The sequence below is a fragment of the Podarcis filfolensis genome (assembly GCF_964270895.1).
Source record: "Podarcis filfolensis genome assembly, chromosome: 5".
Taxonomy (NCBI): domain Eukaryota; kingdom Metazoa; phylum Chordata; class Lepidosauria; order Squamata; family Lacertidae; genus Podarcis; species Podarcis filfolensis.
The window spans coordinates 20,980,107-21,104,505 of record NC_139608.1 but is presented as its reverse complement, the minus strand read 5'-3'; the positions used below and the strand labels follow the sequence as shown (position 1 = coordinate 21,104,505).

At 43.5% G+C, this 124,399-nt stretch overlaps 1 protein-coding gene and 1 long non-coding RNA gene across 2 annotated transcripts; one reads left to right on the top strand and one right to left on the bottom strand.

Annotated features, from left to right (window-relative positions):
- The first annotated feature begins 4,901 nt into the window (after positions 1-4,901).
- Positions 4,902-72,641, top strand: LEKR1 (leucine, glutamate and lysine rich 1). Its single transcript, XM_083613273.1, has 14 exons — positions 4,902-5,025; positions 6,717-6,767; positions 15,424-15,638; positions 26,392-26,511; positions 28,694-28,869; positions 30,669-30,854; positions 43,901-43,982; positions 53,473-53,550; positions 54,025-54,228; positions 59,082-59,175; positions 62,558-62,713; positions 65,247-65,546; positions 71,277-71,857; positions 72,109-72,641. Exons 3-13 carry the CDS (start codon positions 15,424-15,426, stop codon positions 71,673-71,675), a joined length of 2,010 nt encoding a protein of 669 aa, XP_083469399.1. The 5' UTR covers positions 4,902-5,025; positions 6,717-6,767; the 3' UTR covers positions 71,676-71,857; positions 72,109-72,641.
- Positions 72,642-85,526: 12,885 nt separating this feature from the next.
- LOC310762493 lies at positions 85,527-87,672 on the bottom strand. The gene is made up of 2 exons (XR_014548024.1): positions 86,979-87,672; positions 85,527-86,453 (listed from the first exon to the last, which is right to left on the bottom strand). It is a non-coding gene; the product is annotated as an uncharacterized lncRNA (long non-coding RNA).
- Between the last annotated feature and the right edge of the window lie 36,727 nt (positions 87,673-124,399).

Sequence of the window (124,399 nt, the reverse complement as noted above, 5' to 3'; positions counted from 1 at the left end):
GAAAGTAAGCAGGGACCGGAGAGACCTGGTATGCAGAATTAAGCCCCTGGGGCTGAGGTTCTGCATTCAATCGACCACTCTACCAGCTATAGCTCTTCCCCAAAACCTCCTTGTCTGCTTGTGGGCTAGCAGCAATCAATAAAGGGATCGTCACAGTCTCCAGGCATATTTTGGGGAAGAAGAAGAAGAGTTTGGATTTGATATCCTGCTTTATCACTACCTGAAGGACTCTCAGTCTCTTTTTCCTTCCTCCCCCACGGCAAACACTCTGTGAGGTGAGTGGGGCTGAGAGACTTCAGAGAAGTGTGACTGGCCCAAGGTCACCCAGCAGCTGCATGTGGAGGAATGGAGACACGAACCTGGTTCACCCAATTACGGGTCTACCACTCTTAACCACTACACCACACTGGCTGCATATCTGCCACTCAAAAAACCTTCCTGCCCTTTTGGAGTACCCTACGTGATCATTAGAGCATTCCACTAAGGCTTCAGTTTGTCTCCTTATTCTTCCCTAAGGTTGAGGGTCATAGTTTGGTGGGGTCTGCAGAAGCAGAGTACGTTAACAGGCCCCACAAAGACAGGATGTCATTCTGTGACGTAGACCAGGCCTAGATAGCAGGCAACCCCCTTCCAGATACTTAAGAAACTAGCTGCAAAACACAGAGGTTTATTAAGAATCCGACTGACTGCAGTACATTGCTATGCAGGTAGGTTCATTTGCCAAGACTTGTTGGGAGATTTTTAAACCCTCATCTGAAACAGCTGAAAAGAAGCAGTTCTTTCGAAAGCTGGTTCAAATGGCTTTTCCAGTGAATCATTGCACAAAACTGCTCACAGGACTTGAGCTATGAATTGTTGGTTGTGGCTTCTAATGAAAGCCCTCACAGTAGCTTCTGTTAGTATGGACAAGCTGTGAGTGGGTGTGCAAATCTCAGTGTGTGGCAGTGGTGGCCATACTTGGCCTTCCAGCTGTTTTGGGAGTACAATTCCCACTGGTCCTGTTAGCTAGGGATGATGGGAGTTGTAGTCCCAAAACAGCTGGAGGGCCAAGTTTGGCCATGCCTGGTGTATGGGAAACGACTATGAGGGTCTTTTATCATTGGTTCACCCACACGTTTTATCATGATTGCAATCTCAAACGTGCAAACGAGCCACCAAATGAGTTCACACATTCCGCTTCCAGTCCTCAAGGTCTCAGTAACCAAGTGATGTACAAGTCATGTCCGAAACGAGTAGACACACCATGCAACCAATTCGTTCTGCAAACAAGCTGGTGGAATGAGAACCTCGGAGCCAATCTTAAGATCAATCTCAACATCTCAGACAGATCGCAGTGGTCTGGAAACAAAACAACTCAGCTAGGATGTGGGCATCAAGCCCTGCTAAGGCGTCTCAGAAGGCTTGACCTTGGTAGGTTAGAAGGACTAATCACTGAGAATGAAGGGAAAGGTCTAAAGATATGAGTGGAATTAACTCCACTGCGATGGAGCCCTAATAGAAATGCTGCCGACTCCTGAAGATCATCTCCCTTATTAGTTTGTTTCCCTTTGCTTGCACGCTGCTCTGAAAGAGCTTTCCTCCAGGGCTGGCAGAGCAAAGGCAGTTCAAGTACAGGGTAAACAGATGTCCCAGTTTAGGGGGAATGACCTGGGTTGAAGGGACAGCTCAGGGTTCACAGAGAGTTCTAGTGAAATCAGGTTCCGTTAACATTAAAATGGTCAGGAGGTCCCTGTTTTCCTGGCTTCCTTCCTTCCAATTGTGCCTGGATGTGCTGTGCCCGTCCAAAGCGCTGGCCGCTAATTTTAGCTGGGGGCACCGGCCGGGCTGCGGCATCACAAGAGTGCATGCAAGGACATTGCAGTCTGTCGTGCAGCAGCGGTAGTAAGCCGGTAAGAGATGACAGCGTGCCCAGGCCAAGAGTTCATGGGAGCAGAGGCAAAACGCTACAATTAGGCTTAAGTCCCGTTCCGTTGCTCTCGGGTTCACTGGAGTTCAGCAGTTGCACAGCGGCTGAGTGGCAGCAGCTTTGGCATTACGTTACTAGAAAAAGGCTAAGAGGAAAATGAGTGTTGCTCCGCCAGCAGAACAGACCTGGAACAGCTGCTGCAGAGCGGAGGCTTACAAGATCGCAGACAGGGAAACGTACTTGGGAGCCCCATCGAATTCCCTGGGGCTCGCTTCTGAGCGGATATACAGTGGTACCTCGGGTTAAGTACTTAATTCGTTCTGGAGGTCCGTTCTTAACCTGAAACTGTTCTTAACCTGAGATACCACTTTAGCTAATGGGGCCTCCCGCTGCCACCGCGCGATTTCTGTTCTCATCCTGAAGCAAAGTTCTTAACCCGAGGTACTATTTCTGGGTTAGCGGAGTCTGTAACCTGAAGCATATGTAACCTGAAGTGTATGTAACCCGAGGTACCACTGTACGCAGGATTGCACCAAATGCACGGCAATGCCTAGTACTGGAGACCCCACCCCCACCCCCAACAGAGCTCCATTTCCAGGTTTTCTCTCAGAAAGCTGAGTACTTCGCTTATTTATTTTAATGATTCCTATAAGCAGCAAAGCTTCCAGGACAGTTTTGCAGAACAAGATAAGAGGAGGGAGAGGAATCAAAAGAAAGCAACATAAACAGCAGCATCTCCTGGCACAATTTTTTAAAAAATGTATTTGCCAGATGCCGATAAGAGGGTGATGTGATCTGCTTTTGCCTTTTTGGTGTGATGTGTGTCCATCTGCATGGATACACACACGTCTCTTCTGGCCGTAAAGTCACATAGTTGTCATAGCTACCAGGTCAGCTGTTGGCACCACCAGGTGGATGAAAGGAACTAGGGGAAAATGGTGGAAATTGGACCATCAAGTATACTTCTCCAATCACAGAGGGTTCTTGATAGGATATACATCTATTCCAAAATATTCAAATCAGCTCCTCTGAATGGCTCTGCAAAGATAGAATGGTGGTGGTATTACGATACAGTAACTTACATGGGGGGTTATGTTCTGGGGCTTGCGCCTAAAACCAAAATCACGTACGGTTAAATGCATTGAGCTCAGTGGTGTGTGGGATTGTCAAAAGTATTTTCTCCAGGTGCCAGACCCCTTTCTATTATTTATTACAGATAGGTAGCCGTGTTGGTCTGCCATAGTCAAAACAAAAAAATTTTTTTTCCTTCCAGTAGCACCTTAAAGACCAACTAAGTTAGTTCTTGGTATGAGCTTTCGTGTGCATGCACACGAAAGCTCATACCAAGAACTAACTTAGTTGGTCTTTAAGGTGCTACTGGAAGGAAAAATATTATTTATTACTTTTTCTGGCCAAGCACATAAAACTGAACACACACAAATTAAAAGTGTGTAAGTGGTGGGTTTGCTGTATATATTTTTGGCCACAATTAGCACTACAGAGGAGGTTCTACCATACAATCTGGCTTGTGCTCAGCCCTGTGCCTCATTTCCCCTCATCCTAGATGAAATATACTCGGAGTGGAGAGTGGATTTCATGCTCTTTATTCAGCTCATAGTGGTGAGGAGGAATGGAAGTTCCCTCAGAATGTCTGCTTTATATACATTATTTACACAATGAGCCCCATGTGATTGGCTAATTCCAGGATTCTCCTGTAGGCCAATCAGGTTTTGGATTCACTTCCACCTGGATCTGGATTGGGTGGCTCCTGGGGACCAATCAGACTGCTGCATTCTGGATCCTATTGTTCTAGGACCAATCAGACTGCTGCATTTTGGATCCTATTCAACTCAGTACATAACACCAGAGTTCAACAACAAGGGCATTGTGGCGACCAGTGGTGTCTCTAGGGGCTTGAAGGATCTGGCGCACAGGCCTATGACATAAACTTGCATGGGTTTGTGGACAGTAGGTCACCCTTGAGTCATTCTCAGGCAAGGCCACAGCCTGCCAGGTGTCCTTTCACTTGCCTGCCCTGCCCCCTAGCTGTGCCTGCTGTCTGGAGCAATGCCAGCAGCTGCATACTTCTTGCATGCTGAGCAAAGGTCAGGTGGCGAGGAGGGAAGGGGAAGAGCTGGTAGAGGACCTGCTCTGCAAGCCTGCAGAGCTGCTGTCAGAGTAGGCAGCACCAAGGTAAATGGACCAATGCAGTGTCCTATGTCTCCTTCCGAGGAGGAGGTGTTGAAGGAAATAATAGAGAAATGAATATTTCTAAGCTTATTAATAAACAAAACAGAGGGTAGAAAGGAAAGGCATAAGAGGAAAGCTGTTGTAGGAGGAAGAAGGTAATGTAAAAGAATCAAGGGAGAGGGACGGAAGAAACTGTCAGGTATTTTGGGCAAGGGGAATTAAGGTAACAGGTTCAGTTTGAAAGGAAAATGGGAGAAGTTGCTCTCATTGGAACTGCTACTGTGTGGACATTACCACGGAGCAGACGTGTAAAGAGCTGCGCTCCAAAACTCCATGCGGACTTGAGAGGCCAGTCTCATTGCGGCCAACATAATTTGCTCCCACGAGTAACTGTGATTTACGAGGGAATAATGTTCATGCCGTTGTTATTATAATTTTTTTGTTTTTTAAAAAATAAGTTTTATTGATTTTCAGTGCATCAACGCAATTACAAAGAGTTTCTCCCCAGTTCTGTTTTATTATTATTTATTTTCCTTCTCATTCTTGTATTCCTAGAACTGTTCTGGTCTTATCTTGTACGTAAACAGCCCTGTGAACTTTCAATAAAGGGCGGTATATACATTTAAAGCCATGAAACTGCGCTCAAACGGTGCTCGCTTCCCATCAAACGCGCGCAGGACCGGAGCTATAAGCGGCACGCGTTGACTGAACGCCGTGGAACGCTCGGCAGCAACCGCGCACGCCCGGTGGGAGGACTCGAAGCCAGAGGAGAGATTTCCGCCCTTAGCGCCTGCCCTACTTCTGGTTTCCTTGCCTGGCGGGCAAGCTGGTTGCCGGGGCAACGAGGAAGCGGCGCGGCCTACTCCGGTGTGTCCGCAGGGCTTTCCGCTCCCTCCGTCTCCGCGCTGCCCTGCTCACCTCCTGCTTGGGTGAGTGAGCGCCTCAGTTACCGGGGAATAAGCCTTACTCGGCGAGGGTTTACTTCTTACACCTGAAACCCTGGGGCAGAGCAGCTGCCTGTCAGTGTCGGCAATATTGACCTAGACAGCGCAGTGGGTCTTGCCATGAGGTAGTTCCACGGGTCCCTGCGTTTCGCTCTCTGGGGCAAGCAAGGCGCTTGGCTCAGCGATGGCCTGCTTTTTGCCACAAAAGTGAAGCCCCGTTGCTTTAGCTTAGCAGATTCCAGCCGGGCTGCTGAAGTTTATTTTCATTTATTTCGCCTCCCTAGGCGAACCAGAGGCAAAGGAGATGAACATGGGGCCTTGTATTTTAATGGTTATGTGAAGACGGGAGTGGATTGGGGCAGGTGCAGTGCTTTTTCTCACCCGTAACTTGCAAAATATTCAAATTTTTTTGTGCATTTATGATTACACTTTTGCCACACTCTTCCTTCAGGAAGCTCTGTGTGCATAGTTATCCCTCCCCTTTTTTCGGCCTTGTATACAGTGATACCTCGGGTTACAGACGCTTCAGGTTACATACGCTTCAGGTTACAGACTCGGCTAACCCAGAAATAGTGCTTCAGGTTAAGAACTTTGCTTCAGGATGAGAACAGAAATTGTGCTCGGGCAGCGCAGCAACAGCAAGAGGCCGCATTAGCTAAAGTGGTGCATCAGGTTAAGAACAGTTTCAGGTTAAGAACGGACCTCTGGAATGAATTAAGTACTTAACCCGAGGTACCACTGTACTTGAAGCAGCATCTCCACCCCCCTCGTCCAGCCCGGACACTGAGGTCCAGCTCTGAGGGCCTTCTGGCGGTTTCCTCACTGTGAGAAGTAAAGTTACAGGGAACTAGACAGAGGGCCTTCTTGGTAGTGGCGCCTGCCCTGTGGAACGCCCTCCCATCAGATGTCAAGGAAATAAACTATCTGACTTTTAGAAGACATCTGAAGGCAGCCCTGTTCAGGGGGGGGGGGTTAATGTTTGATGTTGTATTGTGTTTTAATCTGTTGGAAGGCGCCTTGAGTATTATTATTAATCCTCACATAAACCCTGAGATAGTCTAGGCTGAGAGAGAGAGAGAGAGAGACTGGGCCATGAGTTTCATGGCTGAGAGGGGATTTGAACCTGGATCTCCTTGCTTAACGCACTAAACTCTACACCATGTTTATAAGATGGGAGGTGAGATAGGTGCGGCAGCTACCAACTGCTACTACTGGATACCTTCCTCCCCTGCTTACAGTACATAGGAACTTGCCTTACACCAGGGATGAGGAAACGGTGGCCCTCCAGATATTGGGCTACAACTCCCATCATCCCTGACCATCCTGGCAGGGGCTCATGGGAATTGGAGTCCAACAAAATCTGGCGGGCCGCAGGACCCTTGCAGAGTCACACCATGCTTCCATCTGGCATAGTTCTTTCTATTGTGACCGATGACTAATATGCACAGGTGAGGTAATCTGTTTTTAGTCCAATGAGCTTTATGAAAATGAGGATTGGTTCCCTTTTTACTGTAGTATCCCGCGCCCATGTTTTACAGCATGAGGGGAGCTGGTGGGAGTGGCTACAATATACTGTAGATGGAGTCTTCCTTCCCTCTTCTATTATCCCCAAAGCTTGGTGTTTCTGAAAAATTCAGAGTAAATCTTCTTAAGCACCTCTTTTTCTTGATATGTAGTACAGGAGAGGTAGTATCTGTTGGTGCCTTGGACTCAGCCCAATCAATGTAGTAGGTAACCATTATTGTGAGTGTATATGCTTCAAAACTCCTGCAGCAGCCACCTTCTATCTTCTGCCCACATCAGTGCACTAGCAGCACCCTTGCGGGTCAGGTGTCAGACTCTGTCCCACAAACAGCTGATTTTTGTGTGTCCATGTTATAGCTGATTGCTTTTGAGTGTCTTTCCATGTGCAAATGCTGTTGTCAGATTGTGCTGTTGGGTTGGAATATTGTACACCTGCCATTTGAGCTGCCAAAGCAAAACACAAGCAAGGCAGGTCATATTGGGGAATTTTCAACTCCAAACTTATAATCAGTTTTGTCTGTTTATAATCTTTTAACAGTTTTGTGTGCCAGTCTTGCAAATCTGTATTTAAACCATAGAAGGATATGGACCGACATATTCCTGTGCATCCACTACCTGAGGAAATACGAAAGGTATGCTACAGTGAGCAAACTTGGCAGCTTTTGCTTTCTGGTATATTTTATTTATTTTATTTGTCTGCAGTTTGTTGTCATGTCCATAACAGAACTCTTGCCATAGTTCCGTTCTGTCTGTTGCTGCTCAATATATATTAATATTTGCACATGTGTGCTGCCTCTTGGAATTGTGCGCCTGGGATTTTTGAAGAAATTATATTGTGCAAATAAACCCATGCACACAAACCCAAAATTTGACAGATTGTGGAATCAGTTGGAGAAAAAAGGAACCTTGAGATGGGAGGGTTTGTAAAGCAGCCAGATTTAGCTTCTGCCAACTAAAAGCTATTTGGAAACGAAAGGGTTTGATAACAAAGGAGGAAGACTAGAAAGTTGGCCAGGCAGAAGGATGATATGGGTCTTATGTCCTCTGAATTACAGAAAGGTTTTTTTCTCTTTAATGAGTCACAGGTTTCAACAGGGGCTCAGCTCCATTGGGAAAGAAAAAATGCTTTATATGTGTTGTTTATGCATTCTAACACTGTGACACCAGATGGCGCTGTGGAGTTCTGTTTTTTCTAACCTGATTTCTCATGCAAACTTTGCAACTTCTTTGATGTGTCTAGGATACAGCCCATGAGAATTTTAAAAGAATAACATAAATAGTACCAGATCATTGAATGCAGTGCAGACTGTGCTCTTTTAGGATTGCTGGTATCCCGATTGTGCAGAATACGACTAATACACAATTAGAATCTTGCTTTAGACAGATATAAATATTTTCTTCCTCATGTTTAAAATACTCAAAAGTGACTGACATGTAATAGCAGCATAGGGAATGATTTTCTCTTTCTCTCTCAACCCATTCCCTCAATAGCAAACCTCTGTGCACTTATAGAGATTCCATTTGACAGCCTTTTTCCACATGCCCAGTAATGTGTGATGCACATGCATTGCTGAACATGGAGGAGGGACTGGTGCAAAAGATCCAGAGATCAAAAGTATAAATTCTCTAGAGCAATAGAATAAAAATAATTATAAATTAGTGAAAGAACAACAGTAGACGCACAAAAACCACTTACTAATTAAAATATATAGAATGCATTTCTGTGAAGCCCTGCACGTGATACGTATATGGCTTTTCTTACTTGTATACATTCATAAGCCATGCTGTTTGGAGAAGATGTTAAGAAATAAAGTCATATTTGTAATGGCATGCTGTTTGGGCCATGTCAAATTAAGAAGCACTATTTATGTTGGTTTTGAAGCCCTTAGTAGCTGTATAACAAGAACTGCAGATAGAAGTTGTTAATGAGGAAGCATTTTGCAATTATTCCAGGGCAGTCACAAAAATGACAAAAAAAAAAGGAAATTGAGTGAAACCTGAATATGCTAGTTATAGAAGAATTCCTTTGTTTCAGTTCAGTTTTTAAATGTAAATCATGCAATGAGATAAATAGTCTGTACAAGCGAGTGTTTTTGGAAAGATAATTGACTGTATTTCAACAGAAATTGTAGTTGTTTTTGAACAAATACCAAATAATTAAAAATGACACTTCGTTTCCCCTTTTAGGCCCTGGCAGAGAGAAGCCAAATTACCATTTTATCATGCCTACTAGAGACTGATGCTTAGGAGGGATTGAACAAGAGTAGGTCAGGACTTTGAAGTACAGTAATTGTGCAAAATAGATGAAAGGGGGCCGAGGAGTAAGAAATAAAGAAATATAACAGTAGCCTGGAAAGTGAGGACCCTTTGATTTATATTGATTTTATATCAAGTTTTTTGTGCTTCCCATTGCTGGATTTTCTTCAGCCATTTCAAGAAAACATTATATATCTAAGGGCTTCATTCAATGGTTTAGCATTAATGAGCAAACATGCAGGTTCCTATGGAGAAGATCACAGCCGCTTTGCTCCACCTCTGGTCTTGTTACTGTGGTGCTTCTGTGAACTGTTTTAGCATTATGCCCAACCCAGGCCTGTGATTCATCTTATTCCAGTCAAAATACAAGCCATGATCTGTCTGGGAGCCTGCTTGCTTGCACGAAGCTCTGTTAGTATGTACCCACAAACTGGGTAACTGTATCTGCTTGCACTGTGTAATAACAGTATTCAGTGATAATGTTCTTGATGTGTAACTTATCTATTTTATTGTATTGGTAATACAGTCATGTCTAAGCCTGTGATCCTATACCTTTTGGATAAATCCCAGTGGGATTCACTTCTGACATGGGTATCATATATGATCGCACTGCACATTTTTCAGCAGCCTTATAAAACAGGAATTATAATTCTGAAAGTTAAAATGAAAAGGCTTTACATGTAACTATTTTGCAACTATCTTTCAGTATGAGCTGTCTTTAAATATGACTATGGATACCAGAGTACACATTTTAAAAACAGATGTGGGGATGGGAACAGGATACAGTGGCACATGAGAGATTTGTGTAATGCATAATGTGTCACAAGCCTGTTGGTATTTCATTTTTTTAAATGCAAGATTGAAGAAGTAATACTTTCATTATTAAAGAGGGATTAGTATTCCAGTTTTCTGCCATATATAATAATTCTTAATAGAACAAGGGAGATTTGTGCAAGCTTCCACTCATAGATTCCCTTGCTGGAAGAGGATCTGCATGTGCATTCAGAAAATATTTACTACCTGTTGTTAGATCAGGGACTGCACTTGCAGAGTTCTGAGCAGGTAATTGGTCCTATTAAACCTGACAGCACAAATTACCTGGAGGGGTAGGAGGGTCTTTCATAATGCATTGCGGGGAGTGGAATAAGAGCTATAATAAAATTGTGAGTCATAGAATTGTAGCATTGGAAGGGATCCAAAGGGTCATCTAGGCCAACCTCCTGCAATGCAGGAATCTCAGCTAGATCATAAGTGACAGATAGCTTTTCAGCCTCTGCTTGAAAACCTCCAAGGTCTCATGGGAGTCTGTTCTACTGTCAAACAGCTCTTGCTGTCAGAAAGTTCTTCCTGATGTTTAGTTGGAATCTCCTTTCTTGTAACTTGAAGCCACTGTTCACGTTCTTGCCTCCAGAGCAGGAGAAAACCCTTGATCATCTTGGTCACCCTCCTCTGCACATAATCCAGTTTGTCAATATCCTCCTTAAATTGTAGCACCCAGAACTGGACATAGTGTAGTCTGGCCAAGGCAGAATAAGACAGGACTTTGACTTCCCTTCAGCTGAACACTATATTTCTGCTGATACAACCTAGAATAGCATTAGCGACGTTTTTGTGCGTGTGCTGCTGCTGCTGCATCACACTGTTGGCTCATGTTAAGCTTATGTTCTACTTACTAAGACCCCATGATCCTTTTCATATGTAGTACAGGCAGTGCAGTACTTTGCTACAAGTACTGATTCCTTTAACCTTTTAAACAATATTTACTCCTGTGTTTCTGTGTGAAGTAGTGCCAGTTCCAGGGGGCCCTTGGGCAAGATAGCTGATCCTCCACTCACGCTGTACCCATCTCCTTCTCCTCACCACTGTTGCTATATCCATTTGCTTCTATCTCCCCACCTCGGGCCAAATCCTCACCAACCTCCAGAGAAAGAGAAAGGGAGATGTTAAGTTGTGCTGTGGTCACTGCTGCTTCTCATTCTTTTCTCTGCTTGCTTGGCGAAGACAGGTGAACAGGCAGCAGCAGGAAGATGAGGAACATCATCAGAGCCAGGAGTCTCCAGGGATTGGAATCAGGCCCCCTACTGGGGCTTGATGAGCCTTGGGAGGTCTCCACGATGCTGACCTCTGACTCAATCCCTCGTTTGAAGCAATGTCTATAAGGAAGTAAACTTCTGTTTATAACACAGTTACAGTTATCTCCATTTAACCAAAGGAATGGATTCTTGGCTGGAATGCAATATTGAGCTTGTTTCTCTGAGTGCTTTCAATTAGTACTGGGGTAGGGAACCTACAGCCCACAGACATGGCGTGGCGTAGAAAGGAAGAGAGAGATGGGATGGCAGAGAAGTTTAGAAAGAGCGATGAAATCCTGAAAGGCAGCAAACTTCCTGCCTCTCTTGATTTATCATCAGCCCTTCGTGGGCCAAAGGTTCCACAGCCTTGATTTTGTACATCATTACTTGGTGCCAATAAAAGAAGAACTTAAGAAGAGGAGTCCAGCATCCTTTTCTCACAATGGCCAATCAGTCTAAGGGAACCCTGCAAGTAAATTCCTTTGCTTTCTCAAAACTCTCCTGGTTTTTAATGGACAACCCTTAGCATTTTCTGTTCCACGTCCTTCTGTCCCCAGGTCCCTCCCCACCTTAACTCAGCATTCTAGCCTAATGGATCCTCCATGGGCAGGGCAACATATTCCTGAATGGTGGGGATATGCAAATAAAAGGCTTAAACACACACACACACACACACACACACACACACACACACACACACCTGGTTTCATATTATCCCAGCCTCCTCTATATTCCCATTATGTGTAACATAGCAAATTGGAATTGTTGCTGTATAATGTGCAATCTGGACAAGAGTAGGGTCCTTTGTCACTTCAGAAATCATAGGCACAGACCTGGCAGATGTGGCTCAAATGCATGTTAACTTGTGATCAAATTGATCCATTATGTTGCTTATGCTTAAAATGTATTATTGGCACTTTTAATCATACTTTAATCAAAGAGCAGTTAAGTTACTTGTGCTTCAAGCATGTATATGGAGAACTAAAATCTTGACAAGTGTCAGAGTGAGTCCCAAGATGCCCACCCCCTGCCCACCCACCCCCATGAGAGATTAGGGATATACAGTGAAAGGTACAATCAAGCTCTTGAAGAGCAAGGAAGATGAGCCTGTGATGATTCTCAACTAAACTCAACCCAGTTTCGTTAGCAATGCTAAAAGCATCTTGTTCATTTTAGGAACTATAATGTAAATAACACTTCTGTGACATTTCCAGATAGACCGCAAGCAGGATCCCCCCCCTCCCTCTCCACTCCCCTCTCATACTGGAGACATGAAGTGGAATGTCTAAAACTGTTTATTTTGAAAGACAGAAGCAGTGATGCTGCAAGAAATCACAATGTTCTTTTTGGGATAACAGTCCCTCCCTTCCCTTCACATTACAGCTCAGTTTGTCCCCTTTCAATAAGTAATTTAAGTACTTTGGAACCTTATGGTATTTATTCTGAATAACAGTTTCATATTTCCAAGCACAGGTTGTAACTGCCAGGAAAAACAAAATTAATTTTTCATTTCCTTCAGAGCCACTGTAGCTATGATCAGGCTTCACGAGGCAAAAAGAAGAATTAGGATAAATAAAGGCTGGCATAGTAGTCCTGGAGCCAACATCTCAGACACATAGTTTTATCAAATAATAGTTAAAATGCATAGCACTGAGGTATGGCATTGGAATGCTTAATTTGGTTATGGCTTGTCTCATAATTACATCTTATTAGTGTTCATTGTTTTGACTGCTGCAAAGCTTGACTGTCTTTTCTTCCCTTTTGCTTACATTTGAATCTCTTTTTCCCTCCCCCTTCTTCACAGGAAGCTTTCTTATCAGATAACAGTCATCCCTCTTCTCTCAAAGGCTTTGAGTGGAATATAAAATTAAAATAATTGTAGTACAGTCAAAGTGTTTCTTCATTCATGGAAATATGAGGAGTTATATATGCTGTGGGGTGGTTTGTTTGTTTTTTGGGGTTGTTTTTTTTGACAATCTATTTGATAATTTGATGACAGGTCCTCTCCCGACATGGTTTTGGGTAAATAATCATGCAATTACTTCAGCATTATAAATGCTTTACCGGTTTGTGTGGTGATTTAGGCTGCATACATATTGCCAATTCCCTTTGGTGATCTCAGAAGAGAATGTCATTCAACTTGCATTGCTTGATAGGAGGCCTCTTTAGCTTGCTCCTTGCTTCTGCCTGCCCCATTCATTATGTTTCCCTTCCATGTGCCTTTGCTCATCTGATGACTAGCCTCCCCTATTTGTCTCAAATTGCCATTTCTTCCACTACTACATATTGCTCTATCCTACCCTTCAGAACCCTAAACTGCCTTCGCTGACTGGGTTTGCAGAGTTGCTGGAGGTTATTGTAATGGCTGCATGACATTACGTATGATCACTCAATGTTTAGAGGCCATATGCTTCTAAGAACAAGATACTGGGGGCAAGCAAATGAGAAAGCTATCACTGCCATGCTTTTCTTGTGAGTTGCCTACCTGTGTTGGTCTAATCTTGCAATACAGTTGTTATGTTCCCTTCAAGAACATTGTTTAAGCTAAAGTCTGGTGCTGGTGTTTGTATGATTGTCTCCACAATAGCAAGGTTTCTTAGGTGTTTAAAAAGTAACATGGTCCGGTGGCCTGTGCACATGCAGGAGGGATTCATGCTGTATCATATTTTTATTTTTGGGTGGTCCTCCAGGTGGGGAATTGGTTTGGGGGGGGTGTAGGGAGGACATCACCAGACCTGTTACCAGGACTGGCTTCTGAGTGCTAAAGCATAGTTTGCTGAGAACTTTTGTTACATCTGCACCAGATTCTAATGCCAAATTATAATTTGGCAGATTCTGGTAGCTTTAAAATTCAAATGTTTTCAATAAGGGAACCCCAGGAGCACAGATAGAAATGTGTGTGCTCACATGGAAGTTCTGTGGTTCTTGTCCTCTTTTCTCAAGGTAAAATTTTGCATGTCATTAAGTAATCCTACATGCTTGAGTAATGTTGTTTCAGTACTTCTGTTTGTGCACATACACACAAGCAGGAGTAATTAAATTGGGTTGTGATTTGCAGGGGAGAATTATTGAACTGAAAGTGTAGGGGGAACAAAGTTATGCTGCAGGGCTTATAATTTTTTTTTTGTAAGAAACTCAGCTTCACCCAAATAAGTAATTGTGTGCTGAAATACATCCTGTGTTGATGATTAATAATCCCACACCTGCCAGATTTCATAGTTTCTGTGTGACTCATAAGTGACACGTGCAGTGCATCACATGATGCTCTCTATGAACACTACCCTAATCATGGTTTTGGTGGACCGCAGATGTGGTTTTGTCAGGCAAGAGATGATAATTCATTTCTCTGAAGTGCTCCAAAGGAGTCAATAACTCAGTATCTTGATTTTATTTTTTTAAAAAAATTAAAGAACAAAAGAGAGCACAAGTAGAAAGAATGCTGTTGCTTGCAGTCTTCCTGTAGGCATCTGGTTGGCCACTATGAGAACAGGATGCTGGACTAGATGAACCTCCCCTTGTTAGGTTATGTGGAGACCTGATGGAGACCTTTCGCAACTTTCAGTATCTTTTAACCAGGGGTTGGAGATATGGCCCTGCCCCAGTTGCCTGAGTGCCACCATGTTCTATTTTTCTGTTGTCATCTCCCGCTGGTTGCAGCAACTAACAGATGGCAAAGGCAGAGTTGGAAGACTGGAACACAGCAACCCCCGACAGAAGACACTGTTCCCACTGTAGAAATGGCTTCTCTGTCTCTACAGTAATTCTGTTCAGAAGCAACACCCACCTACATGTTGCTACAGCCAGCAGGAAAAGGGAACAGGAGAGCCTCCCCAGATAGAAATTCCCACTCGCAGGGGCTATTTACAAGTAGCAAGACTCTTCTTCTTTTTGGTCAGATCTTAATCTCTGTTTTGTTCCTTCATTGGCTAATATAGCAAACGGTTTAATTGATGGGGGAAACAGCTGTGATTTCTTGTTCTGCTGCCCCCTAGACTTTTTTTAATACTACTATATCCAGTTGGGAAAGGGATGTAGCTCACTGCTAGAGCACATCCTTTGTATGCAGAAGATCCCAGGACAGCTCAGTTGGTTAGAGCATGGTGCTGATAATGCCAAGGCTGCAGGTTCAATCCCTGTATGGGACAGCTGCATATTCCTGCATTGCAGGGGGTTGAACCAGATGATCCTCAGGGTCCCTTCCAACTCTACAATTCTATGATTCTATGGACTCAGCTATACAGCTGCAAATATAACGTTTTAAGTGCAGTATACAAATGTGACACTAGATGGCGATGATGAGCTTATGGCAAATCAAGACATTTTTCAAAACGTTAATAAAAAAAAGCATTTTCACAGTGTTTTTTATAGGTGTCTAGATTCCACCTATGACTCCAGTCAGAGATCCCGGAGATTCATTGCCCGTCAATTGAGGCTTGATGTTCCAGTGGCCTAACTCAGCTTTGTATGTGATTTGCTACTTCACTTCATTTAATCCATTCTCTAAATATATTGCTTACCATTTCCCTTCTAGATGTCCCGGGAAGAGACAGTGTGTAAATATTGCGGAGTCAGCTATTTGATCCTCCATGAGTTTAAGCTGCTGGAAGAGAAAGTAAAAGCAATGGAAGTGAAGGTGAAGTTTTATGAAGGCAGCATAGAACGGGAGAAAACACTTCAAGAAAAACTACAGCAGCTAAATCAAGATTTTGAACAGTGTGCAGCAGCTAGCAAATCAAAAAGAGAAAGGTTGGAATGTGCTATTCGTCCTTGTTTTTTAAAAAGTAACATACTCATTAATGTCATTCAAGGAAAAGCAAACTTTGGCTGTCTTGCCAGATTCAGCTTGCATCCCGATGAATTCATGTTCATTAAACCATAGTTTGACTGATTCTTTAGAGGTCAGTGTCTGTTCCTTGAATTGTTTAGTACCAGTCAGTAACGTCATGGTAGGAAAGTTATTTTAAAGTCTGCTGTCATCAGAGGTGAAACTCCAGTTTAATAATTTTCTCAGCAACCTAAAGGTTTGCCCTATTGTGAAAAAGACAGGTGAGAATATGATTTTGCCCTTCCAGCTGTAACATGGGAAATTCGAACTCAGTCATGGGTTGGTTTGCGAATCAGGAGCCAACATAGACAAGAGTTTCCCCACTTCCTTTCTGATATAAACGCCCCCTTTCCCTCCCTTGTCGGTTTTAACCATGGTTTAGTGTTACATCTGCACTAACACCAACGATGGTAACCGCTTACCAGGGTTGCAATCTTCACCAGAACTTGAAGCTAGGGTTGAAACAGATTTGCAAACTCAGAGAAGTTGGTTAATGTTAAGCATTTGATGTAATTCCAAACTTTGAGACCTTCAGAAGGGGAGAGGGGAATTGTATGAGAGAGATGAAGGGGGGGGAAGCACTGCATGTCATATGGACTAGCTTCTGAGTTCTAAACCATGTTACACAGAAACATAGAAAGCTGGTTTGCAGGCAGCCATTGTCACATCTACACTGAACACTAATGTCATTTGGCCTGTACTGGTAGCTTTAGGTTACAAATCCTAATACAGATAACACACCTGGCTGAAACAGAAATACCCCTGTACTTGATTAATTGTATTGAAATGTGAAAGTTTTATCACTCACAACACTGGCCTCTAAAAATCTTTTTGTGGCACCAGATAGACTAGGTATGGCACGAGCAATCTCAGCAAATAATAATAATACCTAGCATTTGAATTGGAATGTTGGAAGCACTTCATACATTATCTTAGTAAAACAGTTCTGTAAGGTAGGATAATAATGATTATGAATGATTCCTTGGAATGGCTTTCTATTCTAGATTTGCAGTGGCTTGTGTTTCCCGTTACAGGTGGTTGTTTCTTTGTTTTTCTGCCACTCACCTCTACTTCCACATCTATTAAGATGGTTCTTGGCATCATAATCTTGAAAAATGACAGCATCAGAAAGCCTTATTAGAGGAAACAAGGGTGGGATTGGGTAAATGTGCAGGGCCAGGATCCATTGTATGATAACTAAGGCAGGAACAACAGGACATCAAAACTCAGAGGGGAAAAGGTTAAAAAGAATAGGTTTGAGGCCTGGGTGGACATTTGAGGAAGTGCCTTGTGTACAAAAGATAAGGGGCTATTGATCTTTTCTCTTGAATGCACTGCATTCGGAGCCCAGGTGTTGCCAGACAATTGAGCTGTGGACTTTTCTCCAATTTACAAAGGAAGAGTGCAAAGGTCCTTGAGGCAAGAAACACCTGAAGCAGGGGCGGAGGGGATCTCATTGGGTAATAAGGCTTGCTAATCACCAGGGAACTCCTGTTTGAACGCCTCAGCATTAACTGATTTGGCCTTGTTGGTCTATGAAGTTTGGTAAGCTGGTTTCATGTTGATTGAATGGAATATGTGTTTACATTATTTTAAAGTTGCTAGCTGTAGAGCTATGATCTAGCAGGGCCCAGCCGGATATAGGAGTGCTATCTTTGTGAAGTGTGGATCTGGATTTGTACCCCTTCTTCATATATTTGAATGACATTTGATGAATGTGTGACCTCTGACTTGGATACCCTCAGTGTGACTCATTCTCAAAAAAGGCTTACAAATAGCGCAGCTGGAGGTTTTTATCAAGCACGCAGGATCCTGTAGGCTGTGTTATCTGTTTCAGCAGGTCATACCATGTGGGAAATAGAAATAGTTCTGGTTGTTTTGAAAGTACATTTTTGGAAACACAGCTATTCTCCTAAAACTAGTGTTTCACAAAGCATGGATGTCTCTTTACTCTTTCAAGCTAATACACAAACTTGCTGGTCAGCAGACAGCTCAGGTTTCTTGCATGGGAACATGCTTCTCAAGTAGTTATTTAGTCAGGGGTAGATGTTATTCTATAATTGGATTTATCACATTTGAACTGTTATCCATGTAAACCTCCATTATCTTCTGACAATGTGGACTTTAGTTTAGGAAAATTGATGCTACATTAAATCTGTTGTTCTTTAAGGTGTCAAAGGTTTGTTGCTTTTGCTGCAGCAGACTAATATAGCTATCCCTCTTGAGTGCTCTTTATTTGTAATTTACAAATTACTGATATTTCTGTCCTACAAACTCCTGTGTATAATTTTAATATGTAATCTGAAAGCTGTCACTTGTGTTCCATACCAAGATATAACCTAGTGCCAGAAGCATGAGAAACATCATTGTTTTCCTTTACAATGTATTGTTTTAAATTTAGCTGACTGAGCTTTATCTGACCCATATCTTTGTCAATGTGCTTATCGGCATGTATGTCCTCCCTGAAGGAGGAAATGTTGTGTCTGACAACCCTAGACTGTGAGACTGTGCTATTCTTTTCCAGTGGTTTGCACTATGGTGAGAGAAAACTTGCTGCTACAGTGGTACCTCTGGTTACATCCTTAATTCGTTCTGGAGGCTTGTTCTTAACCTGAAACTGTTCTTAACCTGAGGTACCACTTTAGCTAATGGGGCCTCACACTGCAGCTGCACCACCGTCATGCGATTTCTGTTCTCATCCTGAGGTAAAGTTCTTAACCCGAGGTACTACTTCTGGGTTAGTGGAGTCTGTAACCCGAAGTGTTTGTAATCTGAGATACCACTGTAGTCCAAAGCCAATTCCAGACACAAGAAACTTAATATGTTCCTTGTTTTGAACAACTGCTAAGCAAAACTCAAAGTCACTTAAACTCTAGAAAGAAACGGGCAAACCTAGCACAAGATGGCTTGCACACAGACAGGAAAATTACAAAGCTCAGAGCCAAACACAGAAGGATTTCTTTTACACAATATCACCTTATGTCACTGAAAAACCTGATAAGATACAACAGTAACCCTGATTAAACAGTATTCTTCTAGGCACTGTTTTTTAGTGTTTGCATATATTAATTAATCATTGCCTCCAAAAATATTATTGAAGGAATTGCTTTGTGTTGAATAAGATTATATCAATACAAATCACAGTTTCAGATGACTGACAAATCATGATTCAGAATTCTACTTATTTTGCACATCAAATATCTGTATACTTGCTAATCTAAGACTAATTTTATTTATTTTAAAAATGTAGCCACTTTCCAGCTTTCAATTTCTCCACTGATTGTGTGTGCATGTGAAGTAGTCAAGTTTGCCATTGCCTGTGATATACAATACATAGGTAAAGGGGTAAAGGGACCCCTGACCATTAGGTCCAGTCATGACCGACTCTGGGGTTACGGCACTCATCTCGCTTTATTGGCTGAGGGAGCCGGGGTACAGCTTCCGGGTCATGTGGCCAGCATGACTAAGCCGCTTCTGGCAAACCAGAGCAGCGCACGGAAATGCCATTTACCTTCCCGCTGGAGCGGTACCTATTTATCTACTTGCACTTTGATGTGCTTTCAAACTGCTAGGTTGGCAGGAGCAGGGACCGAGCAATGGGACCTCACCCCGTCGCGGGAATTCGAACCACCAACCTTCCGATCAGCAAGTCCTAGGCTCTGTGGTTTAACCCACAGCGCCACCCACGTCCATACAATACATAGGCCTGGCCAATTAGCTCTGTGCACCCAGGGCAGCTTTGGGTTGTGTTTCTGGAAGATCAGCCCATGCTGCAGGGAAATCAACTTTTGAAACTGTCATTGCATAGGAATGCTGTTCAAAAGCAGGAGGTGTTGGGGAGAGAAATCCTGCCAGCCTAGGCTTCTCTACAGATGGTTCCCAACTACACTTCTCATCTACCTTTGGAAGCAGGCCTTCAGTTTCTTTATGTGTGCAAATACAAGTCTGTGTATGAAATTGAAAATGAATGTGGTCGCTAAGGTCCCCTAGCAAGATTGTATGGTGTTTGCTAACCATTTACACAGCCTTGAGGAAGGACCCGTCATTTTTTCCTGGATTAGATGCCTGCTGACCTCTTTTCTCCTGCCTTCTATTTTCCTTATCAGCACTGGTTCTCAAGATATCTCGCTTTGTGCCAATTTATCTTGTGTTTAGTAGATGACCATATGCTGGCTGTGATAGCAAGATGTTCAGTTTCACAGTTTATGTGAACTGTGCAAGTGCAGAGGAGATCAGCATGTTCTTAGTTGTTATCCCCCCCTGCCTTTAGTGCCCAGAGTTAATTATCCATGGAGCATAGTATCCTTTTCATGGTTTCATGTGCTAAAAATTAGGAAAGTGACAAAGAGTTTTCTTTCTCCAGTTTGACTTTTTGATGTGGGAAACAGAGCCAGGAGGACATGGTTTTGTTGCACATTTGAACCAAAAAAATTATAACCAACCTTTGTTCATTAAAGCACTGTGCTTGACACCAAGATGCACTGTTCAAGTTGTCATGACTTACCAGTATTTTCATACTCTCATAGAGTCAAATAAATATATTGCTGAGAAAAGCAGGCAGGTCTTCAAGAAAATGAAGTAATCTCACCTGTTATGAACAGGCCTGTGAGGGGCAGTTTGAGGGGAGCATATCATGACTCAGCAGTTGACCATATGTTTACATGCAGGAGGTCCCATGTTTAATCCTTGGTTTCTCTCCAGTTAAAAACATCTCAGACTAATGGACCAGAGGTGGTTTGTCTCAATATTCAGCAGCTGCAGCTTCATAGAAGTTTGAGGAGTCTGACTTTCTTCCTCAGAAGCCTAAGAAACAAAAAACTCTTCTGGAAGGTACTTGATTTAGGTCTTCACAGCAAAACAACCAGAAGTCCTGCAGCTCCTTAAAGGCTTGTTTTATTTAAAGCAGTGGTTCTCAAACTTTATTCTCTGGGCCACACTTTCAGGGGGGAAATTTGCTTGCACCACACCAAATTTCTTATTTTTAAGAAATACATTGGAGAACAAAAAGATCTCAACTAGGATTGTCCTCAGTATCACGTGATGCTCCTGCTCTCATTTTGAAAAGATCTATCCATATTGTGCAAAAAAATAACAATCATACTATACTATACTGTACTATACTGAAATGTTTAAATGCTTCTTTGATTGTCTTTGAATCTTCCTGCCACACTTGCCATCCTCCCCTGCCACACCTTTTGAGAACCACTGGTTTAAAGCATTTTTACCCTGTTCTTCATCTGCAAAGGCTCCCAGTTTGACTTACAACGATTAAAAATAGGACAGTTCTCAGGCTTACAATACTTTGAACAATAACAGCATAAGAAGAACAGGGATTGGGAGGAAGGAGAGGGGAAAGCAAACACAGGCACTAGTTTTCAGTTACAAAGTTCTTATGATGAGCAGCTGGAAAGGAAACAGTTCAAGGAAAGGAGAAAGAGGCCAAAGTTGGTGGCTTATCAACTGAGTTTATAGAGTGGGCCTTCTCCCTCCCTCCCTCCCTTTGCCTGCAGCCTGACTTAATGGCTGCTGCCAGGTGATAACTGAGGGAGTGGAAAAGCCAGCTGAAGCTGGCTTCTCAGCAGAGCTTATGGAGTGGCCCTGCTTCCCTTAACTGTAACCCAATGGACTATTTAATGGCACAAGCTTTTGTGGAATAGAGTCACCTTGTAAGCTGCATGATTAGTCTAAGACAGGGGTCAGCAAACTTTTTCAGCAGGGGGCCGGTCCACTGTCCCTCAGACCTTGTGGGGGGCCGGACTATATTTTTTTGGGGGGGGGGGAGAAAAGAAAAAATGAACGAATTCCTATGTCCCACAAATAACCCAGAGATGCATTTTAAATAAAAATACATATTCTACTCATGTAAAAACACACTGATTCTCGGACCGTGCGCAGGCCGGATTTATAAGGCGATTGGGCTGGATCCACTCCCCGGGCCTTAGTTTGCCTACTCATGACTTGGGTAGGCAACCTAAGGCCCGGGGGCCAGATCCAGCCCAAGCACTTTCTAAATCCGGCCCGCAGACGGTCTGGGAATCAACGTGTTTTTACATGAGTAGAATGTGTCCTTTTATTTACACCTCTGGGTTATTTGTGGGGCCTGCCGGGTGTTTTTACATGAGTAGAATGTGTGCTTTTATTTAAAATGCACCTCTGGGTTATTTGTGGGGCATAGGAATTCATTCATCCCCCCCCCAAAAAAAAATATAGTCTGGCCCCCCACAAGGTCTGAGGAACAGTGGACCGGCCCCCTGCTGAAAAAGTTTGCTGACCCCTGGTCTAAGATGTTACAGAATATTAAACCAGTATCACCCAATCTTAAGCCATGTTTGTCTCTCTTTCACTGAAGGAAGGCAACTTGCAAACGGAAAGTGAAGGAAACTTCCTTCACTTCCCTGGACACTAAGCTTGGGAGAGTGTCCACTACTTTGCCCTTACTCTTACCCCATTGCAAATGGTTTCCCCCAAACAGAGGTTACAAGGCCACCTGTCATGTACAATCTAGTTGAGATTCCTGCATTGCAGAGGGTTTGACTAGATGACCCTTGGAATCCCTTCCAACTCTGCAATTCTGTATGTTTCCCTGAAAATTCAGGGGGGGGGGTTCCCCAGTTCTAGTCTACACCACACTGCCTCTTGGAAATTCAACTATGCCTTGAGAACAGCCACTGTCATGTAAACCTCATGTTTGTTTTCTTTTTTTCTCAATCACACTGGGAGATCCTCAAAGAGGTGTGTTCCTACTTGGGAGAAGGAATGGACCAGCCAACTTCAGAAGTGCTGATCTAAAAATAATTGATTATACTCACTTCTTTATTGCACACCCAGTAAGAATTATGTCATGTACAATTTTCAGCTAAACTGGGAGAGCTGGCTGTTCTTTTCAAGGCATTCCCGGGAGATATTTATCACCCAATCCTGGGAATCAGACAAAAAAATGCTCTTTTTTTGGCAAAAGAAAATGTGACATAATTGTTGGTGGTTCATTTTCCTGTTTATTTTTCAAAAGGGACACAGTATGTAATTTATGGGTATCAAATGTTAGCCTGAATCGTTGCAGTAAAATGCTGATGAATATAATTACTTTATAAGGAACAATAAGCTCAGTTCAAGAAGTGTCACTGCAAGTTTTATTAGCTTAAGTAATTCAGTTTTCAAAAGCTACCAGTCTCTGGTGTTGCTAAAGGCCTCTGTTGGCAAGGAATTGCTGGTGTGCATATTAATGGTGTAACCCTATACTTCCTTATTATATTTTATACTGCCTTGAATAAAGATTAGATACATGTGTTTCATTTCAAAAACTTTCAGTATGTTTGATTAAAATGTCCAAGGAGAAGGACATTCAGTTCTGCCTTTAATAACGTTTAACACCTTATTCAGAGGATCCTGCTAACATCGGTCATTTTAATCAAAAGCCTGTTCACACACATTAAATTTTAGGGAGAACTCTCCAGCTGGTGCAAGTCTTCAGTGTATAGATTGCATGTGTTTTATTAAACTAATGTCTTAATCCCATCCTTCTTCCAAAGGCAGCATACATTATACACACCCCCGTCAACAACCCTGTGTGTCAGGTTAGGTAGACAGAATGACTGGTCCAAGATCACTGCGAGCTTCATCATGGAATCCAGGTTTCTTCAGTTGTGGTCTGACTCTCCTAACCACTACCATGCTGGCTCCATACTGTTCTCATTGGCCATTCTGTTTTTTTGAAGTGAAATCTTTTTGGGGTCCAGTCAAGTGGTCAAGGTCAGGCTACTGAAAAATAACATAGGGGCTTCTCCATATTTTGGAGATGCATGAGTACACAGAAATGCATACATTTGTGAATTAAATAAAGTGCTTTTTAGGCGACTAAATCCTACTTGGAGTAGACCCACTGAAATTAATGGACATGATGACATTGTTGTTGTTTAGTCGTTTAGTCGTGTCCCACACTTCGTGACCCCATGGACCAGAGCACGCCAGGCACTTCTGTCTTCCACTGCCTCCCGCAGTTTGGTCAAACTCATGCTGGTAGCTTCGAGAACACTGTCCAACCATCTCGCCCTCTGTCGTCCCCTTCTCCTTGTGCCCTCAATCTTTCCCAACATCAGGGTCTTTTCCAGGGAGTCTTCTCTTCTCATGAGGTGGCCAAAGTATTGGAGCCTCAGCTTCATGATCTGTCCTTCCAGTGAGCACTCAGGGCTGATTTCCTTAAGAATGGATAGGTTTGATCTTCTTACAGTCCATGGGACTCTCAAGAGTCTCCTCCAGTACCATAATTCAAAAGCATTAATTAGTTCTGTTTATTTCATTGAGGCTGCTCTGAGTAGAGCTTCATGGGATGCAACCCCCTGACTTCTAGCCTGGATAGCTCAGTTAGTTAGAGTGTGGTGCTGATAACGCCAGTGTTGCAGGTTCGATCCCTGTGTGGGACAGCTGCATATTCCAGCATTGCAGGGGATTGAAGTAGATGATCCTCAGGGTTCCTCCCAGCTCTATAACTCTATGATTCTCTTAAAAAGTGAAAACTGCTTGATAGCTATCTAAGGGCATCCGATTGGCAGAAGCTGGACGCCAGAGAAAAGGGCACAGCATAAGACTGTGCTATTCACACACTATAGTTCTTACATCCTTTGGATCTGCCAATCGCGTCTGGTATTTCAGCGTGTTTGCAGCTTCAGTGGGATGTGTTTTATAGGGTAAAGAAATGTACTCCATTGTGAGAGGTTTAACAAGGAACACCAAGGCTAGGGACAGATAACTTTTTAAAAGTTTGCATGTGATTTAAGAGGTTTCACTTTTCATGTTGTATTATTCACATAGGAAATTGGTTTTTTATCAGGAAAAGGGCCCTCATTGTCTATCTAGTTCAGTATTGCCTACTCTGACAGCTAGGGACTCTCCAGGGTCTCAGGCAGAGGTTTTTCACATCACTTGCTACCTGATCTTTTTAACTGGAGAAGGTGCTGGTGATCAGACCTGAAACTTTCTGCAAGCAAAGCATATGCTCTACCACTGATATGGACCCTCCCCATATTTTCCTTTTGTCCTACCGTTGCCTCAGGTCAAACCAGTTTTGCAGGTTTCTGGAGTACAGAAAACTTGCAAATTGGTTTACCTGAGCTGAAAGTGGGGTAAATTAACACACCAGCTTTTTTCAGCCATTCAGAGCTGGAGATGATGAACATGGTGATGATGGTGGAACATCTTGATAGCAGGCTGCGCTCCCAAACTGCACACTGGGTTGCATCCAGACTAAGGGTTGTATCTAGTATGTATCATACTCAGCAGACTCATTGAAATTAATGGACATAACCAACTTGTCCGTTTATTTCGGCACATCTTCTCTGAGTAGAACCTAGGTGGACCACAACCCCAAAGGAGTTGAACTTGGGTCCCGTTGACATCAGTGTAAAAAATCATGACTAAGTCACCATTAAAATCAACTTAGCCTGGATTCAAGCTGTTCACAAAACACCCCTGTGCATAGTGGACATAGGTTGATTGGGGGCAGTGGCTGCCCCCTCCCATGCACATTGCCCCCCTTTGGAATGCATGAAGATGGCTAGCATGAATCATTTTCAAACTACCTTCAGCTGCCTTTAAAAAGCCAGTTCTGGTTGTCACGAAGGTACCACAAAAAGATGGCTTTACAAAGTGTTTAGCAGACCTTTATTTACCAACAGAAATGAATGAATGAATGAATGAATGAGTGAGTGAATGAGCCAGTAATCTAAGGCAGGTTGTCTTTGCATGACTGAGTGGTCAGTTCCTCAGTATTCCATGTGTTATATTCTACTAAAGGAATATCCACAGTAGACCCGCTGAAATGAGTGAACTTAAATTAGTTACATCTCCAAGTATGACTTAGCTGCCCTGTCCCACCGCAGCAGGGATGAGCAGCGGGACTACAGATGTGACGGTGGCTACGCCACTTCATCACATCCCCCCACTGCCTACCAGGGCTTTGAATTGTAGTCTAAGAATGCTAATCATCTCAAGCCTTTTAGTTTAATCGCCAGGCTTTTAATTAATTGATAAACAGTCTTAAATTTAAATAAACTGTATGTAATCCAAATCATGAATGCCTTTTGTGATTATTGAAAGAAGTGTAAAATATCTTACAATTAATTAGTTTTTAAATTTGCTGTTAATTTCTGCACCGCCGCCACCACCACCCTCCCCTTGTTCTTCCCGCCAAAGCAAAATCATACCAGCTTCCGGCTGTAAGAATATGGGGAAAAGAAGACGAAAATCCTTCTGCTTTAAAACTGTGCAGTGATCAAAAGATAATGGAAAGATCTGCTGTGCCAGCAAAAGAAAAGAAAAGAAAAAAGAGCGCTTATGCTGGAGCATTCTATCTGCTGAGTAGAAGATGCTGAGCAAAACATGACTTTACAACTGGTGTTAAAGGCAGATATGTCAGTATAATATTTACAAGCAGGATGCCGGGGTGTTCCCCCATCCCTCACTGTATCATCAGGTCTTTTACAATAGCCTTTCAGGGCTTTAGTTCACATGTCTAGTGCAACGTTCTTCCACTACATCAGCAGCTGCCCTTCCATGAACAGAAGATGCTTTTTTTCTCAAGGAAGGGTACTTTTGGATCCAAGGCATTGATTTCTTATTAGGCAGATGGTGGTGTTACCTTTTTTAACCCCCCTCCCCCTTTTTTTACACTTCTTATAGGATAAAAACTTTATCTCTGGAGCTTGAAAATAAGCAAGCAGCAATACAAAATCTAAATGAACAGATGAGGAGCCTCCAGAAAGAGAATGAAGTTTCATGCAGACAAACACAGCTGTTGCGGTAAGAGATTTCAGAAGGCAGTACGTAGGAGAACTAACTTTTTTTGTGATGCACGCAGTAGGATATATCTGGTAAAATCATAGCATTAGCTGCCACATGTTTTTATTGAAATGCTTCATTCCTATGATTTTCCGTAAACTATGATTAGTAGATCAGGTGTGTTACATTTGTATTCGGGAACTATAGCTTGTTCCAACCAAAGTTAGTTTAAACAAATCACAATTAAATGGTGGTTTCAGATTCTGGTTTGTTAACAAACTTTAATTAGGAAAACCACAATTCTCTGAGTTTGTAGTTGTTCTAAAGTGAATGTGGAACCTTTCACTCACCTTTTGTCACATAGGGAGAAGTAAAGGTAAAAAGTACACACCCAAAGGCTCACTTTGGCTTGTTCCCAGTCAACCACAACGTAGGTAATCATGTGACCCATGTCATAGGTTGCATTCATATGTTATGCTGTCAAACAAGCAGGTAGCATTCTGGTTTGCAAGCAATCACAAATAACAGATTGTATGTTCAAGTGAAAGTATATTTTGCTGTAACCTGGGTTCAGAACTTCCTCATAGGGGAAGAAGGGGGGGACTGCCATTTGAGGAAGAAAGCAAAAAGACACATAGATAACTCCACATGCATTTCTGGGTTGAAGTTATGTTGTTGTTGTTTAGTCGTTTAGTCGTGTCCGACTTTTCGTGACCCCATGGACCAGAGCACGCCAGGCACTCCTGTCTTCCACTGCCTCCCGCAGTTTGGTCAGACTCATGTTTGTGGCTTCGAGAACACTGTCCAACCATCTTGTCCTCTGTCGTCCCCTTCTCCTTGTACCCTCCATCTTTCCCATCATCAGGGTCTTTTCCAGGGAGTCTTCTCTTCTCATGAGGTGGCCAAAGTATTGGAGCCTCAGCTTCAGGATCTGTCCTTCCAGTGAGCACTCAGGGCTGATTTCCTTAAGAATGGATGCGTTTGATCTTCTTGCAGTCCTTGGGACTCTCAAGAGTCTCCTCCAGCACCATAATTCAAAAGCATCAATTCTTCGGCGATCAGCCTTCTTTATGGTCCAGCTCTCACTTCCATACATCACTACTGGGAAAACCATGGCTTTAACTATATGGACCTTTGTTGGCAAGGTTGGAGTTATAGTGGGTCTGAATTCTTTACTTCACCCCGTCCATGACCCCAAAGTGTATTTTTTTAATTGTGTCCAGTATTTTCCAGTGTTCATGATTTCTAGCTCTATAACCTTCTAAATAGACTAAGTATTGGCAATGTCCAAAGTTTCTGTGCCCAAGAGTTATCTAATAGTGATGCAGCTGAGAAGTGAAGCATACATGGTCTTCTGTTGTCAACTGCTATCCTAAATCGAGCTTTGTGGTTCTGTCATCACTGTCCAACTTCCTGAAAGCCTCTTTGTCTACCTATGTGTGCCTCTGCTTTTGCTGCTCTTCTCTACCCAACTTCCCCTTAACCAGCCTGCTTACTTCTTCTCTCAGTTCCCTAGTCTAGCACATAATCCCTGGAAACCTCCTGCACTGGACCACAACAAATCACCATGGTATTTCCCCATCTTCTCCCTTGATCCCAGTTTGTGCTGGGAGTAAAAAGGAGAATGGCTTCAGCAAACTGAAAACCCTCACACAGGAATTCCCTACAAGCGTCTTCATTAATACACATTCATTTGTTTAACTGTGTGGAGCTATACTTCATGAGCCAAAGTTTGGCCATCTCTACCACAAATCAAGATTTTTGACAGACTGATGTCTTTCTGAATCAGAAAATTATCCAAAAATGCAAGATGCCTACAAATTGTTTGGCATTAAAAAAATTAATCCATGAAAATTATGTCTGAATATTAGCTGTAATCTTTTGTAGAGCACCCATTTTGTCCAAACAATGATATAATTCTAAAAAATCATGCAAGTTGAATTCAAAAGTGCATGTGCTAGGTGTGCCAGCTGCACGAGATAGAAAGGTATTTGGTAAAGATAGTCATAATTGCCATATAAAGCTTAGCTGAAAATGTTGAAACATATTCCAAGTATTGATGAATCTAACTGCAAGGCAGAAAACTCAATTAGCTTCTTTTATTGATATAAATCAATAATTTTTTTAAATGCTTCTTTTTCAAAGTGCTATTTTGTTTTTAAAAAACCATTTACCAATTAGTTCTTCTTTTCCTTTTTGGCAGAAAAACATTGGAACGACATAAATTCATCCTAAAGAAAGCCTTTGTTCTCCTTCCCTTTATCAAAGGAGAGGTACACAGTGTTAAAGGAGGAATATTTGACTTTCTCAGCCAATGGAGTGCACTCAAAGGAGAGATTTTTTTACACATAAAAAAGATTAATTTAACAGCATTGACAGGTAAATTACCAGATTACAACTTTCCCCAGCATCTGATTCTTGGTCATTTCTACAGACTTTTAATAGTGATTTACACTTCTGATTTATTTTGTCTTCGCAGCACCCTTGTAAAGTATATCAGACTAAAAACTAGTTATTGCTGAGGCAGTAAACCTGTGCACTGCCCCGTACTACTTTAGATGGTCGGCTGCGATATGATGGGATCTTTAATTATAATAATGCTACAGAGAAAGCGAGATGTCAGAGAGAAGCCTTGTGCCCCAGCCTCACTGAAATCTGTTTTCCTATGCAAAGGTGCTTTTTAAAGAAAGTTTTTTAGCTATCACTGGGCATTTAGTCTTGTGAGTTGAAATGGGTACAGCCTTAGCAAGGGCTTCGCACTTCAATGAGGTCTCGGCGTCGGAGAGAATGGCTTCCCCGAGCTTCGTAGCTGAGCTCTGATTTGAGTCCAGGTCTCTAAAATCGAAACTCAGTCCTCTCCCTTCCCTGCCAGCTTTTGCCCACAAAAATTAGCTGCATGCAGTAGCTTATGACTGTTGACCGTTTTTTATGGGTCACGTTGAAATGACTTGAACAAAATCCAACACAGGGAATTTTCTGCCTCACAGGAAAAACAACTGTCAACCTTCCCCTTAAGTCATAGAGATGAAGGGTCATGGAATCTGAAGTCTCCAAAGGCGCCTCAAGGGGTAGGCAATGGGAGAACTCGCTGTGCTCTTGTTCGCAAAGGGCAAAAGAGGCACATTGGCAGGATGCTGCCTCTGCCACTGCTGTTCTCTCTGTTTCCAGGTGATCTCAGGTTCTTGTGCAAGTGTTAAATTCACTGCAGCTTTTCAGAACAGAATAGCAGGATATAGGGATATGAGCGAATTATTTTGACATTGGGCCCCGGTCAGATATCTGACTAGATAATATATGTTATAAGAAAATCCATTTTAATGTTGTTTTGCCCTAGATATATGTGACCCTGATTTTTTTTAATGCACATTTTTTATTTTTGTAATCTGCATGAAATCCCAGCTCCTCCTATTCAGATGTGTTGTTATTTTGGTCAGTTAACTACGGAGGGTTTTGTAAATGTTGAGAGCAGCTGACTTGATACATGTGCTTTTCTTGCTGAATACGACACTGTCTCTGGTTTTTCTGAGTAGCTAGTGCAGAAATGTTCTGACTATCTTAAATGAGGCAAATGTAAAAATATGTGCATGCTTTCCCCATTCTTTCTGTAATACGTCATTCTAAAAGTGCTTCTTTTGTTAATGTTGAGTTTGGATGGCAGGAAATTAAGGTTCAGGAACCTGAGAACATTGTGCCCCTCTGCATGCAGTGCCATTTTGAAATTCTGTGACTGTTTATGCACTTGGCAATACAGACCACACTTACAATTACCTCTGATTTTTGGTCCTTCAGCCCTGACTTGTCACAATTAATGTATATTCCAGCAGTGACTGGCAATAACTATGCATACTTAGCCAAAGGAAGTCTGGATAAGGAGCAGCAAATATGCTTGGTACTTGTCAAATACAGAAATACTATATAAATTGACAATTAAATTGAAGCTGGGACAAAGGTATCAAAATCATATTTATTTATTTATAAATTTTTTTTAACAGTGATGGCATCTTCGTAGGTGTAGATACTGAATCTGTAGTACTTAAATAGCCAGCAAAAATTAATTGAAATTCATTCTTCTTTCCTGAAGAGTTGTTTCTGTACAACAGAGGACAGTCATTTTTATTGTGATGGTATCTGGAATTTTATTTTTTTATTTTTTGATGAGAAATCCAATTACCTTTCAGAAATATCCAGTCTGAACCGAAGCTTGGGTGAATGCCAGAGGGAAAATCTGCTCCTCCAGGAGGAGGTGCAGCGTTTAAGGTTGATATCAGACGCAGCTGAGCAGCAAGCTGAGCAACTCCAGGCGACTCTCTTACGAGAGAGTGAATTACAAAACAGATGTCACGAACTACAGAAGAAAACACAAGGTAGGTGTTAATTTTAGAACAAGCAGCTGGCTTCACTGACAAGCAGCATGTTTAAAACTTCTATCTTGCCGTAGTCGGCCATTCTTAGAGGTACATGTGCAAATCTCCATGCGCCATCATTTCACATGTGCTTCCTCCTCTGTTTCTATGGTTTTCACTTCTGCTTTCAAAGTAACCACAGTTCCCCATTATTTTTGAGCTTAAGAGAACTGTGGTTTATTTAAACGGTGGTATGTTAAGGAGAAAGCCAGGATCAAAATGTACTTTCAGAACCCGGCTAATTTGAAACCACTGTTTAAATCAGCCACAGTTCTCCAACTACAGACATAACGAGGAACTGTGGCTACTTTGAAAGAAGAGCAGTGTTCCCAATCTCCTTACAGCCACATGGGGAGAGGGTTGCTCATGAACCAACTGTTCATTAATGTACTGAGAAACCATCATTCTTCATTACATCCAAACTAGCCCATGGAGTGAATTCATATCACCACAGCAATTTCATTCCACTTTCGTTTTTGGGGGGAGAGTACTTTTGCACTCAGATCCTACTTCTGGGCTTCCCATGTGCACTCTGAGAACAGGATCCTGGACCAGATTTGCCAGACTCCTCTAATAGCCTTACTAATCTCCAGAAACTTACGGTATTTCTGAGGAAACACAGAAGGCTGGGGAAAGGTGGATTTCTCCCATCTACCACTTCTCCCCTTCAAATCTCTCCACAACATTTTTCTCCGACGTACAGGAAGCCAGAGCAAAACCTGGAGTACGGTGGTACCTCTGGATGTGAGCGGGATCTGTTCCGGAGCCCCATTTGCATCCAGAGCAGAACACAACCCGCATCTGCATGTGCACGGGTCACGATTTGCTGCTTCTGTGCATGTTCATGACGTCATTTTGAGCGTCTGCACATGTGCTAGTGGCGAAACCCGGAAGTAATGTGTTCCGTTACTTCCAGGTCGCCGTGGAGTGCAACCTGAAAACGCTCAACCTGAAGCAACTTCAACCCGATGTATGACTGTACCTGATACTACGTGTTTCTGGTGGCTCACACTTTGCACCAACTGAGAAGAGTCTTCTCAGGTTGCCTTACATAATCTTGTGCCATTTATTTTTGCATCTGTGTTTACTTCCAAACATCTTGCCCTGTGAGATTTTTGAGATACGTTCAGAGATATATTAAAGCATCTCACAATGCTTTGTACGTACCAGCTTACTCCAGATAACTGTGGGAACTGTCGTTGACCCCTCACAGGACTGCAATTCCCAGCACCCTTAAGAAATTATAGTTTCTAGGATTCCTTGGGGGAAGCCATGTGCTTTAAACATATGGCATGGATGTGACCAAAATTCGAGGAGTCTCTTTTAAGTACCGTGCTACACACCAGCTTTGTGTCTGCATTATGTGTCATAAAACTCCTAGCAGCTGATTGCCAAAGACAGGAGGAGGTTGTACTGCTTCCATCTTCCGGTTAGCGCCGGCGCTTAATGGCGGATCTCAACCGGAGCTCCGGGAGAGATCTGCTTCGCGGGTTCGGGTCCTGTCAGCTACGGCGAAGCGGGGACCCTTAAAAATCACAGGCGCGTTGCCTGTGAACCGGAGACTCGGCGGGCACCTTTGCGCCCCCCCGACGCTGCGAAATAGCCTTTTTAAAGGCTCCGGAGCAGCGGAGGGGTCTTGGAGCGGTGCTGAGAGTCGTCTTCACCCAGCCTGCGAAGCGAAGCCGCGTCGCCATTAGCGGAGAGCGCTGACTTCTTCCCGTGAAATTGGATTAAAAGAACAACTATCCGTGAGTAGGATTGACTGCTAAAGTATAAATTGGACTCTAAAATAAAGAAATTGGGCACCGAGACGGATAAGCACTAAAAAGGAAGTCTGCTTTCCGTTCTGTAGCAAGATCAAAGCGAAAGGCACTCTAGCTGTAACTGCTTGAGAGGAAACTTGCGGGATTTAAGAAATCCACCACCAAAGCAAAGAACTCCCCCCCCCGAAGGCAGGAAGGGGGGGGAAGAAGATTTTAAAAGTGTTTCCCTGCCAATTTAAAAGAATTGGATTAAGTACCGCTGCTCTTTAACCTGGGATCGGACTGCCGGAGAAAAGGATAAAAAGTATCTTAAATTGACTTTGGTTACTTCCAAATTGAAATACTGTTTCTGTGGTATTACAAAGTTACTTACAGGACACTATTGATTGGGATCCCCTTGAAAGAGAAAAGAAAAATTGAAAGGGACTAGGAAACTTTTATTCCTTCTTTTTTGAAGAGTGTGGGATTATTTTGAGAAGCATAGAACTGACTCTACGCCCTCTAGAGGACCTACAAATAGTTTCAGCAACAAGTGGAGTTTAAAATTTGAGAACTTTTGTTTGTGAGCTCCAAAGTCTGGGAATGACCTTGACTAAAAGACTTTGTTATGGCAGATGGTAAAGAGAAAGGGGATTTACAAGAAACAACCTTGAGATCTGGCAGACAATACAAAATTGACCCTTTCATGCAAAGAAGGGCTTCTGTAACAGGAGCCTCTGGAACTATAGTGGCTGCAAAGCCAAAAGTGAAAGCAATGTCTACAGAAGAATCATTTGCTAAGGTATTGGAGAAGATAAATGACTCTTTGGAGGAACTAAAAAAGCAAGGTGCGGAGACTAAATTGCAAGTTGCTGAAACTAAAGTACAAGTTGCTGAAACAAATAAAAAAATTGAAGAAATCTCTGGGAAAATTGACCTAAATACCAAAAGTATAACTGACCTAGGGAATAAAGTGAACTCAAATGCAGAAGCAATTGGGAAATTATTGGAAGATTCATCTATAACACGAAAGATAGCTGAGGAAGCTAAGGAAATTGCAACTGCTGCGGAGGAAAAATTTCCACCAGTTTACAAGAAATTGGACGAATATGAACTGGCACTCTCTATGCAGGATATGCAACGCAAGGAGAGGAACCTAAGGATCAGACTTGTGCCGGAAAAGGAAGGAGACAACTTGGTGGATTATTTGACAAAAGAATTTTCTGATTTTTGGAAGCAGGAGTTGAAGAAAGAGGACTTTAAGATAGAAAGTGCATTTAGATTGGGAATAAGACAGAAGAGGAATCGACCCAGAGATTGTCTTATTACTTTAAGATCAAAGGAGGAGCGAGATAAAATACTGAACCTGCACTACCAAACAGCCCTTCGAATTGAAGACTTCTTTATTGAGATTTTTAAAGACATCCCTAAGAGTATCTTGGACGCAAGAGGACATTATAAGGACCTGGTGACACTGCTGAAGAAGAACTACATACCATTCAGGTGGGAATTTCCCCAAGGCTTGTCTTTTAAATATAAGGGAAAGAAGAGAAGAATAAAGACTGTAAGCGATAAAGACAAGTTCTTGGGAGAGCACGAAGAAGACCTACAGAAAGAGACATTTCCAGGACAGGGGCATCCATCATTGGACACGAACACGGCACCACCGACGGACGAGGAACAAAAACAGGGAGCTGTAGGAGGAAGGAGTTAATCCCATCATGGCTCTGCAACTTCTAACCTGGAATTGTAACGGCTTAAACATTCCCAGGAAGAGAAAAAGTATATTTCATGCCTTAAAGAAAGACCAATTGGACTTGATTTGCCTACAAGAGACCCACGTGACAAGAGCACACAGAAAATTACTAATAAATAAAAGACTGGGACAGGAATTTATATCTTCAGACAGAGTAAAAAAGAGAGGAGTGGTGATCTATGCAAAAGAAAAATTGCAACCGAAACAAATCTTTAAAGATGATCAAGGAAGATATTTGGCAATTGAAATTCAATCTCAAGGAGAGAAGTATTTGATAGTGGGAATCTATGCACCAAACGAAGGGAAAGCTGAATTTTTTAAGAAGTTGCATGAAATCTTGATGGACCATATGGATTACAACTTAATTTTGATGGGAGATATGAATGGAGTAGTTTCAGCAAATATGGACAAGGCACAAAGACAGGTAATAACAAAAGATGGAAGACTACCAAAGACTTTTTTTGAAATGACTGACAATATGGACTTGATTGATATTTGGAGAACAAAACACCCATTAGAAAGAGAGGGAACCTTCTTTTCTGAAGCCAAAATGACATGGACAAGGATTGACCAAATCTGGGTGACTAGCAGTATGGCTCCGAACATAAAAAAAGTAGAAATCTGCCCAAAAACTTTCTCCGACCATAATGCTGTAAAGATGGTGATGAGGCAAACAACAACTGGTTCCTTCAGATGGAGAATGAATGACACCTTATTCAGAGATGAGGAGATCTGCAAGAAGGCCCAAAAAACCTTGAAAGACTATTTTGAAATCAACTTAAGGTCTGAAGTAGAAAAAAGAATAGTATGGGACGCAAGCAAAGCCGTGATGAGAGGGTTTTTGATTCAGCAAAATACTTTAAAGAAGAGAAAGCAAAATGAGAAAAAGGAGAGAATTTTGGAAAAGATAAAAAAGGGGAAAAACAATTAAGATCGAAGCCAAAATCCCAAGAGATTTTAAGAGAAATCAAATTTCATCAAACACAATATATGGAACTGATGAATCAAGAACTAGAGTGGAAAATTAAACAAATGAGACAAAAGACCTTTGAATCTGCTGATAAATGTGGCAAGTTACTGGCTTGGCAAATAAAGAAGAGACAAAAACTCAACACGGTAACAAATATAGAAGTGGAAGGAAAAAACATAAGCAACCCAGCGGAAATTAGGAATTGTTTTCAGAACTACTTTAGACAACTTTACACACAAGGGCCGCAGAAAGAAATGGACATACAACAGTTCCTCGAGGAAAATGGGCTGAAAAAGGTTTCGCAAGAAAGTAAGACAATATTGAACCAGGAGATATCAGCACAAGAAATAGAAGATGCCATTCAAGGCATGACGCTGGGCAAATCCCCCGGACCGGATGGACTGACTTCCAAATATTACAAAGTTTTGAAGGAAGGGTTGATACAACCTCTGAAGGAAGTCTGCAATGAGATTATGGAGGGGAAAAGGGCACCCGATACGTGGAGAGAGGCCTACATTACACTTATACCAAAGACAGAGACTGAAAAGACCCAACTTAAAAACTACCGACCCATCTCGTTATTGAATGTGGATTACAAAATCTTTGCTGACATTTTAGCAAAGAGACTGAAAAGAGTTTTGATGGAGGAGATTCACGGGGACCAAGCGGGCTTTCTCCCAAAAAGGCATTTGTCGAACAATGTAAGGAATATAATTGACATTTTGGAAAAGCTGGAAGTGAACATAAACACTAAAGCTGTTTTGATATTTGTGGATGCCGAGAAAAAAAAAAAACAAAAAACAAAATTCGAGGAGTCTCTTTTAAGTACCGTGCTACACACCAGCTTTGTGTCTGCATTATGTGTCATAAAACTCCTAGCAGCTGATTGCCAAAGACAGGAGGAGGTTGTACTGCTTCCATCTTAGGCACTCAGCCGTAGGGCTCTTTGTTTGTCAAAGAGGGGAGATGAGCAGCCTGCCAGTGGAGAAAAGCACATTCCACTGATGGATTAGATAATGCGCTGTATGCATGTGTTATGGCTATCGGGTGGTTGCTCGAGAGCAATCAGGCAAGATGCCTCACTGGTCTGTTCTAGAGCTTTATTATTGGTGCTAAAAAACCTTTACAATGCAGAGCGCCTCTATTCCATGTCTTGCTCATTCACTAGCAGAATCTGAGAGTGGGCGGTCCTTAAATCTTCTCCAGCAGAGTAGTCTCTTGACCCCCAGCCTACACCTCCCCTCTCTGCGCGAAAGCCTACTGCGCAATGAAGGCTTGGGTAAAGGGGGACCTCCCTCCTCCCCGCTTTGCTCAAGCAAGGTGCCCTGGCACCGCCTTGCATCCTCCGAGCCCTGCATCTCCTCCCCACTAGAGGTGTGGCTTCCTTCCTCCGCTGAGGAAGTGCTGCTTCCCACGATCTTTGGGGGCTCTCTGTAATCCATCCGCCTTTCCCTTCCTCGCCCCTGAGCCGATGGCAGTTCCCTGACAGCATGGATACATTGCAACAGCATGTGGACAGGATACAACTTTTAATAATAAATAAATGCATTAAAACGAGAGCTCAAAAGAGCATTCAGTATTGTGAGTCTCTTTTTAATATTCATTTAGAGGCACCCTTTGTTCTAGCCGATCATTTTAGTGCCTTTGGCATCCCTGGTGAAGCTTGAATGGAGCCAGGCACAGAGTTCTTAGGCTCATCCAACGCCTGTCTGTTTTGGCACAACCTGAGACCTCTCCTAATTGTGTCTTGTGGTCTCTTCTCTGAAACTGAAGACGCATCGTGTTAGTTTCTTGTTCATTTTACAAGTCCAATGCAGGCATTAACAGGTGTTGTTTTTTAAAAAGTGTGCTGCCTTCCTGTTTTGATTCAAAAACTTCATTTCAAAGCCAACGCCATCATTCAGTCTGTGATCCTGACCGGCAACTAAAATATTCTAAAAGTGTACAGGTTGTGCTATTCAAAAAGTAGCTTTGCTTCATCAAAATGACAGTGTAATTGCAGAGCGCTGCTGCTCTCACAGTATGTGATTTCAAGTCCTGAACAGCGGTAGTTATGGTACGGAATGGCTTTCATTACAGGGCCAATGGTAACGGTGATACAGCAATGAACAGAGGAATTTGCCATTTTAGCATGTGCTGTTGTTACAGAAAGAGCCCTTGACATGTAACGCCAAGGAATCCACTGGATCTGGGCACAATGAAGGAGATGTAAAACACCTGCCTGAGCCTCACAAGCTCATGTGGCAAACACACACACACACACACACACACACACACACACACTATTTATTTTTTGACATTTGTTTGCTTCCCCACAGCATAACGTTCTCTGAGTGGTTTCCAATCCAGAAGTATACATTTAAATAAAAAAATAAGGCATAAACCATAAAATATGCATAAGTAACAGCAAGAAACCCAAAACTTTCTGCAAATCCTAGATAAATTACTTAGAAAGCCTGGGTGAACTTAAAAGACCAGAAGGATTGCATCAGGCAAACCTACTTTGGTAGGGTGGTTCCATAATGGAGGTACTCCTTCCAAAACAGGCTTCTGGCTACCCACCTCATATCATTCAACAGGGAAATTGAAGCTGGGCCTCCAAAGAAGACCTTGAAGTTATTGGGATACTTAAAAGAGAAGTTAGCCTTTCAGATAACCTGGTCCCAAGCTGCCTGGGGCTTCAGAGGTCAAAGCTGCACAATAATTGTACTTGAATATGGATGGGGTCCTCGTGCAGCTTGCAAAACACAGGCACCAAACTGCTCCATTCCAGTGGAGAATCTTGCAGTCCTGTTCTGGGCCAATTGCTGTTCCTGAGTTATTTTTAAAGACAGCCCCACGTATAACACATTGCAGTAGTTTAAATTTCTAGACCCATTGCTCTTCTTGCCGCATAAGATCAAGATCCTCTTTACTATGTGCTGCAACATCACCACTGTAAGGGACAGATAGGAAAGCAGGCACAGACTGAGATGCCCCTCCCTCCCCCTTTTGTAATATTCCATTGACACAGCGAACACACTTGGATAAAGTTTAAGCAGTGGGCTGGGGGAAAAACCGCAAACATCTAATTACTTTGTTTTAATGAAGCTGCAGTTATCTAGAACTAGTTGTTTTATTAAGAGTGATAAATGCACTGAGTAACAGGCAGTGATGGAGCAGTTATAGCTGACAAGTAAAAATAAAAACCACATATTAATAATTGCACATTTTGTTCTCACTGAAGTAGTTTTAAATATACATATTTCTTTCTCTAATCTGCCTTTCTGTTCTTAGAGGTCAGTATGACCAGAAAATCAGTAAACTAAATTCCTATTTACCCCCAGAAGAGGGTGAATGTTCTCTTATTTTCAATAAACATTTTACATTGTAAACCTCCCTATGTTCCTCGGATAAAGGGTGGTATAGGTATTTAGCAAACAGACAGACAACAACATCATGACTGTCATGAAGGAAAATAAAAATAAAAACTTAATAGGCCGAATTACTATTTTCCCAGGAAATAACTAATCAAACCAAAATATATTTTAATCAGTTATGTTTCTGCTTTGCTGTAAATGGAAGCATTTTAAAAGAAATGTCTAACAAAACAATCTATTCCCACTAGGGGAGCCAGAAAGACTAAAAAAAAGTGTGCAGAAAGCCATTATTTGTAATTTAATTTCCCATGTGCTTAATGTTTCATTGTACTAACCGGAATAGAACTTTTTGCAGAGAACATAACCTAAAAGAGACAGGCATGCAAAATAATTGTCAATTTTCTCTTGCTACTTGTAAAATAAGATCCTCAACACCATGACGTCAACAAGCACAGTAAACATATTTATTGCATTTTTATCCCTCCCTCCCTCCCTCCCTCCCTTCAAGGAGCTCAGAACAGCAACAGTCCTATCAATAACCTGAGGCTGATCCTCATGTTATGCCCCCTACACCCTGACAGGAAACTGCAGTACAGTGGTACCTCGGGTTAAGTACTTAATTCGTTCCGGAGGTCCGTTCTTAACCTGAAACTGTTCTTAACCTGAAGCACCACTTTAACTAATGGGGCCTCCTGCTGCTGCCACTGCACCGCCAGAGCACGATTTCTGTTCTCATCCTGAAGCAAAGTTCTTAACCCGAGGTAATATTTCTGGGTTAGCGGAGTCTGTAACCTGAAGCGTATGTAACCCGAGGTACCACTGTTAATGCTCTTTGTGGCAAGGGGCTGTATGCACAAGCTGTAATGTGCAAAGGCTGCTCACCCCACGAATCAGCCTTATTACCTGGAGATTTTACATACTTGGTGTAGTATGTGTTTTTAGTAATGGCTGGCATGAATGTGGAGGCCGATCCTTGACAGGAATGGCCGCCACACATTGCAGCATGCTGTCGTCAAATGTAAGCATTTCCAGTGGAAAAAGTGTAAGGTCCATGACAGATTTTAGTTGTCAGCCATGCAGCCCTGGTATTCTGTTGCCTTTCTGTGGTATCTTTAAAGACCTAACAAATTTTATTATGGAATAACCCTTTATAGACTAGACTGACTCATCAGGTGCTTAACTTTTAGGTTATTTGTAACATTAATCCTACAATATTCCAATTTTCTTAAGGAACTTCTTGTTTTTTCATGTATTTTGATGAGGCCTGATAATTTGTGTGTGAGAGAATGAGTAAATGATATGTAAAGCATACTTATTTCTCCCATATTTCATAGAATCATAGAGTTGGAAGGGACCACAGGGGTTATCTAACCCAACTTGGGGCTTGAACTCACGGCCCTGAGATTAAAAGTCTCATGCTCTGCCTACTGAGCTATCCCAGGACAAACTCCTGTTGGGGAAAGGCTGTGGCTTAGCCTTGTGGAGCACATTCTTTGCGTACAAAGCCCCCAGGTTCAATTGCCAGCATCTCCAGAAAGGGCAGGAAAAGTCTGCTATCTAAAACCATGGATATCTGCAGCCAGTCAATGTAAACCAGGTGTGGGGAACTTTGGCGCTCCATGTGTTCTTGAACAACAGCTTCCATCCTCCCTGGGTGCTGGCTATGTTTGCAGGAGCTGATGTGCATTGCAGTTCAGCAACATCTGGAGAGTCAAAGGTTTCCTGGTGCAGACAGTACTGAGCTGGATGGACCAATGGTCTGCATAAGGCAGCTTACTCAAGCACATTGATCTCTCCAATCTGTCATGTTGTTGTTTAGTCGTTTAGTCGTGTCCGACTCTTCGTGACCCCATGGACCAGAGCACACCAGGCACTCCTGTCTTCCACTGCCTCCTACAGTTTGGTCAAACTCATGCTGGTAGCTTCGAGAACACTGTCCAGCCATCTCGTCCTCTGTCGTCCCCTTCTCCTTGTGCCCTCAATCTTTCCCAGCATTAGGGTCTTTCCAGGGAGTCTTCTCTTCTCATGAGGTGGCCAAAGTATTGGAGCCTCAGCTTAAGGATCTGTCCTTCCAGTGAGGACTCAGGGCTGATTTCCTTCAGAATGGATAGGTTTGATCTTCTTGCAGTCCATGGGACTCTCAAGAGTCTCCTCCAGCACCATAATTCAAAAGCATCAATTCTTCGGCGACCAGCCTTCTTTATGGTCCAGCTTTCACTTCCGTACATCACTACTGCGAAAACCATAGCTTTAACTATATGGACCTTTGTTGGCAAGGTGATGTCTCTGCTTTTTAAGATGCTGTCTAGGTTTGCCATTGCTATATTGAAATAATTATTGAAACATATTTACGTAACAGCTCTTCCAGTTGCGTGTACTTTTGTTTTCCTCTCGGTAAATGAGGTTTTACTAAGAAGATGGGTTGGGGGTGGGTTATGTAAAAGGTTCACCTATTGTTATCTCAACATTTGGCATCATTGTGTGCCATCTTTAATATCTCTCTGGAATGTTCGAGCTGGAACGAAAGGGTCGCCATGACCGCTTCTGTTATAGCTGTTGACAATACCTTTTTGATATAATCTACAGTTATGTGGGTTGGGTTTTTTTGTCCTTGTCAGATTTTTCACATGCTTATATCTGAAGGGCAGCATAAAAAACATTGTTCTATGAAAAACATAAGCTAAATATTCTGAATACAAATGAAGCTTTCCAATTTTTTTTGCGACAAGTAAGTAAATCAATTAGCTAAGAAATGCAGACCCTCTGTTTTTGAAAGGCCAAGCAATGGACCCCCTACTTTTGTTTTTTTGATATATCTATGATAGTTTTTGTTACATGAGTGGTGCTGCAGACCCCTTGGATGGGTTATGCACACTTCTTGGGGTCCATGGACCACCAATTGGGAACCACTGAACTAAAGAAATAGAATTTAATCTGTCATGTGTCACTAAGTCCAAGGTACCTGTTGTCTTCCTACTGCTCTTATTAATTAAAACATTTATGAGTCACCTTTCCACTCAGAAACTAAGCACCCAAGGCTATATGCAACCAGGTATTTACAGGCTGACATGGCTGCTTTTCTGGAATGTTAAGCTCTCGGGTATTTTCCCATTATTGTGGCTGTGTGTGTTTGTATGTGTGTTTGTGTGTCTTTCTCTGGGGTTGCATTTAGTCCAGGCATTTTGAAGCTTTGTTATTGTTGTTCCCTGCTACTGCCAGTCAGTTGGCTTAAATGATTTCACTGAGGGGAAAACAGCAGGCTTGGGAGATGTACAATCTGAGGTGCTTCAGTATACCCACAGCAGGGTGCAGGAAGCAAGGCAAGTTGGCAGCCACTGTGTGCTAACAAAAGCTGACAGATTAACTCCTGGGGGTGGGGGAAGTGACTGTGAAACTTCTTTATTTTCTCCATCATTTGCAGTGATCATTTGTCCGTATGGCCCACTGTAATTGTTCAAAGCAAATTAATGTTTGGGCAAAGCCATTTGTCCTCTTCTTTTTAACATCATCTTAAGAAGGTTCTATCTAAGTTGTCATTCATTTTCCATTCCCTTTTATTTAGATTACACACCTTATGTACATGCAGTACCCAGGTACTCTGGATATGCTAGACAACATTGACGATAGAGTTATCTGTGATGTACATATGAAGTACTTCAGGGTAGAAATAGTTTCAAATTCAAGGGGTGCCAAGATTAATGCAGCAATTATCATCAAATGCTGTTTGGTTGTGAGGTTATTTATGGGGCACTTAGAGCCTAGGGCTTGTCGATCAGAAGGTTGGCGGTTCAAATCCCCACGATGGGGTGAGCTCCTGTTGTTCGGTCCCAGCTCTTGTCCACCTAGCAGTTCGAAAGCACACCAGGGTTCAAGTAGATAAATAGGTACCGCTCCAGCGGGAAGGTAAACGGTGTTTCCGTGCGCTGCTCTAGTTCGCCAGAAGCGGCTTAGTCATGCTGGCCACATGACCCGGAAGCTGTCTGTAGACAAACACCGGCTCCCTCTGCCTATAGAGCAAGATGAGCGCCGCAACCCCAGAGTCATCTGCGACTGGACCAGGGGTACCTTTACCTTTTTACCTTTAGTAAATGACTATCCCTTCTTGCTGCCCATTTCTAGCTTCATTGTACGTAGGTAGCCTAGCAGTCCCTGGCAAGATGTTTCCACAGCTGAGGTCTGTGATCTGCCACTTTGCGCATTACACTGGCCCCATGGATGCTGATGAAGGAGTGACTCCTACATCTGCAAAAATCTCACCAACTGTAAAGTGTGAATTTGCCCTCTCTGAGTTAATAGTATCATCACTTGTCTATACCAGCTGCCTAAAATATCAATTGTTTGAATTTTTAGAAATGTTCCCTAGGCTAATGATAGTGTATAAGAATTTATAGCACCTTAAGGATAGGACAGCACAAAAATATTTTTTTAAGAATATCCTTCCTGAAATTGGATTTATTGGACTGTTGTATAAACCGGTGGGTTTTATTTCCAGAATGATTTGTTAGAGTACTGGTTATTACAATATTATGTGCAAGTTTAAAATCAGTCCAGAATAGACAGTAAGAAAACAAAATAAACGTACTAATTACTTCCTATCAGTAATGCAAAATCTGTTGAAAGACCAATTCCTATCAGTGCCTATCAGTTTCAGAAGTTGACGCTGCTTGACTTCTTTTTACAAAAAGCTTATATACAGGATGTTTATTATACACTTCTGGTTTTGTAGAAAGGTGCCTTGTTCTTGTATCACTTTAAGTCACAGATGAATTAAAGTGAATGCACAGCATGCTGGTGTATGATGCTGAAATCATGGGCGCTTGGTTCTTCCTTCATTCCTGTTGCTCCTGAACTGCTGGGAGCTAAGCTCTGATATGGCTGAAGCTGAACATTTGAAGATTCTAGACATTTAAGAGAAAGTTATTCATACAGCACACAAACTATTGCACTAGCTCCCACAGGAGAGAGTGATGGCCACCAACTTGGATGGCTTTATGGCTACTAGCTTCAATGGCCATGTTCCACTTCCTTTAACTGCGGTTTAAAGTGACATGCAAATGAGAGCATTAAAAAAGACTATCTGCTGTAATGTGCGCAGGCTACTATGGGCTTTCGAGGAATAACGCAGGATAGAATAATAATGTTAAATGATGATAATATATATTAACAATTTCTTATTTCAGATTTAACAAGTCAAGTAGAGACAATTGAGCACAAGTTCCAGAAAGCAGCTGCCGAAATCAGCCATTATAAAGAACTATTCGTGTAAGACACTTAATTTTATTCATATCAGGTATAAATTTTATTCATAACAGGTATCGTTTTTTTCTGCCTGATTCCCCTGTAATTATGTGCTAAAATGTAAGAGATAATGAATACTTGGTTAGTTTACTGAAGTCTGCTAAGGACTGAGAGTAGTGTTGATTTTTATTTTCAAGATATATAAGACATGGAACATATTATTGCATGCAGCCTCAATCTCCTTTAACACCATCCCAGTCTCTGAGCACTTACCTAGGGTTCATGTTTCCTTTCAGAATGAGGCTGCGGTGTCTTTAAGATACAGGGTTTATTTACACATCTATACAACCTGAGCCTACAATGGAGGGGTTCGCAGCATTAGCACCTCATTGAGGGTCTTGTTTCTCCCATAGTCACAGCCTTGGATTCAGACAGACACCATTGCTCTCTCTCTCCCTGCCCCCAGCTTGCTGCTTTCCTTCTCAGTGACATCACTCCTAACACTAACTTCTCTAACCTAAGCTATGGCTTTATCTCTTAATAGCCCATCACCTCACGGCAAACTAGCTTAGTTTAATTAACTTTTAACACTTACTGATTCCAGGGGATTAGAAGTGTCAAGCACACAGCTTAGCACCCCAAGCCTTAATCAAATCTTAACATCTACTGGACCCAGGAATTTAGGGGAGTCTGGGACCCACAAACTCATAACACTATTTTATTATCCTTGTGGTGCCTTATTACGTTGTAAGTTGTTGTCCTCTTCTGATCCCATGAAGCAACCTATAGACGTCTTAGTGAGCAACTTGTTCCAAGGAGAGCTGGAAATGAAATGAACCCTTTTGATCTCCTATGTTTCCTCTTATTTTGGAGAGCAATAGTCTTTTAAAGAGACAGACACTTCTCTTATTGTGCTCCTGGATTTTCCACTTGGTGTACTCCCTACGCCATGGTACTGTAGGAGTGGGGGACACTCAGTTCCTCAGGCCTGGAAAAAAGTCAATCATTTATCATTTTACTGTTGTTAGCTGCTCTGAGCCCGGCTTTGGCTGGGGAGGGCGGGATATAAATAAAATTATTATTATTATTATTATTATTATTATTATTATTATTATTATTATTTTCCCGGCTGTGGTCCTATGGGTCTTGGTGCTGCCTGCCAGTCTTGGTTTCAGTGGGCTCCTGAACACCAGCATCATGCTTAGAGCCAGAAACCCAGCCCTCTTCCTCTGCTGGTGACCCTGTAACTTCCAACTCAGTATCCTTGCCACTGCTAGATTTGGGGATCAAGAGAGTTAATGAGGTTACATGCATAGTGTATTTTTGAATGAATAGAGAAGTTAGAAAAACAATTCAGGAGATACTGGGAATCTTTTACACTGCAAGGAAATTGAACGTAGCAGCCCTGCTGGATCAAACCAAAGGTCCACTGCCTCCAAACATGGAACTCCATAGTAGTTATCATGATCAATAGCCATTGGTTGGTCACTTTAAGGCTCCTGACTGCAGTGGCAGCTACGTCTTTACCTGCCCCACACCTGAAAGCACATATTATGTCACGTGTGGGTCAGGCTGACGTGATTTGTGGGAAGTAACCAGTATGGACAAAAGCCCATTTTTGTTTCAGATTTTGAGTACATGGCATCTAGCACTGCAGTGATAAGGAACAGTGGCACACAACCCTCTCACTCCTCCAACGTACAATTTCCAGCAGCAAGGTGGTGGTGGTGGTGGGACCCATTTGTACAACGTGAATGCAAGAGCCACAAAGAAAACAGGAAATCCTGCCAAGTCAGAGTGTAGAGCTCATAAAAGGAACAAGCGAGGCTGAGATCTAAGTGAAAAACACCTGCACACACCCAAACTCAAGGCAGATGCTTATATAAGAGATGCAGAAAAGCCTGCCGCAAAATATGGGCGGAGAATGCACTGTGAGCAAGTGGCTGCTTGGCTTGTTCAGACCGCAACACAGTCTGTAGGAAGAAGCCCAAACTCTTGCCCTACAGGAGGGAGGCCTGCCACTGAGCATGTGGAAATGATATAGCCGGTATAAACAGACTTTAGTGGAAGAAGCATTATTGGCAAGAATGGTGAAAAGTTCATTACCCATAATAGCCAGTTCCGGTTAAATGATACCTCAACAAGTAGAAAATCCATTGGAACCATCATAAGAATCATCTTAGGGGGTCAGACCAAATGGTCCACCTAGCCTAGTATCCTGTCTACAACCTCCATTGGTTCTAATAAATCCAAGGGAAGAGGTTGGTTGTGGTCTATCACGCTCCCAGGGGAGCTTTTCAGCTCCCTGCAACCCCTGCTTGTGAAGGCCAGAGAATCCTCACAAAAAGGACAAATTGTCAGATCCCTTTTCGCATTGCTGGATGGTCTATGCCCACAAGCACAGGTCTTAAAAGAGCTACCTGTACCGAGTCAGACCATTGGTCTTTGCTTCATCTGTATCAACGCTATTGACACCGACTAGTAGTAGCTCTTTAAGGTTTCAGAAAGGAGACTTTTCCAGCCCATCCAGGAAATGTCTGGGGTTGAAATTTGGACCTTTTGCATGGGAAGCATAGCATGTGCTCTCCCACTATCATACAGTTCCCGGCATTCATTAGATACAGTCATGATTAGTAATATTTGCCCTTAATACTTTTTTCCTTGCTATATAAAAAGTGGACTTTTAACCATAACAAATTCAGGAATGAAATTCCTTTTTATATTTGTGGTGCATTTTACATTCAGAGGTAGTGTACATGCATTGTTATTTCAAAAGACAGCAATCAGCATTCTTTTCAACAGGCTTTCCTTCCTTTAAATATATATATGGTTTCTTTATGACATGTACATTCTTGCATTCACATTTTGCGGGTGGTGGTGGTGGAAAATCAAATCTACAAATACCCTGTTGCTAAGCGTTCCAAATATTTTAACAGTAATTGAAATGAAAAACACAGTGATTGCATATACATAAATATACCATAATGAGTTTCCATAATGAGTCTGGGTCTAATTTAGCGAAGTAGTATATTCTATTTCAGTTTAAGTATAAATATAAAGATTAACTAGAGTTATTAATAGGTGAAGTAATGTTATAATGATGAGAAATTTCTCCAAGTTTCCAGCTTTAGTGGGGTTTGAATTGTTATGCTGCTTGCCTGTTTTCATTCCTGACTTACTGAAAAACCAGCACCACAAATTCAGTGTTTGGTGGTTGCTACAGTAAATGATCACATACTAGGTTTAAATTACATTGAGAACATACACTGCCCACATTTAAAGTGTCAGGCAGCACATCACTCATTTGTAATACATGCCTGCCAACTTTTCCCCCAATCTGAAGGCTTTCCCCCCAGTCTGAAGTCCCAATCTTCCCTGTTGTTTCACCTATAATTACCATAAGAAAAGACAAGAAAATTAAGGATAGATTCATATATTCCTAAATATGTGCCTAATTTATATTTCAGAACTGAGCACTGAAATAACATTCTGGCTGACCTTAACCAGCAGACTAGCAGTTCATCTGTTTCTGTGTGCCTGCCTTCTTCTGTGGTGCTCTCATAGTCTTCTCTACTCCTGCATCAAATATTGGTGGTGTTGAGTCTGGCATCATATGACACATTTAGCCTATTCAGCCAGAGACCAGGAGCAGGCCTTGAGCTTGCTTTCTCCCTTGCTCCCTACTTCCCTCTAGTTTCCTCCAGGTGAGAGGGAAGTGTTGTGCTCCAATAGATGCAGCCTTGCATGGTGCAGTCACCAGCTTTCTCCTGCTCTAAGAAGAGCTGAGTAGGAAGCGTGCAGTGTGAGCTGGTGGCGGCTGGTGATATGTGAGGCAAAGTGGGGAAATGAGCTTCTGAATGGTACCAAAGGGAAGGCAGCCCCGCAGTCTTGTGGTGGTGATTGTGTGACATTTGTAGAAGCAAAGATGATCCAGTCAGAACTAGCCATCAGACAGCTTCAGTGACTGACCAGCGGTGCTCGGTGTGGGCTGCTGACACCATGAACCATCTCCCACAGCAGGAGTGAGCCTGCTGAGCTGGGCTTTAGGACCCACCCAGCGGCTGGTGATGTAGACCAGAAAATGGTACTTGGCTGCTGGTGGTGTAAGTTCAAGGTCCCCTCCCCACCCCTGTCTAACCCTAGGCAGATTCTCAGGAGCCGAGGAATGAAGGAGTAGGCTCGTAGATTTCTTTAAAAAAACAAACAAACCAGTCCATGTTAAACCCACATAGACATTTTAAACAACAATATCTTTTTTTTCTCAATAGGAAAAGGCCTTTCACAGTTCAAACCCAAAACCACAGTAAATATTTAAAGCAGTTTAATTTTCTGATCTGAATAAAGAACAGTTGTTCTGTCAGACCAAGTGATGGTTAACAAAGAGATAACTAAGCAATGTGTCCATGCTCTGTGTGCACAGAATCTGGAACATGTTGGAGGGACTTTCTCTGTCTAGTAGACGTCAGTTATTATCACTCTTCAGCAGACATTTCCAGCAAGAATGATCACCCAGGGGCCTGGCTCCATTTGGGCGGCATACTTGCCGAGTACAATAAGAAATATCCCTTTTCCTCCTACTTCATTTTCCAAAGCTCATCTTCCATTCATGCCTTTTGATTTCCATCTGCAAGATAGAACAGAAAGTTTCATTTTACAGAACTTCCATAGAAGAGAGCAAAAACTGGAAGCGATTGTAATTTGAAATTGCAGCTCAATCATGGGGTGAGAATGCCCAGTTCCCTTTGTTACTTCATCAGCGGCGCTGCAGAAACACTTTTCCTCTGAAGTGTTGTGTAGTTATTCAGTAAATAGTCATTTAAGCAAGCCATTCATGTAAAGACATGGTGGATCGCACTGATAGCGGCTCTGTAACAAGAACAACCTGGCCAGGATTAATCAAAGCAAGGAAGGAAGTGGGTTGGTGCCAGCAGGGGGTCGCTATCTTGACGCATGCCCTGGGGGTGGGGGCTACAAAATGCCCCTGAGGCTACAGGAACAATTGGAGGGTAAGGGAATTGGGTGGTCTGGTGATCTTGTCAGCAGAAGAGCCAAGCAAATTTCTCCTGTCTGCTCAAATAAATCCCACTGAACCTGGATCACTAGGGCAAACAGGAGATCAAGGAAACGTCTGGTGAGAAGATAAATCCTTGGAGTTTCTATGTAGGCAGGGACTCAGGTGCCTGGAGATGGATGCAACTTCTGAGGCTGTGGGGATGGGGCAGGCCTCCTAAATCTTTCACACTAGAACCCTTGGCATATTGATTAAACTTTACCACATAAATGCTTTGTTTCTTTACTTGCTTTTCATATACTTCCAGTTGATGTGCCTAGCAGAAGCCCTTTTCATCTCTGGTAAGGTGCGTGAATAGCGAGGAAGGGCTTTCATTTACCTAATGTGGACGGTTGAGAGCTGTTCAACAGTGGCACGGTCTCCCTTGGGAGGTTGTGGACTCTCCTTCCTTGAAGATTGCTAAGCAGACCTTGGATGGCCATCTGTCATGGGGTGCTTTAGCTGAGATTCCTGCATTGAAAGGGGTTGAGTGCTTAGTGCAGAAAGTCTTTCCTATTCTACTTAATTCAAGAGGGTTCTGGAAGCTTCTCGTGTGAAAGAAACAAGCAGAAGGTTCGTGATGTTTGGGTTATTCCTTCAGAGAAGCTGAGTACGGCTGGCTTAAACTGTTTCTGTTATCTCTGTCAAGGTCATGCTGACAATAATAGTAAGGCCAGAAGGAGCCTGGGTTTCACTCTTTTCTATCTCTCTTTCCAAGTGGTGTGGTGTTTTTTATATAGTATGCTTAATATTAAGGTTTAGTCTTATTATAAGTTATTGTAAGTGTAAGTCTGCTGCAACTGGATTTCTTATGAACAGTGCCAATCCTGAATGTATTGGATTTGTGACCATTATGCTCATTTGCCTTCAGCAGCAGTCAAGCTCTGCTGGATGAAATATTAATTGCCTCTGGTCTATTTTGGAGGAATCCTGCAACGTGTTTAAGTTTTTACTCTGCTAACTATACGTTGAGGTTCTGCTCTGGATCAATATTGAGTAGGATACATTACAGAACTAGATGACCCTTGGGATTCTCTTCCAACTTGAATTCTATGATTCTAGGATCCTGCGTACTTTGTGCCCCTTCTCCTACTTTCCTCACTTTCCGCACAAGGATGATCAGTTGTGCAGCTTCGCAGGTTCATACAGAAAAAGTTCTATTCCCCCCACAAAATCTATATTCTCAGCTGCCCACCTGTACATATATATCACAAATGGCAACTTCAGTGACATCTGAAGCAACCAGGTTGCTTGGAAGAATGGCAGCTTGTCCATGGCTAACAGCAGCAAGGTTCCTGAAATATTTATTCTACAAAAACAAGTCTCTCTCTCTCTCCCCCTGTTTGTGTGTTGTAGCAGCAGCAGTAGCAGCAGCACTGAGTTCACTGTTTTGACCTTATTCCAAAGTTTATCATGCATTATACTTCCTCCTTTTAGTTTTGGTACTCAGAATTAGGTGCTTTTAGTATATAATTAGCAGCATTCAGACTAAATTAGCATCTGTGGTGTCTATGTCATGGATTTACAGCTATAATCTTTGAATATTTGAATCATGTTGCCAAAGAATATCTATACATTTCAAAGGAATGCCTACTGGCAACATTAACACGTAATGATATTAAGTCAAGACATCATTTTTCCATGCCACATGTAATGGCTGTAGAACTTTCTTTTGAACTGAATGCTTGAATTCAGCAATTACATAAATCATTGTGACAGCCTGTTCTGGAAATCATTGACTTGACAAATTTCAAAAGAAATTCTTTAGACTTAAAGGTCTTCTGACATTCTTCAGCAAATGTGTTTACTTTCATGTAGCAGTTATTTGACAATAATTAGGTATATGAATCATTGGACAGTTGGCTAATTATTTTTTTACTTCTGAAAGTAGAATAAAAGGAATGAATGAAAAGGCGTTCAAAATTCTGTCTTCATTTTTTAAAAAAGAAACACAAAGTTACAGAATATATGTAATTATGTTCACTACATCAGCACCAAAGTAATTAATTTGACAACCAGTATCTTACATACAGCAATAAATTGCAACTACAATAAGCTGATACCTTCATTAGAGTCCAGTAGGTGAGAGTGACTGCTTAACTCTTTTTTCTCATACTGTTAACTATTCAAAATTGAGAAGAAAGCAACAGACACCTGCAGATAGTCAGAGAGTGCTGTTGCATGTATCATCTCAAACAAGAGTCAGGTGCTACAAATGTGATAGTAAGGTTCTACCTGATTCTTGTCTGAGTTGCTCTCAATGCTGAGCCAAGTTTTTGAAAAGTATTGCTATACCATTCAGACATCAGTTCCTGCCTTTATCTGTCCCGACCCAGTTCATGTTGCTGCCTGAAGCAGGTCGTTTTTACCCTGTTGCCAAGTAGCAGGGTTGGCCCTGACCATTCATAGACTACCCATCCCCATTTGCTTCTTGGCTGAGCTTCCAGTTTGCCTCCAGATCCTGAGTTCTGACAGTACTGTGGGAGAACGGTGGGAGACTGGAAAGGTTTGAAGTGATAGCAAGTGTTTGAGGTTGGAAGAGTACGTCTTTATACTCCGAAGGCCCTACCTTAATCTGTAGAAGCCACACTTCTGGTACTGTTGTGCCTTACTTTCAACCTATATTTTGACAAAGCAGGATGAGGAAACAGTCAGTGAATGTCTTTGCACTATTTATCACAAATAGTAGATAAGGGGAAAAAAGTTGAACTTTGGCATGGATGTGGAAAGGAAAAGGAAAAGTACAAAAACAAAAAACGTGGAAATAGAAATTTTAAACAAAACCTGTCTAATGCAGAGACTTCAATTGACTAAATATTATTATTATTATTATTATTATTATTATTATTATTATTATTATTATACCCCACCCATCTGGCTGGGTTTCCCCCACCACTCTGGGTGGCTCACAGTATATATCAGAACATACTAAAACATCAAGCATTCGAAACTTCCCAATAACGTATCCACAGCATGTTGTTGTTATTGTTGTTGTTGATATTTATATTTATACCCCGCCCATCTGGCTGGGTTATGAGTATGAAAGAAAAACTCAGCACAACACACGAGAGGTTCTAAATATTCTTCCGTGGAGTTCTATGAGTACCTGGAATGCCAGACATGTTTCAGTTTGGTCAGCCTTAGTCAGTGGCGTGTACAGTGGTTCCTTATGCATGAGCTGAGCTGTTTCCAAATATTGGTTATAGGAATACACAGCAGGTATTTGCCTTGTCCAAGTTATGCATTTCCTACTGGGCTTATGCTTGAAAGTGATGTAATGCTCCTGCAATACGCCTGGATTTTTAGTTAATGAGACGTTTGTTAAGTACAAAATCTAAACAATAAATTAGTCAAAGTACAGGCCCCACGTCTTTATACAAATGCAGAGTTTTCTGATGCCACGATGTGACTGCTCTCTCTTTCTGGATGATTGGATTAATCCTTGAGTCCTCATTCTGCCTTACCTGTCAGAAACGATGCCAGGTCTGGTATAGTTTTTTGTGACATCAAGTCACAAAAGTTAAGTATTAGTTATTCTGAGCCATCCTGATTCAAATCATTCCAGGCAAAGAAGAGCTCTATGCAGATCCTTCACCCCACTCCCTAGCCTACCCATATATTTTAAGGAAAGACAACACTTGTGAGCAAAACAATCCAAAGGGACATGTCTTTTAAAACCTGGAAAAACTGCTGGAATTATAGGGAATGGACAATGTGGCATTGTACTACTGCATCATAAAGAATTTGTTATCAAGAATTTAATAATAATAATAATAATAAATAATACATTATCATTTATACCCCACCCATCTTTACCCACTTTCTGCTTGCCCTTTATTTCAGATTCTCATTTCCTCATCCTTTTTTCAGCTCCTACTAAGTGACATAGTACACTTCCTTTGTATGCTCATCTAACCTTTAGCCAAAAGGGTATCTATCAGAAACAGGCCACAGCCATGCCAAAAACATCAACTCCTATGATAAGTACCTCTCCTGACTCTGTCCTAATACTTTTTCTGAATTTTTGGATATGGAGGAGAATTGCTCGTAATTTCATTCAAGGTGCCAATAATTTGGAGCATCAGCAAGGAAATGTAGTCACCGCTTAAATGGAAGGGATGTGTGCATGTGTTAACAATGGCCTTCAAAATCATTCTTGTTGCAGATTTTTTAAAAAACCGTTTTAATCTCCATCTAACGTAAGTATGTACTGAAACAAAATGCAGTTGCGGTTTGTTTTCAGAACACGAGAAGCGCTCGCGTGACTCAGACAGAAAACCTACTTGGTCCAGCATTTTCCCCCCACAAGCAGGGCAAAAGTGCAATAACACTCCTGTTTGTATTTTGCCAAAAGGTAAAATAAAACATCTTCAGAGCATTAACAAATAAAGGCTACTGTATGAGAAGGATTCTGTTGATTTTTTAAAAGCAAGTAGATTTATAATACTAAATTTTATTTTCTAGAAAGAAGTCAAAAGAAGTTGAAGACTATCAAAGTGAACTCCAGAAACTGACGTCTGAAATTGGAGCATCCACATCTCAGTATGAGTCAGAATTTATTACAACTGTATGCAGATGCTGCTCTGAAATGTGGAAAATCAAATTATTCTATTCACATGATGGTTTTACCGACAAGTTTCATTTATCTTAGTTTTTCTCCTCTTTTGCTTTGTGCTGATTTTCTATTTTTTATTCTCATATCTCCTCTTCTTCCCCAACCCTTTTATGATAACTCCCTTTCCCCTCATCAATTTCTGTAAAATGTTTACATTTTTAAGGCACAGAATTATTAATAACAAATGATGACAATAGTAATGTATCATGCTCTCTTTCTTGTGCTGTTTTATATATTTCATCAGTACACAGTCTGTTCACACTGACTTAACTACACTGGTATAATGCAGAAGAGTTATTTGCATAGTGTTCGCATTTACTGTAAGGGCCATGTCAGAATACATTTTATATATGCTTACCGACTGCTTCGGTTATGACATGCGGTCTTTTTTTTGCGTGTAGGTTTGCTAATACCCTGAAAGAGCGAGAACAGTCTTTGCTTGCCTGCCAACAAGCATCTGGACGTTTACAGGAAGAAGTGATTGAGAAAGAGAGGAAAGAAGAAGAGCTAAAAAAACGCACCGACCATTTGGAGAGCGAACTGGAAACGATTAAGAGGCTTCTCAAGCAGCGAGAGGAAGAAGTGGTAATGCTTAGGCAAGAAAGGTAATCAGAAATGACTTGCCATGCATAGCGTTACAGGACAGGATGTTCTGCCTAGATTTTCTTTCTGAGAATATCGTCGAACTGAAAGTCCCCTACAAGTTGACTCTTCACAGTCCTCCACACCCAAAATAAATCATTACAGAGCACAGCATATTAACTCTGCACTGAACTAATAATATTTTAAATAATAAGGGGGGGGGATATTTTTAGGATAAGCCTATTCCCATTGAACACAGTAAGGCTTAATCTCTAGTGGTTGTGTTTAGGATTTCAGCCTTAACTCCATAGGATTAGAACAGAAATACTGACCCCAATCTAAATTTTTTTAATCATGTTTAAATCCCATTTAAGTCATCAGGAGAACTTTGCGACAGCTAACAAACCCCGTTTGCATGATGTGAACTGCCCTGAGATTCACCAGTGAAGGGCGACATACACATTTAATATAATTAAATAAATTTGTTTCCAGTGGTAAATCATTACTGATTTCCTCTGGATTGGGTGCAATACATATAGTACTTAAAAAGTCTCAGATGCTTCACATACTACTACCACCACTTAGCAGCAATCTGTGTGGAGGGAGAATTCACATCTTTACAAGTGTCCTGAGAGATAGCTCAGTTGGTAGCGCATGAGACTTAATCTCTGGACCGTGGGTTCAAGCCCTGCGTTGGTCGAAAGTTTCCTGCATCGCAGGAGATTGGACTAGATGATCCTCGAGGTCCCATCCAACTCTACAATTCTATTAGTCTATTGTTCTATAAGTGGATGTTTCTTGGAAGGCCTGCACTGCCCCCTGCCTTCCACCAGCATATGAAATTAAGGATGTGGGGCCCCAACCGCCTTGTTTGCTAGCTGCTCAGCAGCAGTGGCTATTTCCTGCCCTCCACAACACCCTCCATGATCACTGCTGACATCTCTGGGAGATGATTCAGTAATATTGTCCACATGTTGCTGATGGGGACCTAGTAGCTTCTCTCAAGCAACCTAGTGAGTTCAAGGCTAACTTGATGTTTGAATGATGCAGTAGTTCACATCAGACACAGGCATCACATCAGATCAGTTCTCAGCTACGTCATATCTGTTTCAGTGATGATATTCACATATAACAATTATGTTCATCTCTTTTTATGTATATATATTTTTTAAAAGCTTGTAAAATTGTTCCCTGCTTGTTTCTCTAAGCATGCTATCCTATGAGCGATCTTTCTGGTGCTTCTTCAAATAATGGTATCTTTAAATAATGCTTGCAATGAAATGACATAAGAACACAAGGAGAGCCCTGCTAGATCAAACCAAAGAACCCACCTAGTTTAGCATCCTCTTCTCACACTGGCCAGTGAGATGCCTATGGGAAGTTTGAAGTGAATCACGAGGGCAAGAGCACTTTCTCCACTTGAGATTCCCAGCAAGTGATGAAGAACTTAACCACCAAGAGCTGTAGTCAATGCTAGTCCTACTCAGAGCAGACCCTTTGAAATGAATGAGCATGACTTTAGTTTCATTAATTTCAATGGGTCTTCTCTGAGTAGGGCTAGCATTGGCTACAACCCCAGGGTTAGTAGCTAGGGATAGCCATGTCCTCCATTAATTTGTCTAATCCTGAATCTATTATCCTCAGTAGTGCAGCATCATTTATACAGCAGGTGTTTTCATTTTCATAAGAGTGCAAGCAAATAATTATAATTGCTTAGTGAACACCTCATTTCTGCCAAACTCTCGTGGGATAACCTTTCCCCTCCCTGAGCTGCATGTTTTCAAGTTATTGCTCCCAATCTACAATACTATGGGGTGTGTGCGGATACAGGGGACATGCATGTAGAATTTGAACCACAGAGTTGAAAGCAACCTCAAAGGTCAACTATTTCAACCTCCTGCTGATGCAGGAATTCTGCCGCTATGACATCCATGATCATTGGCCATCCATGCTCTGGTTAAAACAGGGGTGGAGAATCTCCAGCTCACAAGTCAATCCTGGCTCTCCAGTGGGTCCAGTTTGGTTTGCCATGCCATTTCCCCCAAGCAATAGCCACCTGACCATCAGCTGACATCATTGGCAATGTCAGCTGATAGGTCGAAGGACAGGATTTAATCATGCATTGGCTGCACTGCCCTTTTCCCAGCATAGAACAGGATTGTGCAGCCTTGGCAAGAGGATTTAATCACCTCTTGTCAGCTGATGAGTGGAGATTAAAGATCAAAGGTTGGAGGCTTAAAAAAGAAGGATGGAGACTTTTACAAACCACTTCCCACATTTGAGAGGTGAGCAAATGGAATTTAGACAAGTGGGTGAAGCCACCCACTTGTCAAATTTGACCCCAAGTCAGATCCTGATAAAAAATGTAGTCTTTGGAGCTAAAATGGCTTGCCACCCCTGGCTTAAAATCTCTAGCGAAGAAGAGTCCACCATCTTCTAAGGCAGACCCTTCCACTGAAGCTGAGATTGGTTCATTTCCTTCATGAAAAAATACCCATGGAGCATCTGTGTGGATTTTGCAGAGCTTTCGACATAGTTCTCTGCATGCATTCTTCAGAGGGAAACCATTAACAGTGAAATTGGCCCATAGTGGTGGTGTTTAATTTGACTACATTACCTAAGATGTGAATTCTGCAGACTGATTCAACATCTACTGACAATGGGTTTTGGATAGGCTCTTAAAGGTTCTTTAATCCAAGCTCCCCCATAGCCGCCCTATACCGAGTCAGACCATTGGTCCATCTAGCTCAGTACTGCCAACACTGACTGGCAGTGGCTCTCTAGGGTTTCAGACAGTGAGTCTCTCCCAGCTCTACCTGGAGATGCTGGGGATTGAACCTGGGACCTTCTGCATGATTTATAAAATTTTCAAACTGTGTCCCAGTGAAATACTGTAACATTACCAATTTATTCAATACAGTAGCCCCAGTAATACCATGTTTCTGCTCTGTAAAGGGCTCCTAAGTGGAAACACAATGTGACATGGAGTGGGGTTGAAATTTGGCCAAGACAAGATGTCTGGAGATATGTGAGCTGATCTCCCATTGTTTCTTAAAGTTTAAAAGCAGCAGTGAGGAGGGGAGGATTTCAGCCTGGAACTGCAGTGCTGGGGAAGTGGGGCTTAACCCTTCCTCTGTGTCATGTTCCCAATCTATATTGGGCAGCCCATTTGCTTCCTAGGGATAATATTTAACTACTTGTGTGGGATATGCATTTTTTCTCTCCCGTGGGGCAAATAACTTGGGTAGGGCGGGACAAGAATGGTGCAGAGAAGAGGATTAACCCCTTCTCTCAGTGTCAGGGCCCCAATCCAATCGTGCTGTTTTAAAACCACCATGATGTCTTATCACCTAGTTTGACCCTTAGTCTTTCTCTTCAAAATACATGGTCTGTCAAGAGGCCCAACAAACTTTGGATTCTGTAGCCCATCAGTCACTGAGCAGATGTCATTTTGTAGCCTTTCCAAATGGTGTCTGCATTCTGTTGTTTGTTGGAACATGTAGCCCCACTTAATTCACACAGTTCAGTGGAAGTTGAGCAAGTGGAAGTTTCATGTATGTATAACTCCCACCACCAGGTGACTAATAATGTCACCGCATAGAAATTAAAGTTGCAGGTGAAACTTTGAATGAATGGGCTCTTGCTTCTTACAGAACAGTGCAGTAGTAACGGAAATCAGGAGTCCAGCAAGTGCAAGTTCTTGCTTCACAGGAGAAGCTGCACTTGCTAAACTTCTCCACAGCAGACCTTCATAAGCTAGCAAACATTTATTTGTATAGTTAATTGAATAAAGTTTCACTGGCTGGGACAGAAATGCTAGGAGTGTTCTTTCTCCCTGCAATGTTCATTTTTCCATCTATAAATGTTGAAAGTACTCCTTCTGACAAAGAGGCATTTTACAGGAACAGATAGGAGTAGATTGCAATCCAGATCTATCAGCAATCACAATATATCCACCTCTGCCCTGTGGCACCAACCAAGGGCTCTGATACATTCACAGTTCTTCATGTAAGCAGAAGCTGGTGCTTTCTCTTAACACTGCAAAAATTCACAGACCTTCTTGCACAGAGCTCTGTGTACTCAGAGGAAGCCTGCAGAGCATCTATCGGGCATCGTTTCAAGCAATGAGATTTTAATTAGAACATGTGTTCCCAGCCCTTGCCAGCTTCCTTTAAATCAAGGAAAATCTTTTCCAGGGCAACACACCCAGAATACTCTGCAGGTCACAGAGTGATCTCACTTTTAAGTCTGGGGATCAGCTGGCTATCAGAATCATTTCCTTCTTCCCATAGCAGAAGCTGCTTTTCTGGGAGATAGTTGAGTGGAATATAAATTGTACCCATACCACCACCAGCTCCCATCTAATTGGGGCTGGGCATGTTAGTACTTGCTTTGACCTCTGTGCCCAAGGAGGACTGGGAATGAAGAATGATGAGAGCCTTGAAATCAGGGCTGAGGCCTTTGCATGTGGCCCACGAGGCTGTTTTTGTGAAGCCATGCCCACCTTGCCTGCATCTGATGCCACACATGTCAATATTTATCCAGTTATATGATCTGAAAATTATTTCAGGCACAGAAAAGTATTTTACATCAATGTATTCACAAGATTGCACATCAGTAATATTACAAATACAGTGCGGTACATGGGAGAGTTGGAGTCAACTACATCAATATTTTTAATTATAGTGTGAAGCATACACGGGCTCTGACTAGATTTCTGAGCCCACTGCAGTAATAGGAAACAAAATTAATTAGAAAGAGAGAGCATGTATTGTAGTTGAATGGTGAGAGGGAAGGTAAATCTCATAAGCTAGAGCTGGTTTCCCCCACTCTTTCCATAGAAACTCTGGTGTTCATGGATATTTGTCATGTTTAGGGAGTCTCTGCTGATTTCCCATCGGAGCAGAATGGAGCAACTGCAGGAAACATTGAGGCAGAAGGTGCTGAAGGAAAAGAACTGGCAGGAAAAGGTAATACTGGGTTTCCAGTGTCACGTTTATTTGTTTTCTCCAACTTCAGTCAGTTGTCAGGCAAATGTGCCCGACACTCATTTCCTAACAGCTTCTGTTCAGCTACGCTTTCATCTTTTTTCATCCAAAATTAAGGTTACTGTACAAAAAAATACTGATTTATTTATTTAAAATGTTTATTCCAACATACAACTCCACAGAAACACAGGGCAGCGTATGGCATTTTAAAAAACATAGTGAATGTAAAAGCAGGAGAGGCAGGGTTTAGCAATTCTGCTTAAAGACCCAATGCTATAAAACACATGACTCAAAATATTCAGCCATTATGTGACCAGGGAGCACACTTCCACTGCCATTTTGTGTGTTCTTTGCAAAACATGTCTCAGACCCTCTGCATCAGCCTTTGCCAGCCTGGTGCCCTCAGGTGTGGTGGGGGTTGTAGTCAAAAAAATCTGCAGGGCAACAGGCAAACGCAGCTCTGTACACTAGCGTGGGACCTCCTGAAAATATTAGTGCCCAACTTTCCTCCAGTTCCTAATCTAATACAAGCAGAACTGTGTCACCTATTGACTGGCTATGGAAAGTCCTGACAATTTGTTTGTTTGTTTAAGGTATTTATATATTGCTTAATTACTGAAGTATCAAAGTGGCAAGTCTCCTTTTGAACTCTTTCTCACGGTGAAGAATCTGCTGTTGGTCTCCTCCACTTCTTGCAAACCACACTGCTTGTTCATGCAATAAACCTCAGACGTGTTGATATGCCACTTTTTAAAACCCTCTTTGAGCAGTTCACACATGCATCACTTGGTTACTTGCAGCTGAATGTGTGAACTTACTCCACTGAATGCCATTGGGGTTTTTTGCATGTTCTTTCTGTGGTGCCTCGTTTTCATGATTATAACAAACATATAATGGCTCATCTACAGACTTGACTATGTGAATAAGTTCCATATTAGACACCTGTTCTCTGTCTTCTATTCAGGTGTCTGGGCTGAGGGATCTGCAATCTTTTGTTTCAAACAACTTCCTCAAAAGTCTACTTATGTTCTTTACTCATGATTGGTCATTAAACCCCAAGCTTTCAATGCCAGGCTCTTAATGTTCACATCTTTTATCCCAGTAGGCACAGATTATACACATTCATCATCATTTTAGGCTTTTATTAATAAATATATCAAGCTGTCCTAAACAACTTAATTTCTCACATATAGGATATAATTTTAGCATGAGGTCACTCTGTTTGCACCATCAGAATTTGTTGTGCAGCTTGACATTTAAAATGGATAAAGAACTAACAGAAATAAGAGACAGCACTTAGATTTGCTAACCAGTATTAAAATGTGCTGAATGTCAAGTGTTCTGAAAATGCTCTCATCAGACCAAAGAGATGTTGCTGTATTTTTCTTGGGTCATTGTGCCATTACATAGGCATAATGTGTTCCCTTTATTTTTTAAAAAAATCAATCCACATGTTTTGTTAAATGGGAAAAAATCTCTTTTAAAATTAAGTTGCTTCAAGTGGTGTTTTGGCATTTAATGCACGGAGTTATAAAAATGCTCTGCAAGTAGAAGAATCAATTGTTGCTATGCAACTTGAACAAGATAATTGAGAAATGTCTTTCAGAATCCTCATTATTATGGTTATTAGTTCCCCTGATTTCAGGTATTTGCTAAATGGGAAACATTTTCATCCTGAGAGTAGTTTCCAGTGATGTGTCAATACTGCCAGTCAACTTTCATTTCAGACCCCTGTTGGTAATGTTTAAGTGTACTTCAGCCACTTCCCTGACCTGCACATGCAACATATAATAAACACTTGTGCTGCACTTCAGCAGTGATGAGGTCCACTTCTTTACCAGCACAGAGGTGATGTCCTGATAGGAAAAACACAATTATCCTGATTTGTAAGCAGAAGTATACACAGAATGGGTGCTGCCCACACATTTCACAGGGTTAAAAAGCCCGATCTGGGAGCTGAGGCTGTGCTCCCCCCTTTCCCCAAAGAGATGTCCAGCAGTACTCAATCTGACTGGGGTTGGGGTTCTTTCTAGGTTGGGCATCAGCCCAGCAAAATGAGCATAGCAGAGGGCAAGGGCACATTTAAAAGGCATCAAGTATAAGCCCTGCCTGCCAAGGAACTATTGAAGGTGCATTTAAAGACTCCTGATAGTCCTTTGCCGCCATGTTCCTTTTCACCCGTGTCTTCAACTTGCTCCACATTTGACATTATATCAAGTGTGGGGAGCGTGGGTATGGCTTGCACCAAACTGCCTTGTGGGCCAAATCTGTACAGCTGCCAGGTTGAAAGGCTGGAGCTCCCCCACTGCTTTTCTGTGCCAAAAAATGTTGACATTTCTCGTAAATGTTCATAAAATTCTCATAATGAGAGCTTGAGAGTGCGCCAAGGTGTGAATCTCTGATTAGAAAGCTGCAATAACGAGACCATCCTTTTGTGTGGGCTCCAGTCATTCTGCTAATTTGCCTTTGAGATATAATCGAAATAATGCTTTTCAGAGCAAGCAAAAATTCTGGGTGTGCTCTCACTTCCTTGAGCAATGAGAAATTCCTGAGGTTACGTTACAGAGCTTAGGTTCTGTTGGGAGAGAGGGAAAAAGAATAGTGGAGACTATTTTCACCTATGCAAATGGAAGCAAAGAGACGTGTTTAACAGTTTTTAAGATTTCCAGAAAGAGCCTGTACTTCACCTTCCACAGACAAATGTCCCACCGTTCCCTCTCCCCAAATTTGTTCTTCAGACTGGCTTCAAGCTGTTTCTTTGCATTGCCTTCTAGCTCTGAGGGGTGTTGCATTTTGGAGGCAAGAGTCATCAGGGAACAAATCTCTGAACCCATTTAGGCAACTCTTTAGGCAAAATCACTGTGTTAATGATTCACTCGTAGCAATACAACCCATATTCAGATCATCAAAACAATATGTTGGCATGCACTTAAATTCTATTGAAAACAATTGGAATGGAGCTTAGACTGCAGTCCTATGTACACTAACTGGAACTGAGCATCATCAAGCAGGGAGGTACTTGTTTCCAAGTAAACATGCATAAGATTAGCTGGCTGTGTGAAGTTTAGAGACCAGTGATGGCAAGAACAACTATCTATATCTATGTGTATGCATACAATATTGCTGATAGCTTTTATATTTCTCTGTGATTAGCATTATATATATATATTATGGTTTTGCATGCTTTGTATATTTCATACTAATGAAAATGTATAGATATAAATAGATACATAAAGGCTTTTCATCTTGATTAACAGAATTTTTTACCACCACCTTTTTCTGAATGGGGTGCCTATATATTCAATGTAAAACAAGACACGAGTTGAACAGATACTTACTGACACCCAGGTTTTTCGCTTTCTAGATCAAAGCTGATAGAGCAAAGGAACAAGCTCATCACAAAGAGGAGATTCTCAGCCTCAAAGAGGAAGCCAGAATGGAACTAGAAATTGAGAAACAAAAGCATGAGGAATTGATTGCAAAATATCAGAAAGATCACGATGACCAGCTACACCTTAAGGTTTTAGCAACTAGAAATAAACTGCTTTGGGATTTTGACAAATGCACTGGGCAGGGGGGAATTCACTTAATTTCATCATGTAGATCAAATGATACCATGGGGCGGTTAGACACAGTCAGGGTGTTAGACACAAACAGTGTCACAGTCTAGGTTTTGAAGATTTAGAGCTGACATCAATAAACAATCGCAGAATCAATAGTTATTGTTGGCATGGGCAAGCAGCAAAAGAGTGTTTTAGTTACAGCATGTTGCTCAAACTGGACTTGTTTATACAGTCAAGACGCCCAGATTGTCATTTCTGAGTTGTAATCCTGTCTACAAAATTTGAGGAATCCCTGGGAGTCTCAGGCACACCCTTTTGCGACTCCCTTCGGACTTTTACAGATCACAATGTTCTTCTGTGTGACTGTGAAATCCATCAATCAGAGGCAGCAGCTCTGCTGTTAAACACATTTATCCCACTTCAGAAAATAAATGAGTCAGGAACCCTCTTTCCATTCATTTTACTTCTTGAGCTCTGGCCCTTGAGGCTGACACTTCAAAGAGTCCAAAGTGACTTCTATGGTGGCTGTCCCAGGAAAACTGATCATGTAAGCATGGTTATTCTCACATGTCTATGTGCTTGAAGTAAATTCTGATTTTCAAATGATAAAAGAATGTGCAATCAATGTAATGCAGTGTTACATTTTGGTATAAGCCCACAATTCCTAACCCAATTTTTATTTTATTGCTCTGGCTTCTCCTGTTTTGAAAATGCATAAAGATCATATTTAGGGCCGGGAAGGGGGAAGTGATCAAAGTTCAGTAGAGGAGAATATGCAGAAAGTTCTAGGTTCCATCTCCAATAGTGCTGGACCCAAGTATCTTCCCAGTGATTTTTGTAAGTTTTGGAGAGGGAAAGAACTCTCCCCCTTATCCAGTTGGCTGGAGGTGGGGGAAAGCAAATTCTTCACATTTTTGTGAGGAAGAGGTGTGTCTTACCTTTTGTATGCAAGGTGGCTAGGAGTTTCTTCCTTCTACACCCGCCACCCTCAAAAAACGGCATTTCCTCTTCAATGAAGGAGAAGCTGGCTGGGAAGAAGATAAAAATTAGGGCTGCCATATGTCCAGAATTTTCTGGTCATAGCCGGGATTCGCCCGTCAGAAACAGCGTCTGGGTGGAATTTGCAGAAATCAGTAAAAATGTCCAGGGAAACCTGAGCGTATATAGCAACTTTGCCCCCCCCCCCAAAAAAAACCCCTCAACAACTTTTGTGTCTGAATTTTCATTTTTCGAAATACAGCAACCCTAAAGAAGACCGGAACAGTAAAGGGAGCTGAGAAGCTATTGGCAGCCACCTCTGTAGAAGGGAACAGCCACTAACTTCTCTCACAGTCCCCGCCATGCCTTTGTGCAGCACTGCAGCTCACTTGGCAAGGATCACCTCAGAATTTCTGGATTTGAGAAGCGGGATCTGCTTTGGAGACCTTGTCATTTGTTAAGATCAGACTGGCAGTGACCGGGAACAGGGTCAGGCTCCATGGACAGGCTCCATTATGGAACTGCCTCTCTGAGAAAATCCAGCAGCTAACATCCCCACCTCACACAGAGTCTTCAGACATGTCACAAAGGCTTGTTTGTTTGTTTGTTTGCTTGCTTGCTTTGCAAGGCTTTCTATGAGCAAAACTTTCTATCTCAATGCTGACTTCTGGATACTTAAAACTTTTCTACTACATTATTTATGGATATTTTTAGTTCTTCACCATTTATTTTATTCGTTTATTGGAAAACAAAGTAAATTAATGAATAAAATATATAACATAATAAATATTCCTTGTTCATTCATTTGTGATCTGTCCTTGATCTAGTACAGTTTGCTCTCTCTTGTCCTATTGCAGTAATACACTTACATAAAGAACAGGCGTGCCCACACAGCTGTTTATCGTGGACTTGGATTTAAACAGCTATTATATATGTATATAGTTTTAATTCTGTCATGGTTTAATTGTTTTTAATTATTATTTACTATTTTTTTGCAATTCTTGTTTTTATCTTTAAGCCACCTTGAGTCCCATTAGGAAAAAGGTGAGGCAATAATAATAATAATAATAATAATAATGCATATTTTTGGCGTCTTCCACAAAACATTATCCTCATCAAGATGCTGTCCCATGCCCCCACTTTAAACCAGATATGCCATTCTGCTTTTCCTTTCAACATCTAGTTTTTCCCCCTGAAAAGGTAAATCCTGATTAAATGGGAAAATAATACTTAATGGCATTTTAAGGAAGACAATATTGTGTGGGTCCACGGTGAAAATGTGCAAGCATCAAGTCCACAATAAACTGGAAAAAACCCACCCCTTTTTAAAGAAAAAAAAGGCCACACATTTTATTTGAACTATTGTTAGCACTGCTGATTTATGAAGTGATGATTTCACATCTTTCTCCGTCTTTTGAAACCTCACTTAACCTTATTGAAAATGTGTTTAACCAAAGGGGTGCCTTGCCATCACGCCTTGCAAACCAAGGAATGTCATTATTTGTCTTTCAGATACCTGCATTGATATCAAGTGCCACGAATAGCCTGAAGATGGAAGTGGGCACCCTTGAAAAGAAGCTCTGTGAAGCCCAGATCAAGCTTACAGAGAAGCACCGAGAGAGAGAGGAGGAATGGCAAAGTTTAAAAAAACAAGTTGCCGTGCTTGAGCTCCAGCTGCAGGAGGAACAGAGTGCCCATCATTCAGTGACAGAAGACATGAGAGAAGAAATAAAGAAGAAAACTTATGAGCTGGAAAAACTGACTCAAGAGCAAATGCAGTTGATTCAGAAAATGAGTCAGGTTCAAGAGGAGGTATGAATTCAACCAGGGTTCACAATTGAATGTCTCATCTCTTAAGTCCTTTTCGTGCCTTGTCTTGGTTGAGACCTAACCATCCTAGTCCAACAAACTAGGGAGCAAGCCATGAACCTGCACAGTCTTTCTTCCCCAACCTTTTCCTCCTCTCTTGTGTACCTTCCTGGTTGCTTAATGTGTATGTGTTCGTCCAGGACATCAGAGCCAAAAACTAGAATATCTAACCAAGATCAACTTGTGTTTTGATGTCCTGGTATGTAGGGATCTTTCAAAACACAGTTTCCCGGTTTGGACATCATGAGAAACTGTGTTAAGAAATAAGGAAGTATTCAGTTAAGACACAATGGAAGAGATGGAGGGAGCATCAGGCACAGAGCTTGTTCCTGGTTGAACAAACAGTGGTTTGTTGCATTAGGATTGTTAAGCCCATTATGTTGAACATGTGGAAGAGGGGAGTGGGGTTGCACATACTGACCTGGCTCCCAAATTCTACATGCTCATTTGACTGTCTGCATCAGTGTAGTAGGGTTTTCCCCACGTCCTCCAATACTTAAGAAACCCGCTTTCCCAGAAAGCCCTACAAGTATACCATAGTACATGCATAAGTTATTTGCTGGGAGGAGCGCAGAGAGAAGAAATACCATGGTGCATCTGTAGCAGCACAACCGGATGCCTTCATCTGCCCTAGCTACAACAAAACATGTCTCTCCCATATTGGTCTCTACAGCCACAGCAGACACTGTAACCTTTCAACAGTTTGTTTTCACCCACAAAGGTGCACTCCTTCATTATCTTCCAAGACAGATGGATGCCAACCAAGGTCTTTGCAAACAATCAGGCACAGGGATGTCTAGAGCAGGGACACTGCACAATGCTGCTGACTTTCAAATGTTCAGAGCAATATGCAAAAAGGTATCATTGCTCGGCACTTGAAAGCACCCATAGTTGTCTGAATAGAACTGGCTCCACTGATAAGTGTCATGCCAGACGAAACAAAATTTTTGGAAGAGGTACATCTTTGTGTAGCATTTGAGCTGCAGTGACTTTCACACATTTGAGTGTTGCTGCCATCAAGTGATGAGCCATTGTGTGTGAACTCATCCCTCGAGCATGTCTGGTTTGCAGGATACAACCAGGAATATAGGGAATTGAACCAAGCCCAAGAGTATGAGAATCTAAGGAAACCTTTCTCTTGGGACATATTCATGGAATTTTATCAGCCCGAAGAAACAGCAACAATGATGCAGGAAAATGCATGGCAACATCATTCCTGAATGAGTGTAGTCTGGCCCCAGGGTGAAGGCATCCTTTGTGGTAGCAGTGTCAGGGCCGCAGATTGACCAAGGTTGTCCCACTCTGCGCATGACCCTCAACAGAAGCTGTGTCCACATTTCTCCCTGCTCCCGCTTCTCTTCCAACAAAGAGCACATATCCTTTTGAAGTCTCCAGGGAGTTCTCTGCTAGCCGCAGACAAAGCGCCCCAGACACAATAAAAGTGCCCTGTGAAATGTAGCTGTCAAGTTCAGTCAGACTGTGGTAGTGACCTTGAATCTTGCAAAATATAGTAGGAATAGTAGTACATAGGCCAGAACAAGACATTCCGAAATAGAATATGCCAAAATAGAATAAACCCCAAAGACTCAGCTGTGGGTAGGAATTACGAGCCAGATGTCAAAAATTATTAATCCAAATGGGACGTGCTGATTTTCCTTGTGACAACTGATTGGATTACTTATTAAAAGTAATTTGTACCCCAGTTTTCGGTTTTTAAAAATGCCCAAGGTAGCTTATAATAAAATAATTAAACAGTGGAAAAATCACAACACTAATACACCCAAAAAGAGGCTAAGAACTGGGAGGTTTCTTTAAAAAAGATTTAAATAGCTCAGATTCCTGAGAGTATGAAACATTTGAGAAGCCAAACACCAAAATCAAAAAGAGTTCACAAAATGGCAGCCATCTAAGATCAGGCAAGATAAGCCTATGCAGGGACATAGGCCATCTCAGGGTGATTACACCCCTTTCTACAAATTCATGCCATATTTTGGAAAGGGTACTGCAGATAAGGCAACCTAAGGGCCAAACAAGACAATATTAATGTCTTTAGCCCTTATGTGAATAAGCCCTTTTCTAAAACATGAATAGCCAGCATGGATGCAAAGGGGCAATTCAGATAGGGACCGTAGTGAGATCCTCTGCCACAGTACTGTTCAATGGATAGAAACAAAAATCAGGTATGGGGAACCTGTGGCCCTACAGATGTTGTTGGACTCCAACTCCCATCAGCCCCAGCTAGGATGGCCAATGGCCAGCCAGGATGGGAGTTGTAGTCCAACAACAACTGGAGGACCACAGTTTCATCCTCCTTGTCCTAGGGGAAAGAGATGCAAGCATGAGGGTTAGGTTTTGTCCTTTTGTTTTGCTAAAATGATGGCATGTTTTGCTAAATCTCCACAATCCAAATATTTCCCTTTGTGTGGCATTAGAATGAAAGTAGACAGGTGCAAGCTACACCTGCTGAAATTTCCTCTTCTATACAACTGTTAATGGTGCAGACCACCCTAATGATGTTCTGCAGTCAATAAGAGAGCAAGTCCTTGATTCAAACAAACCCAAAATTTTGCTAAATATAATATCAAATTGAGAGCAAACATAAACAGATACAACTAGGCCATATGGTACTGACCCATGTGAGTTTGGGTCGCTTTTTAGCTCATCATAAAACTCTGCCACTAAAATAAATATGTTTATCTCTGAGACTGTACCAAATGCCCCCCTGTCTCCCACTGAAAGGTGGAAAAGTTGAGCCATTCAAATAGACATTTGCAACCAGAGGCTGTTCAGTTTTATTTCTTGCCCCAAACTTTCTTGATCTTGCTTGCAGGGTGGGAGCCGGTCAATTTTGGGGTATTGACGAAAGAGTGAATATATCACCTTTAAATATTTTAGCACCACCTTTGCTTTTAAATATTTTTAAAATTGCTTGATGTGATTTCGTCTCTCAACAAGGTCTTATTTTGGATTCATACTAAAATAAGACCTCATTATTCAGATTCAGACTGAAATAGGACTACTAATGAAATCAGACTGAGCTCATAATTTAGAATCAGATCCTTCACAATGTCCTTGACTCTGTTGGGGTTTGTTTGCTTTTAATTCTTTATAAAATGCAAAACCATCTAACACTTTTCCAGCCCTTAATTCTCAATGGTTATTGCATGCCAAGGCCCCATGGCCCACATTTCCCTAGTAGATAATAAACACATGTACACAAGTATTTTGGCTTATGGGTTCAAATAGGCCACAATTTCATTGGTTACAGATGTGAGTGATTTGGTTTAGGCATTGGGTGAAGCCAGGCTGTATTTCGACTCCCACCTGTCTGCAGGGAGTCCAGCTAAGAGTAAACCACCAATAAGAGGAGCCCTATAACTTACATCAAATGGGGGCACCCCGAGGGGTCCCCATAGGGGTCATGGCATGGTCCTAGCCCACGTCCGGGCATCGGACAGAAGCCACACCCTTGGATCTATTTAAAGATGAGCGGTCTTGCTGCAATGAAGGTGAAGGTAGACGTGTGTGTTAAAAAAATTCCAACTCACTCCTTCCAAGGGCTTGAGGCACATAGACATCGCCAAAGACATTTCTGAACCATGTGAGCTTCTTGGGGGGGGTGTGCGGATATATGGCCTTTGCAGTTCTGTTGTCAGCAAATCTAAGTGCTATACAGTTGCTGGAAAAGGCATCCAACTGACATTCAGTTCAATGTGGCTTGCACAGTATAATTCTTAATGCTGGGTTACGCAGTATGACTCAGGAAAAAGGGTTTTGCTCCATTTATTAACTTAAATGCAGCTTGAATATCTAGTATCATTGTGGATGTTTTCCTCTACCATTATCATCCTTTTCTCATTTAACCTTAACCACAATTCTGTTGAGAAAAGTGGTTGAAAATAAAATGGACAACCCAAGGCAGATTTATAAAATTATGAATGATGTAGACATAATTCATCTTGTTTATTTTTTGTTTATTTAATTTACAGACCATTTAGAGAGAGAGAGTGTATGAATGAGACACATATACACACACATAATAAGTACAATGGTACCTTGTTTTACAAACTTAATCCGTTCCGGAAGTCCATTCTTAAACCAAAGCATTCTTAAACCAAGGCGTGCTTTCCCATAGCAGCGGGGGACTCAATTTACAAATGGAACACACTCAACAGGAAGCGGAATGTGTTCTTATTCCAAGGCAAAGTTCACAAACCGAAACACCTACTTCTGGGTTTGCTCATAAACTAAGCTGTTCTTAAACCAAGGTACCACTTTACAATAAAAGCCATGTCAAATAATTTACATAAAGGAACAAATGTACAAAGAATATCCATACAGATAAAACCAGAGAGCATTAATAAGGCAGCATAATGAAGATTATTCAAGCAATATAGCACACTTTCATGCAACTTGCCAATCTCACTCAGCAGTCCGCACAGCCACCAGAACCTTTCACTGCCTCATACATCTTGTCTTATCGACCAGCCACTCAAACATAAACTACTCACTTTCAACAATATCACAACTCGCATACAAAGGATTACTGCCAAGGGCCATATAACACTGGTGCATTTGCTCCCAGTACATTTTTGAGCACAATTCAAAGTGTTGGTATTAACCTTTAAAGCCCTAAACAGCCTCAGTCCTGTATGCCTGAAGGACCACCTCCAACCCCACCGTTCACCCTGGACACTGATGTCTAGCTCTGAGGGCCTTCTGGAGGTACAGGGAACCAGGCAGAGGGCCTTCTTGGTAGTGGCATCCACCTTGTGGAACGCCCTCCCATGAGATGTCAAGGAAATAAACAACTATTTGATTTTTAGAAGACATCTGAAGGCAGCCCTGTATAGAGAAGCTTTTAAAGTTTGATGTTTTATTGAGTTTTACATATTTTCTTGGGAGCCACTCAGAGGGGCTGAGGCAACCCATTCAGATGGGTGGCATATAAATAAAATTGTTGTTGTTCCCTTGATTGGGACACTATTGGTTAGAATAGCATTAACTTTTTTGCTGCTGCATCACAGTGTTGACTCCTGTTACGTTTGTGGTCTACTAAGACCCCTAGATCCTTTCCACATGTAGTACTGGAAAGCCAGGTTGCCCCCCCCCCCCAATCTTATATTTGTGCAGCAGGTTCTTCTTGCCTAAGTTACCTTTTGACTATGTGGTGTTTTTTTTTTTGTATATTTGGTATTTTTAAAAATGAACAGTGGTATATAGTATTTTAATCAAGTTGTATCCAGGGACAGTTTTGTGTCTAGCCAAAGAACCAAGTGGAGCAAGCATTTCCAAAAAAGCAAACATCTTTTGAAGCTGAGGTGAGTTTCAAAAGCAGTTTGTGATGCGTCATGGCACTCTGCACTGTTCAAAGGAAAGACAGTTTTAGAGAGCCCTGAGCGCATCTGAACTCTAAAGCACCTCTCTGCATCCCAGGCACAGATGTTCTGTCACCACACCCAAGGCAGAAGAACGCGGCAGCCAATACTTTTACTGACATGAATACGTTGCTTATCTGTTTTCAAGCGTTTCAGCACATAATGCGTAGTCGCCTGTGCACTCTGTTCCTTGAGTCCTCTACGTTTTAAGAAGAAAGCACACAATATTTATACCTTTCCTTTTTGTCTTCCCTGACAAATGCCTTATGAAATATGTGCTTCTTTATGCTTGCAGAATGCTCTTCTCCAGGACACAGTGCGCAGGGAGTGTGAGGAACGGTATGAGCTCACTGAAGCCTTGGCTCAAGCCAAAGAACAAGTCGTGGAGCTAAAGAAACTCGGTGGAAACTTTCAATTGTCACAGTGTTCTCTCAGTCAGGGCAGCCTAACCTCCGCTGCATTGGTCAGCAATCACGGGCAGAGGAGCCCAAACTGTGGGAAAGGAATAACATTCTCGGGACACTGTGGGATTTCAAGAGCCACTAAAGCACCGCTCTCGAATAGGTACAAAAGCAGCATGAACGCAAGCTTGCCTGCTCTGCCTGCGCTGCAGTCCCCAAGCAGAAAAACATCTCTAGATGAATCCAGGAAGAGAATCACAGCAGTTCTAAAAAGACAGATGAGTGAGCTGTGATGAGTCAAGGGCTGCTCTCTCTCTCTCTCTCTCTCTCTCTCTCTCTCTCTCTCTCTCTCTCTCTCTCTTTTATAGAGAAGAGTCAGGAAAAAACCAGTGGCATAGGTCATTAGGCCACCTCAGGGGAAAATACCAGATTTTACTGTTGGGCAATTAGCTTGTTTCTAGCGCTGAGTGTTGTTGTTTTATATACAAGCAACATCAAATTATTTTTTTTAAAAAAATAATTTTTATTGGTTTACAACAAAAACAAAAACACATAATAATTTCACATCCAATTTTTCACAAATTATTTCTTTTCTGGACTTCCTTCAGCTTTTCCGTAAATCATCCATAGTCATTATTTAAGTTACGCATTCCTTAGGTTTGTATTGTCATTATTTAAACCTTTCTTTTTCTATTCCCTTTAAACAATGCTTCTCAAATTTCACAGTGCTTCTTTAACAAGCAACATCAAATTAAGCTAAGCAGTGGTTTTTAATCTCACACATGTTTGTGTTTTATACTGAAATCATGAATCGGCATTTTGCTTAGTAAATGCTGGTGACTTAGGTCTGGTTCCGACTAAAGTAGCAATCTTGTGTATGGGCTTCTGCCTGCAGATGGGGCTTCACGTAAAGGATAAACTGAAGAGCAGGGTGGAAATGTTTCCCTACAGCAAAGTAGATGTCAGGGGTGTCAAGCCTAGCCTTGTCCCTGCATGTAGAAAACTAGTGTGGCAAGGAGAAGACTGGGCTAAAACATTTGTGTGTGTACAGGATATGTATTCAGTCTGAAGTGGTACGATGCAGACACAGGTATAGCACGTCGATGAGAATGAGGCCTCTCTACAACGGGTGTAGAGGATATAGTAAATTGATTAAAGTATTTCACACCTACACTATCCTGAAGTGGTATTTTTCACGCTGTGTGCCTCCGTTGTTAAAAAGTTAATAAAAACATGCAAAATTTCCCCCCACCTCACAACCTCTGGTTTTGTCCTACTTTGCATGATTGTACTGTGGTGGAATTGCTCTGTTCAAACAAATAGTATTCGTAAAGGACCAGTATTTCTCATTCTGACTTCGAGGTTAGATGTGCAAATAGCCAAGCACTGCAGAATGAAGAGAGGTAGCAGAATATTTGCCTGAGGAATAAACAAACTGCTTGTGGGGCAAAGGAAACTACCGCAAAATTTTAAAAACATCGCACTGAGCGGAAGCCAAATCACCTGAAGATGTTGGCGGTGGCTCAGTGATGAGCTGAACAGTCATAAGTTGTATAATAACAGCAAAATTGTTGGAAGTTTTTGCTAACTGAGTGTCAGGAAGCAGCAGAAACAATAGTTTCAAAAGTTCATCTTACAAGCAAATAAATTGTGTGTGTGTGTGTGTGTGTGTTTATTTTCAACACCTCCACTGCTCTGTACCAACCATATGTGTTCTACTGAGATGCCCCCATCAAACCTAGATTCTATTAAACATGAAGAATCCTATCAGCTAGAACTAGCTTTATCACAATGTTTTCTTCTTCATGTGGCCAGTTATATTTATTCACTAAGCAAAGGCACTTTCAGATTTGGTACTGTTTGTGGCACAAACTGTTTGACGGCAGAATAGCATATTACAAGAGCATGGTTTTATTCTGGAATGTTCCTTTTAGTAAAGGCACATTTTAAAAACAAAAAAAAGGCTCCCTCTGTAACTATCGTATCTTTTAAGTGCTTTGCTCAGCGGTGCAGCTAGATTTCACTAACAAGTGTGTGCCATCTCAGGCCGGAATGAAACAGGAATTGTTTCCTTTTAATTCCTTTCTGCTTTTACCTGAAGACCGAAGCTAAAAGAAGCTGGAATCATGGTTAATGAATCCAGTGAATGAGAGGAAAAAAACAAGGCATGTCTGGAGGAGGCAGAAAATATTGCAAGGTATTTTATATTAGGATGGATATTTTATTCCAGGGCATACAGGAAGACGCTAGCTTCTAACTAGACAGAAATATAAGAACCTTTTATCAGTCTGTTCTTTGGACCCGCTAGGCTGGACTAAGTGGATTTAATTAGTCATGATGGAGGCAAAGAAGCCATGTCATATTATCCTAAGTGCATGTTTTATGAAAGAATTCTCCATGGAGCTGCTTCTACGGCTGAGGCGATGCTTTTCTGCAATTAGCAGGTGGAATTAGCGCTTAATACAGTGCTATATTTCCCATCAATTCCTGTCTCCCTAGCATAGCCAATAAATATCCTTCCACAATATTTACTCAGAAGCAAGCCCGATTCAGCAAAAGGCTCTCTTGAGATTTTTAATTAGGCACTTCCTGCTTTGGTAGTTGCACGGATGGTGCCATTTTATGTTAGTCTAACCATCCCTAACGGCACCTTGCTCCTGCAATTAAAAAAAAAAAAAAATTCAATTCCAGGCCTGGAACAACCAGTGGGCCCAGAAGCAGTCTTAGGAAAATAAAATGGCGGCTGCCTGGAGCCTTGCCAGCCGTGCGCTAGATGTAAGGGGGGAGAGGAGGGACCCCCCACTGCTGCTTCTGCCTGGTAAACCTGAAGGGAAGGACAACGGGGATTCTGTGGAAGGTGACTGAGGGGTGAGGAGAGCAGTGGTGAAACAGGAAAGGCAGCAGCAAATGGATGGGAAGAGTACTTTTTAATAAATACAGCTGCAGGGAGCTTTTCATGTGGGGGGCTATAGGGGTGAGAGGATGGGCCTGTTCCGAAATCAGTGGCTACAGTGACACAGTTCCTTCCACCTGCCTTCCAAGAGGGATCTGACTAAATGCCCACACCAGAGACATTGTAGGAAATCTGAAAAGTGGCTCCCAGGCTTGCGCCGGTGGATTGCCTGGTGCTGGAGTGGAGAGGGGGCTTGGGCTGGGCTGGGCAACAGCGGGTCTTGGGCAACAGTTGGATACTGAGGCCCTGGCATCTGACTGGGGATGCCTTGGGCTCATGCTAGGCCTGGAAATGTTAATTTATTTATTTTTAATCCCCCAGCCTCCTACAGTCTGAAGCGGTGTAGTTCACTCTACCAACTCAGAATTCTGTTTTCTTTCAACAAGCCTTGTTGTTTTGCTAATATGTGCTCTTGATTACAGCAACTGGAAGGTATTTATTTCTCCCGTAAGTACCTAGTATGTTGCACATGCTCCAGAAGCAAATAATAATAATGAGTATTCATTTATTCTCAGTCTTCAACAGCATCCATCATTTTCTGAAGCACATTATAATAATCACCACCATCTTTTAAAGAGGTTGTTTCAAAAGCTCTCTGCCAAGGGGCTTTTTCTTTTTTTGGCAAAAGGTTTCTCTGCTGGAGGTACAATTTGTGCAATGGACACCCTGAGCCCCCAATGTCATATTGTGAACTCCTCCCTGGGCCATAGAATTGTAGAGTTGGAAGGCACCCGCAGGGTCATTTAGTCTAACCCCCTGCAATGCCAGAATCTCAACTCGATAATACATAAGACACAAAATCTCTCCAACAAGGCACTGCCCTTTTACATTATCTCTGCCCAGCCCTCAAGAGAGACTCTTCTGTCCACTGAGCAAACATAGGGTTACAAATATCGAGTTATTACAATCTTGCCTCCCAGAACCCTGTGTTTGTCATGAATTTCTACTGGCACCAGGATAATAAATGACCTGCGTTCTCAATAAATAAAAGGAGGTTCTTTTTGTACCCACAAGGCAGCAAATATCCTGTTATTACAGAGTTACGCCGTTATTTAAACTAGAATATGCAGTGGGGGAGAAACAAAATTTCCCCGCTTATTAGAACAGAAAGTAGAGAGACGTGCACAGGAACTCATGCTGTTTGATGTTTTGCCACTGCTTTAAGTCTAGTAAGCAAGCATCCGTTAAAGGTTCGTTTTATAGTTAATGCAGAGCAAGCAGGCCCAAGGAGTTAAAAATATTTCACATAATTCCTTAAGGGACGATGACTGACGCTAACACAAGTCTCAGAATGAAAGCGCAATGTTACTAGTGAACGCTCTGTGCCTATCGCAGGACAGAATGTTTTTTTCATAGGCTCCCAAAACTCTTGACCCCAAAGGGTTAGTAATACGGCACAGCCTATCCAAAGACACCTAGTTCTGGACTGCATCAGCCCAAAGATCACAGCGTGCTGCGTTATTAGCACAAATGGTTTCACACATGCAAAAATGCTGGCTGCAGTTGGCTGCAAAGTCCAGCTCGGAATGAGGAAAGATTAGGGGTGGGGGGTGTTTCTGCCAGGGCCAGCCCTACCAGTGGACCAAATGAGCAAGATGCCTCTGGTGGCAGGAGCTGGGGCTTGTGAGAGGCAGCAGTAGTGGTGCCTTTTGTCCTGCCGTTCTCCCTCACTCCTCCCCAGCCATTTTCCTTTGCAGGAAAACAGCTGGGTGTGCCTTGCCCGGTGCCCTCCAAAGGACCCTTCTGCCATGATACAGTCCCTCTGCGTTGAAGCAAGATTCGCCCATCAGTTTGGTTGGCTTGTGGGGCGTGGAATGGTGGCTGCCATTTTGTCTCTTCGGGCAACAAAACTGGGGGGGGGCAGCTCTGCATGGCTTCTTCCATCTCACGTTGCAGGAGACTGACACAGCGTGAACCGACAGCACTGCCTTCTTAGACATAAATTATATTGTTACTGGAGGTTCATCACATCATAAAGGTAAAGGTAAAGGGACCCCTGACCATTAGATCTAGTCATGGCCAACTCTGGGGTTGCTGCGCTCATCTCGCTTTATTAGCCGAGGGAGCCGGCGTACAGCTTCCGGGTCATGTGGCCAGCATGACTACGCCGCTTCTGCCAAACCAGAGCAGTGCACAGAAAGGCCGTTTACCTTCCCGCCTATTTATCTACCTGCACTTGACGTGCTTTCAAACTGCTAGGTTGTCAGGAGCTGGGACTGAGCTACGGGAGCTCACCCCATCGCGGGTATTCAAACCGCCGACCTTCTGATTGGCAAGTCCTAGGCTCTGTGGTTTAACCCACAGCGCCACCCGTGTCCCTTCATCACATCATATTATTGTTTAAATAACCTTTACACTCTAAATCCTGCTCATTTTGGAAACTTGAACGTATTCTTTGAATAATGGGTTCCCATCGACGAGGCATAACATTTACCGTTCCATCTTCGTACCTTGCAATCTCTTCTTGAAAACGGGACTAGGTATTATATTTGGTGCACGATTCAGATTCCAGCTCTTGTTAGAAAATTAGAGAAAGAGCATTTTTTTCCTCCCAAGTTATGGCACAGCTGCCAGTATGTTGGGTTCTCCTTGATTACCTCGCAAGCAGTCCTTCAGCGCGATGCTTTAACGACAATGTAGGTTGTTAAGTCTTCTAATTAAAAGGAACGAGTTACTTGGGGGCCATTCCAAACATCAGCTTGCTGAGAGCATAATGAAGATGACATAATGGAACCATAAAAATGTCAAAGGAAAGGCTTTAGAGGTCATTATTGGCTGTAGTTCAAGGAAGGACATGCAATGCACTCTGCATTTTCCTGGGCAACCCGGGTAGGAGATGCTTGTCAAAATGTCTTGTTTATTTCTTGCAGATGCGATAAAAAAGGGGGGGGGACCTATATTGATTCCAGGCATCAAGGTGTGGGGCAGGGTCCGTGTTTACAGCTGGAGATATTTCGGAGCTTTTGAATGTCTCAATTGCAGCAAAAAGTTGACGAACAATTTAGCATAAATAGGCATTTGATTACATTGAACACATTCCGAATCAAAAGGCCAGCTGCAGGGAACAGCATGATAGGAAAAGGTCTTTAAAGCTCTCCTTGGATTCTTTGCATGTGTGTGTGTGTGTGTGTGTGTGTGTGTGTGTGTAACAAAGTTTCAAAAGGAAGATTGTGTATGAAAGTCAGAGTGAAATAAAAGCCTTGATTGTAAAGAGGTCCCCACCTGTCTCATTCTGGAGGTCTGGTTTTGGCACCTGCGGCCGTTTGCAGTCAACAAATGGTACCCCATAGATGGGGGTCAGGATCTTGTTTGCTTTCATTACTGTGCAAATCAAGTATGCTCCTATACAAATGCTTGACACTTGTGCAAAATCCCAGAGCCATTTACAAGGGGGAGTTGAAACTGCAAGAAGAGAAGCATCTGTATGCAAAGGATTACCAAGGCCTGACACTGGAAATCGTCAGCAACATTGAGATAAAGTCTAAGATTGCAGATCAGCCAGCATTTCCTGGGCCAAGCAGTAATACCATGTTCTGCCAGACAACTCATACTGGGAAGCCATAAATCTCTATAGTCTCTGCTTATATACCACTCAATTTTGGCCATTGCTCAGCAGTGGAACATCCGCTTTGCATGCAAAAGGTACTTTTTTAATCCCCTGTATCTCTAGGTAGTCTTGTCTAAAGCCTTGTCTAAAGCCCTTGAGAGCTGCCAGCCAGAGTACACAATGCTGAGCTGAAGGGACCAAAAGTCTGACTCAGTATATAAGGCAACCGATTGCGTTCCTCCATATGATTTACTAGGCTCCATCCTAAAGGAGACAGAGACATTTCCAGGGGGGAAACGGTGGTTGTTTTTAATCAAAGCATTAAAATATTAAAAGATAATAAAGCAAAATGGGGAAAAACTAACCCATGCTTGCGAACACAAAATTGGGCTCATGTCTCAATAAAAATGTGAAGGTGCCTCTAGTGGCTGCTTACACATTGCCAAAGAAGAGGGTGCAGCATTGCATAAGAAAAGCATATGCTAAATTATCTTTACATGGTAAATATACCAGAAAGCCCTTGGCTGGAGAGCATCTGAGAAGAAATGGCTGTTCAAGCCCAATTGCAAAAAAAAAGAGCCCACCTTCCTCTTAGAAGCTGCTTCACTCTGCCATGCCTTTTTAATCAAAGCGTTACCTTTATATTTTAAGATGCAAATTTAGAAATTTAAATATAAATACAATACCCTCCCCAGATCAGGGGGACAATGAGACCAGGTAACCTATAGAGTCTGCTTAGTTTGCTGTCCAAGAGAGAACTACTAGGGCTGAACACCCGATTTGGCTGAAGCCCATATCCTAACCAAATTGTTCCTTTTTGGAAGGATCCGGGTCTCATCTGAGTTGGGTTGAGACAGCTCTTGATCACAACTGGTCGTGCTGAATGGCATGGAGCCATCTAGAGCTGTCAGGGGCAGAAAGGAAAGTCAGGTGTGAGTGAGAAGAATGAGAAACGATGAAAAGTAGTTGCATCTTTGTGGGAGAAAGTCGGGGCCTCTCCTCCTTCCCCTGGAAGCAACACAGTGCAGGACTGGATCCTCCCACACCCTCCAAGTGCCCCTATTTTCCAGGGACAGTCTCAGATTTACAGAAGCCATCCCGGTTTCTGATTTGATCCCAGAATGTCCCACATTTCCTGAAGACGTCCCTATTTTCATCAGAGAAATGTTGGAAGGTATGGAGTTATGCAACCCCCGAGCCAAGGAGATAAGTAACTATATACCGTATTTTTCGCTCTATAGGACGCACTTTTTCCCCTCCAAAAATGAAGGGGAAATGTGTGTGCGTCCTATAGGGCGAATGCAGGCTTTCGCTGAAGCCTGCAGAGTGAGAGGGGAGAGCCCCAGCGCCAGCCCCACAAGGTCGGGGGACAGAGGGAGGCGGAACGCCGCCATCCCGATGTCTCCCGAAGTGGTTTGGAGGCTGACGGCGGGGAGACCCCGCCGCCAGCCCCGCAAGCTCCGGGGACAGCTGGGAGGCGCAGCGCATCTCCCCACTGTCCCCGGACCTGGTCTGAAGGCGGGCGGCGGGGAGAAGAGCGCTTCTCCCCGCTGCCGGCACCACAAGTGCCTGGGGGGAAATAAAATTTTTTCCCTTTATTTCCCCCCCAAAAAACTTGATGCGTCCTATGGGCCGGTGTGTCCTATGGGGCGAAAAATACGGTAACCTTTAGAAGACATCTGAAGGCAGCCTTGTTTAGGGAAGCTTTTAATGTTTGATGTATTACTGTATTTTAATATTTTGTTGGAAGCCGCCCAGAGTGGCTGGGGAAGCCCAGCCAGGTGGGCGGGGTATAAATAATAAATTATTATTATTATTATTATTATTATTATTATTAGCTTGAAGCTGCAGGGGCAACCCAGTCAAATGGGCGGAGTAGTAACAACAACAACAACAACAACAACAACAATGAGGAATAGGACTTCCCAATTTTCATTGGAGAAAGGTTGAAGGGTATGTCCTCCCACTTAACAGCGCATGCAATTTTGCATCCCAATCAACATTTTGAGTACTTGCATATTTCTTATTACAGCAAGGTGGGGGAGGGGGACATATGCATGAACAGTATGAGAAGCCCACTGCCCACTAGACCCCGTAACTGTATGTGTTTCCAGCACTGCGTCCTTCATACCGCAGAACTGGAAGATCTCTGCCACCTGGGTCAGAGGCGGATGCATAGATGCGATTACGCTATAGATCAATGCCATTCTGAATTGGGCTGGAGAGACTTGGGCAAGTCATTACCAAGCAATACCACAGGCTGTTATGACAGATTGGGGAGCAGCTCTGACGGACTCTCAAGCCCTACTTGGACATTCCTTGGCACTCACTTTTTCTTTTCATGGTAGAGTGGAGCAGCTTCTAAGAGGAAGGAGGGCTCTTGTGTTTATTTTTGCAATTGGGTTTGAACAGCCATTTCTTGCCTTCTCAGAGGCTCTTCAACCAAGGGCTCTCTGTCTTCTGAAACAAAGCTGTTTCTGTTCGCACCAGGTGGGTGCATGTACTAGTGATCCTTGCAAAACTTGTTTGGGCTACGAACCTAGACCCATGGAACCTGGGAGTAAAATCAGCGAGACTCGCTTCTGAGTAAGGAAGCAAGTGTGCTTAGGATTGCTTCACTGTGATGGCCTGGGACTTGGGCTTGGGCTCGGACTCGGAACCAGAGGAGGCTCAGGCTGCACCAGATCCTTTGCCTCAGGCATTACCTGAACCAAGTCTGGAGCCTGATCCTGAAGAGTCCCAGTCTGCACAGGTTCCCCTGCAACAAACACCAGCTGGGCCGAGTCAGGGGCCTGAGCCTGCCCTGGCTCCAGATGCGGGGATTACCTCATTGCCTTCAGCTGGGCCATCACTTACAGCTGCTCCACTACCGGTTTGGTCAGGGGAGGCTGAGACGGCCTCTGGGTCTCGTAACCCACTGACGTCTCCTGAGCTGCAGAGACTAAGGTCTGAGAGAAGGAGAGATCTGAGTACTCGCAGGAGGAGTGCTCGCCTTCAGGCGAAACAGGGAGGTGAGTCACCAGGGGATCAGGACCAGCCGCTACCCCAACAAAGATAAAAGGCTGTCGGACCCCACCCCAGGTTGCGGGAGCAACATTGCTGTATGCTAGATCCTGCCTGAGATCCTGCGCCTGTCCTTGCCTGGTTTCCTGCCTCATGTCCTGCCTTGGCCCTCTCGAACTGACTCCTAGTGGAACCTTTGGATTCTGGACCGGTCCTGGACCGTGTTTCACGGGTTACCCCCAGGCCCAGCACATTCACAAAGCTGCAGTTCTAAAAACACTCACAGTACTAGGGAGCAAACCTGTTAAACACAGGGAGACTGCTGAGTTTGAACGCAGTGGATTGGGCTGTATGTAATCTCGCTCATTATACAGAGGCAACCAATCTCTATTAAGTCAGGCATCCGACTGTCAGTGCTATTCTTTGCTTCAGAGCAGTCAGTTCCGAAAAGCCTGCAGGAATGAAACAGTCTTCACCTGCCGGTGGAAGAAGAAGCAGCAGGGAGCTGGTCTAGCTTCTCTAAGAAGGGAGTGCCAAGTCTGGGAGCAACCACTGAGAAGGCCCTCTCCCACGTCACCATCAAACGTGCCTGTGATGGTGGCAGGATTAAAAGAAGGGCCTCCAACCAAACAATGTGTACACAAATGCATCTTTTAGGGATAAGTAAGCATTAATAATATAATTTTATTATTTATACCACGTCCATCTGGCTGTGTTTCCCCAGCCCTTCTGGGTGGCTTCCAACACATATAAAAACATAATAAAACATCAGACATTTAAAACTTCCCAGTACAGGGCTGCCTTTGGATGCCTTGTAAAAGTTGTGTAGTTCTTTATCTCCTTGACATCTGATGGGAGAGCGTTCCACAGGGCGCCACTACCGAGAAGGCCCTCTGCCTGGTTCCCTGTAACTTTACTTCTCACAGTGAGGGGAGCTGCCAGAAGGCCCTTGGAGCAGGGTATTGCCTATATTTGTTAAAATAACATGCAAAAACACCTTGTATTGTGGAAAAATGCTTGCAAAATATGTAGATTAGTCAAAACAACAATAAAAAGGTGTGTTTGGGGGAAATTCACACTAAACCGATGAATTTTCAGAAGGATTTTTTTAACACTGCAAATTTCTGTGGAAATGTACACAACTGAATTTAATGCTGGAAAAGTGAGAAACGGAGAGAAGCCAAAATTGATAGATTTGTTCAACCTGACTGCTTACCCTACAATGTACCCCAGCTGTTACAAAGACCAACTACACCTCAGTCTTCCCTTCCCTGAAATGATGCCTACAGACAGAACACATTCCATGAAAGGGTAAGTTTGTTTAAGGGCCTCGCTCTGCTTTTCTTTTGAGTTATGGAGAGAGGGAGGGGGAGAATGGCCTCATGTCCTTGTCTTTCAATCTGTTCATTAGGTCAGCTGAATATACAGCCCAACAGCTGCGCCGTGTTACTGCATTTCAATTACTTAAATGGAGCGCTCTGTTTTGGTGACACGTTTTATGTTCTTAACAGCCCATTAAAAATGTTCAGGGGAACATTCGCACCTTGCTCAGTGCTTAAGGTGTAGCCACTGCAAATATGTACTCAGCTGACTGACATCAAACAGGCCCACCAGGCACCAAACAGATCCCTAAGATATTGGAGGAGAGGGGAGCTGAACCAAAACCACCTTTTTTTTTTAAGTATCTAGGAAACAATACAGTGGTACCTCAGGTTACAGTCGCTTGAGGGTACAGACTCCGCTAACCCAGAAATAGTACCTCAGGTTAAGAACTTTACCTCAGGATGAGAACAGAAATCGTGCGGCGGCAACGGGAGGCCCCATTAGCTAAAGTGGTACCTCAGGTTAAGAGCAGTTTCAGGTTAAGAACAGACCTCCAGAAGTTCTTAACCTGAGGTACCACTGTACAGTGAATACCTGAGCAGATCAGTAACAAAAATGAAAATTGGAAGTGGTATTCAGTGTAACCAAGACTCAGGTGATGAAAATAAACTGTAGCTTGAAGCAGAAGCAATGCTGAATAAATATATTAAAATAATTGCAGAGATAAACTGAGTTCTTGCATGCAGTTCCGCTGCTTGCTAAAGGCATTCTCAAATATCACTGCAAGATAAACAGCTTATTGTGGAGTCAGTGCAGCTTATGCGCACAAGTTTTTTTCTCCACACAATGCCATTGTTATGAAAGCTTCCCCCCCCACTCCTTTGCAGTTACGTAATGCACAGTTCTCTTTACTGCAGAAAATCTGATAAGTAAAAACAACCTATTATACGTCTGCAGTCTCTAGTCGGGTGGAAACTTCGTAGGTCATTTGGGGGGGGGGCAGTTCGTCCAACGCTGGGCTCAACGTTGGCCATTTTGTTTCCAGGAAAATATGAGCAGGCCTATTCCTCCAAAAGCCACATTGAAGGCATATTTGCATTTCAACAACCCAGTTAGGAGGCTCTGTTCCCTCAAGATCTCCACACAATGTGTGTGGGGGCGGGGGGGGGGAGGATTAACTCAGACACTCAGCGCTGTCATTAGCATATGCACCACTGGGGTGCAAAGATTCACCCAGCGCCCCCAAATTTAGTTTAGCCCCCAAATTAATTTTTATTATGCTTATGTCAGACACCATGCTTACACCCTATCTCTTGTTTATGAAAGAAAGGAGGAAAAAGAAACAAACTTTTTTATTTGCTCATTTATTTACAATACACTTATCCTTAAGTGTACAACACCACTACACTTAAACTTATAAGTATTGTATAGGCACCTACTTAGGAGAAACATCAGTCGTGTCAAAGGTGCCGCTGACCCCGCTGCCGCATAGCAGCTCAATACAATACGTAACATAATATTTTTATGTAAGAGTTAATTTCGCGTGCACAGCACCGTTGAGTCTGACAAGCGCCCCTGTTGTGAATGACAGGTGCTGCTGCTGGCACGGCACGTCTTTGGTAAACGAGCGCACAAAGTCGAAAGTCCTTTAGTGAAACAGTAGGTATACATTTCAATAATACCTGGGTATGTATATATTTTGTTTTTCTAGCTTGATCAAAATTATTTGTTATTTCCTAACAGGTAGATAGTTAAGAGCTTAGGCGGCTTCAGTGGCAGACGCCTGGCACCCCCCAGAATTTGGCGCCCGGGTGCCCCGCACCCCTTGCACCCCTGGGTAAAGACGGCCCTGCAGACACTATAATTGCACCATAGAGTGAGGCAGAGGACTTGTGGCGCAGCAAGGCAGCAGCACAGCAGTGTGTCCAGGGGGAGAGTGCGCATTGCGGGGCAGCCGAAGAGGAACAGTGCAACCTGTTGACGGAAATGGTACTGCGTACCATTGAGTACCCCCCCCCCCCCAAAGTACTGCTCCTAGCCATGATGGTTATGCTGGAGAGTTATGCTTCTAAATGCCAGTTGCTGGAAGCCATACAAGGGCAGAGAAAGGGCTCTTGTGTTCAAGTCTTGCTCGGGTCCTGCTTGCCAGTTTTCCACAGGCATCCGATTGACAACTGTGAGGACAGGACAAGCTATTGGCTTGACCCAGAAGGCTTTTCTTATGTTCTGACAAGGCTGGAGAGCTCAGTCAGTAGAGCATGAGACTCTTAATCCCAGGGTCATGGGTTCAAGCACCACACTGGGCAAAAGATTCCTGCATCACAGTGGGTTGGACTAGATGACCCTTGTGGTCCCTTCCAACTGTACAATTCAATGATTCTATGTTTTTAAGCCAGGGGTCAGCAACTCAGGCAGGCCCCACAAAAAACCCAGAGATGCATTTTAAATAAAAGGACACATTCTACGCATGTAAAAACACGCTGATTCCCGGACCACCTGTGGGCTGGATTTAGAAGGCGATTGGGCCACATCTGGCCCCCGGGCCTTAGGTTGCCTACCTCTGCTTTAAGCCAACATGCCAAATGCACACACAGAACTATTGGATCTGAAGAACTCTTTTGTGAGACGAGCCCCACTACCAGAATCTGGAAGTAGGCGCAGTTATGTCGTATTGGGCTGGGCCATTCACAGTGCAATTCTATGTCTATTCAGGAGTAAATGAAGTGGGGCTTGCTCCCAGGTAAACAGGGAGAGGATTGCAGCCTAAGTAAAGGCCGGAGTAGGCTGCAGCTCTCAAACAATTTGGAAGATGTGGAAGAGCTGCAATCTTTGTGAAAGGGGCCGCTGTGTGAAAGACGTAGGAAAGATTTCTGCTTGTTTTTCCACTAGTGAAAGGAGGAAAAGTGCCTGGAGCAATGGAGGGAGAGAAAGAGGGCCCCTCTCTTGAACACTCATCTGGCTGTTAAAGTGAGACCACCCTTGTTATATTTACAGACTAGGGCCCTATCAGGCAACCTCTAGTTTGGGCCTTACTAAAAAAAAAAGAAAGAAGTGGGTTTAGTTATTATACACTTTTGTTAATTCAGAAAGAATATCGGGTTTCAAACATTCATTGGGGAAAAGGCGAACAGCTCTGCAAATGGCGATGGAGTTGGGGTGAGATGACCTGACAAAAGGTCCTACAGTGCTGGCTTTAGAGGGAGGGGCAACTGCCTGGGCCCCACACTTCTGGGCCCCTCCAGAATCTTGTACAAAATCCTGCCTGCCTCCTTTATAGTCAAGTCAGTCGCCATTAACTCAGCAACATTGCCAGCAAGCAAGTTCCTCATGGTTATTATTTATTAAATTGGTACGACGCCCTTCATCCGTAGATCTCGGGGGGAAACCTAGGCATTGGGCTGCTCCTTCTTTAAGCCAGGCCCATCCACACAAGCCCATACACAAGATCCTTGACTGGGAGCTGTCCTGCACATGCCCAGTTGCCCAATTGTCCATTTCTCCCAGGACACAAGTAGGGAGGAGGCAGCCATCTTGTTTCACAATGAAATCTCAGCAGAGCGAAGGAGATGCTGAGCTTTTGGGCCGTTTCTGTTCACGTAACAGCATCACCTCTGGGGATAACAGCTTATTTCCTCTTTAGTACGACTTGCATTCGTTCTGACGGTTGGTATGATGTATTCAGTAACATTCTTCACCCCAGCTGCAATTGGCCACAGCAAATGCATTGTGATGCACTCACTGATGATTTCATGGCATCATCACGAAATCGCAGCGTTGGAAGGAACCCTGAGGATCATCCAGTCCAACCCCCTGGAATGCAGGATTCCCAACCGATGCAGGAATCTCAATCCTATGGCGAGACCTGCCCGGTTGAGCAGCTGAGGGTGCAGCGGATCTCTGGCTGAGCCTGGAGCTTCCTGCATCAGCTAGAGATCTACGCCAGTGCAACTTGATCACCCTGACTCATCTGGGGCTGTTTTAGCAAAGTTTGCAAACAGCTGAGAAAGGGAGGCGAAAGAAGCAAGGAGGGCAAGGGGTTGTTTCAGTGACAAAAGGGAACCTGAAGAGATGTGAGTGCTGGCAGCGAGCTGCCCTTTAAGCTTCTTTTTTCTAAATAGCTTGGTGGGTGGCTGGTGCTTGTTCATGAAAGGAAGGTTGACCTTCTCCATGGAGGGGGTCACCAGGAGGCGCAAAGAGGGTCTTGCTCGCTCGTCCTCCGTGTCAAGCTTCTCAGAGGGGGGAATTCTGAAAGAAAGGGCGCGATTTGGGGGGCTCTTCTGAAACAAAGCTCCATGGATGTCTGTCTGCTGAAAGGCTGAGGTAATAAATCTCTCAGGGTTGGGCCAAATTAATTAATTTTTTTTTAAAAAAATCACAGACTTGGTGGGAGGGTCAGGGAGGGTTTAAATGGCTTATGCAAAGGGTTGGTCTTGTATTCTGAGATGGATTCCTGATGCTCCTGCAGGGAGAAGGGAGTTGGTGAGTCCTGCTAGCAAAGGTGGATATTAAAACTAATATAAATGCCATTGATAATAAAGAAAACATAGGCCTTGCAGCAGAACAAGGCAAGTGAGTGCTGAGGTTGCAGAGTGGGTTCTGAGAAGGAAATCACACTTCTTCCTTAATGTGAAACTCCAGTCAAATGTAAAGCCAGCAAAGCAGGGAAGATAAGAGGCTAGCCTAGCTATATTTCTGCTGTGCTGATTTTCTACGTATTGGGAATTTTAAAGAAAGAGCGCGGAGGAAACATGTAAAAATGGTATATCCCACCTGCAGTCAGAAATGTTGCAGTCCATTCACACCTCGCTGTACTGCTTGGAAGATTTCTAAGAGGTTGAGTTGACTATACCACTTGAGGTTGCAGATGCGTGAATCCCATCATTGTTCCCTGACATTAGAAAAAGAAAAACGAGAATCCTTGTAAGAAGAGGACAGCACAGCAGGGAGAGAACTGGGCTAAGAACCTTTCTTCCCGGCGTGCTGTTTTTCTAATTGCGTGGAATTTTCACATTAATAAGCAACTGGGAACTGGATTTCCTGTATGCAGTCCAAAGCGGTACAGCAAGAAAAGCCCTGCTGGAGAAGATTAAAAGCCTATCTCGTCCACAGCATCCGGTTGTTTCCTACTCCCTTAGTTCTGCTGCTTATATAAGCCAGGTCATAGATGGCAAGCTCAGTCTTAGCTCAGAGAACATGAACAGAAGTAGGAATAGAAAGCTATTGGGGAGGAAGCAAGGGCACCTAAACCTTGTAACAATATTTGCAGAGCCATGGGAAGGTCTGCTTAGCACACGGGGAACTGTAGGAATCAGCTAGTCATAAACCCAAAGTCATCTAAGGCATAATTCACCACCTTCTTCCTTACCCTTGGCAAGCTCCTGCAGCCATCCCGTCAAAGCATTTTATTGTGACTTTCCAAGGAACAAACTGTTAATTCTGGTGATGCTCTGTTCTTCTTCCAGAAGTCAGAGGTGCCTCCCAGTGGCAGAATGCAGGCTGAAGTGAAGCAAAGGAGGGAAACGTTTATATTATCACCTGCTTCTTTCATTATATTGCATGTGGTTTGATGGCATATGGTGAATGCATTCTAAATTCCGGGAGTTTGCTAAGAGCCATATTTATTTCAACAGCAACAGTATTGCTTGACTTACTTGAGAACCGGACATCGCAATTTCACTACTTTGTTCTGAAAGTTGCATACACGAACATTTCTACTTTTTTATTTCAAAAAAAATTATATCCCACTTTTTTAAAAAAAACTTTCAGCAGTTTATCTCTAAGCGAAGTGAGGTATGAACAAGAATCTATTATCTAGATGTGAATTTTTCACCATGAATTGTTTAAAAAAGTAAATAATTCAACATTTGTCACCAATTGCTCTAAAAGTGTTTCATTTCAGTTTTGGCTGAAATGGGCCTTTAATGTTATCCCAATGAAATGGGCCTTTAATGTTATCCCAATATTGCCTCTGCAGCGATGAGTCTCAACAATGATGTTTTGCCATATCCTGGCCAACACACAGAACTGATCAGGCATCTCCTAGCAAATACATAATGTGTGTGGGGTTTTTTCCTATGCTAGGAGAAGAAGGAAATTTTGGAACTCACAAGGGCATATTTTAAAGGTCTGACAGCCTCTATTTCCTTGCTTTGCTACATATTTTGAGATTTAAAATCTCTGCTAGGGTTCTGTTACCAAAGACTACTTGCCCCAAACTTGGTTCTTGGCATCCCGGAATTCTCTTTTATATCTATATTTATTTTTTCCTTGCAATCATCAACAACTCCCCCAAAAGTAAAAGAAGGTTGGATGTTCCAAGGCTGGAAGATAACTTTTAGCAATGGAAAGTTTGGGCAAACAAGATGGAGAGGGCAGGATGTCCTCTGTGCTCTGTTCCCTCGAGGCTAGAATAGAAATGGAAACATCATAACTTGCTCACTTTAAAACTGGACAGGGCGGAAAATCCCATGGAAAATATTATCTGAAGAACCTTTGTACATTGGCAGGACAGTGGACTCAATGGACAAGAACATTTTCCCTTCATTTCTCAGTTCCTAAAATAGGCATGGTAGCTATTTGTTTTTGTTTACCTCCCTCCCATGAAAAATGGCCTTTCAATCATAGGCTAGATTTTCTTCGGGGGGGGGGGGAGTTGCTGATGTGTGGGACACGTTTTTTCTGTCATGTTCTGTTGTTGTTGCCTCTTGATATCTTCCACAACTCCCCTGAGGATAGATAGGCCTAGGAAAAATAATCAATTACAAGTGCATTAGCTCTCCTTGACATATGAAATAACCACTGCCCTATGTCAGGCCCAGCTACAAAGCCTTTAATTGGCAGGAGAAAACATGGGTGGATAAGCTTTTGGAAGGTTTCATTCCATGCCCTGCATGCCTCTGTCCTGTGGGTAACCTATAACCAGGGGTTGACCTTAATAAGAAGTACAAAAACCATGATGTGAGCATCTTCAAATCAAAAAAACAAAGCAATTCCACGTCTTGTCATGCACAAGGTAATATGTATAATTTACAGTGGCGTGCTGAGCTTTGAGAACAATGCATGGAGACCTCTACCTTTTCATATTTTGGAGGACAAAGCCCCCCATAGTAAGCGCTGAATTATTCGCTTTCTTACAACACATGTGAAAGTTATAAATGTCTACATTTTTATTCCTGCAGTTGTTCCTAAATCTCCTAATGCTAATATACGTCAAAACTGAGAACATGCTGGTAACATTGTGAGGCTGTGTTCCAAGGAAGGCAGGTAATGTTCTGATAATCCAAATAAATATGGTTGTCAGGTAAGCCCCGGGAGTTGGTAGAAATTCAGCACCCACCAAGCAATTTTAAAAAAATGCTAATCTACTTTAAACAAACCTACCATTCCCCCCCCCGTTATCTTTCTCCCTCTGTTTTCCTTCTGTCTCTCTCTAGCCCCCCCCAAACCCCTTCTACTTATCTCTTTCTCCTTCTCTTACAAAACCTCTTTTAAAAGGATAATGAAGGGGGTGTTGCTGGTATAACCTGCTTCAAGCCATTCACAGGTCACAAGGCTGTCAGCACACCCAGGTGAAGACCTGTGCCACAGGGAAGTTACTAGTTTCCTGTAACACGTTAGGCAAGTTGCCATGCCTTCTTGATGTTTGCTGTATTCCTGCTCTCAGATCTTTTCATCAGAAAGCCAATGGAAAGGGAGAGGCCTGGTATGTCCTTCCTCACAATGAGAGTCTTGTCTAGATGGACTTCTTTCACTACCAATATTTTTTTGCTGATCCTCAGAGTTCAGATATGCAAGGGCTTCTGGGTGTCCCAGACCATAAAGTTTGTACGTTTGAGTCGCCACACCCACCACAAAGGTAGGTTGGTGACAGCCATTTACCTGCAGTCAATCAGCTCCGCGTTCGGAACACACCTCATTGCTGACATGCTGAAACGCTGCGTACGTGCGTGAACCTCCAGGCCATTCTGAGCCACATAAAACTGCACGTATGGTTTGTGACCAGCGACACCATGTTCCTGAGCATAAGCATGCCCAGACCCCATGCTAAATTGATTTACTAGTCAGTTGTTTCCTGTATACATGTGGGTGGAGCATTATGTGGGTGGCAAATTTCATTGTTCCAGTTATGAGGACTGAATGTAAGCATTCGTCGCCGTAAAGCCCTCAAGAAAGGACCGCATGTGCAGACCAGACGAAACCCAGCCTCAAATAGACACCCCATAAAGTAGAAAATAGTTCCAAGAGAAAGGTCGTGTGTCAGCTGATTCCCTGGGTGTGGTGACCGAACCATTCTGCTTTCATGTTCCACCCATTGCTGGCTTAATCTCTGTTTGTGGCTGTTGACTTTGGTTTTCTCACATGCTGCTAAAAATAGCTACCCTTCCTCAATGGGGAATGGTATAGTAATTGACTGGAGAAAGATTGTGAATGTAATCAGACTGCTGGTGTGTCTGATATGCTCTGGAGCCTGCAGTCGCTTTCAAATAACCTTTCATGCACAATTCAAGATGACATTTTTATATTTTTTTAGAGCTCAAAATGGCTTGAGCTGCGAAGGTAACCCCATCTCCCTATCAGGATTAAGCTTCTGAACAGGAACAAAAGTGCAAAGGTCAAGGTGAGATAAGGCAATGCTCAGAGGAATGCAGCAAGTCTAGGAAAGCCGAGAGGAGATTGGATGAGGTTCAGTGGGCTGAAGCTGAATTTATCAGTGTGTTGCTGTGTGCAGTTCTGCTATCTGTGCAGAAAAGTTAAAAGACAACAGAGATGTGTCACTGTTTATTGACTTAATTTACCTTTCCGTCCCACCTTTCTTCCACCAGGGAATTCAAAGTAGCATCCAAGGTGGTCTCTTATCCCAGCACTGACTGCAACTTAGCTTTAGCAAGATAGTGGCCCCATGTGCCTGCAGACCATACCGTGGGAATGAGATTTTGTTGGTTTTCATCGGCTTCCTTTGTTGGGTTCTGTGTTTATAGTTTTGTTTTACAGTATAGGTTTGCTCTGCATGCAAATCTGAAGCAGATGATTACATGTTGAAACACAGAACACACGGAAAAATCTCAAAATCTATCCCAAGATAGAGGATAATTATGAGAATGAGTTTGTGCAACCTTGTAGGTCTATGCATGCAGAAGGTCCCCCAGGTTCAGTCTCTGGAATATCCAGTCAACAAGCAGCAAGTGATGAAAGACCAAGACCATAGAGAGGCACAAGCAGACGACACTGAGCTAGACAGACAAATAGACTGAGGCAGCTTCTTCTTATGTTTCTGAAATGTTCCAGAGCAGAGAAGATTCCTAAGCTGAGTTCATAGCCTGAATGATTTTATAGAGTGTAGGGTATATAATATGGTCGGCTCTGACCTATACAGCATTTGGATGGCTCCTGTAGGTCTGGCTTCCTGTAATTCTCTCCTTTGGCCAGAGTTCAGGGCCAATTTGTGTACTATCTCAGTCATGCCAGCCCACTGAGAAGTGCTTCCCTGTGGTTGACACTCGCCATGTTTGGAAGAGCTGTAATCAGGGCTTTTTTTCAGCCGGAACTCGCTGCAACTCAGTTCTGTCACCTCTCAGGTGACCGCCATTGCCATTCTAGGAGAATGAGGGAGGTGTTCATGGCGAGTTCCAGCAACTCTTCTTCTAGAAAAATAGCACTGGCTGTAATATATAGAAACACTTTGCATGAGTTGACTCAAATTACCGGCACATGGAGACTCCGCATGTTGACACTGCCCCTTCCTGGCTGGAGTTAGTGGCATTCCATTTCATTCAGGGCAACAAAATGGTGCACGTTTATTGCCCCTCTGGAGGAGCCACCTCCATTTTGTGATGATTTCCATGTGGTTGAGCTAATGTGGTGATTTGATTAATCTGAATGTATGTGTTTTGCCCATCAGAATCAGGAGAACCCACAGATACTAAATTACACAATCTCACACGCGATGCTCCACAGTATTTTTCTTTGTGTGTAAATCATATATATATATATATAGCCTTGAGTAACTCTGATTTCTGGCTTATGTAGCCATAAAAGTCAAGACAAGGCATGTCACAAATTAATTTGCTGTGATGCTCTGCTTTTTACGACATCAGCATGGAGATGACTTTGTTCACTTGTCCAAATAATTGGTTGTGAGGGAGAACACACACGTTCCATATAGCTGTCATTAACAAGGACTGGCATTACGTGCTGCCCAACTTTGTGAAGGTTTTGTACAGAGAGTTCCACACTGTACAAAAAAGAAAAAAGCTTCTTCCACCTCTCCATGCATGATTTTCCACTTACAACTCTCATGGATACCACTGCCCACCCCCCTCCTTTTAACAGAAGCAAACTCTGAATATAACAGTTTCTCCAAAACATATATTCCTCCTCCATAACAGCCAAGAGGTAGGTAGCGGTGCTGTGAATTCAAGGTTTCAGCATAAAAATTAATGCTGGACCAAACTTTGGACACAACAAGAGCCTACTGGATCAGCAAAGGGGAGGCCGGCCTGCCAAAAACCCAGGCCGGCGCTGCGCTGTTCCTCCCGGTGCCATGCATGGGCAAAATGGGGCCAGTGCCGTTGTCCCACGCACTCCGCTTTCGGGGGCAGCAGGGGCTTCTCGGAGGGGGATAGAGGCCCGAAGAGGGCACGCAGGACAGGCAGCATCTTCGGCCTCGGCTTCGGCAGGCTGCCACAGCGGCCCGGGAGGAAGAAGAAGAAGAAGAGGAGGAGTTTGAATTTGGTATCCCGCTTTATCACTACCCGAAGGAGTCTCAAAGCGGCTAACATTCTCCTTTCCCTTCCTCCCCCACAACAAACACTCTGTGAGGTGAGTGGGGCTGAGAGACTTCAGAGAAGTGTGACTAGCCCAAGGTCACCCAGAAGCTGCATGTGGAGGAGTGGGGAATCGAACCCGGTTCACCAGATTACGAGTCTACCTCTCTTAACCACTACACCACACTGGCTCACCACACAGGAAGTCGGCCTGGAGGGGAACAAAATGAGACTGGGCCGAGTAGCATCGGCCATTTCCTGGCCTTCACCCTGATTGGCCAGCTGGGTTGGGGGCGGGGCGAAGGCCCCAAGGCAAGGAGGGTGGCATCTGGAATCCAGGTCGCAAACCCCGCCCACCTCTCGGAGGGGAGGGCAGTAATTGTTGATAATTTTGTCACCCCCCTCAGGGTTGACACCCGGGGTGGCTCGCACCCACTGCACCCCCCTTCCTATGCCTCTGTGGATTTCCAGCAACTGGTATTCAGAAGCGTTCCTGCCTCCAATTAGTAGCCATGTCCATTAATTTCAAGGGTCTCCTTTGAGTTTGACACACCTAGAGAAACATAAGGGAGAGCAGACAGGGGCCTTGAAGTTGTCCATCAACACTGGTCAGCAGACTGAGCTCACCAGGCCACAGCCTTCCCTCTTACGATGAGCTTAATGCATTTTTATTTAGATTATAGTAATTATTCTACATGTGCATCTAGACATATCAATTAGACTATGCAGATTGGAGGCAAATAGGTGCAGACACAGAGGGCAGACACAGAGCTGATCCACATGTATTTTTCTTCTGTTTTTACTCTAAAAAAATCTCCCTTCTTCCAATGGGTTTTCCAGGGTGTGATGAATCACAGCCTAGACACATATCGGACCAGACACAAAACCACTTTCGAAAGACCAGCTTGTATGACTTGATACTGAGTAGCTGTCTTCGCTGTGGATTTTCTGTGCAGCAAAAAATAAATAAACCAACAAGCAGGCAGGCAGGTCACTGTTTTGCTGGCTTTTGGCTGATTTGCGAGGGCCAATTTGAAACAGCTGTTTGTTACAAGTCATATTTTATGTCAGCCACATTCCCCTTCCAGCTGGTGGTTTGTCAGACACTCCTCCAGATTTCCATGGACAAATTCGTTATTCATAAATATTTGCCGAACCATGTGGCTGAATCATTTTGTCAGGCAGAGGGCTGCTCAGAGAACTGCTGCTTAGACACTTGGCTGGTTCCTTTTTGTTCCAGATTGTAGGTTCCGCTTCCTTTGCTGAAGAATATACCACTGTAAACAGGAGATGAGTGTTTATTATTGTTTTCGACATATTTTCAGACTGATTATCTTCAGCGCCACATTTTGCTACTAGACTTTAGAATGCTGGCTGTGTCAGCAGCACACTATTCAGCTGTTCTCTGAAATATTTTGAGTAACCAATATAAGCTGAACAAGCTATAGCTTAGGGTCCCATTCTCTCTAATGGGGCCTCCTGCTGCTGCCGTGCCGCCGGAGCACGATTTCTGTTCTCATCCTGAAGCAAAGTTCTTAACCTGGGTTAGCGGAGTCTGTAACCTGAAGCGTATGTAACCTGAAGCGTATGTAACCCGAGATACCACTGTAAATCAATTTTCTCCCCCTCCCCCCCTTTTCCTGGTGTTAGGATGAGCCACCAGGATCAACAAATGTCTGCTGTCTTGGCACACAAACAAGTGTCTATGAACAGAAAGGAAGTATGATTAATCTAGCTGAAAACCTCAGATGAGTGATTCTCACCAAAGGCTTATCCTTGAGCACCAATTTCTACAGTTCATTTTTGCAATCACAGTTTTCCTGGGAACCAGGGCAAAGACTGTGTGGGGAGTTCAAGCACCAAAATCAGATATGGGTGAGACCAATCGCTATTAGATGCCAGCAGGTTTTTATTTTATTATTTTTTGAAGGGGGAATAAAAAGTCATTAAAATGAATTACTTGCTTCCCAAACTCGAAGTCTGATTGTTTCTGTTGACTTTTTAGCAGAACTGTTCCCCAGCCGGTTAAACGAATGTGGGAAATAGTTCAAAAGCCAACTGTATTTGCTAAATACAGTTGCGTGTCAACCGTCAAATATTCAACAGTGCTGTGTCTTTCCTGCCAAGTTCTGTCAAAATCTAAACATCACTGCCTGCCAGCTGTCACAATTCCATTGAAATGCTAAATACAACTGCATGTTGGCTGTCAAATATGGATGGCTTCATGTCAGCTATCAAATACTGCTCTTCAAATGAAAAGATTTGGTGAATATTCAATGTCAGTGATTTGCAATGGAGAATTTGGGGAGGCATATTAGTTTCATTTCTTTATTATATATGTTAATAGTAATTTCAGTTATCTGAGTGCCACTCCCTATATAGCAAAAAGGGCACACTCCACACAAAATAGGAAAATATCAGCAGGCTCATTAGGGGAACCCAAAGGTTTGCAAAAGTAGAGAGAAAGCAAAACCTGGAAAATAACCTACTGTGGAGAACCCTACCCCAAAAAAGAAAATTCAGGCAAATGAGGACTGAATTTGTTCAGTGGTCACAGAATGTCGAATGGCTGCTGGTTGCGGTGTCGATGTAAAATTCAAGTGGTATGTGGAATGAATATCTTGAAAGAATAGGAGCATTCCGCACCACAACTGTTTCTTGCCTGTACCACTTCTGTATTCTTAAATAGTGAAACTATCTAATTGGCAATTTCCAAAACAATACTCAAATGGAAACACAGCCACACCTCGAAATTTGCATATCTCCGAATTTGCAATGCAGTTCTCTGACCAAGCAGTGTATACAAAATTGCATAAAGTAGGGAATAGTGTGCACTAAAATGAATACATTAGGAAAGACAATGTACAAAAATGTACTGCATTAAGGGAAATTGCCTGGTGAAAATAGGTACTGTAGACAAAATTGCTTAGAAAATAATGTTTATTAGCAGAAAATTTGCTCTAAAAAGCTGGTGAATTTTTATGAGGATTAAAAAAACAAAACCAAAATCGCAGGCTGGTTTGAAAATGTAGAGGTCTGAAATTAAGAGTGGAAACATGAGAAACAGAGAGAAACAAAAATGGATAGTTTGGCCCATTCCTAGCTGCAAAGCAAGCAAGTGTTGTTTTTCACAGTTGGGTCTCCTTGGATGCATATCAGGAATTCCTTAATGACAGGAGCAGTAATGGCAGAAAGGCTTACAGTATGTGTAAAAGACAGCGTGCCCTCTCTACTGGTCTTACATCATAATGAATACAGTGGTACCTCTGGTTGCAAATGGGATCTGTTTCGGAGGCCTGTTCGCAACATGAAAAGCCCGCAACCTGAAGCGCCATATCTGCGCAGGTGCATGGCCCGATTTGGCGCTTGTGTGCATGCGCGAGTGGCGAAACCCAGAAGTAACCCTTTCCGGTACTTCCGGGTCGCCGCGGGACGCAACCTGAAAAAGTAACATGAAGCAAACGTAACATGAGGTATGACTGTATGACACTGTGGGAGGTTGTGGGTATGCTGTAATCTAAGTCACACTTCCAGCTCAGACAATGCAACAATACCAGTGCCCTACAAGAACAGGTTGTACATGAAGGATACAGGATGGATAGGCAGAATGTCGATCAGAGTCTACTGGTAGACAGATCTCTGGATGGTTTGCAGGGGTTTCCGACTCTCCATCACTTAACAATAGCAATAGCATAAAGGCTTTTCTCCCTTTTCTCATTTCTCTAAATTAGGCTGTTTAGAATCAACAGGAACTCAGGAGTAGGTATGCCCTTCTTTCTATATGCAGATCTCAGTTTATAAATCATGGGGTGCAATAGATAATCGGCTCAGCTCCATCCTACCATTTTGCTCACTTCATTTGCTCAGGCATTTAGACGCCATTTTGACAGCAGTTTATCCTTGCTGGGTCTTGGTTTTAACCTGACTTTCATCATTCTTTTTCTTGTTCAGCTATTTATTCATTTCCCCTATGGGTAGGAGTGGTGTAAATTACAGTGGTACCTCGGGTTACAGTCACTTCAGGTTACAGACGCTTCAGGTTACAGACTCTGCTAACCCAGAAATAGTACAGAAATAGTAACTTTACCTCAGGATGAGAACAGAAATCGTGCGGCGGCAGCAGGAGGCCCCATTAGCTAAAGTGGTACCTCAGGTTAAGAACAGTTTCAGGTTAAGAACAGACCTCCAGAACGAATTAAGTTCTTAACCCGAGGTACCACTGTACCTAAATAAGTGTAGTTTAACGTGAGAGTTTTAATAGGTGTTTTTAAAATGTATACCCCCCACCGGCTTTTCAGTATTGAAGATTGAGCTACAAATATAAATGAATAACTTGGGAGCCACAGCTTGTTAAGGGCTCTAGTAATTGTAGCTCTAAGAGGGAAACAATATTTCCCAGGATTCTTCGGGGGAAATCATGTGCTTTAAATGTGTTTTGGATGTGCTTTAAATGTATCATGTGGATCTGCATTTTATTGATTTGTAAACATCTTTAGGTAAGATTACTTCTTCTTTTTTTAAGCAAAGCAAAATAAGCTTTATTGTACTAGCCAAAGGCCATGACAAAACCATACAAGCACTTTCAAGAAAAGAAATATCTATATAAGTATATAACTACAGGGGTACCTCGGGTTAAGAACTTAATTCGTTCTGGAGGTCTGTTCTTAACCTGAAACTGTTCTTAACCTGAGGTACCACTTTAGCTAATGGGGCCTCCCGCTACCACCACGTGATTTCTGTTGTCACCCTGAGGTAAAGTTCTTAACCCGAGGTACTATTTCTGGGTTAGCGGAGTCTGTAACCTGAAGCATCTGTAACCCGAGGTACCACTGTATATATAAAAAGCAGAGCCACTGCCAGAGCCATCAAAATCATAAAATGCAGGTGCATGTTTCAATTGGGGACCGCATACAGCATGCAGTATTTTCCTAATTAGACCTCTGAATCTCCCTTACAGTTCACTGCAATGTTGTCCAGATTCTTCTGGATCTTTCTTGCCGCCAGCGCAAAGGGGGCCACATTATAAGTCACTGGGCCATCACTGAGTAGCCATAGAACCTTCTCCGCCTGGGGGAGACAGCTTTCCTGGACAAACAAGGGATTTAAAAAGAGTCTCCTAGGTTCTCTGCATAGTGGGCACTGTGATAAATACCGGTAATACTGGATGTTCCTCCACCTGCGGTTGCTCACAGATACAAAGTCTATCTGCGTATGGAACCCTATTATAACTCCCATCCATGACTGCAAAAGGCATTACTTGGAAACGCAGCTCAGTAAAGGCAGCTCTTAATGAAGCTGTCTGAAGGCTTAATTAAAAATAAATAAAAAGTGAAAGCCACCAATCAGTGATTCAAGAAAGGAAGGCCAAACTGGTAGCGCTCTGACCCACTTAGGTTTGTGAGTTTAAGTGATGATTCATGAGACAGTAAGATAAACGGACTGCGCTTTGGTCCTGTTCTCCCAAACAACTCATGCTTTTTCACCCGTGATTTGGGGAAGCACCAGCTGGTTAATATTTGCTGAACCCAAAGTGTGCGGGGTGTGTGGGTGGGTGTTCATAATCTCAGCTATTCGACACATCTTTTCAGAAGGGAATGATGTGGCACAACTATAACAGACCTTTCTGTTTTTAATATTCGGTTGGGAGCCACCCAGAGTGGCTGGGGAAACCCAGCCAGATGGGAGGGGTATAAAAAATTATTATTATTATTATTATTATTATTATTATTATTATTATTATTAATGTGTTACCTTGCTCCAGCAATGGGTGTGTTTGCAGCGATGGTTGGAGAAGATATTCAATTAAGTTTTCTTTTAAAGTTGAACCTACCTAATTAGCATTTTCCGAAACTATGCGCAAACCAAAACATAGCCATCTTTCTGAATTCACCCTTGTCAAGATTTTGCAAAGTTCTCCAGTCAAGGAATGTGTACAAAAATACATCTACTGGGGCAACGTATGCATAAAAATGCATATATTGGTGAAAATAACATACAAAAATGCATTCTATTAGGGTAAGCTGCTTTGGAAAAAGATGTATTGTTAGAGATTGGGGAGACCGAAATCTAAACCCACACGAAAACGGATGGAGATGGAGACTATTACTTTCTTCTCCTCAAAAATTCCCTCATAATCAGATGTACCATCTTCAGTAAGAGAGAAATATATGCTGGTCAAGCTATTTAGTGCTCTAAATCTCAGGGAACATGGCTTCCATCGCATAGATTCCTTTCACATTAATGCTGAACATATTATTCCACACTCTTCACCATAAGGATCCAGGGCATGATATAACTATTTTAAAAATACAACATTAAAATCAATTAAAACAATTTGCAGTAAAGAGAATAAAGAAGGCTTCCTCAGACTCGGCCGTCCCAATGTTTTTGGACTACAACTCCCATGATCCCTAGCTAGTAGGACCAGTGGCCAGGGATGATGGGAATTGTAGTCTTAAAACATCTGGAGGGCCAAGTTTGAGGAAGCCTGGAATAAAGAATAAATACTATTCACGCACACACCCCTCAGGTGTCAAAAGCTGGGGTAACGAGGTGCATATTGAGCATATGACCAAAACTGCACAATGAAAGTGCCAGACACGCCCCTGGGGAGCAAATTCCACAGCTTAAGGGCTGCCACAGAGAATGCCCTTTCCAGGGCTGTCAGCCCCTGAATTTCTGAGGGTGGTTGAACTACAAAGAAGGTCTCTTCAATTGGTCTGAACACCTCAGATGTTCTATAAGGAAGGCCCTCTTCATGTTAATGTCAAAGGTTCAGCTAGCGGGGTGCATGGTCACTGGGCACATTGGCATAGGTAATGTCAGGAACGTGGCTCACCAGAGCGCAGGGAGAGAGACGCAGAAATTGAGCTAAGTGAAAGAGGGACTGACTCTGCAGAGGAGAGCTGGCTGACACTGTCAGCTCTCAAAAAGAGGGAGAGCTGGAAGGCAGCCAGAGCATTGCTAGGCAATCAGCAGATAGGCAGAGGTCTGAGACTGTGTCAAGTGAAAGTGGGGAGGGTGAAGGTCAGCCTCTCAGTCCCCATTCTAGGAGACAGGATAAGATCAGAGGGCAATGAAAAGGCAAGAGGGGAAAGGCGGGAGATTGGCACCCTTCCTGCTGTGGAAGGGGCAAAGATACAGACTGACCAACTATCGTCAATGCGAGCAGGCGAGAAGCCATGCTCTGGATGTGTTTTGTTGTAAATAAACGTACATAAAACTGCCGGAGAGTCATTACTTCTTATTGGGGCTTGCTTGACTGCCAGAGATCGTTACAGGTAATGTGGGGGCGTCTTCAGTCTAATACATGGTTTTCTCTAAAGCTTTTGGTGACGGGACTTCAGTATACCCTGGAACAGGCCAGGCCATGTTGAGCATTTATGCATTTATGGTGAATGTACAGCGCAGGAGCACACGAATTGTAGCCCTCATGGGATATCTTGATGAAACGCAGGCAAGAACTGTCTTATCGTATGACCACAAACAGAGGTTTTGAGAATGACAAAATCTGAATCCCAGTAGGAAGAGTAGTTTTAGGGACATGCTGTCACTGTTAGCTCCACTGTCGCCTTGTTGTCATGGTATTGGGAATATCGTTTCCAGTTACATTCTTCTTCGGCAGCTGTTTCTTCACTCATTCCCTTCCCCATTTTTTATTGTTGTTGTTGCTGTTCTGCAATTGTACCCTAAAGCCGGGTGTTCCTGAAGTCGCTTGACTCCCTCTGCTCATAACTTCCTCATAGTTCTTCTGTGTGGAGTGGAATAAAATCGCCCCGCTACAGTTTTACGGTGCAATAATTTAGCCTGCAATAAAATGGCCCATTCTTCAATAAAACAGTGTACTATAAGACTCCTGGCAGCGCAACTATACCATTGCACAGGGGTGAGGTAAAACCAGAGAGGGCAGAGGACAAGAGCAGCACATAGGCCTCAGACTTCGCTTCCAGTTTCCAATGGAAGGCTACCACATGTGGGGTAGAAGTATCATGCAGAATAGAGGAGCTGCTCTCTCTCTTTCCCCATGTCCCCCAATCTATGTATTTCTTTGGAAGTATTCTACTGGGTATTTGGGCCCTTGGGCAAAAGCTCCTTAGCACAGCCTTCATCGACCTGATGCCCTCTGGTGATTTGGAATGCAAGCCCCATCCGCACAATTTGGCGAAGGCCAAATAAACAGCCAGAAAATGGAGAATTTATTATTACCCCTAAGTGGACACAGCCGTTGTTCCTCCATCACAGGGCTGGTCCTGGCATGCAGCAGGAGGAAATAACTTGCATCATGAGAGTAGGGCAGATAAAGGCAGAAATTGCTTTCTGAACAGTGCGATAGGACTTCTAAAAACATTGTTCATGGAATCGTAGAATTGTAGAGTTGGAAATGCGTCCCGAAAGACCTGCCGCCTTCTTTATGGGCCTTTTCCCACCTGGCCTGGGAGGGTAGGGCCCTGAAATATACTCGGAGTCGAGTGTGGATTTCATGCTCTTTATTCAGTTCATAGTAGTGAGGAATGGAAGTTCCCCCGAAATGTCTGCTTTATATACATTATTTACACAATGGGCCCCATGTGATTGGCTAATTCTGGGATTATCCTGTAGGCCAATCAGGTTGCGGATTCACTTCCACCTGGAGTTGGATTGGGTGGCTCCTGCGGACCAATCAGACTGCTGCATTCTGGATCCTATTGTTCTAGGGCCAATCAGACTGCTGCATTCTGGATCCTATTGTTCTAGTACCAATCAGACTGCTGCATCCTGAATCCTATTGTTCTAGGACCAATCAGACTGCTGCATTTTGGGTCCTATTCAACTCAGTACATAACAGGCCCTGACTGACTCCAGCTACAAAAAGAGAGGAGAATTTTATTGGCGTTGGTTTCTTTGTATCTTTGCTTTAGATCTTGTGGTGTATGTGGAAATTGTTCAGTTTGGCTGTGTGCTATTTTTAAAATTGTTTTATTTATTGTTTATGACTACTTTTGTTATATAGTAGTTAAATTTGAACTGGAAAGACGGCTTACAAATAAAATGGGTGGGGGAAAACTGGCATGTGATTATACTGCAACTTGTCTTATGCTAAATCCTACAGTGTTTATAAGTTTTATATTGTCTAATGTAATGTGGTCAAAACCCAAGAAGCAAGGTTTTCCTGTTGTAAACTTTGCCTCACTTCGCTACAGATAAATGTGCTATAGAAATGTTTAATAATGGGGACAAGCTGGGCTGAATCACCCTCACTGGCATTTCGGGGTGGAAGTAACTTTCATCCGCCAGTCTGCCAAACCAGCACTGCCGCATGCTTTTAAAAAACGCTTGCGCACGAAACCAAACCAAATGAGCTGTAATTAATTATCAGTTTCTGAGAAATGCAAAATGAAAAAGGACACGCAGAGGGATTTTAAAATTAGGTTAAAAATATCCTTCCATTTATTAGCCCCAATGTGATTAAATGCGTTCAACAGGGATCTGGAGGAAGTCGAAAATCACTGCTGGCCATTGAGGATCGGCAGATAATAAAAAGATTGGTGCAGTAATGATAATGAGAACATCTAAAAGGCAGCTGGCCTGCCTGCTTGCCTGCCTGCAAGGTTCTCTGTGTTCAAATGCAGTGTGTTCCAATACAGCCAAATACAAGGTCACCTGTCAAGGGATCAAGATTCAGGCCAGGCGACAAAATGGTATATCTTGGTCTGCATTGAATACATAGAAGACGCAAGCAAGCCAGAAGCCCAGAAAGCAATAGCATGAATGATGTGCTGTTTGAAATACAGTAGTTTGGTCTCAGGTGCTTTTTATGATATTTTAAAAGCTTGGGAACAGGGAGCAGGGTACAAAATACACATGCTTTATGTTGCTTAGAAACTGAATGATAATTAATAGTAAATTATTATTATATATATATCTAGGGTTGTAGCCAATGTGCTAGAACCCTATTCCATCAGTGCAAGGATTTATGTTTGTGCAACGGAGGTTCCTCCCCTCCCACCATGTGCTCCCTAAATGATTTCTCTCGAACTTCCAAAGCAGATTTGGGAAGGGGGTGGGCAGTGGCGGACTTTGGGCGTACAAATTTCAGCAGCTCCCTGTGCAACTCTAAAATTTTGCTCCTTTCTGGCTCTGTTGTACAGCTTTGTTTTGGCAATGCGACTGCAGCAGTTGTGGGACACATGCCAGGGGGAGGAGAGGGAAGGAAGTTCTGTTGTACAAGTATAAATTGTTGTGCTAACAGAATGAGCACAACAGAATGAGCACAAATGCCGTCCACACCACTCATATCGTTTGAATTCAGCAGTGGTTGGTTAGTGAAATATACTTGGAGTTGAGAGTGGATTTCATGCTCTTTATTCAGCTCATAGTGGTGAGGAGGAATGGAAGTTAACCCAGGATGTCTGCTTTATATACATTATTTACACAATGGCCCCCACGTGATTGGCTAATTCCGGGATTCTCCTGTAGGCCAATCAGGTTGTGGATTCACTTCCACCTGGAGCTGGATTGGGTGGCTCCCGCGGACCAATCATACTGCTGCATTGTTCTAGGACCAATCAGACTGCTGCATTTTGGATCCTATTGTTCTAGGACCAATCAGACTGCTGCATTTTGGATCCTATTCAACTCAGTACATAACAGTTAGCATTTGCAGTGGCATCCTCACCCCCCCCCCAGTATCTGCATCTGTTTTGGAAGAGGGAGGGGGAAGTTGAGAGAGAGGGAGTTGGAAACACAGGGCCAATGTGAGAAAATGAAGACCAGAGCGAAAATTGCAGTAGTCAAGGCAAAAGCTGACCATTGGGACAGGCGCCACAGTTTTGCTGGGGCAACAGAGAGGAAAAAGCCATATTTTGCAATGCTTATTTATTTCTTCATTTCATTGATTCTACTGATGAAATAGCCTATGAGAATTTCGTTTGCAAAGCTTGTGAAATGAGCATGTGTTCTGAGTCCTGGCTTCGGCTGTTTCAGGACATTTTCCCTTTACTGCAATTCACTTCTTGTTTTAATAAGTTACACAGAGAGTACAGCACAGCTTGTGGTCCGTTAAAGGTGAAAACAGAAAATATTTCATAGGGTCAAATCTACTTGTGCAAAAATAAAGTGGTTAATGAGTGCTTAAATTGGCACATCCTGGTTTGCAGCTTTCCTAGTAAAGTTTCTGTTTCTGATTAACCATAACAAAATAGAGTTGTCAAGACAATCTTTGATTGTTGTGAATATGTTTGGGACAAAGCCAATGTTTCTAAGTTGCCCTGTATCTATATATGCAAGGCATCTGTTTATACATAGGAGTGTATGTATGTGTTTTGCTCCAGTACCAGAGCAATTAATTTTGCTGTTGCTTGGGCAACTAGGATTAGTTGGCAAACAAATAGCCCAAAGTTTTATTGTGTCAAGAGACAGTGTTGTTTATTTGTTATGCTTGGTTTCCTTGATAGCAAACCATTGTTCTGCAATATATTATTATTTGACTAGGAAATAGTCACATATAGGGCTGTTGCATTGTATGTAATGATGCGTCGAAGGGCTTCTGGAATCAGGAAATAGTTGTCTGAATCATCACGAGACACGAAGATGCTGTAAAAGTGATTTATCTTATATTTAAAAAGCATACCTCTGCCTGGAAATAGGTTACAGAGAGGTCATCTGCAGAAATGGAATTTATCAAAAGCATTTCTATTTCCTCTTACGTTTGAGTTTAATTTGAGTTTAACTCAGACATAATTGATTTAGTAAAGACTCATAGCTGTCTATAGTTTCACACACCCCAGCCAACATGGAGCCATGGTTATGGTGTAATGTTCTAGGTACCCCTGAATGAACAGGGAGCCTTTTGTGCCATTAGTCATTTTATAAACAATTTAATCCACAAAATGCACTGCAGCTCAAGGATATAAGGACATAATGGTCCAACAGACCTCTTCCACTGTTACATCTACCCCCCCCCCAGTCGCAAAAAAAGGAGGAAAAAACTGGTTACAGGACTGGCCCTACCATTAGGCAGAGTGTAGCAGCTGCCTTGGGCAATGGATTATTTATTTTTCTTAACATTTATATCCTGACTTTCTTCCATCATGGAGCATGCACACAAAAGCTTATACCCAGAACAAACATAGGTGGTCCCTAAGGTGCGACTGGACATTTATTAATTTATTTTTATTTAATATTATATGTTCATTCTGTGTTGCATTACCATTCGTCCTTTTATAGACTACCCTGCATTCTTATGAGTAGAAAAGTGAGATGTAAATAGTAAAGAACAATAGCAAGAATAATAATGATGTGCATTGCATGACTCCATTGTGTAATTTGTGACGTGTAAAAATGCCTATGCCTCTATAGGTGTACATGGAGCAAAATACACATGGGATTAATGCCATTTCCTATGCGGAAATGAGTTCAGTGAAAGCTACAAAGGCTTAGCATCTCTTGGTTCCCATTTATTCTTTTAAAAACAGTCAACTCGTATAACAGGCATGTGATTTATCAGCTGGAAAAAAATCTGTCTTTTCTTCAGAACCTTGGCACCAAACCGACTGCTATAATTTCACAGGAAATCTCTCATTAAAACGTCTCTATCCTTATTGACATAGTAATTAACACTGGTGGCAAATATTTCACTTAGTCATAGAGGAATCAAAGGATAAGCAATGGTGGGGAACTGCCTGAACTTGTTTATTTTTAAAGGAAGCTTGCATCAAATCACAGCATGTTCTTTGCCATTTTTTTTAAAGGTTTAGCCATAAATTGATTTCCCTCTTTCCTAGGATTAGAAAGTGGGGTATGGTAGAGCGTTTGTGTGAAATCAGAAAAGCTAATATTGGAACTTTGAACTTACTGTACAATCTGAAAGCAAAATTTAGAGAGCAGCCCAATTTTTTTAAAGTGTCTTCAGCGCATCTTTCTGAAGTAAAATGACAAGCTGTGAAAACCAATTGTTCAATATTTACTCAAATTCAGCTTCTGGCATCAGGGATTAAAAACAACACTGGGAATAGGTTAAAAAGTGCACCATGGCTGGCTTAGTTTATGTTGGAAGCTGCCCAGAGTGGCTGGGCCAACCCAGTCAGATGGGTGGGGTAAAAATAATAATAATTAACAACAACAACAACAACAACAACAACAACAACAACAATAATAATTACTATTACTATTAGGGACGCGGGTGGCGCTGTGGGTCAGTGGCGTAGCGTGGGGGGTGCAGGGGGGGCCGGCCGCACCCGGCGCAACATCTGGGGTTAGGGCAAATCCACGGGTTAGGGGGCGCAAATCCACGGGGTAGGGGGCGCAAATCCACGGGTTAGGGGGCGCAAATTACTTGCCTTGCCCCGGGTGCTGACAACCCACGCTACGCCACTGCTGTGGGTTAAACCACAGAGCCTAGGGTTTGCCGATCAGAAGGTCGGTGGTTCGAATCCCCGCAACGGGGTGAGCTCCCGTTGCTCGGTCCCTGCTCCTGCCAACCTAGCAGTTCAAAAGCACGTCAAAGGGCAAGTAGATAAATAGGTACCACTCCAGCGGGAAGGTAAATGGCGTTTCCGTGCACTGCTCTGGTTTGCCAGAAGCGGCTTAGTCATGCTGGCCACATGACCCGGAAGCTGTACACCGGCTACCTCGGCCAATAAAGTGATATGAGCGCTGCAACCCCAGAGTCGTCCATGACTGGACCTAATGGTCAGGGGTCCCTTTACCTTTACCTTTACCACTACTATTATTATTATGTGGCCTACACCCCCCACCCCTCATTTAATCCCCACAACACGCCTGTGAGGTAAGTTAAGCAGAGAGGCAGTGGTTGACGCAAGCTCACCCAGAGAGCTTCATGGCTAAGTGGGGATTTGAATCCTGGTCTCCCTGGTCTTAAGTCAAACGTTCTAACCAATATGCCACACTGCCTCTTCATCTTAATTCCCTGCCTATGATCTTCTCAGCAGCACAAATCCCTTTGTGTACATATTGAAAGTATGTGGAAAGTATATTGGCACAAGAAGAAGCAGCTGGAATGAAATGATATGGAGCAAAGGGTCTTGCTTTAACCAAACGCTGAATAACGCAGTCTGGCTATCACCTGCCCTTTTGATGTACTATTGAAGCACAGAGCTTCAAGCATTTCTTTTAAAACACCCCTCTCTCCTTCTGCATATTTGTGTCTGCGTTCAAACCAGCTAATGAATTCCTCCCCGTTTCACATGTAGGTTCCTGGCCTAACCCTGTAGCCGCTGCTACAGTCATGGCTCAATAACGTTTAATTTTGTTCAACTTGAGTAATAAACTTAGTTATTTGTGCTGTCAGAGCTGCAACCTCACCTGAACTTTCTCTGGTTCCCTGAGCAGTAATCATGTATATTCCTTTCCACCAACCACCATCGTTTTCATTTGAATTCCCCTTTATTCCCACCCAGAATGCCAAAAATAAAATGTACAGTCAATGACCCTCTAGTAACAGTGGAATCCTAACCCTGTAAATCTGACTGGATTAACAGGTCCATGCGATTAGGACTAAGCCTTTATATCTGGTTCTTGAACTATCCAGAAAAACACTTGTACCTGTGTCAATTGTTTGGTTATTTGTTGAATGTGCTAAGGTCACAGCCGCACCATGCATTTAAATAGGGCTGCCATATGTCCAAGATTTCCCCGGCATATCTGGTATTCGTCTATCGAAAATAGCGTCTGGGAAGAATTTCCAAAAATTGGTGTTGATTTCTTGGTGAACTTCCTTAAAAATAGCTTGAAAATGTCGAGAGATTTTGCAAAAAAAGAGAGAGAGAGAGAGGGAGAGAGAGAAAGCTCAACACCTTTGCAAACACACAAACAAACCCCAAAAGCTTTTGTGTCCAGATTTTCACTTTTTGAAATATGGCTACCCTAATTTAAAGCACTTGGCTTACCCCAGATAGTCCTAGTCATTGTAGTTTGTTAAGGGTGCTGGGAATTGTAGCTCTGCGAGGGGTAAACTGCAGGTCCCAGGGTTATTTGGGAACGGGGAACGTGCTCTAAATGTCCTTTAAACGTGTGGTGCATGCGTAGCCTTCCTCTCATGCACACTCACACAGAGCACACACTCACCGCAGACAGGTTGCACATGCAGAACACACACACACACACCAACTCACATATTTTCACCCACAAGGAGACTGGAAATGCTACTTGTACATGGAACACAAGCTCTTAAATTCAGTGCGTTGGTTCATCTGAGTGGCAAAAGTTTGGCCGCACCCCACCGCAGATGGAATGCACCGCGGAGAATTAATGCGCTGAAAGAGGAACAAACAACAAGAGGGAGTTTTCTTTCCCTCTGTACCCTTTCATTCGTGACACTGGTCAGTAGCCATTCTGTTCTGGGAGGCAGTGCGTCCAAGCCCTTCTTACTGTTATTACTGAATGCATCACTCGCAGGCACACAGGCAGGCTGTGTAAATACTTAAGCTTTTGTTCGTTAATCTGATCAGCTCTCTCCTGTTCCCTCTTGCTGGTGCATGCTGAACCCTGGCAGTTCATTCGGACACTGTGACTCCTCCTCAGTGATAATATACATGTTTGGGTGCGTTCATCCTGTTAGGTTTGCAGATAATCGGCAACCTTGTTTTTGTGATTGTTTTTGGTGGATGCATTTACTTAGGGCTGATCCACACTTCTGATTGCCCCTTGCCTAGAAAGCATGGCTCAGAGCGATTTTGCACTTGCCGCATGCTTTCTAGACATGGGTCTGAGTGGTTTTGGTTTTGTACTGCTCCTGGGGGGAAATGGATCAATGTTTGCTCCAACTGAGTGCCAAACAGCGGGTTCCTCAGGGGAAAGCGGCAAGGCCAGCAGAAGTGTGGATGAGCCCTCTGTTTGGATTGTTCTTTTGCAATTATTCTGAGCAAAGGGCTGTTGTTCAGTGGAAGCACACATGCTGAGCCTCTTGGGCTTGCCGATCAGAAGGTCAGCAGTTCTAATCCCTGCGATGGGGTGAGCTCCTGTTCCTCTGTCCCAGCTCCTGCCAACCTAGCACTTCAAAAGCATGCCAGTGCAAGTAGATAAATATTTACCGCTGCAGCGGGAAGGTAAACAGCGTTTCCGTGCGCTCTGGTTTCCATCACGGTGTTCTGTTGCACCAGAAGCAGTTTAGTTATGCTGGCCCCATGATCCAGAAAGCTGTCTGTGGAGAAAGGCTGGCTCCCTCGGTTTGAAAGTGAGATGAGCGCTGCAACCCCATAGTTGCCTTTGACTGGACTTAACCATCCCGGGGTCCTTTACCTTTTAAAAACTTTTTAAAATATGCTTTGTGTGCAGAAGGTTCCTGGTTCAGTCTCTATTGTTGGCTCTAAGAACGCAGTTCTCTTGAGTTCCATGCTTAAGTGAAGGTTGTACATTTAGGTGAAACACAGTGTGTGCACACTCTTACAAAGCACATATTACCCTTTACTTGGGCTCTAGTGTGCTCCCACCACATTTGCCGGAAACCTAGAACACATGGTGTTGGCCTCAATCCATACGTATCCTGTACGTTCTTGAGGAATGCTGCTCTTTGATGTGTTTTCCCTCAAACCAGCTTCCATCCAATTTGAAAACCTGGATCAGAGTTAAGCTGAAATGTACACATTGTTTGAGACAACCATTGCACATGTGCAGATGACAGCTTCATGGATTAGGAGTTGCAGACCTGGGGAAACAAATTAGGTGATCAGGTGATGGAATGGAAAAGGCAGCCTGAAACACAGCAGGAGAAAAGTCCTTGTTGAGTTTTATGCTCCTCATGTGTACATGCCCCGAGTTCATCGCTATGAATGCATCCTTTGATTTCCAAAATTCCACAAAGGTGTGGAATTCATCAGCCTAGGATTACAACAGAACTAGATGGATAGCACTGCTTTGTTTATTGCCTTGGTGCAATGGGATAGGGCAAGTGGGTGCTTCTTATTTATTTCACAGCAGGCAAAGTATTCCAACTGGAGTTGTGCAAGATAGTTCCACACCCCAGAACTTGTGTGTCATCCCTCCTGGCATCCCCACACAAATTCCTTTTCCAGCATTGTACCTGCTACACATAAACAGGAAGCCTGGCTCAGCCATGCTTTCTCTCCCCTGCACTCCTCCCACATCCAGGTAAGGAGAAAAGTCACTCTGTGCTGATGAGCTGCTTTCTCACTTAACAGAACAAATTTCCCTATTGTACTACCTCAGCATTCAGAATGTGACTTGCACGGGCCATATGGCTCTTCAAAGAGTTTTACCTCATCCCAGTACTGCCTGTTGGCTGTTACTTAAAGCACTTTTACCCTGTAAAACACAACGTCAGGCAGGTGTAGATACACCCCTCCCCATTGCCAGGACCACCCACCTCTGATTTCGAATGAACACACTGTGGGGTAATGCATAACCAATTTGCAATGAACTTATATTTTTTTCAATGAAACCAGTTTGTCAAGAAATGCTATTCAAAGGCAAAGAAAAAAGAAAAAAGCAGTAGATCTAGACTGTCAGTGGGCTACGTAGGAAAAACAATTGCTAAGGTCTCAAATAAGAAACAGGGACGCAGGTGGCGCTATGGGTTAAACCACAGAGCCTAGGACTTGCCAATCAGAAGGTCAGCGGTTTGAATCCCCGCGACGGGGTGAGCTCCCGTTGCTCAGTCCCTGCTCCTGCCAACCTAGCAGTTCAAAAGCACTTCAAAGTGCAAGTAGAGAAATAGGTACCACTCCGGTGGGAAGGTAAATGGCGTTTCCGTGCGCTGGTCTGGTTCGCCAGAAGCAGCTTACTCATGCTGGCCACATGACCCGGAAGCTGTACACCGGCTCCCTCGGCCAATAAAGCGAGATGAGCGCCACAACCCCAAAGTCAGTCATGACTGGACCTAATGGTCAGGGGTCCCTTTACCTTTACAAATAAGAAACCTTTATTTTTCTGGGACTTTGCTCACATTCTCTATGCTTTGGGCTGGCTGTCACGTTTTTACATTTGGGGGTTCTTTTTAACTGCTGCTTGTGCCTGCTATTTTTCAGTTAATTGCTTCAGGGCTGTGATTTTGTATTTGATCATGCATCTTAAACTGTAAGCTGCTTTGGCGGCCTTTGGGTGAAAAAGCAGCGTCTAAACTATTAACACGTTTTGCATCCCGCCGGCTGGGTTTCTGCAATTGTTTCCAGGAGTTCCATTGGAGATCGCTTCCCGGTGCCCAAACGACCCCGCGAGTCCAGAGCATGAGATAAATGCCTCCGACGCTGTTATGTACTGAGTTGAATAGGATCCAAACTGCAGCAGTCTGATTGGTCCTAGAACAATAGGATCCAAAAGGCAGCAGTCTGATTGGTCCTAGAACAATAGGATTCAGAATGCAGCAGTCTGGTTGGTCCTAGAACAATGCAGCAGTATGATTGGTTGGCAGGAACCACCCAATCATGCTCTAGATAGAAGTGAATCCGCAACCTGATTGGCTTACAGTAGAATTCCGGAATTAGCCAATCATGTGCAGCCCATTGTGTAAATAATGTATATAAAGCAGATACTTTGAGGGGACTTTCATTCATTCCTCCTCACCACTATGAGCTGAATAAAGAGCATGAAATCACTTTGCGACTCTGAGTATATTTCACTGGCGACGAGGATGGGATCCCGCTGAGCTGACTGCCACACACAGCACCGCAGCACCGCCACCTGCCGCACCGCTGCCTCGCACCGTGTATCCAGGCTTCAGCTCCGGGACACAAGGAACTCAGAATGGCAACCGACAGCAGCTTCTCGCCATTCAACCCAGCATCTGGAGACTGGGAAGCGTACGCCTCCCGTTTCACCTTCCTCCTAGAAGCCAAAGGGGTCACCGATGAAGAAGACGCCAAGAAGAGGGCAATATTCTTCAGCGTCTGCGGAGAGGAGACGTTTGAAATCGCCCGGGCTCTCCTTGCGCCTGAAGACGTTGCTACGGTTCCATACAAAACAATAATGGAACAGCTGAAGGGGCACTTTTCGCCACAGCCCTCAGTGGTGGCTCGTCGAAATGCCTTCTACGCAAAGCGGCAAGCCCCTGGGGAAACCATAACTGGGTTTGTGACCTCTCTCCGCCAAGCTGCCCGGTTCTGCAACTTCTCAGAGCTGGAGAACATGCTTCGTGATCGCCTCGTCGGTGGCCTGAAGGATGAGAAGCTGCAACGACGCCTCTACGCTAAGAAGGACCTAACGTTCCAGGTCGCTCTGGAGGAGGCCCTGGCAACGGAAGCTGCCGAGAGGTCGACGCAAGAGGCACGGCCGACCCAGCCGTCCCAACCGAGGGTCCACCACAAAGACCTCACCGACGACTCAGGATCTGACAAGGAGGAGGTGCACCAAGTACAGCAGCGCACTCAAGCAGCCCACATACCACAGCTGCCTCGACGAGGAGGAGGGAACTGCGCAAGCTGCGGGGAAAGTCACGAGAGGAGGACCTGCCGTTTCCGCAACGCAGAGTGCAGGCAGTGCAGAAAATTGGGACACATCGCCCGGGTGTGTCGAGCTCGGCCCACCCGACACCAGGCATCAGATGACCAATCCAAGAGCCCCAGGTCCCGGGGCCCAACACACCAAGGCAACTCGACGGAGCTCACGGACTTCCAGGTATACCAGTTGCCCCACCCCAACGTAGAGAAAATTTATGTAGAGGTACAGATAGAGGGGGCCCCATGCCGCATGGAGCTTGACACGGGTTCAACTCTATCCATAATCTCGGCAAGGACCTTAAGGAAACTGTGTCCTACTGGGGGTCCCAAACTCAGGCCGGCCCCATTCACCCTCCGGGACTTCCAGAAACGTAAGGTCCCCACAATGGGGGTGGGGACCTTCAGGGTGCAATACCGAGGGCGGACGCGGCAACTGGACTTGCTTGTGGTCAAGGGCCCCTACATTAGCTTACTGGGATTGGCATGGTTTGGACCACTGGGGCTAGCCGTCACCGGGGTGAACCACACAAGCTTACAAGTGGACGTGGATGCCATATGCAAGGAATTTCCGGGGGTTTTCGATGGGAAATTGGGACAGTATACCCAATCATGCTCTAGATAGAAGTGAATCCACAACCTGATTGGCTTACAGTAGAATTCCGGAATTAGCCAATCATGTGCAGCCCATTGTGTAAATAATGTATATAAAGCAGATACTTTGAGGGGACTTTCATTCATTCCTCCTCACCACTATGAGCTGAATAAAGAGCATGAAATCACTTTGCGACTCTGAGTATATTTCAGACGCCACTGCCCTGTTTTGCCTCTCTCTCCTAATCCCCTCTGGCTCTCCTGAGCCCAGGATGAGGCTGCTGGAGAGATTGCCCTGTTCGCTCGTTTGTTTGTGCCGCAATAAATTAAGTGCCACGGACTTGTAGTGGAAGCACTTTTATGTTTGCAATTAGGCTGCTGCAGTTGGAAAGAGGAGCTCTTCCCCTGCCAAGGCTGGTGAGTGACGCTGCCCTAATTGCTGCGCCGCAACACGACTGACTGGCACAGAGCAGAGCAGGCACCGTCATTCTCCCCGCGGGCCAACTGCATAGCGTGCTTTTGGCTAAGCCTCTGATGTACCTGCCAGGAGGTCCTAGCAATCATATTAAAGTGTCTCCTTTGGCTATGGGGAAACTGTGCTGAAGAGGGACAGAGCGGGCACCATGCATAAGCTTGACTGGGCACCTGACAAGGCCCATCCTTCTGCACAGGGCCCTCTGTCAACCTCTGGCTCTGCTTCTGTTGCTTCTCCTCACCCCACGCTGGTTGACCACCTGCCTTCTCTGAGCAGTGACCAGATTGAGGAGATCTGCAGCAGCACCCCTCTGTTTCTCCATGTGCTAATCCTTCTGGGCTCAGAAGGAGGAAGCAAGTGTGAAATGGCAGGAGGAGGAGGAGTTGGGGCCGCTTGGTGAAGCTGCCCACTGGAGGCATCTAGCCCAAGGGCCCTTAATAACATGCTGCTGGCACAACAGATATCAAGCAGAAAAGAGACAGGAAATGCACACACACACCGACTTCAACAGATGGAAACAAGACAACCTTGTTTCACATTAAGTGAATCAGGAGCTCACTGTCAGTACACCTTTCAACCAATGTGCAGCGACTGGGTTCAGTAACTGGTTCTGCCCCGACTGGGCTAGGAGACTGGAGCACTTTCAGAGACCTTCCAATCCTGGAAAACAGGTCCCAGTGCACTGGACTCACAGCTGTGCATTGTGAGCACCAGTATAAATAACGCGGAATCTAGCTGTGAAGCATAACTCCTATTATTTCTAATAGCTACTACAAACTAACGAACTACTGGCTTGTATGAGTGTTACATCTCCCTCTCAGCCATCTAGTCACTATATAAGACTCTCTCCACACACAGAGTCAGGCAATCAGTCAGGAGCAGTCAGGAGTAGAAGAGCAGTTTCCGCCCCCTCCTTTCTCAAAACATCAGATCAGGAGATTCTGTCAATGGGAGGGGTGAAAATCTCAACACTCGCAGGGCGGCAGTGAGCAAGCTAAAGGAATGAATCACTTCCATGGGGAAGTAAATGTGGAAGTCCTAACTGAATAAATATGCAAATGCTATTTAAAGATGTTTAAATTTACGGAAATAAGCCATTCATTAATTTGGAAGTGTTAAATACTAAGGGAGGGGGAAGTATATCTACACTTCTACAGAGTTGGGAAAACACCATTTACACCACGAGATATTATAAATACTTGTCCGGCATTTCATTATCCTGCCCAGCCAAAAGAAAGCCCTGAATGGCGCTCGCCCTTGCATAATTGTTCAAAAGCAGGGGAGCTCAGACTTGTGGGAGCAGAAGCACTTTCTTCAAGACAAAACTACCATTGGATACAACCTAAATCTTGGAACACTTGCAGAGTTTTTAGAATGTTGGGAATTTAGAAAGAAGCACAGAGCGAAGAAACACCTTTGTCTGCCCCAGCTGCAAGAAAACATGTCTCTCCCATATTGGTCTCTACAGCCACAAGCAGGCACTGAAACCTTCCAAAAACAGTTTGACTTCACCCTGAAAGGTGCACTCTTTTATTGCTTCCTGAGACAGACGGATGCCAACCACAGCAAGACAAATCCAAGAATAGGCATCTTATTAAGCAATTTTAATGGCGTGGTGAAACAAAGACAGATTGCTGTAGCACAGTTTTTGGCAACCTAGTGCCCTTCAGATGGTTTGCACTGCAACTCCCATCAGCCCCAGCCAGCAGGGATGTTGGGGGGGGGGGAGCCAAGGAGCCGAGCTGCTGCCAGCCCAAGGGTGACATCAGCAGAAAATGAGTGCAGTGTCATTTGCTGTTGCAAATCAGGAGGAGGACACAATCAATGGCACACAGTCTGTTTGTATCCGATACTGAATGGTATGTTCCAGTGCTAGGTTCAAATGAAATAGACACCAGCAACCAGCACACGCAGTGAGAAAACAGGCAGTGCAACTATTAATAAATGGGCACAACTGAAGCTGAGCCTATTAAGCCAGTACAGCTGTGCAGCAATAATTCCTTGCTGTAAAATGCATAGGGGGAAAAGGAGAAAGAAGAAATAATAATAATAATAATAATAATAATAATAATAATAATAATAATAAGATGTATACCGTGCCCATCTAGCTGGGTTTTCCCAGTCACTCTGGGTGGCTTCCAGCAAAATATTTAAAAATAATAAAACGTCAAACATTAAAAACTTCCCGATATAGAGCTGCCTTCAGATGTCTTCTAAAAGTTGTATAGTTCTTTATCTCCTTGATGGGAGGGCGTTCCACAGGGAGGGCGCCACTGTCAAGAAGGCCCTCTGTCTGGTTCCCTGTAACTTCACTTATTGCAGTGAGGGAACCACCAGAAGGCCCTCAGCGCTGGACCTCAGCGGAACGATGGGGGGTGGAGACGCTCCTTCAGGTATACTGGGCTGAGGCCGTTTAGGGCTTTAAAGGTCACCACCAACACTTTGAATTGTGCCCAGAAATGTACTGGGAGCCAATGTAGGTCTTTCAAGACCAGTGTTATGTGGCCTCGGCGGCTGCTCCCAATCACCAGGCTAGCTGCCGCATTCTGGATTTGTTGTAGTTTCCGGGTCATCTTCAAAGGTAGCCCCACGTAGAGCGCATTGCAGTAGTCCAAGCAGGAGATACCTAGATCATGCCCCACTCACTTCAAGACACATACCCTCCCCAGACCTGCCCTGCACCCTCCTGAAGTTTCTTTGCCTGGGCGAAAGGCACCCTTTCACTCTTATAATGCTTTGAAGGTCGGTACCAGCACTTTGAATTGTGCTCAGAAACGTACTTGGGAGGACTGCCAGGAACAGAGCTGCACACAGAGAAGTGGTGATAAGGCCCAAGGAAGTCCTGCTGACTTGATTCAGGGCTGGCCACAGCCTTTGTTACCCAGGCAAGAGCCCACTTCTGGGTTGCCTAACTCAGCCGCAGTTCTTCAGGCACATATGGTATATGTTGGCCCCGCTTAAGGTGCGATAGGGACGCGGGTGGCGCTGTGGGTTAAACCACAGAGCCTAGGACTTGCCGATCAGAAGGCCGGTGGTTTGAATCCCTGCAACTGGGTGACCTCCCATTGCTCGGTCCCAGCTCCTGCCAACCTAGCAGTTCAAAAGCATGTCAAAGTGCAAATAGATATATAGGTACCGCTCCGGCGGGAAGGTAAATGGTGTTTCTGTGCACTGCTCTGGTTCACCAGAAGCGGCTTAGTCATGCTGGCCACATGACCCGGAAACTGTACGCCGGCTCCCTTGGCAAAAAAGTGAGATGAGAGCCGCAACCCGAGTCATCCGCGACTGGACCTAATGGTCAGGGGTCCCTTTACCTTTACTTTTAAGGTGCGATAAACTTCCTGTTTCTCATCGCCTGTTTGGGACTGCAAAAAGAAGCCCCGTCCTCCAAGCCCATACTGCGGCACTTGGGGTCTGGTTTAGGCAAGTAATGCAGGCTTGGCTACAGATGCTCCCTAGCTTCTTGGAGGAAAAGGTGGTGCATAAATGTAATACCTAAAATAAACAATAAATTAACCAGAGTTTTAAAAAGTTGGGAATAGTTGCATTAGGCTGGGCCCTAGCTTCCTGCCTCCAGCCTGCTGTAGGATTCGCCCAGCATCAAACTGCATGAAGTTGCCTTATTCTGAGTCAAGCCATTGGCGTATCTGGCCCAATGTTGACTGGAAGCAGTTCTCCAGGGTCTCAAGTGAGGTCAGACAGGTCCCCAGGGGTGTGTACTTTAACTCTGCTTTTGAGCTCTAACATCCCCACCTCACTGTAATGCATGCCCTGTGCTCAAAACATGTGCATTAAGATGTCTCTGCCTGATGCGAAACCTCAAGCAAGGACCCTTGGCGTACCTGTGGCTGTGTAGCAAAACTGCCACCTACCGACCAGTAGTCAGAATTGCTTGCAAAAAGCAACGGCTGATCACTGAAGAATTGATGCTTTTGAATTCTGGTGCTGGAGGAGACTCTTGAGAGTCCCATGGACTGCAAGAAGATCAAACCTATCCATTCTTAAGGAAATCAGCCCTGAGTGCTCACTGGAAGGACAGATCATGAAGCTGAGGCTCCAATACTTTGGCCACCTCATGAGAAGAGAAGACTCCCTGGAAAAGACCCTGATGTTGGGAAAGATGGAGGGCACAAGGAGAAGGGGACGACAGAGGACGAGATGGTTGGACAGTGTTCTCAAAGCTACCAGCATGAGTTTGACCAAACTGCGGGAGGCAGTGGAAGACAGGAATGCCTGGAGTGCTCTGGTCCATGGGTCACGAAGAGTCAGACACAACTAAACGACTAAACGACAACAAAAATACACTGCAGGGCTATTACACTTTTATCAAGCCAGACAGACTGTTGCAAAATAGCGGGCAAGCTTTCCAGTTTGCCAGAACTCTTCATCACATTAGGTGTTAAGCAAAACACTGGCTGAAGGGTGAGTTGGTTCGGGGAGGGAAGCTGGCTGATGTTGATGGAGTCTGCACTTAGTCACAGTTTAAGGATGGATTCTGTCACTGGCAGCTTTATCCGTTGCTTTGAAGAAGTTGGGCTTGAGCCAGGGCCAGCCCACCCATGAGACAAAGTAAGGAGACTGCCTCAGGCGGATGGATCCACAGGGACAGCAGATCCGGCCTCCAAGGAATGTGTTGTTTTCTGCTGCCGCCGCAGTAGCAGTAACAGCTGTGGGATTCTCCTTGGGGACCGGATCTGCAGTGTCCTCAGCAGACCTCCCAACCCCCAGTGCAGCCCCTTGGCGAACAGGAGGTGCTGCTGGCCCCCTCCCCACTTTGTTCCCACCCATTCTCTGCTCACTCCTTCTTCCCTGGTGGGGGAGTCCACCAGTTTGTGGGTTGCTTCAGGTGCCAAAATGTCTTGGGCCAGCCCTAGTTTCAGCAAACCTATCCAAAGAGCATGCTTTAGCTGCGGCTGCCCAGAAGAAACATCTGGCTTGCCACAGGTACCAACCTCCTGAGCAAATGGGACAGAGGATTAGGTGAATCAATGAGTCCCATCCCGCCCACCTGTTACTAGTAGCAAGTATTCACCTGAATAGTTGTTTAACTGGAAAAAGAATTGTGGGTAGGAAACAGGCAAGTCAGTCTAGTATTGGCAGTGTTTTATTCTGGGGGGGGGGGGATGAAAGTTTCTGGATTTCTAGATCTAACTAGAAGTCACATCACTGCCCTGGAAAACTCTTCCACTAAATTACTATTATCTTCTAGACTAGGGATGAAGAACCTAAGGCTCTCCAGATTTTGCTGGACTCCTAGTCCCATCATCCCTGCATTAGCGAAAAGAAATACCTGGGCCACTGTAGGTCCCATGCTTCAGAGCAAATGGCACAAAGGTTGGTGGGAGTTGTAGTCCTGTAACATCTGGAGTGCCACAGGTTCCTCACCGGAGTTTTAATGGTTATGTGCACCACAAAATGCCCATTTTGCAGAAGAAAAACTGATGATGCTCAGAACCTCTCCCCCCCAAACAGGCAAAATACCTACCTCGACCCACAAAGCAAATGAAATATAGGCCCCCAAAAGCAGGCAACCCTTAATGAAACAAGCACCACCCTGATTTCTCAATTTAAAATAAGACACTACTGCTAAAAGATTCAAATTTGCACTTCCAGGTGTCACTTTTTTAAAATAATAATGATAATGTAGCAGCTTTATACAGTTCGAGTGATGCCCTTTCAGCTAATTGTATTGGTCCCCAGAGAGTAAGACAGCAGCCAGCATCTTAGTGAAGGTACAAAAGCTCAAGGCTAAATTCAAAAGGACAAGAAAAGTATGAAAACGCTGAAAATTGAAAGGTTGAAATGATCTCCCCAGAGGAACAACGGCAACTCAGTTTGATGATACTTTGAACTCAGGACACCATCCTCAAAAGAACTATCTGAGAACCCTCCAGAACTCACTAGTACAAGCCCTGATCCTGTGCAAAGAAGCTGGTGAACCAAAACAATAACGGGAAAGAACATTACGAAGTGATCGCCCTGAACTTCCCTATCCCCACCCCAAACACGCAGAACTTTGAAAATGCCTGTTTAGAAAGAAGCCAGTGTTCTAAGCAACATCCTCTTAAAACCTCTGTGTCCTAGTGACGCCTCAGCCCAGGATCCCTCTGCGTACCTTTCTCAAAAGTACACAACGTGACCTGCTGCCACATCACATACCGCTGCCGGCAAAGAGCGAGGCCTGTGCCTTGAGCTACATCTTTCCTGTGACGGAGCAAGAATAAGCTATTTCATTAACTGGCACTGCTACCATTTCAGCCTTGAACTCTGATCATGTTTCTTGCTTGTCTCAGTGGAGGATAGAGGATACGTGAGCCTGCCTGGGAACTGTGAAACTTGCATTTGTTGCTCTGGCCACTTTTGTGCCAGGGACTGGCAGGGTGCTTGACGAGGGCGCGCCAGGGGAAGGGGGCCTGGGGTCTGACTCGGGAGAGGGGTGCAGTGGTTTGTGTGGGCCTGTGCCAGTCAGGGGGCAAGAATCAGAGGCGGGGAAGCTTCAGAGCTGAAGGAAGAGGAGGAAGAGGCAGGCCAGGCAAGTGAAAGGCCGGGTGCTTCCCCATGCTCTCCTGCACCACTGGCTCCCAGGACCAGGAGAGGAGTGAAGCAGGAAGAGCAGAGGAGGCTTCTGTGCAGGCATAGTCTCCAGCTACATGCGTGCAGGCCACTGGGGAAAGGTACATCAACTGGTGGAGAGGAACTGTGTTATTTCTGTCAGTGAAGGTGCTGTGTGCATTCCTTTGCCTGGGAAGTACCCTTGCCATTCTGCCACTAGCATGTGGCCCTCAGAAGGTTCCTGGAAAGGTATGTGCCCCTTGAGCTGCAATGTTCAAGAGAGCTGGGAAATGCAAATTACGCTTGCCAAGTGATCCTATGTATCGTCTCCTGGTGGTCTTGTTTGCTGAAGCTACAGCTGTTCTCCCTCCAGCATATGTCAGAAAGGAGGTCATTTCGATTTCCATCAAGTTGTTGGTCAGGGTAACCCCTACTCCACTTAAGCTTCTCTTGCTAAATGTTCTTTGGCTTTCTGCATCTGCAAAAGAGGGAGTGTGATGACTGTCACCTCTCGCATTGACTATGCACAAAGATTATACAGATTACGAGGCCCCTCGACTCAGGACTCCTGGCAAGGCATGACTTCACTAGATGACTTGAGTTTCTGGGAACTTGCCTCCGCCACTGGCTGCAGCTGCAATTACCAGCGTGAAGCTGTGAATTCTCATGCTCAGCCGTATTGTGTTACAGGAGGGCAAAGCCTGTTTGTCGGTGTCAAGCCATTTAAGGTTGCCCTTATTTCACTGTCAAGACAGCAGGCTGTCCAAAGCAATTTTTTTTAAAAAGAGAGTTTAAAATACTAGTTCAGTTCATACAAAATATGAATTGAAATTGAAGGTTTTTTTAAAAAAATACTGATAAATTATGGTTGCATAAATTTGACTAAATCATTATGAAGGAAAAAAGCAAAATAATCTCTCCTTTAAAAGGAGGGGGGGACCTTAGAAAAAAAATTCACCATTCACCATCATTCAGGTGTCTGGTTCAGAGACAGGTGTTCAGCAAACCGACAAGTCTTGAGAATGTGGATTCTCAAGATGGAGCCCCAGAGTATAGAGACTGCTGTTTTGCTTTCCCTTCTATTGAAAAAATTGCCAAACTAAATGAAGCTGTTCCATCCATCTGGGGCACACAATGGCCCACTTGGGATGCAATGCTAACCCAGAACTCAGTGTGACCTGTAAGATGCTTCTGATCTCCTATTGTATTTCTGTATGATCATTCTCCTAAGACCTTTCTCCCTCTCTGGGAGAGGTAAGAACCCGGAGGTTGGACCCTCCGTTTCAGACACATTAGCAAACCAGCTGCCATTATAAAAATATAATCACTTGATGGATCAAAACAGCACTTGGCTCGTCACAATAGCTACCCAGAGGCTTTTGGAAAGCACACTGGCTAATGGAGTGTTACAAGTGGCACGTAAGAGCAACTGATATACAGTGTATTGTAAGAGCTAAAGCTATGGTTTTCCCAGTAGTGATGTATGGAAGTGAGAGCTGGACCATAAAGAAGGCTGACTGCCAAAGAATTGATGCGTTTGAATTATGGTGCTGGAGGAGACTCTTCAGAGTCCCATGGACTGCAAGAAGATCAAACCTATCCATTCTGAAGGAAATCAGCCCTGAGTGCTCACTGGAAGGACAGATCCTGAAGCTGAGACTCCAATACTTTGGCCACCTCATGAGAAGAGAAGACTCCCTGGAAAAGACCCTGGAAAGATGGAGAGCACAAGGAGAAGGGGACGACAGAGGATGAGATGGTTGGACAGTGTTCTCGAAGATACAAACATGAGTTTGACCAAGCTGCGGGAGGCAGTGGAAGACAGAAGTGCCTGGCGTGCTCTGGTCCATGGGGTCACGAAGAGTCGGACACGACTAAACGACTAAACAACAACAACAACATATTGTAAGAGAGACTTCTCTTTGAGCGCAGACAAATCAAAGACACACTTCAAAGCACTACTGGTTTCAATGGGCCAAAAGTATGCACATGCCAAAATCTCAATGAAATCAACAGTAACGCAAGAGTGCTTTTAAGGATGGGAAGCTGTCCTGGGAGGATGACATATTGAAGACCTCCCGCACCCCACAGAGATACTTCTGGTTGTAGCAGCATAATCTTCCATGGGTGTCTCTCCTCCACTGCTGGTGTTCCTACAGCAGTGAAGGAGGTGGGCGGGGGGGACAACGACAACGACATGCCAATAGTGAATGATGGGATGCTTTGGGTCAGCCTTGGACAAAGGAAGGGAACAGCATCAGTCTTGGAGTAGGCATACTATTTCCTCAGCAGCTGCTCCTCAGCCAGTGAAAATTTGGAAGGCTGTGAGAAGCAGAGAGGCTACACGGCAGTTCCTCTGTGCACCTGCTGTGCAAGATTGTGCTTCTGGGTAGTATTGGCCTTTCAGATGATGAGGATCTTCAAGCAAGGCCGGAAATCAGCAATCTGTAGAAAGCCCAAAGCCTCCTCATTTAAATTGCTGCCTTCTGTATGCTCCTACTTTTTGATAGCTCTAGCACAAGGGTCAGCAAGGTTTATCTTGCTTGGGCCGGATCGGTCCCATGGAGATCCCTTTGTGGGCCGGATCGCACATGTGTGTCTGCAATTTCCAGCGCCTGTGCAGATGCAATTTCCGGCACCGCAGAAGTGAGTATCCGTGCTGCGCTGGTTTAGCGCAGCACGCAAGCGGGCCGCTCGGTTCAAGGGCGGCTCGTGGGCCGGTCAAATGACCTCTGTGGGCCGCTTCTAACCCATGGACCTTAGGTTGCTGACCCCTGCTCTAGCATATGCAGCTCTCGATGTAAAAATCATTTTTAAAACATTCTTCAAGTTATTGTGGACCATCATAAGAAATCCCCTGATTCCTATTAATAAACAGTCATCTAGTGGCAAATAGGTGTACCAAGAGCTGTGCTTTGACTAGCCAGTCGTCAAAGTTGATATCAGAGACAAAGGCTGGGGTCAAGTAAATCAATACTTGGGTAGCACCTTGCAGTCCTCCCTGCAATTAAAACGCTGAATACAAAATGTGCTTTTAGCTCTCGGAGCTCATCAAGCAAGGCTTCGCTATGTTTCTGAGGTCAAAAGGAATTTGCGACTTGAGCTATACAGCTCTGCTGGGCTTGCGAAAGCCATGATCATATGAGAACTTGGTCTTTTCCAGTTGAGGTCACTGGTTATAAAGGATTCAGTGTCCAAATAGCAGGCTATTAAATCTATCTTCAAGGAGGATACCACAGAAGGTCAGGGTTCATGGGACAAAGGGTACAATCTAACTCCGATAATCAATGGGAGTCATACATCGCTTTCAGCAAGATAATACAACCAGCAGTGGCAGAGAATGCAAGGTGGTGGCAGCTAGCAAGTTCCCAGGACATCTGTCTAGCCCTTTTTCCACCATTAGCAGTAGTGTCACCTAGTTTCCTGCAGATGTTCTGGGCTGAGGCTCAAACTTAACCATAACCTGCTCCCAAATGTGAAAGCAGCACATGCCACCTTATAGGTAACATCCACACCGTATATTTAAGAGTGTGGCTGCCATGAAATATCCCATGTAATCCTGGCAACTACTGTTTAAGGGTACTGGGACTTGGAGCTTTATGAAAGACAAATTCTCAGGATTAAGTGCTTTAAATGTATAGCATGGATGTGACCATAATCAATGAATGTTCCTGGGCCTACTGATTTTAATCTAGAAAGGGTGGGTGGGTGGGGGGGAGATTATAAACTCACACCAGGCAGTCAGCTTCTCAGATCATTTATCATTATTCCAAGGTTACTCAGGACAGGACATTGCCCTCTCTATGCTATTTCCTGACCTTCCTCAGCAATAACCATCACTATCCTTCATTTAGCCATCCCCAATACTTCAGGGAAACGGGTGGCGCTGTGGGTAAAACCTCAGTGCCTAGGACTTGCCGATCGCATGGTCGACGGTTCGAATCCCCACGGCGGGGTGCGCTCCCGTCGTTTGGTCCCAGCGCCTGCCAACCTAGCAGTTCGAAAGCACCCCCGGGTGCAAGTAGATAAATAGGGACCGCTTACTAGCGGGAAGGTAAACGGCGTTTCCGTGTGCTGCACTGGCTCGCCAGATGCAGCTTGTCACGCTGGCCACGTGACCCGGAAGTGTCTGCGGACAGCGCTGGCTCCCGGCCTATAGAGTGAGATGAGCGCACAACCCTAGAGTCTGTCAAGACTGGCCCGTACGGGCAGGGGTACCTTTACCTTTTAATATTTCAGATGGGCCATGAATTGCAACCAATGCACTCATTTTGTCAATTGCAGCAGTTTAGAATGCTTGTATGTATACACCAAACCTCAAAATTACTCTTTTTTGGACAATTTCAAGTGGACCCCCATAGGAAATATTTACACCAATGAAAAAATCTAAGATGTTTTGAAACTACAATTCCCATCATCCCC

Bases quoted from the DNA above. Each gene is read 5' to 3' on its own strand.
- LEKR1 (XM_083613273.1), top strand. From the start codon at position 15,424: ATGTCCCGGGAAGAGACAGTGTGTAAATATTGCGGAGTCAGCTATTTG. The intron at 28,870-30,668 runs GTAAATTACCAG...ATTACCTTTCAG, and splicing joins TAATTTAACAGCATTGACAG to AAATATCCAGTCTGAACCGA. The intron at 62,714-65,246 runs GTTTTAGCAACT...TTTGTCTTTCAG, and splicing joins ATGACCAGCTACACCTTAAG to ATACCTGCATTGATATCAAG.